At 53.3% G+C, this 141,552-nt stretch overlaps 1 protein-coding gene across 1 annotated transcript; it reads right to left on the bottom strand.

Moving 5' to 3' along the window:
• Positions 1 to 22,982: 22,982 nt before the first annotated feature.
• Positions 22,983 to 140,033, bottom strand: COL13A1 (collagen type XIII alpha 1 chain). Its single transcript, XM_058671916.1, has 39 exons — positions 139,247 to 140,033; positions 126,456 to 126,545; positions 84,355 to 84,381; positions 81,834 to 81,869; positions 79,184 to 79,210; positions 78,504 to 78,554; positions 73,096 to 73,131; positions 72,492 to 72,518; positions 71,819 to 71,845; positions 70,760 to 70,786; positions 70,638 to 70,664; positions 70,174 to 70,200; positions 68,539 to 68,595; positions 67,398 to 67,463; positions 64,104 to 64,211; positions 62,362 to 62,388; positions 61,602 to 61,637; positions 55,836 to 55,880; positions 55,199 to 55,231; positions 54,706 to 54,732; positions 51,796 to 51,840; positions 50,492 to 50,578; positions 48,971 to 49,024; positions 47,415 to 47,483; positions 46,591 to 46,614; positions 45,648 to 45,710; positions 44,896 to 44,940; positions 44,435 to 44,587; positions 43,361 to 43,405; positions 40,970 to 41,011; positions 40,245 to 40,271; positions 39,328 to 39,408; positions 36,313 to 36,348; positions 33,805 to 33,858; positions 32,893 to 32,946; positions 32,161 to 32,196; positions 27,929 to 28,015; positions 24,576 to 24,614; positions 22,983 to 23,359 (listed from the first exon to the last, which is right to left on the bottom strand). The coding sequence occupies exons 1-39, from the start codon at positions 139,538 to 139,540 to the stop codon at positions 23,357 to 23,359; spliced, it is 2,139 nt and encodes a 712-aa protein (XP_058527899.1). The 5' UTR covers positions 139,541 to 140,033; the 3' UTR covers positions 22,983 to 23,356.
• Positions 140,034 to 141,552: the final 1,519 nt, after the last annotated feature.

Raw genomic sequence — 141,552 nt, 5'->3', positions numbered from 1 at the left:
GATGCGCCCAGTCCTGGTGAGATCAGCATTAGAACAGCCTGAGTGTGTGCCCAGCCTTGCTTTCTGGTGTCCTGCCTTGCCCTAGGATCCACTTACACTTGGCTGTCCCCTAGGGGCCTCAGGCTGTTGGGACTAGGACTGTAGTTGAACAGGTCCTCTTGGTCAGCTGTCTGCTGTAGTTGTTTCATGATATGAATGAAAAGCTGACTGACATTTATCTGGATTTTGCATTTTGCTTTTTTTGGTTTAGACTGTATCGTAAAGCTCATTTTCATGGTAGTTCTTAATTTTATTCTCTTGTGGAGCTATTTAAACAACGGGACAGAGCAGAATTTGTTTGATTTGTTGAATTTGTTGAATGTTTTCTTATTGGCAGACATTTAGATTTGTTTTTTCTTTTTCTTTCTTTAAAAAAATGTATTTTTATTTATTTGAAAGTCAGAGCTACAGAGAGGGAATAAGAGAGGGAAGAAGAGAAAAGGGGGAGAAAGAGAAGAGAGAAAGAGAGATCTTTCATGTGCTATTTCACTTTCCAAATGGTTGCAATACCTGGAGTTGGGCCAGTGCAAAGCTACAAGCCAGGAGGGTCATCCAGGTCTCCCGCGCGGATACAGGGACCCAAGGATTTGGGCCATCTGATTCTACTTTTTCACACATATTAGTAGGGAGCTGGATTAGAAGTGGAACAGCCAGAACTTGAGCCACCATGTTGATATTGGTGATGGATTAACCCATTACACTGCAACTTGGGCTTCCTGGGGGCTCTCGCTCATAGCAGCTTACCTCCTATGCTGAAATAATGCATTAATCATTTCAAATGCATTGGCTATTTATGATTTTTTTATGACTTGCTTATTCAAGCCATTTGCTTGTTTTTCAGTTAGGTTCTGTTGTTTTCTCATGTTGTGATGAATATTTTCCACACCCATTTAAAAGATGACTCCATTGCTAAAACTGTTACAGAGCTTCTCTCTCTGCCCCTCCTCCCATTATCTTTAACTTGAGAATAAATGTTTTTGCATGAATGTGTTGAAGCTTTTGGTTGACTTCGTTTTCATGAGGGAAGTGTTAAGACATTACGAGAAATTGAAAGCATAATCCAAACAGACACATTTATAGGTCATATTTATAGGAATATGAAATGATGGTGAAAGTGGAGGAAAAACTGGCTTCTTGTGTGAGGAAAGAAGGATGCCAATGAAAACCTCACCAGACAGAATTCATTTCCACGCTCGTACAAGAATCATGTTGTGTTAATATCAATTATCTACAACCCATAGAGTTGTAAAATCTCTCACAGGCAGTGTCAGGGCTAGAGACAGGTTAACTTCAAGCGTGTGCACTAAAATAAAGAGCTTTTCACTACAGCACCAAGTAACCCTTTTCCTGACTTCAGATCTCTTTGTATTGTTCTGCTTGACTGGGCTCCTGTGGCTGATGATGCCCTGTGTGGTTGTGTAGCTTTCCCTCCCAGTTAGAAGCTGAGCTTCTCCAAGGGCACAGACTTGTCTTCTACTATTACTGTCTCCTGCAATTTCCCCAACTACTGCATGGTATTGGATGAAAAATAGGTGCATTGAAACTAGTTAGTGGAATGAACTCATGGATGCTAGGGGATTATCAGTCAATCGTATTAGAAGTTCCATCTTCATGGTATGTTGTCCAAGACTGCACAGCAAAATGAAATGCCCCCAGAGGGTGAGATTCTGTAAAAATTTATTTGTAAACTTATTTAGAAGGCAGAATGACAGGCAGACAGAGAGATAAAAAGGGAAGAGAGAGAGGGGTATTCTATTCACTGGTTAGCTCTCTAATGCCCACAACAGCCAGGGCTGGGCCAGGCTGAAGCCGGGAGCCAAGAGTTCCTTGCAGGTTTTCCATGTGAGTGACCTTAGTATTTGATCATCATCTGTTGTCGTCCCAGTTGTATTAGTAGGAAGCAGAAATGGAGTAGCTAGGATTTGAATCCACATATGTAGGCAGATTGTGTTATAACTCTGCCTAGCCCAGTCCACCCCAACACTCACCAGTGGGAGCAGTGGTCTAGCAGGAGAGTCTTAGAAGTTGCCCGTACCAGGCTTGCCCCAGCACAGGGTTTTGTATGTGCAAGTGGGTGCTGCAGCCCAATCTGGCATGGTCCATCTTGCCCTGCATTTGTCAGTGGGTGCTGCAGCCTGGCTCCACGTGGTCTTACCCTCAGTCCCAGCTCATTCTGGTGGGTGCTGCAACCTAGTCCAGCCCAACCAGCCCCAGTCTCAGTCCTCAACTGGTGGGTTTTGTGGCCCAACCTAGCCTGGCTTTCACCCCTTGCCAGCTGGTGCTGTGGACTGCCCCAGACCTGGCCCACAGGTATGCCAATGGATACTGTGGTCCAGCCTGGCCTGGGCTGCTCTTAGCCTCAGTTGTTATGCTCACCAGAGGGAGCTGCATCCTAACAAGTGAGTTCCCAAGTTACCCTTCCCAGCTCCCAGTTGTGGTTGGATCTTGAATGCACTGGCAGTTGCTGTGGCCCTGCCTGACTGATTCACACTCTTTCTAGTTCTAACTAGCTGGTACTACAGCCCAGTCCTTGGCCTAGCTCTCATGTGATGCACTGCTTTATTTTATTTATTTATTTATTTATTTATTTATTTATTTATTTATTTATTTATACTGGAAAGCCAGATTTACAGAGAGAGAGACAAAGATCCTGCATCCACTATTCCACTCCCCAAATGGCTACAACAGCCAGAGCTGAGTTGATCTGAAACCAGGAGCCAGGAACCTCTCTGGATCTCCCACTTGGGTGTAGGGTTCCATTGATTTTGGGTCATCCTCCATCTCTCTCTCAGGTTATAAGCAGGGAGCTGGATGGGAAGTGGAGCAACTGGGACACGAACCAGTGCCCATATGGGATGCTGGTGCTTGGCAGTAGAGAATTAGCCAGTTGAGACAGTCCTGAAATTTTTCTTGGAATTAAATTATAGTATCATCTGTGGGGGTTTTGATGACTTTACAACATGGAAGCATTCCAATCTGAAATGTCCTATCTCTCCATTTATTCAGGTATTCATGTCCTGCATAATATACTTTTTTCTCACAGGTTGCATTTCCCATTGTCTTTCATGTCATCCTATTTTTCTTTTCCTATTTTTTTATTTTAGCTTATCTAGTAGCCTATAAATTCTGTATCACTTTTTATATTACTCACTGTATTACCTTTTTTAGTAGCTTTTTTCAGGGTATATCATAAAAACCCTCAAATTTTCATGGTTCATTTGAAGTTAATACTGTACTGCTTTATGTAATTTCTAGAAATCTGGCAGCTGAAAAGATACAATAATACCTTCTCACCCATTATACTGTACAGTTGACATAGTATTGCATTAACATATGTTCTGGATACTGTATTTTAAATTTTGCCTTATACAGTATCTGGAGAAAGTAAGAGGAAAGTATTGTTTTATATTTAACCAAATATTTGTTATTTGCAGTACTTATAACTCTTTATTGAGATCTTAATTTTCACTTGAAATTACTGCCTTCCCCGAGCATTTCTTATGTGATTCTGTAGGGTCTTCCTTTTGTTTGAAAATGCTCATTGCCACTTTCATTCTTGGCATGCTAAATATGGAATTCTTGATAAATATTTTGCTAACATTTTAAAGAGTTGTGAGCCTGGCATGATGGCTCAATGGGTAAATCCTCACCTTGCACATGCCGGGATCCTATATGGGTGCCAGTTTGTATCTTAGCTGCTCCACTTCCCATCCATCTCCCTGCTTGTGGCCTGGGAAAGCAGCAGAGAACAGCCCACGGCCTTGGGACCCTGCACCGGTGTGGGATATCTGGAAGAACCTCCTGGCTCCTGGCTTCGGGTTAGCTCAGCTCTAGTCATTGTGACCACTTGGGGAGGGAACTAGCATATGGAAGCTCTTTCTCTCTATAAATCTGTCTTTCAAACAAAAGTAAAGAAGTTCTTAAAAAAAAAGAATTTTGTTATTTCTGGACTTTGTTGTTTATGATGAAAAGTCAGCACCTATTCAAAGAATTGCTGCCTTCATATCTGTGTGTGTCTTTCAAAGACGTTCAAAGGAAAATAGAATTAAGAGATGTTTATTTTGATGCAAAAAATGTTAAAAATCCACACATAGGTTTGTCATGATATACACTTTGGGTGACCATTTTCAAGTCCCCTTGTGTTTATGTGACCAGCTTCATGATTTTTCCTTTCCATTTTGCTTTGCAGAGTTTGACTATGATGTTCTTGGTATAGGTTTCTTCCTAATTTTTAAAAAGATTTATTATTTATGTTAAAGGATGAGAGAAAGAGAGAACATCTTTTATCTACTGGTTCTATCCTCAAATGGCTGTACCAACTAAATCTGGACCAGGCTGAAACTGGGAACCAGGAGCTCCCTACAGGCAGGGGTCCAAGGACTTGGGTCATCTTCCACTGCCATTCAGGCACATCAGCAGGACGGTGGATCAGAAACAGGGTAGCCAGGATGTGAAGCACACTCTGATATAGGATGCCCCTTCTACGGGATGCTGGTGTCATGAGTGGCTGTGTAACTTGCTGTACCACAATGCTGACCCCTCTTCATACACTGAGCATCTTGAATATACAAATTTACTTCTTTTACCACATAAAAGAAAATTTGGTTGTATTTTTTTCAAATATTTTTCTGCTTCAACCTTTTTGTTCCTCTTGATTCCAATAACATGAATATTAAAAATCTTTGAAATCCCACATTTCACTATTTCCATTCATTAAAAAATGTCCTGACACTGTTCAGATTATTATTTTTTTGATCTGATTTTAACATGTCTTTTGCTCTTTTTTCAGTCATCCTCTTTGCCATTTTTGAGAAAGATATTGTAATTGTTTTTAACTTTTAGTAGTCCCATTTGGCTATTTTTCAGTTTTTTTTCTTCAGCTGAAGTTTCCTATCTTTTCATTCATTATGGGCATATTATCCTTTATGCCCTTAAGCCTAGTTATAATAGCTGCTTTAAAGTTCTGGCCCACTCATTTCAACATCTGGGTCATCTTGAAATTGCTTTATACATCTTGATTTTTCTCATGGGAAGAGCCGTATTTTTCTAAGAGCATTGAGTCAGCTTCTATCATCTATTGAACCTTACGAATGCCTGCTTTTTGTTATAACCCTCTGAAGAATGTGGCTGTTATTGCTTTAGTGTGCAATACATTTGGTTTGACTCAAACTACACACTCTGAGTCTTTGTGTCTATGGTGACAGCTCAGGTCTCAGTTTAGCTCTCTTCACTTCGGCTGGCTGCTTTGTCTCTGTCCACATGCGCTCTAGAGGTCCAGCGTTGTAAGTTTAGTGTTCACAGAAGTTAGAACTTCTCTCTGACACTCTCCTTTCTGGTATTCCCGGCTAACTGACTTTACATTGTCTACAGTTCACCTGGATGCTGTCTTCGGCTTTTCAGGTAAAATGACAGCAATTTTTATCAGTCTGAGTTATCCTGCTGACTAGAAGCCATTAAAATGTGAAACACCATGTAATTTCCGTATTTTCAAATGTCAACATCTTTCCAAATTTCCTTACTTTTTATCTCCCTCCAGTGACTTCAGTATTTGTTTTTATATTTTGTCCAGGGTGTAAAAACTTTCCATCTGTCTCTACGCCTTTGTAGTTGATGTAACTCGGCAATTATCTATTTCTAGGAAATCTGGCAAAATTTGTTTACAATAGCCCGATGCTATTTTTTAGTAATAGAGCTTTGATGCCTTTTTAAAAATTGTTTATTCAGGTTCTACAGTTTTAAACTGAGCTAATTCTAGCACACATTTTTTCCCCTTGAACTTCATTAATATATCAAATTTGCTTAACTACTTGATTAATTTTTACCTGAAAGGGAAACAGACAGAGGCACACAGACTTACTACCCACAGATGCACACCTCACATTTCTACAACAATTGGGGTTGCGCCAGCCTCAAGGCGGGAGCTAGGAACTCAGTCCATGTGTCCCCTGTTGCTGGGAGGGATCCAGGTGCGTGAACCAACACTTGCTTCCTCCTAGGGTCTGTGTTAGCAAGAAGCTGGAGTTGGGAGTGGAGCCGGGACTTGAACCCAGGGACTCTGCTATGGTGTCTCGAGCAGTGTTTAAATTGCTTATATTGAATGTCTACCGAAGATGATCAGACTTATTGTTATAAAATCGTGCATAATAATATTTCATCCAGTAAAAATTCTCCCCTAAATTTGCAATGTGTCCTCATGTCCAATATTCTTTATTTTTGTTTATCTCTATTTTTATCTTTACTATTTTTCCTTCTATTTTTACAGTTGATCTTGGGCAAAAGGCCGAGAAGCAATTTTTCTTCTATTTTTGTAGAAATTTTTGTCCCTTTTTGGTTGCCTTTCTTGTCCTTTAACATAAATTATATTTTCTTTAAAAATATTTTTATTGGAAAAGCAGATCAGACTTACGGAGGAGAGACAGAGAAGAGGGTCTTCCATCCACTGGTTCACTGCCCAAGTGGCTACAATGACCAGAGTGAGCTGATCTAAAGCCAGGAGCCAGGAGCTTCTTTTGGATCTCCCACACACGTAGCCATCCTCCACTGCTTTCCCAGGCTGAAAGCAGGGAACTGGATGGGAAATGGAACAGCTGGGACACGAACTGGAGCGCATGTGGAATCCATGCGCTTGCAAGGTGAGGTTTTAGCCACTGAGCCATATGCCAGGCCCTAAAATAAGGTTTTAAAATTTCCTCTAACTATAGTTTTCACCTGTAATTTTTGTATGCTCATGTTACATATTTCAAGATTGTTGGTAATTTATTTTGATTGTTTTTTTAATTAGAATGATTAAAATTGTTTAAAAATTTTGACATGCAATTAATATTACATATGTCTTTGGACCACTTTTTGTCTGAATCTGTTGTATTTTGGGCAATGTCAATGAAAAAATTTTATATTTCTGCTTTTTATATTTATTACATATATGTTATCATTAATAACAAATTGAATTTTAGTTTAAAATGTTTTAAAACAAAGTCATATTTTGTTTTGGCAATATGGTGCCTATAATAAATTCTAAAAAACTTGTTAATTATATTATAATCTATGTTTTTATTTTATCACTTAGCCTGAGAGTAGTAAAATAAAAATATCCCATTGTTATTTTAGATCTTCAGTTTCTTCTTTTGTGTGTTTGTATTTATGCTTGGATGATTTGTAACTATTATATATTCTTTTTTGAATTGCATGTTTTAATAATAAGCATTTCAGTATTCTTTAAACTTTTTTTTTTTAAAGAAAGAGAGAGAAATAGAGTCCTCTTTTCCTGGGTGACTTGACCAATGATTGCAACAACTGGACTGGCCCAGGCCAAAGTCAGGCTCTAGGAACTCATCCCAGGCTCCCATGAGGCAGGAACCCAACCAGTTGAGCCATTACTAGCTGCCCCCAAGGATATGCATTAAGACAAAGTCAGAGGTGCCAGGGAGGTGGTACAGCAAGCCAATCCTCTGCTCTGTGGCACCAGCATCCCGTATGGTCTTCAGTGTATGTACCAACAGCTCTGCTTTTGGTCCAACTCTTTGCTTATGACCTAGTAAAGCAGTGGAGGATGGCCCAAGTTCTTGGTCTCCTGCACTCATGTGGGAGACCAGGAAGAAACCCTTGGTTCCCAGCTTCAGATCAGCTCAGCTCTGGCTGTTGCAGCCATTTTGAGAGTGAACCAAAGGATGAAAGACCTTCTCTCTCTATCTCTCCTAATCTCACTGCAAAATCTGTCTTTCAAATGAAAAAATACATCTCTAGAGAGAAAGAGTGACAGGTAGTGGAAGAGAAAGAGGGAGAGAAAAAGAGAGTGAGCCAGAGGCAGGAGCTTGAAGCAAATATGAAACCAGGGATTCCTACATGGGACTTGGGTGTCCTAACTACTAGGCAAAACAAGATTGTCCATTTGCTTTTTTAAACTTTAACAGATGAGAAAGAACATTCATTTTTTCTAGGCAGGGCATTGAATTGTAGATGGAGCATCTAGGACTCAAATTGTTGTTCAAATTGTTGTTCAAGTGGGATACCAGCATCACAAATGGTAGCTTAACCTGATAGTATGACTTTATAATTCTTTTTTTTTCTATAACCTTTGTGACTCTGGTTTTAGTCACTTGCATCTCCCTCTTTTTCTCTCTTTATTAGCTAAGGTTTTAGAACAGTCAGTGATCATAGATGTAACCTCTGCAAATCAGACCCTACTCCCCTCACCTCCAGAATTTGTTTTTGTTGCCATGTGTTATGTGACTGTTGTTACTCTTAGTGACTTTTCAGGGATAATTCTGTTAAGTTTGTTTTCTTTGTGTGTGGTTCCTGAAATCTTTGGTCAGTGGACATCAGCTAATGGTTACACAGAAATTTCTTCAAATGGGTAGAACCAGTAAATATCCCATTTTATTCCAAGGACTCAATCTGCATTGTGGGGTATGTGTTTAACTTTCGGATAAGAACACTTCATTTATTTGAAAAGTGGGCATCAGGAGGGAGAGAGAGAGGAGGGCAGGGTTTCCATATACTGGTTCACCCTCCTCCCTAGATGTCCGCAACATCCCAGTCTGGATAAGGCTGAAGTCTGGAGCCAGGATCTCAGTCTAGGTGTCACAGGTTTGTAACTGGAGCCCAATCACTTGAGTCATCACTGCTGCCTCCAGGGGGCACACTAGGAAAAGCTGGACTCAAAAGTGGAGCTGGAGTTCAAACTCCTTTAGTCCGCTATAGAAGGTGGACATCCCAAGTGGTGCCTTGCCCACTATGTCAGATGCCTGTCCCTGCCTTATCTTTCACTTATGGCTTGTACAGGGCGATGAGGTCAGTCAGAGGCAACAGCCCATGGCTTCCTTAGGTGCTTTTCTGAAACACCTAAGCCCTATGAGTACATGTGACTTTCTTGACTAGGAGGAAAATATTGGGGCTTTTAAAAAGAGCCTTCGTGGATAGCTTATCCCTCAGATTAAACTTTTTGGTTAGACTATTGTTTGTTCCACCTATTAGCCTCACCCCAATCCCCATCCCCACTCACAGCAGCCCCAGTGTGAAACAGCCACTGCTCAATGTTTCTGATAAATTCCCCAGAAGAGGTTATTTGCACTGGGCTCACTCTGAAGCAGGTGAAAGACACACCCTGTGAACAGCACTCCCAGGCCACAGGTGTTCACATTGTCAGGGTCACTGCTGAGCTGAGAAGGGGCATGGGAATATTTGTAGGGCAAGCTCTCTGTTCTTACCAAGTTTCAGCATCCTGAATAGATGCTTCCTGGATTGTTCTATGCCTTTCATTAATTTCCAGAATTGTGCAAAGTGGATTCTGGCCATCTTTGATTTTTAAGGAGGAAGAGAATATTCAGAACTTTATCAAGGTCACTTGAGGTAACCCTGAAACTTTCTTGAGTTTTTAGCACACAGAATGTCTTCCATGTGTCCACGGTTAATTGGTCTACAGATTAAAGGGCAATGTGTGTGGCTTTAGTTTTCTCATTTCAAGCTCTTGATCTCTATCCTTGCTGCCATTCATTTCTGTTTGTTCTAGATTCTCTTAGTAAAACACCTATAGCAGTTATTTAGGCTTAAGTATGCATCTTATTAATTTCTATACAAACAGTAGTCATTCATCTTCTACATCTTTATTTTTGCTGGAGTACATTTTCTTATTTTTTTCAAAGATTTATTTATTTTTATTACAAAGTCAGATATACAGAGAGGAGGAGAAACAGAGAGGAAGATCTCCCATCCGATGATTCACTCCCCAAGGGAGCGCAATGGCCTGTGTTGAACTGATTCGAAACCAGGAGCCAGGAGCTTCCTCCAGATCTCCCATGTGGGTGCAGGGTCCCAAAGCCTTGGGCCGTCCTCGACTGCTTTCCCAGGCCACAAGCAGGGAGCTGAATGGGAAGTGGAGCAGCTAGTGATTAGAACCAGCGCCCATATGGGATCCTGGTGCGTTCAAGGCAAGGACTTTAGCTGCTAGGCCCTGGAGTACATTTTCTAGTATTAATTTAAGTGAGAACTTACGGTTTAACTGCAATTTGGACACAGCTTTATTTTGTTTTAATATTGAATAATGGTATGATTGGATATAGAATTTAAGCTTAAAAGTATTTTGTCTTGTTGAAATGATTTCTACATTGTCTTCTGTTTGACATATCTTTTGAAATAGTTTTAAATGAGAAAAAATTGCAATAGTCAAAAGGACTCTTGCTTAACCTCCGCCTGGATCTATCCACATTTGTTTTGTTATTTTTTTTCTCCTTTTTCTTGAATTGTTTGCAATTGAGCTGTAGAATCTTGCCTTGTGCTCTGAGAGCTTTTGTGTATATTTTCTAAGAACAAGGACATTCAGTCACATAACCTCAGACCAGATTCCAGTGTTGCCAGTTGTGTTGTAATGAATGTTTTAGCACTTTTGGGGTTAGTTTTTGGTTCAGGATCCACCTAATTTTCATGGCTCTTTATGTTCCTCTCTTTCTTCATCATGGACAGTTCCTTGGTCTTTGTCATGTCTTTGGTGTTTCTGGAGTGTAGGGCCAGTGTTGTTGTTCAATGTCCCTTCTATGACACTACCTACCTTGCACATTCAATGTTGCCAGTGAGAATCGGGAGGCCAAGGGAGTGAGGAGGAATGTGTTTAACAAGGCATGAGACACCTTCCTCTTCAAGAGTCAGGAAGATACAGTACTCACTTCTGGGTGTCTCTACACTCCTCAGCACCTGCTGAAGCATAGAAACCCAGATCATGCCCGTTAGTAGCTCATCTCAGAATTTAACTGCTTCCTCAAGGGAGTCATGAATTAGGAGAGAGATTTACAAGTGGTTGGAGCTATCCAACCCAATCTACCCTACATTTCGACATTCTAAAGTCTCACTTCCGAGAGCCTGTACACTGCCCTCTTTCAACCACATTTACAGCTGTTAATAACAAGTACAGTCACATCCCATATGCAGCTGTGACCCCAGACCACAGTGCTATAAGAGATTCAGAATTCAGTGTCTTTATGTCTATGAAGAAGTAGAGGCCTTGGGAGATGAAGGCCAACTGAAGGCCTTGTGACTTGTGAGTGCTACAACCACATCTTGAATTAATGATCTGATTTATGATTGAAACTCGAAACGATCCAGCAATGCTAAGGAAACCACTCAGCAATGGCAGGAATACAATGGCCACATTAATTACATTAATACTGCAAAAAGGGGGAGAAGTTGACAGGACCAAGATGCTGTGATTCTGCCAGCCCCATGTATGGGACCAGGGGGATGACAGGCATCCAGTACCCCTGGATGGGGTTGGGTGAGGTCACCCAAGACAGACTGCACATCATTATTCTGAGAACATCGTAACTGTCAGCACGTCGAATTAGGGGGCCAGTAGCAAAGAGGTCCTACCCGGTGAACAGCCACAAATGTGCAGGGTTGTGAGGGCAGGAATCTTTCATTCCAAGGAAAAGAGTCCAGCCATCTCAACCTGGGGATTTATTGCTCGCCCAGCGATGAGTGCTGTGAGCTCCAGGATCAACCGTCTTCCCTACATCTGCTTCTGATCAGCTCCTCAGAGTCAGTTATTTATGTCAAGAATCCTTAGCCCCCAGTGAAGTGGGGGTGGGGAGACGGGTGAGAGCAGAGAACAGAGAGAGGCAAAATAGAGGTCAGATGGAGGGTGCGTGGACACGGAGCTCTGCCAGGGTCTGCCCAGTGGTTTTTCTGATGGCACAGGTATCCCTCCAGTGTGTGAAGTTAAAATGGCTGTGATTTCTGTGTGTGTGGCACAGGTCTGTGGACTAAACCAAGCAGAGCATTGCTTTAAGACAACAAAAAAAATGTGTTTTGTGTTTGGATGGAAAACTGCCCCATCCCTTGGCCGGGCTTCCTCCAGGGTTCTCAGGTTCCTAGTCCTATTCCTTGTCTTTGAGCTCTTTGGGGGGCCTTTGTAACTTGTAGGTAACTGATCAATGGGAGAATTTCACCTCCCAGAGTGGTAACTGACTTTGTTTGCATTTGTGATTCAGCTCAGCATTCCTTTATTTTCTATGAATTTGTGCTTTCTGGAATTTTCTTCTGGAGTGGTTAAAAACATCTGTCTGGTTCCCTCATTATGAGTCAAAGCAAATCTTTCACATGTGTTCATGTTGTATTTGCCTGCGTGTAAGATTTTACCTTTTTCTTGAACAAAGCCCTTCTGTAAGCCTGACGACGTGTGGAAAGGTTCAGCAGTTCTTTCCCCCACCATCTTTCCAAGACTTGGTTGCTTGGTTTCGTTCTCTGGAGACTTTTTAACTGGAACTTTCAAACATCAGTCATTTTAAACAAAACACAGTGGATTTGGCTTTTTTTTTTTAATGCCATTTTCTGAATTGTTGGGTTCATTAGTAGGAAACCACAGGACTGTGTAGCTAAGACACCTGTGTGTTTTGCTACTTTTGCTTTAAGGGTCTATGAGTAGTTTAGGGCTGACAGTGGGCAAGGAATCCGCAACAGTGGAGTCGCTCACCCTGGGCTATCCTCTCAGAGCAGGAAGGGCTTCTGGTCTGCAGACCCGGACCTGGAAGCCACATCTCCTGATTCTGGGCTCTCTCCTGCTGGCTGGGAAAGGAGATGTGAGCCTCTACTGTCAGGATCCATCCCACGCTGCAGACCCCCAAACTGCACAGCTCATTGGCTGCATTTCTGACAGCCTAGTGAGATGGTGAGCCTGTCAATGACTGAGGGGGACTGCAACATGTACAAAAGCTCACCTCCCAGCCCCAGGACGCAGTGGCAGTTAGGTCTTGGTCCCTAGGCGCACTTGAGTACAACTTGTGACTTTTGAATGTCTGGTGTCAGTTGCCTTCTGGAGGTATGCAACAGCAGCAGCAGCTGTTTCCACTTTGAGATGAAGTCCCCGGAGGTTCTGTGGCTCAGGCCGGGTCCGGCACCTGCTCAAGGACGAGTCAGGGGTGGATATCCCCTCCGACTTCACTTCCTCTCCGTGCAGACCCATCTTATTCCCATTAGTCAGGAATGAACTCTCTCTTTAATCATGAGGCTTTTGCCCTTCGGAAGGACATTAAAGTATATAATTTCTTTTTAAAAAAAATGGAAGAAAGAAGAAACAACAGGTAGATGAGCTGTGATTTATTCCTTGGATCCACTTCCATTTTAGAAAAGAGAGAAATAAAATATATAATTCATATTTACATATTTTACATTGGGAAGTATTTACACCGTAGAGAGTAAGTACAAAATAGTGTATAAAATTCTGGGATAACACAGACAGCAAGGGCCACAATTACAGCAAGAAATTTTTTGGCTTTTGATTTTTTTTTTCCTCGTAGGTTGCAATGTATCAGGCTAACTGCTGGTGAACACTTTCACTAATTTAGCCAGTTACTCAAGAGAGCCTTTATGTGGCTTGCCTGGGAGTGATCTTCCCACATTCCTCCCTTGGGTTGTCCACCTTTGATCTTGGGGGTAGCTGTGACATCATTGGGATTCCAGCCATTGGCCCCCATGGGGCTTCCTACTTAAAAGAGTGGTTGTCTTCTTTTGCTGAACTCCTCTACATCTGGGTTGTAGCAAAAATAACTGAAAAGAAACAGACTGACTGGCTCTGTCAAGCCATTCAAGAATCTTTGAGTTGCACTACATCTTGTAGAACCCAGGCTCAGGAAGACTGTGGCCTAGTACAGCCATGGCAGAACTAGGACAGGAAACCTGAGGCTTCTGTCTCCCCTTGCGGGTACCTTCCTCAGCATCTCACTGCCAGGCAAGGAGTTGCCTGGACCAGGAAGGGAGGGAAGTCTCCCAGGGGCCAACGGTGCACAGCCCACATGTGTACATGCGCCTTGTTGGCAATCAGAGCCTGTGTCACCCAGTAGCCTTAGATTTCTAGGGTGAAGCTGCACACTGACATCTACCTAGAGGTGGGGAAGCAGCAAGCAAGAAGTTTCCAACAGATGAGGTTACAGTTTAGCTATTGTCTGTCCCCCACTCCCCAAACACACAACGACCTATTTGGGGGGCTGTCTGGTTAGTAGGTCCTTAGGCAAGCCCTGGTGACTTGGAACATATTCTTGCCATCAAGTGTAGTCTGAAAGGGCTGAAATGCAGAAATGAGGCTCCCGTCAAGGGAGACACCTGCTGCTGACCTGCTCTAACCAGGCAGTGGCAGACTGAGTCACTGGCAGTTCAAAATTAAAGTCAGATACGGAAAGGACAGAATCATCTAGGGACAGACACGCTTTGAATTAGCACCTGATAATGAGAAGAAAACCATGTAGGTGGCACTTAAAAGGACTACATTTTCCAGATCATAATCTACTTATCAAAGAACTTACTGCTTGGGCCCGGCGGCGTGGTCTAGCGGCTGAAGTCCTCGCCTTGGAAGCCCCGGGATCCCATATGGGCGCCGGTTCTAATCCCGGCAGCTCCACTTCCCATCCAGCTCCCTGCTTGTGGCCTGGGAGGGCAGTTGGGGACGGCCTGATGCATTGGGACACTGCATCCATGTGGGAGACCCGGAAGAGGTTCTGGGTTCCCGGCGTCGGATCGGCGCGCATCGGCCCGTTGCGGCTCACTTGGGGAGTCAATCATCGGACGGAGGATCTTCCTCTCTGTCTCTCCTCCTCTGTGTATATCTGGCTGTAGTGGAATGAATAAATCTTTAAAAAAAAAAAAAAGAACTCACTGCTTAAGCAAAGCACTTTCTTCTGTTATATTATGCAAAGGAACAAACTTGCAAAACATCCAAGGTGATGAAAAAAGTAGAGTGAACTGGAAGAAACGTTCAGACCTAAGGATGATAATAGAGTCTTAGTGATAATCATGAAAAGAGACAGAACTTGAAACACTGAGCTATGCCACAGGTCTTTACATGTACGGAGCTGGCCACATTACAATATGTTTAAATGCGCTGTGAAGATGAGAATATTTCTGAGATTCTGAGATTATCTGAAGACTGTACCATCATCTCCAGCTTGTCATAGATATAAAATGCTGTATATTTAAATATTGTACATTAAATGCACCAAGAAAGAAGAAAAAGTTTCAAGGAAAGAGTCAAGGTAGCCAATGAATGAAGCTCAACTGCTTCAGTGAGCAGGTTGGCCAGATCAGCCCGGGCTGCTGTGGGTGTCTGAGGTGTCGAGTTGGGGAGAACAGAAGTATTGGCAGGAGTATGCTTTCCTGGTCTGGGGACCTGTCATCTTTCTTATAACAAAAGCCCTCCAACTTAAGGGGTCATTAAATTCTCTTGAGCCCCTATTAGAAACCGTGGGATGACTTTGTGCTCGTATGATTGGCCTAAGAGATGACAGGTGCTGTGGGTTGTGGGGGGAAAAAGCCATTCCCAGGCTCAGAAGACTGCTTCCTCCCAGAACCAGCAGCCTGATGTAGACAGGCCAGAAGCTGTGATCAGCGTCACAGCACCTTGCCAAGGCCTGATAAAGCCCTCAGTGCATGGGCAGGGACCCCCAGAGCAGCAGCTAGTTTAGAAACCACCTGCAGAAGCCAGATTTCCTGTAGAGTGCCCCCTCCAGGGAGGACGTCCTTGGTCTTTGATTATATTGCTGCTTCAACAGGAGGCTGTGACGTACCACAGAGCCAGCGAGCTCTTCTGAGTTGCTGTGCAGGTGACAGCTTGTTTCTTGGCCAGCTGCTATGGCAGGCCTGTGCTCTGTCCTGCGGCTAGCCTCCCCGGGTGAGGGCTCATGTACTATCCTATTCCCAGGCCCATCACTGAGGCCTGCATGAGCCTTCCATCACCACCTAAAATGCAGGTGCTCAACAAGGTCTTCATTGACAGCATTTTGCTCACACTCGGCCTTCTAGAACAAACACAATGAGGTGTAGTCAGGAGTCTGCCTCCTGATCACTCACAGGGAACCAAGGGTCTTTCCCAGGGGTCCTGGATGGCCAAGACACTGGCCTGGTTGTTTCTGGCTAAGCCATCAACCAGAAAGGTGGTTTCTAAAGGGAGAAGTTTCACTCTTCTCTACTTCTCTGAGTGTCTCTGGGACTTCACAACCACGCACCAAAGGGAAGCCAAAAGGATTCCCAAGGGAGGAGGAAAGCGCTGGTCACTGCCATCTTCCATCCTGGCTGCCTTGGAAGAGGCTCAACTCAGGCTCTAGGCAGAAAACCTCTCTACACTGGAAGAAACAGATATCAATGTAAAAATAGTAAAATCCTCATTAGGTTGGAGTATTGCCTCAATGAAGTCAATGGGAAAATTTCCAAATGGCAGAATCACGCAGTGCAGCACCTACCCCCGCCCCGGCTGTGTCTGGAAGATGCGGAGGCCTCAGCCCTTGGCCCAACAGTCTGCTACCTTCTACTTTTGAGATGTGGTGGGCCACAAGCCCATAGGGAAAGGTTTGCCCTGACTTTTCAGCTTCAAATCAGCAGGAAACCCTGGAGACTTTGCTCATGACCATGAAGCCAGAAGACAGAGAGAATAAAGCATTTTGTCACCAGGCGGACCTCATAACAGTGTTTCATCAGACTTAAAAATAAAAGTGTATGCGTTCCCTCTTATGAGGGAGTGCAGTAAGAGCTGCCAAAGATTCCATTTACACTAGACACCCATGAAGAGAGCAGTGGTCACAGGAAGTGACCTGTTGTGACTTTTTTTCAAGGGGTGTCCTTGGGCAGAGTTAAGTGCTAGGGACACTCATGGGGCCAGGGCTGCAGGAAGTGGCCAGGGCTCTCGGGGATAGGGGTATATAGATAACAGAAGGGGGATGAAACGCAACGAGATGCAGGCAAGAAGAGGAAGTGTGAACAGGGATGCAGCAGGGAGCCATGTACTCTGGGGATGAGAAGAGAATGGGGAAATAAAGGAGACAGAACAAGGGCGGATAGAAGAGAAGGAAGGGAGAAATTGGTTTTTCAGGGGATCCCAAGAGGGAATGGGGTAGGGAGGCAGAGTGAGGGAACATCAAGGTCAAGAGGACAGTCTTGCTGGGGTCCTCTGCCACTGGTATCCCAGACTGCTCGGGAGCTCTGGGAATCTTCAGGTGAAAATTTAAAGCAGCAGACCCAGTCCAGCTCTCTTACCCACCACGGCCTGCCTGACAGGAGGAGGAGCCAGTGGCGTTTCCAGTGGGTGTAAAAGTGGAACTCCAGGAGAGGGGCTGAGTGTTAACAACTCACTCTCTTTAGCGAAACACACCAGGAGGGCAGAGCGATCTGGCTAGGGTGAGGCTAGACCAGGCATGGCTGTGGATGGGAGCCTGGGTGTGTATGTGTATATGTGTGTGTGAGGGGGGTGTCTGTTACATCCAGAGGGGCTTGGCATTAGAATGTCTCATATGAAACTCGGAACCAAAGGAGAACCTGGATGGGGTAGGGACGGGGACAACTCTTTAAAAGTTTACAAGTCCAGAAGGGAAGACATCTCACCTCCACCCCAACAAAGAAACTACAGAGAAACCGAAACCCTTAACAAACGCTATGTGAGTTCATGTTTTTTCCTGCTGTATAAAGACTCACTGCCTGCAGTATGGACAGGTCCTGATCAAAAATCATTGCCAAAGGAAAAAAAAAATCACAGATTAGCGTCTGCTTCACATAGGGATCACGCCGGGAATCATTTTCGTTCCTCCTATCTTAACTCTAGAACTAGTCATTAAGCAATTCTGACAAGCGGGCTACAATTGACTTTTAAGAAAATATGTGAAACCCTCAACTGGATTGAAGTCTACTGCACAACACAGCGAAATAGAGTGTTTTCTACTGAGGTAATGGTTTTCAACTTCAAATGTCAGAGTGACCAAGTGGGCTGTTGGCTGGATGGGCCTGAGAGCCCAGGTGGGTGAAGCAGGAAGGGGAGGCTGGTGGGGGAGACAAAAGCGAGATCAGCACCCATGAGACCACCTAAGCTGGTGCAAATGAAAAACATGCCTCATTTAACCAGGAAAATGGGTTATTGGAATTGAATATAAGAAGAAAAAAACCTTGCTGCGTTTTCTCTTTTGGGTAAAAGGAAAACACCCCCATGCACATTGATGGAATTTTCCTCGAAAAAAGCAACTTGCAGGTTCAGCTTATGGGTGACACCACTTGTGCATCTCCATTATTTGGTACCCATCATGCCTATTGACCAAAGAGGGCTTGCTTTGACCTAGTGGACTGGAAACTTCACCGAATCATTCTGCAAGCAATTTCGGCTCATGGGGGGGCTGCCTACTAGCAGCAAGGGTTGTTTTTCCTGGACAGCGACACCAAGCATGCTTGGCTGCATTGCACGTGCGTCCTGGCATTACCTAGGAGGCAGGCAGCACCCGCCCCGTGTCACAGAGGAGGAAGGAGGAAGAAGCTAAGTATATAGGGGCTCTTTACCAAGGTCACCCCTCCTGCCGGCAAGTCATGCTCAGGGTAGGTGAGCAGTCTTCTTACTCCCAGCCTGAAGCACCTCCTCACCGGCTGGGGAAGTTGCAGGCGTGTTATTTTGGCAAAGTTTGCGAGATAAAGCGCATTGTCCTTGGAATGAATGGAGTGCAAGAAAAATGTCTCTGAGCAGATGATTTCATGGAGTCTCCTTCAGCAAGCCCTGGGGCTGGCCGTTTCCTGTTTCCAAAGGTGGCTGTGCAGTGAGTGTGGTTCAGAACAGCATGTGATGCCAGCAGAAGACGGAGAACATTTGGTTGCATAGAGGGCTGGGAGCCTGCGAGTTGCCCAGGTCCTCGGTCTTGTAGGTCACTTTTCACAGGGGTGCTTGTCATGTCTCCCATGCCCTAATGGCATGATTGTTAACCTTGGCTTTGAGAAATCTCTCCGGCCCCGCTGAGCCCAACATCAAGTTTGGCTTGTATCTGGCTTGCATTAGCTATGATGGTGGCCATGTTGTCCAGTTTCATATGTGAAACTCAACCCCCTTGACCTCAACCAACGGGAGTTGAGACAGACCCAGGTCATTGATCTGTAACCCTGTCTATCCATTGCTACTGAGGGCAAGAGACTGCTGTGCCCCTTCCTTGGGAAAGAGAGGTCAGGTTGGCACTTCGGTGGGGGGCTCTATGCTGCTGGCACCAGGAACGGGAGTGCAAGCTCACCTGTCCTTGTGTACTTTCTTGAGCCTTCCAGGGCTGAGAAAAGATGTTCTGTATGTCAAGTCAGACAAGGGCTAAAGCCCTGGCTCTCCCAGGTGAGTCAACCTCTTCGCCTGGGGCTAGAGGTTGGGGAAAAGTCCCTCCAGTAGTCAGTTCATCCAAAAAGGTCTTTCTTGGATACTCCCTGGTGTTCTCTCTGCCTTTATCCTCTTGCCTGGCCTCCTTGCTGAGGCATGGGCCTGTACTCTTACGGCCCCACCAGAGGTGTCCCTGCATCCTCTGCACTGTGTGCACCTGCCTCACAGGCCGCAGTTGCTTTTCTAGCAAAATGGCCCAACCTGTGCGGGTTGGGGACCGACTTGGGTGTCAGGCTACTGTTGATGTGAGACCCACCCCTCATTTGCCAGGGTGATGCCTGTTGTCACAGCATGATTTTCAACAGTACAAAGTGTCCTGGAGTGGACATGTGAAGGCAGTCGCCCCACCGGTGGAGAAGCATGCGGCAGAGTGGTTGAAGGGCTGCAGGGTTATCTGGCTGGACACAGGAGAAATGACATGGCTGCTTCCAGGCCCTGACTTTCCGTCCGGCTGTTCAGCTGCAGGAAGGGGGATTTTTGTAGCCCCTCCCAAAACTGCTGACTGCTGCCTCTTTCTAGTTCTGTTGGCTCAGGACAGGCTCGCAGACACCGCCCCGGACATGCAAGGCTCTCGGCGCCCAGGGCCAGCTCAGGCAGCCAGCCGGAGCACCTGGTTCTGTTTACGGCTTCTCTCATGTCCTGCCCTGTTATTCTTTCAGTTCTGCTCTGCTTCTCCAGCGTGATGCCTGCATCAGCTCACGAAGCACCCAGGAAATAGAAGGGCTGATGGTGGCAGCACCAACAGACATAAACACACTCGGGCAGGAAGGGGCTGAGAAGGTGACAGAGCTCGGCCTTAGCTCCTAGCTGGCCTTGAATCTCAGAGCAGGATGATGCCAGCAGCCCCTTCTGCAAGAGGCAGCATCAAGAACCATGATTTTCTTAGAATTCAGGGTCCTTGTGATAGCAGCAACAGCAGGCAGCCTGGCTGTGGGGTGGCGGGGACACTGAGAGCTGGAGGAATGCAAGTGGGTGAGGCTGAAGCCTTAGGTTGGGCTTTCCCTGCTGGAGTGGGCAGAGACCCTCATGCGCCCCGGTGCCACACACTGAAGTCAGCCGACGGCTCTCTGTCCAGGGGGCGCTGTTTCTCCATCTTCTTTGTTCAAGACAGGTGGCTTCTCTGAGGCTCTGGACTGGTTGGTTTCACTTCTTGGCCACTAACCAAGGACTCTGGCCCTTAGGAGGCAGGGAGAAGGTGGCATATGAGAAGGAGCCAGGGAGGTGATTGGTACATGATGGGTGCATCTCTGACCAGCAGGTGTCAGCAATTACCTGGCTAGATCTCCCCTGGGGCCCCTGAGTTGGGACTCTCCCTCTCTACCCCCTTTGCTTCCACACAATCCTGCTCATACTCCCCTGATCCAAGAGGTGACATGGCCCAGGCTTGTGCTACCTGGAAGGTTCTTTCAGGGCAACGCCTGAGAACTGTTGTGCCAGCTCCTCTCCCTGTGGATGCTCTTGTCCCCAACCCCCAGCCCGACTTGGTCTAGTGTTCATTCTGGCCCTGCTGGCCACCACTGCATCCTCCCATAGCACTCTGGATGATGCCCAGGCCTGGGCGTCCTCATGAGGCACTCAATGTGGGTGTCCTTGTTAGCACAGGAGGGCAGGGTTGGGTCCCCTGGGAGCACAGTAGGTTGGGTTCCCTGGGAGCACAGTGCCACCACATAGTAGGTGCTTCTTGAAGCTAGTTAATAACTCAGTAGGACAGAGATGAGTCCTAACCATGGGACAAATGCTGAGAGTCCAGGGACAGAAAGGCCATGGGCCCAGGAGCACTTTGGGGGCCAGGCTGTGGGCTTTGAACTAGACCTTGAATGCAGGGTCTGGTAACACTGGAGAAGGATGGATGGAAGACATGGCCCTGCAGGGGTAAGCATGTGGAGCAAGGAAGCAGGGGGCGCACGGAAGGGTCAATGAGGGACTCTGGAGAGGAGGAAAGGCCTCTTGTCCCTCACCCAGCTTGGCCTCCCCTCGGCTGTTTCTCAGGGATGCAACCTTTCTGGGACCCAGAGGGTGACTTTGTGGAAAGAGTCTCACCCAGGCAGCTAAGAGGGAGCTCTGCGAGGAGCAGCTGCTTTCAGGGGATGAGCCCTAGGACATTCAGCTCCTTGGAGGGAGATGCAGGGCTGGCCCTGCCTCAGTTTCCCTCTCTGCTCACCCTCTGGGCAGAGTTCCTCTGAGCCACTCACCGGGGGCCTGTCCTTCTCGAGGTGGTCCAGGTTGAGTCTCAAGGTGCTTGACTTGTCAAAGTCCAGGGCTGGGGGAGAGGCCAGGCTGGGGGGGGGTGTGGGGGCAGGGAGGCTAACGGGAGGGAATGTGGGAAATCTTCCCACTCTAGCCAGAGTTCCTGAACATTGTGGGGGATCTGGGGATTACTACCCAGGATGTCAGGTGGCCAAGGTAGTGTGTGGACAAGTCTTCCAAAGGTTTATGGATAAACTGCATGGATCCCACACTTATTTTTTAGTGCTAAAACAGCTCATCTTTTGATTATCTCCCTTTTAAATGAACTTGGTCAAGATCCCCGGTAAGAGACTCATGCGATTCAATCTCCTCTTCAGCCACTCTGGCCCCCAGGAAGGCTGACAACTCACCTCACTTGAGTTTTGTTATTCAGGGTTACACAGCACACGCATGCTGCCCCCACAGCTGCAGAACTGACTCCATGCATGACCCAGCCCAGCTGCCCAGGCTTCCCAGAAGCCTGGCTGTCCATGTGACCAGATGGCTCCAGGAGGCTGGGATGTTCCCCAAGTCCACTGGATGCTTCAGGAAACTGACACCTGCAGGGCATGGCCTGAGGACAGACTGCTCAGTTTCAGGAAAGGAAAGAACTAGAAGCAAGTCTCTGGGCTTGCTGGACAGTGCCCCTTCTCTTCCCAGCTGATCCCAGCCTGCCCTGCCTCACATTCTGCCAGGTTAAGTCAGGGGTGCAGGGAAGGGAAGCCAGCCCTGGTCTGGCAGGAGGGGCTGCGATGGGTACATGTGGGCATGCGAGCAAGTGGTCAGCTTTTCCTTTAGCCCACATGAGCTCTGATCCAGCTAATCATCCTGGGAAAGCAGTAGGAGATGGCCTAAGTACTTGGATCCCTAGTACCCATACAGGTTCCTGGTTGCTGTGGCCATTTGAAGAATGAACCAGTGGATGGAACATCTTTATCTTTATCTCTCTCTCTCTCTCTCTCTCTCTCTCTCTGTCTCTTTGCAACTCTGCCTTTCAAATAAATAAATACATCTTTAATAATTTTAAAAAGCCAGCTTCCCTAGCACTTTCACTCAGCAGTGAATGGAAAGCAATATTACCCCAATTTTTATTAAGTGATAAGCTTGATATTTGATGGACCCACCCTGGCTCAAGTTTATGAGTGTTCTTCTTTGAATGACATATAAGGCAGGGGGCTGGCAAATTTGCATCAAGTGAACAGCCACAATGGGCAATAGCTGGACCTCACCACTGTGGGCCAAAGAGGAAAAATACAACATCAAAAATAAAAGACCCCCCTCAAGCTGTCAACTGTAGCATTTGGCCCCTTAGTCACCCCAGAGGGCCATAGTACAAGGGAGCCTTAAATGCTCAACAGCACTGCCATGAACTTGGGTGTTGCCATGGCCCCCTCCCTCCATCAGTTGGCCACTGACACTTTTCAACATTTCTTCAAACTTCCAAGGACTCCAGCTTCTGGGATTCCCTGCTTGCCCAGGATATATTTAATAGAGTGATTAATCAGGGCCATGAACTGCCGTGTTTCATCTTTTTTTTTTAATAATGAAAAATCCACGAGAGCTTAAAATATTCTTGGAAATACCCAGCCTGGCAAATTTCATAGACTGTTGCCACACTGGTGTGAATTTGCACACATGTACGAGCCAGCCCCTGAGTGTTGGCAGCCCCCGCCCTGCCCTCTGGCACTGAAGCATGGTAACTGATAAAGCATCAATGCTGAGTGTACACAGATGTCATGCGAACACTCCAACTGTCTTCACAAACAGAATGTGGGTTAGACTTGGACAAAACATCTTGTAAACAAAAGAGGTGAGATTTTCTGTACAAAATATGCAGATTGTTTTTTTAATCTGTAAGATGCATCATACGTCCAGCATTTTCAGAAAGTGAAAACTGTATAAAAATAAATATTCTATATACAAACACACACATAGGCCAATCCAAGGTTAGAGGCGTCACTGCAAAACAAGAGCAAAAACACAACAGCACGCAGTTAGTCTCCATGGGCCTGTGATTCTATTTCATTTTCCTTGTGTGGAATGAGGCATAACTTGTCCTGGCTTGGAGGGGTGGGGCCTTTGGGGAGCAGAACTGGGAGCCCCAGCAGTCCTCTGGAGGGAAAGCTTCCTGAGGGTGGGGAAGCCTAGCCTTAGCTCCAGGGACCCACCCTGCCTCTGTCCTGGCCACCTGTTTAGTGACTGTGTTACTCCAGAAGGAATTTAAGATGTGGACCAGCAGGCTTCCTAGTTACTTCTCCAAGTCACTGTGGCTCCTGATAGTGGCTATTCCTGCTAAGCACAACCGTTTCTATCTGCCAACCTTCAGCAACAACTTTGCAAAGGATGTTTTTTGTTTGAAGGCATAGGGCACTGGAGGGGATCTTACTCAATACCTCTTTGATGGGCTACTGTGGGTTTAACCAGGTCTTGGGGCCCCAACAAGAGGGTGGGGACTGCCTCTTTCTTGAAAGCTGAGTGATTACCTACTTGGGTTAGGGGTCCTGAAGGTACCCAGGCGAGCAGGAAGTCCACCTAGGACCTGGGTTCTTGGTGGTCCCGTTCCTTTTGCCCAGGCTAGTGAATCAATATGATGTTGAATATGGGAGTGCTGGGGAACATGGCAGGGGTAAGTGGCTCTGCTGCTCCTGGCATGGAGTCGGGTGAGCTGAGCACAGATGCTTCAATAGGTTGGGACCTGCAGTTCTTTTAACAGGATGAGCCAGTGGTGATAGTAGAGGCTGACGAGAAGATTTGAAGCAGTGGGCAAAGTGGAGGGAGGTGGTGCCTGCATGGGACCATGTGGCAGTTGCTACCTTTGCTGTTGACCAGGGTGGGCTTTCAGGCTAGCCAGTCCATGGTCTTTGGTTTGGGGAGCCCCACGCTGTTGGAAGCTGTGGCTGAATGGGGTCATCTCTGGGCCCAGGCCTGTGGCGTTTGATGGCTGTAATGCTGGCTGGGACCAAGGCAAAACTCAAAACTCCCTATTGATGGGAAGTCTGGGAGCCCAGGAAGTGGAAGTACAAGGCTGCTGTACTTGGGATGCTGAATGTATGCCCACTCTCCACCCTGCTACCACCTTTGAGAGGGTGCCCAGAGAGGCAAGCTGTGCCATTGGGAATGGAGCCCAAGGGACACCTAGGCACCCAGGGTATGGCCAACTTCTGGGAAACCTTACCTTGTTCCAGCAGCCCTGGACAGGTAAGCCGTCTTCACCCTGTGGTGGGGAGGGAAGGCAGAGGCTCAGTCAGACACAGCAGGAGGATGGGTCTCCAATGCAACATGGGCAGGATGGGGCTGCACATGTGTTGGTCACTGATCAGGATGTGGCCTTCCTGTTTACTACTTCTTTGCTACATGTCATAAGCTCAGAAGAGGGTGGGGAACAAACGGGGCCATATTCCCATTGGTCAAGGTCATGTGCCACCAGTAGCAGGACCAAGAGGGGATGGGGGTGGGCAGCAGAGAGGCCTTCCTGCTCTGTGATGTGACAAGGCAGGACTCTGTGCAGAGTGTTGTATGTTCATGGGCCAGTTGCTGGGCACTTGAGGGCAGGATCAATGGCAAAGATCGGGTTCTTGAGTCACATCTACTAGGGAGGCAGCCCAGATTGGAGACTTCCAGGCTCCAGAGTGGAGAGGAAGCCAGGCACAGGGATTCTGGCTGTAGCGAATGCTCAGTGGAGAGCAGATGGGAGTTTTCCTGGAACAACTTCACTCCACCTCTCCCAAGTCAAGCGCATGATTTGCTCATCTCCTGGCAGGTGCTGTCCCCCCAAGTAGAAGGCCCTAGTTGCCTGAGGCTAAAAGTCACCATTTATGGCTCCCCTTGCTCCCAAAGTCCAGATTAACAACAGGTGGTTTGTAAACAGGGAAACAAGAAAGGAAACAAGTGGACACTTCTCCGGCATGGTTAATAGACAGGTGACCCGTGGACTGACGAGGTCATCATGTAAAGGGGTCAACAGATGAGCATCCTTGTTTCCTAGGGATGGCGGGCAACTGCAAAGGCAGAGGCAGTGCAGTGCTGAAATTCCTGGTAACCTCCACCCCCTGCCCCGCCCATCACACTGTGATACAGCACATGTCACACAGCTGCGGGAGGATAGGAATCTCAGCCACATTCCCATTGGCATGGGTTGGGGAGAGAGGAGAGGAGGTAGGTGATGGTGGGAAGCAGGGGTGCAGAGATGGTGAGGAGCAGGGTGGCCAAGGCTGCTACAGGCACACGGGAGCATGCTCAGGGAAGGGAGGGGCTTGTGGCCTAGGGAGGCCAGGCTGCTGATCAGTGGGGGCCTGTGCTTCGGGTCAACAGGTAGGCGTGTGTGGGGGTGGTCAGAAGCAGGGGCAACTCTAGTGCTGACCCTGTGCTTGCTGTCTTCCGCAAATGTGGGTCCCGATAAGTCCCCGATGCCCTTCAAGGGGCCCCATGGTCACCTCTGTTTTCTGCTGGGAGAGAATCTATCACTGCTATGAAAACAGGCTCTGAACGCCAGAGCTGCAGGGTACTTCTTGAACCATTTGCCTTGGCTGAAGCATCTGCCACCCTCTGCTCTTGTGCAAGAAGGCTCACAGGACTATGGGCTGCAGGCCAGGCCCATCCCTGCCTGTAGTGGGTGCTAGGCCAGGTGGGAGCAAGCCACAGCTGTCAGCCCTGGTGCAGGCTGGGGGCAAGGCTCCTGCACCACCTCCTGTTGAACTAGACAATGCTTCCCAAAGGTCATGGAAAGTAAAATTAAAAGCCAAATTTAATTTGGTTTAGAAAAAAACGGGGGGTTCGAACCCAGGCCTAGTTTTTTTTTCATATGCATCTCCATGAACTTTCTGAGGACCCCTAGGCATTCCTAAATAATTCCTTAGCAATGGTGACATTGGTCTCTTATTCCGCAAAGGGTGAGCCATTTGCGTGGCCAGGGGTAGACACTGTAACATTTGCCTTTTGGGATTTAGGCAAAGGACAAACCCTTCAGGACCCAACCACCTGATCTTGAAGCACCCTCCGGTTCTAATGGTGCCACCAGGGCTGTGACTCAGGACCCTGCCTGGGAGAAAAGGCAGAGTAGCCCCTCCTGTGGAGGGGTTCTAGAACTTCTCGGTCCACCCTATGTCTACAGCTTGCCCCTATGTCCCTGCAAAGTTCCTGGGAGAAAGGGTGAGCTCAGTCGGGCATCTCTTTCAAAAGTGCCTGGTGTGCAGCCAGGCACTTGAACTAACTGCAATGCATGAAGGAAAGGAAGTCCCTGGTCTCTGGCCTGTTTTGAGAATTTGCTTGCCACTTTGATCTTGGACAGCAGTGTTGTCTGGGTGGCCGTTTCCATGGCAGTCCAAGTGAGCGTCAGTGTGGCAAGGGGGGTGGACATGGAGGTGCTGTGTTTAGAAGCAGTGGCAGGAGGAGGAGGAGGCCAAAAACATCCCAACAGACTGCATGCAAGAAAGCTTGTGGCTGGGCCGAGGTGACCCTTGGGGTCTCCTGAGTGAAGGAGCAGGAAGTGAACCCCGATGGATGGAGTAGGAGGAGCTTGGAGGCAGGCAGATACAAACCACACACATTGGGGAAGTCCACCCTGGCCATGCAGGCAAGAAAGGGCAATGCCATACCAATGGGCACGGGGCATCCAGTCCGTCCAGCCCTGGTAACCCTGGTTCCCCTTTCTCTCCTTTAAAACCTCGGTGTCCCTGTTCACAAAATCAACCAGGGTGATTATTCAGGTCTACACTAGGCCAGCTCCGACCATACTGTGGATTGGAGAGGCCCTACTCTGGCCAGGATGCAGGACTCTCGTGGCGCCCACAGGTAGGAGCTCAGTTGCAGTGGGCCCATCCCCTCTCAAATTCAGCCTTTGGGCTGTCTGTAATTGGGAGAGTCTGGTTTTGGAGCACACACTGCTGGCCGCCTCTGCCCTGTATACAGCCTCACTTGGAGTGAACATACAGCAGCTCCAACTGCAGTGCCATGTCATTTCCAGAACCTGCAGTTGGGACACAAAGGCATGAGAGAAGCCCAGCACAATGCTGTGGCTGCCATGGATCCTGGGGGTGGGGGCGGTGTGTGCTGGGGGAGAAGGAGGGAGGGGCTGTGTGTGCAAGTCCCGCTTCTGGCCCTGCGGAGACGCTGACATGATCTCCTGCATCCTGCCCAGGTAAGGATTCAGGGAACTTGAACTGCTGAGGCCGCAAAACAAAGAAGGCCAATGCATGGCTCCCAAACACCGCCCTGGGTTTCCACACCAGCCCTGAGCTGAGAGCTGGGGCCTTCTCCAGAACTGCCATTCCTCGCGGTTTCCTCTCTGCCACACATCAATTGTTCTGCATCTTCAAAGGAAAGGGATTCAAAGGGAAAGGCCGCAGCAGAATGACTTGCAGCTGTGGCTGAAGGCCCCCCCCCCCCCCCAGCAGGCCGAGTTTCAAAGGAGCAGATAGATTTTGGTAGCATCAGGGTATCCATTTGGTTCTTGTCTTCAGTTTATTTGCCTTTTTTGTTCCAACTTGCGAGCCTCATGGATAAACCAGAACAGTGTTAAATGGGACATACCAGTGGACAGGGGGCATCCAGTCCAGGCGCTCCTTGGTCTCCCTTATCCCCTTTAGGCCCTCTAGAGCCTTTCTTCCCCCGTTCCCCCTGTAAATAATGGTTTAGTCCAAGAAAACAACAAAAACAACAACATCAAAACTTTAGGATCATTCATGTGTTAAGATTTAGAGACAGAAAAAGAAAATCAAAGAAAGAAGAACAGATTCTCTTCATTTGAGAATTAGGAGTGGGAATCAGGAACTCTGTCCCTAAGCACCTGAGAAGTTGGCTAAGGTGGGTCAGGGGTGCAAAGGGAGACCAGGATCAGGAGCTGTAGGGCTGGAGCTGGTGGGGAATGAGGTCTGGAAACATTGGGGACAGGAGTTTGCTAATACTGAGCCTGGAGTGGGGCTGTGATGAACAGAGTGTCTGGGCCCACCTTCCTTCTCTCTGAAGGTTCTGTTGATGAAACCTTTGTCCCAAAAACCCACTGGCTTCAAGACATGTCCACCCATGAGCAGTTCACGAGGTTGGGCTTGCAAAACCACCAAATCTTTGAATGGGGAAGTGTGGCCCTTTGTGCTCGGGGTGGTGAGCAGAGTTTCCTCTTTGCCCATGAGTGGCAGGAGGTTGGATGTGTGTCAGATTCCTACCGTGAGTATCTCAGCATGGCCATTGTGCCAGAGGGGCACAAACAGTAACCCTGGTCAGGTACCCCTCGAAGGCATTGGAGTGGTGGCTGCGCCCACGTCTCTACGACTTTCCATGCTCAGGGAGTGACAGAGCAGAGGCCTTACAGAGAAGGCACAGAGCAGGAGAGAGGGACTGAAACAAGCAAAGGCAAGGGCAGAGGTCTCTAAAATATGAATATGTTCATAAAATTGATGTTAGAGGAAATGCAAGTTTGCCTAGGAGAAAGAAATGGGTGAGGTATATAGGGTTGTTACAGTGGGCAGAAAGGTGGGAAGAGGAAGGAAAGGAAGCCAGAAGTGGTGACAAGAGGGGGCAAAGGGACAGGGTAGACCCAAGGGAGCAAGATAGGCACACACATGCAGATGCACACAACCACACACACAAAGGTGTACACACAGGCACATGCACACACATGCATGCCCAAGCCCTCTCCATGCAGGTGCCCTCATGGCATGCTCAGGCCTTTTCAGTTGCCGGCAACTCCAGGGGACCCCTTCTTCTCTTCCCTATGGTCACAATGCTAGATCCATCCCACTTTTATCCTTTGATTTTCTAAATCCTGTATGCGGTTCCTGGGCCAAATTCACAGGGCTACTGTGGGGTGAGAGGGCAGAGCAGAGTGTTCTTTGCACTGCTGAGGTCTCCTTAGTGCACCCCTTGGTTTGGGCTCTGCACCTTGGTCCACCTTGATGAAGTCAAGGAACAGCAAAGAGGCTCCCGACCACTTTCTGCTTGCCCATAGGTTAGCAGTTTTTTAGGCTGAGTTTTGTCTCATGGTGAGTTAGAATAAATTCCCAAAGGGATCTTGCAGCAGGATGGAGGCAGAGTCTGGGAGCTGCTCTCCCAGGGACACCCTCCAGAACCCACATGGAACTGGGCTTCCTCTTTTGGGGGGGACAATAAGACTCCAGATGTTGTCTTAACGCTTTCAGTATTTGACTTGGATCCAATGTCTAAACTTTGGATCCTAAAAAACCTGAAAACTGTGCACAGCAGAGCAAGTGTCAGTAGTGCATGGGTTACTCTTTGCTTTGGAAGAGTCGTTATGAAGCCTCAGATGCCCTCCAGCAGTTCTGCTCAGTTGGTGGGACAAGGAGGTCTGAGTGAAAAGAGGGGCTAAGAGACTCCTGGGACATGGAGCATCCTGAGAGACCAGTGCCCATCATGGAGGGAACAGAGGGATTCTGCACTCAGAGTCCTGCTCTGGGCTCTTCATGGAGCACTGGAAGGTGGGTTTATGCAACCCTGTGGTTTTCTGAACTTGACGTTTACTAAGTGACAAGTGAAGCAACTTCACAAAGTTCAAGGTATTGGGAAAGCAGCGGGTAGGCTCCAGACAAAGAGAGGGTAAGGAAATGGAAACGCTTGTTTGGTTCACACTATGGGTATGTGTGAAAATAGGGCACTGTACCCTGTAAGTGATATTGCAGATAACAGAAATAAATAAAACCAGGGGCAGGCTTGTGGCATAGCAGATAAAGCTGCCAGTTCGAATCTCAGCTGCTCCATTTCTAATCCAGCTTCCTGCTAATGACCTGAGAAAAGAAGTGGAAGATGGGGCCCAAGTGCTTGGGACCCTGCCATCCATGTGGAAGACCTGGATGAAGCTGCTGGCTCCTGGCTGCAGTCTGGCCCAGCATTGCCTGTTGCAGTCATCTAGGAAGTGAACCAAATGGATGGAAGATCTCCGTCTGTCTGATTTTCAAATAAAGAAATCTTTTTTTTTTTTAACTCTCTCAAACCCCTTAGAAAAGTATATTTTTTAATTTAATGTTTGAAAATTATTTTATTTGCTTGAAAGGCAAAGAGAGAGAACAAGTGAGCTGGAGTACCCATCCATTGAGTCAGTCTTCCATATGCCTTTAACAACTCAGGCCAAAGCCATGAGCTGGCAACTCAACCGGGTCTCTGTATATCTGACTTTCCAATTAAAAAAAAAACTGTGCATAGCCACAATATTATTTTTGCATCAAAGTAAGTGGATCTTTTAATCCCATTTCCCATGGATTTTGTGAAGTCTCTTCCCATTCCTAAATTCTCTAAGGAGTTGGGGAATGTATGTCCAGACACTGGGCAGGGGAAGTGGAGAGAATGTTCCCATTGAGGGCTGGGCAGGCCTGGCTCAGGCGGCAACCACGACCCCTTGAGAATCAGAGCCACTGGCCCCTGGCCTGTCCTACCAGCTGTGACGAGAGCACTTTGCTGCCTCTACAGCAATGCTACCACCAACAACAGTTGAAGGATTGATTTGGTAGTCTGCAAATGACCCAGTGTCTGCAGCCAACTGAAAAAGCCTTCAGAGATAGGTTCAGAGAATACTGATGGAAGACAATCAAGGAAGCTAGAACAGTTGAGGAGTTGGTGGGAACGCAGGTTAGTGCAGCGATACAGAGGTGGGATGACCATGTTCTCAGAGCTCTGATGCAGCTCTAAAGACCAGAACTGCTGGGCAGGGCCGGCCGTGTGTCTGGAGGTAGCTGTTTGCTCCAGTGGTCTCCAGACCTGCTCTTTTCATAGATACCCTGGCAAGGGTGGCTCTGCCTGCCTCCTTGCTGGCAGAATTTGTAGGGAAAGCAGTATTGCTTTTGACCACCTGCCAACAAAGAGTATTTGAGGATACAGAAATGTTGGATCCATATGTTATCAACTGAAAAGGATGCCATTAACTGGTGCCAGATGCATACACACAGGTTCTGGCACTTTCTCTCTGGGAGTATGGTGTCTGGTTCAGACTAGAAGCCATACACTCTGCCCCCTGACTCTCCATGGGCATTCAGCGTGTGTGTGTGTTCCTTCCCCTTCTTCTCCTTTCAGCTCCTTGAGTTTCAACAGCCATCAGGAGGGCTTCCTGGAACCTGCCTCACACCCTGAGAACCAGCAAGGAGGCAGCCAAGAGGGAAACCAAAGGCCCCCTCACGGTCTGATGCAGGGAAATGACCCCAAGGCAGGGGCACATATCTCATGGTCACTTGGCCATGGGGGCCGTGGACATCTGGGAACCTGGTCTTGGGGGAAGGTACAGAAACCAAAGGGAGAGAGTGAGGGGTCTGTGCAGGCACAATGCATCTCACAGCCCTGCTGACTCTTTCCAAGACAAATAGCAGCTGCAATACTTTTTTAGAGGCTTGGCTCATTACAACAACTGTCTGCTTGTTCTCAGAGCTAGAATTTATTTTCTCTCTCCCCAGTATCCTGGAATGCCTGGAAAAACCAAGGCAAGGAGGAGGCCATGACATCTCTAAGTGGACACGTAGGGGCCCACTAACAAGGCCACACAGAGCCGGACATGAGGCTCTCTCGGGTGGCTGGTGATGCTAATCTAACAGCCACCATGGGATTTGGTTTCCCCTGATCATGTGGAAAAAGAATTCCACGGAGGCTTGTGTCCCACACTCTGCCTGCCACACACTAAGCCCTTGCTGGAAAGGCTGCTTCATTGCAGAGGATTTTTCAGGGAGCACCACATGCTCATGCTGCAGCAGGAAGCCCCTGTTGGTCATTCCACCCCTTTAGGAAAATGTTAGTAACTGTAGCCCAGCGTGGTGAGGGTGCACACTCACCCGGCTTCCCTTGTCCCCTGGTGGTCCATGTAAGCCCTATGATGAATCAGAGACAGGAACACATGTTCGTGAGAGAGCAGGAGATGGTGACACAGGCCCAGCAAGCTCCTCCCTGATGCCCGAGTTCCTGGACACATGGGGCATCACCCCCATTTTACAGAATGAAGACAAAGCAACAGAATACTCAAATCATTTGACTTGAGGAAAATGGTGTGGTCTGGGCCAAGCAAAGAGCACAGGCCTGAGCTCCTGGCTCGGTAGCCCCTGTCCCTGATGGAGAGATCGTGCAGAGGGTGACCATGCTGGGTTCTATGAACCTGGTTGGGCAACACGGGATATGCATGGTAGAGGAGTGTCCCCATAGCTGTCCCTGCCAGGTGCTTGACTCGGCAGTTCCCTGGAGCCTCTTCAAGGTGCCAGTTGCTCTCCATTCTAAAGCCACAAGATTTGCCCATGAACCACTATGCGAACAGCCCCCGGATGGGCCAGGAATATAGCACAGGCTCTCACATGCAGGTGTTCAATCTTAGAAGTGAATCAGTGGGAAAAGGGGTTACAGGTGTCAAGCCAAATCCCACTTCGCTGCTCCCTGCATCAGGGGTGTCTGCAGTTGACTTTGAGCCTCCTCGAGGCCCCGCTGTAGACAGCAGAGGCTGCAGGCTCTGTCTTGACCACATTTGTAGGGGACTCTGGAGGTGGACGGAGAGAAACTTCCCATCCCATGAGACTCACAGGAAGCCCCGCTGCTCCCATTGGTCCCGTCATCCCGGGGTCTCCTTTGCTGCCCTGAAACAAGAGAAGGAAACCATGGGTCCTCCTTGGCACAGCCACAACCACGTTCATCGCCATTTCCTATGTTGCTGGGAAAGCATGGGACCTTGGGAGCCCAGGAGCCTCTCTCCTGAAGAGCCTGTCCCCGAGGCAGCACGCTGGGGTCCTGGCACAGAGTGGGATATGGTAAGGCCAGGGAAAGCAGGGAGAAGCTCTCATTTCCCCACCCTTGCCTCTCCTGAGCCTCCCCAGAGACAGGGCTGCAGGGGAGGCTGCTTATGCAGGCAGAGTTCCATGGATGGCCACCCAGGGCCTGTGCCTGAGGTGCCTTCAGCCAATCCAGGAGGAGCTGATATGGAAAGCTCCCCTGGCCCCTGGCCTCACCCTTCCACTCTCACCCTCATACTTGTCCACTTCACTGTGGAGGTGTCTGGCTCTCAAGGGCCATGTGACTGGAAGTGAACCCAACATGCCCAGTCTCTGGACCTCTGAGTGCCCCTCCAGGGACTTCCTAAACACCCCTGGCATCCCGTTCCGTGTAGAGGTTCCCAGTTGTTACAGAGTTGAGGTGTGTGTGGTGTCAATAGCACCTGGGGCTATGTTAGATGGCACACGAGGAAGGCCAAGGAGCGGGAGCCCACGTGCAGGGAGCTCTCTACCTCCAGGTGTCTCTGTTCACTCACAGCCACTCCACAAGCATGTGTTTGGCTTGTGGCTGCTTCAGGCTGCAGTGAGAACATCCAGGGGAGGAGAGGAATGGAAGAGGGGGGTTGGGCCAAGCCTCCTAGGGCTGAAGCAGGGACTCTGTTGGGTCCGGGGTGCCTGGGCTGCAGGAGAGGCTGGCCTGTCCCTCCATCCTCACTGGGTGCTCACCCTCTCGCCCTTTGGTCCCGCCGGGCCTGGAACTCCAACTGGTCCTGGAGTGCCCTGAAGGAGGTGAAAGAGACAGAGATGAGGGTCCTGGCAGAAGGGCCCTCCCGGAAGCCCCACCCAACACCTGCACAGGAGTAAAGAGCCAGGCCTAGTTTTCAGGGTTGGCGAGTTGTAGGCGGGGAGATCCAGAGCTAGATCCGTGGGGGAGGGAAACCCTTTTGCACTATAGCCAAGCTCGCCAAGGCTGAAAACGGCAGAACCATCATTTTGTCTGCTCCCAGAAGCACCTGGGAGGGGGCGGGGCCGGCACTCCCTTTGCTGTCGCAGCTTACATGCAGTGGGAAGGTCTTCATGCCACAGAGAGAGCAATGGCGCACACATACAGAGGCAGACACAGGAGGTCCTTCAGCCACCACCCACCCCACTGCAGACCCATCTCCATCCCTGGACTCAGCCTGCAGCCAGCTGAGAATCTTAGGTCTCCACTGCTGGCTAGAAGTGAGTTATCAGGCCTCAGGTGTTGCACCATGCTGGCCTGGTGGTGGGGTGTGTGGGGAGCTCTCCTACGCAGGGCTGTGGGGCAGGGGCCAGGGGCTGCAGTTGTCAGAGCTGTGTTGCTTGGAGACAGAGCAGGGCTTGCTGTGGCAACGTCAGCCCACATCTTCCCAGCTCCCTGTGAGCAGCCTGACTGGACCCAGTATTTGTTTGAGTCTCCAATTACTCTGAGCACAACATGGGGTGTAGATTTGGGCTGTGGGGCTCCATGTACAGCGTTGACAAGTGGCAAAGTGCTCGCTTACTTGCCATGGAAACCAAAGGCAAGGAGATGTGCCTGTGCCTCTTTGCAGCCACAAGGTGAGAGGGAAGCCGTGAGCATTGCTGAGAGCAGCACTGAGGTGGGGAGAAAGGCCAAACCCCCATGTTCGAGGACGGCCTTGGCCTTGCTGTGGGGAGGTTCCTCAACCTGTTTGAGTGTCAGCTTTTCCCTCTGTGAACTCAGGTTGGGAACATGTGCACCTACCACCTAGGCCACTGCCAGGATTATAGGTCTGGATGCATGCCAGCATCTGGTGCTGCACCTGACGCCCAAGAAGTTCCCAGTGGAAGGTTATGACATTGGCAGTGCATAACTGGTCTCCCCAGACATCTTCCTTTAAAGATAGGTTCTGGATTTTATGAGAAAAATCAAATCTCAAGTCCAAGTGAACAGAACACATGGATGTGCACTGCTCTTCTGTGTCCAAGACAGACTTAGCCCAGCCCAGCCCTGACCCAGCTCCTGGGCCATGTGGGCCAGGTGAGGGGACCATGGGAGGGCCGGGGAGGCACTGCTGAAGGCACAAAGTCACAGAATGCCTGAAAAATTCTCGATGTGCAAAAGTCTGTAATGCTAACCGCAGTAACCCAAGGAAGGAGGGGCTCCACAAAAAGATCACCTCTAGCAGGTGCTGCCTCCTCCTCTTCTTGAGGGCATTCAGTAGGATAAGACCTTGCTGGGGCTCACTCCTGGTCCTTCTCTGACTCCTAATGACTGGAATCACTGGTGAGCTGCTCTCCTGCCCCAGCACCCCCCTGGGAAGGTCTTCTGGAGCTAGATGACAACACACCCTTCCACCCTGTCTGCATGTCCTATTGCCCTTGAGTGTCGTGCCAGCCAGATCATGAGCATCTTGCCTTGTGGGCTGGCCCTGGGCACTTTTTGTCTGTGGGCGTGAGGGGCAATGCTGCTGAGCAGGAGAGTCCAGCCTCCCAGGTCTGGATGGGTGAGCCCTGCTACAGCACTGGTCACACAGGCTGCAGCCAGCAGTTCTATGGCTCTGGCAATCCCATGCAGCCGGGTAGAGAAGCGAGGGGGTCCCAGTAAAGGGCCTGGGAGGTGGCAGGGAGGGTGTGTTCCCCAGGTTGCTGTTGCCTGTCACCGGCAGAGGAGCCGAATGCTGAGTCAGGAGCAGGGGGTGTCTGTTTTCTACAATCAGAAGGAATGGGGGAAAAAAGCACCCTATGTGCTCACTCATTCTGGGATACAGCTCTGGTTGGGTGTGGCTGTAATGTGCCCATAGGATGCTGTGCTGAGGCTCACCCTGCTTTTCCATGCTCTGCCTGCCCTCAACCTGCAATGCTGTCCCCACTCTGTGCAGCCCACTCTGTGTAGAAAGCCTCATGGGCTGCACAGCAGATGGACACAGCTCACAGCATGGACATGATCCTGTATGATGTACTGACACTGTTGTGCTTGTTGGGGTGACACTGTGGCCTGATTGGCCAAGCTAAGCTCTCGGGGCCTGACAGAGCTGCCCTCCCCTCCTGCCTCTGGCAGATCTCAGCATCCCCTCTCATCCCCACCATAGTATGCTACATGCTGTGGATCCAGAACATAGCATGGGACCCTTCTGAGGTTTGGGGGTAGGGACAAGGCCAGACTCAGAGGGAAAATGAGGCCACAGCGGGAAGACAAGAGGGACCACAGGCGGGGTATGGGGCAGGGGGTGATGGAGATGTGACACTCACCGGTGGCCCAGGCCTGCCGTCCAAACCTGACGCTCCCTGGACGAAGGGCACAGTGTGGCCAAAAGAAGGGGGAGGGAGGTACGGGATGTGGAGAAAGGGAAGAACAGGAGGGAAGAGGTGAGTAAAGCAGTGACTCCGGACAGACACAAACGCCGGCCATCAAACACCACGGGAGGGACAAGCTCGGAGGACAGGCACACCAACAAGAACACGGAGACACCACAGGCAGCGGCCGGCCGCTGGGTGGGTGGCATGGGGACCTGAGCAGACGGCCACTCTGACCCTCCACGCCCCTCGCACCCTGCTGGGCTTTGTCCTCCTTGAGAAGCCCCCTCCTGCCCCCAAGGGCCTTTGGTGGCTCCTCTGGCAGAGGAACTCACAAAGGAGAGGAGTCGGGACCAGATCCTGAGACAGGGATGGGGGTGGGTGGCTGTTATGTGGAGGGGATCCAGGTGAGGGTGGGGCCCCAGGTGAGGGTGGGCTCCCTTGTTTCTCTGCATACCTTGTTGAGACAGGGCCATGCTCGCAACCCCTGAGGGACTCAGCCCTGCCTTCCACCATCAGCTTGTGCAACCTAGGTGGGGGCTGGCTATGCTCACGCCAGCAGGTGGAAGGTCCTGAGTGAAGGATGCCTGCTACTCCGCACATACCAGTGTGCAGAGCTCATCAATAGCTCAGCCCCTCCCCGAGCTGCCCACAAGGCCCCTTTAGGGACAGAGGCTTTGGGGTCAGTCCATGGGGACATGGGTCCTAAGGCCACCTCCCTTCTCCTCCTCCACAAGCAGATGGGTAAGCCTTTTGCTCCCCAGCATCCTTACTCCTGGCTGTGTGAGGCACACTTACTGGGAATGGACTCCAGCTGCAATCCTGGCTTACAAAGCTGTGCCTATGGGAAAGCTAGGGGAGAACTGACTGAAGATACCAACTTAACAAGGAGGTGGAAGGCAGCAGCAGAGGCTTGAGCCAGTAAGGATGGAGCTCTTGAGAGTTGCTTCCAACAGAGGCCAGGGAGCGGCGGATTGAGGGGATGCCCTGAAGAACGGACTGCTTTCTTCTGGAGAGAGGGTGTGGCTTGAATGGTTCTGCAAGGGCCTTGGTTCTCAGCTCTTGGACCCTGCAATGCTGAGGCTGAGCTCTGCTCACCAGGTGAGTGGCCTGTGGTTCCTAACGCTGGCTGCACACTAGCGTCTCCTGGGATGGACGTTACGCAAGGATCGAGATGCTTAAGCTCCAGCCTGGACTGCTTCAACTGATGTTTCCAAGAGCAGGGACCAACTAACGACCCAAGGGAGTCTATAAGAAGTCCAAACTAAATGTGTACAATGAGGGAACTGTGTGTAGATTTCCAAAACCTATTGTGCTAGAATAAGCACATCTTTTCCACTTTCCCTCATCCCTTGAGCTTCTCATACGTTTGGATCCCAGGGTGCACCCGATACGGAGAACCACATCTGTAGGGCAGATGGGCAGATAGGCAGATAGGCTCAGCGGGATGGGAAAGCAGGGCTGCACCACGTGGAATAGAGCGTGCAGGGCAACTTCAACTCAATGCCCACACACGTGTTGTCTGTGCAGTGTCACCACTGGGAGTCCCGGAGCGGAGGGCATGGGCTCTTGGGTCATATCTGAGCCTCTGATCCAGTGTATGTGATTGACCATATGGCAAATCGTTTTTGCTCTCATGCTAGAAAGTGGGGAGAATTTCCAGGGGTGTAGGTCCTTGTTCCAAGGCAAGAACCAGCAGAGCTGAGAAGGAGCTGCTGCTTGCAGAAGGAACACCTGGTTCCCTGGGTCACCCTAGTTCCTACCATTTACTATGGTCCTCTGAAGCTCCCAGGAGCTGTCATCTGCTTGTTCTGTTTCCTTAAGTAGGAAAAAACCATTTCTCTGCACCCATGCCCCTACTGACACACAAGCTGGGGACACCGTCTGCCCCGGCACAACCTCTGCTGGTCTTACTTGCTTGTACCTTTTGCACGCAGCTCCTGAATGAATCTTCCAGTGATCACTAGGATGATGGGGGTGCCTTACAGAAGGTACTTGGGGGGTTAGGTAGGGCTTGGAAGACTCTTGAACAGAATAGTGAACAGTACTGGGTCCTTCTGGAAACAGTCCAAGACACGGAACAGTGCCTACTCAAGTCATCAGTGTTACGTAGTCTGTTGAGTGAACCAGTTTTACAAGTTAACTATTCCTGCATTCTGCGCTCTAACGAGGCATAGGGTGAGGGTGAAACTCTACACTTAGCTGTCTGGTTTCTGCGATTACAGGCCTGAGTCAGCCTCTGCCTGGCCAGGGTAGTTGGGTCTCCTATTATCCCCTGGTTCTGTATGTCTATGCAGAGCAGGGGTTGGCTTTGAGCTGGGTGGCTGGAAGGAGCTCTTGGCCAGGTGGAAGACAGCCCCTGGCCCGGCCTGGCTAACCCTTCCCTCTCTAGGGCTTTCTGGACCATGACGACTTGGGAACAAATCAGAAGTCCCCGGCTCAGCAGTAGTGAGGGAGTGGAAGCCAAGGTCAAGGGCCTTGCCACCTCTGGAAATGCAGCTGCTGCTCACCAGGGGGAGGGGCGCTGAGACCTAAGATCTCTAGGCCAGGAGTGGACTCAGCCTGTGGGGGTCACAGAGTCTGACTTTTTGGTGTGTTTCTCTGCTGTGGCCCATGCTGAAGAGAGAAAGAGTGGGGTTCTCTGGGAACACTTCAGAGAAAACAGGAGTGGGTGGATAATCCCCAAGACTCCATGGTTCCCCAGCTTCCATGCCTGCCCTGGGCATCAGACTTGTTGAGCCCTGAAATCTGGCACATTTGGGGTTGAGCCACTTGGGGTAGCCCTGACTTAGGTCACTTCCCATTCCTCCAACACCAGGATCGGGGTAGGAGAGCAACAGGGCTTATAGGCCTGCCCAAGTTGGGGAATTGGAGCCTCAAAGAGCTTCAGAGCCCTCTCCAGTGCCCACCCAGCACCCCAGGGCCACCAGGGCCTCGCTCCAGGTATCTTGCCAGCTGCGGTATACTCACAGGCAGTCCCAGGGGCCCTCGGTCTCCTTTCTCGCCCTGGACGCCCTTCTCGCCTTTTGCTCCGTCCAGTCCTGCTTCCCCCTGGAGGAAATGGAGCCAGGAGATCAGAGGAGGGTGTGTCCCAGACGACTCCCTCCAGCCTTCTGTAGGCCCAGGGGCCTTGCTGCTGTGTGAGGTCAGGGGGAGGGGTGGAGGTGGCCGGGTTGGGATGGCCGGGCTAGAGGTGCCAAGAATCCCTTAGTTCTTATGTGGTCACTTCCTTGATAAGCATCCTCTGTGTCCCTGAGGTAACTTTAAGGTCCACAAAGGGGCAACACGACAAGTGGAGTGAGGACAAACCCACAGGGCAGTTCCTGCCAGGGTCTGCAAAGCAGGAGCCCTGCGGCTGTGCAGGGATCTGTTGGCAGATGTTAAGAACCGTTGTCACCCACAGCACCCCAAGGCTCACCAGGGAGTCAGGGGGAGCATCCTGACTCCTGGAGGATGCTGGGACAGGAGGCCAGAACACGGTCACACCAGCAGTCTCCAGCTCAACCCATTTAAAATGCATGTGGGAGACAGGGAGAATCTGGCCAGGGTACAGTAGGCTTGGCCCTGGGCAGAATTAAGTTCTTGTCTACCTTCCCTGGACACTTCAGAATTAGTGAGGGACCTGGGACAAGAAGGTGGTGAAGGCACTTCTCCACTGCCATGCTATGGGGCTGATGGGTGGGGAAATTCTGAATCCAAAGCATGCCAGGTATCCATGCTGGCTGTTTAAGGGCCTGTGGGGTTCCTACCTGGCCTCACTGCACCTCCAACTAGAGCTCACGTGACACTATCTGGGCCCCTGAAGCATTGTCCCTCTTTCCTGCTGTCACAGATGCAGCCCCTCTCCCGCCCCCTCATGTGGCACCTGTCATGTAACGTCCTCTTACCTTTGGTCCAGGAACACCTTGGAGTCCCTGCAATTGGAGTCAGAACAAAGCAGATGCATTAGAACTGCATTTCCAGCTAACACTCTTGCCCACAGGCTGAGCACCAAGGAGCTAGTGCTTGGGCTGTGCAGTGATTTGAGGTAATACCCTGAGGTGATAAGGGAATGTTCAAGTGCTGGTTATAATTAGAGTTGCTCCTGCTACTTCTAGCAGTGATGCCAGGGGCCACCCCGTGTCATGGGACTGTGAACTAAGCAGAGGAGTGACCAGCATCTGTGGGTTTGGGTGCTTGCTTTTTTGGGGGGGGTAGGTTCCTTTAGGTGCCCTGCAAAAGGGAGGCTCATGGTTCTATTCTTATAACCCTAGCAGATACCATGTTGAAAAGGTCATTTTCCATTTTCACCCTGGGCTTCTGTTGGCTAGGTGCAGGCAGGAGGAAGGGGAGCAGCAGAGGCCTGGCAGCAAAGGGCTAAGTCCACATAGGGCAGAGCTTAGGGACAAAGGGTGCCAGGGCTGCCAGGCGGTCAACCAACCTATCAACAATCTCCAGGGCAAGGGGCACCTTGGTGTCATGTGACAGTGCACTTCCCCTGGGAGGGAAGGGCACAGGGACAGCGAGGTGATCACTGCCTAAGGTGGGGGTGGGGTCCAGTGGTTGCGGGGGGAGGGCATGCTAGGGACCCAATCCCAGGAGTCAGAAATGCTGACAAGCTCTCCCAACTTACCGGAGCTCCTGGGGGACCCTCTGGCCCTGGCGGCCCTGGAACCTAAAAGTCAAAAGGGAGCCCTGTTAGACTCCAGGTGGGCTTCCCTCCTAACATGGCCAGGATGCAGTGAAGGAACTGCCAGACCAGAGGAGGATAGGACCTTTTCCCAGCTGGGAGGCCCAAGTCAGGTTGGAAACTTGGGACACCTACCAGCCTCCACTTCCCTTGAGGGCAGGTAGCAGTTGGAGAGACAGAGAAGGGCATGGCAGTCAGTGCCTAATGCAGTCAGTGTCTATTGAATATGGACACCCATGTCTGCGTTTGTCACTCTGCTCCCTTCTGAGCTGGGCCCTTCCTGCTCAGCTTCCTAGGGCTAGGAGGGCCTGCACCATGGCCAAGGCGGGCAGCTCTCGCAGGGCACTGGGAGGCAGGCAGTCCCTGGTGCCTTTTGGAACTGAGGGCTTTCAGCTGTGTCTGCTCTGGCCTCCCTGCAGAGGACATGATGTCCACAGACTCTACTGGACGTTGCTGAATTCTCATGACGGGTGAATAATATGTGGATTGGCCTGTGGCTGTGCATACACTCACGGTCCTAGAACCACACAAGTGTAAAAGTAATACAGGCTCATTCAATATTTTATAAATTAGAGAGAACTGCAAGAGAGAAAAAAGAACACAACTCTGGGTTTACCTAGCTGAAAAACACTGCTAACATCTGCCTATTGTTCTATTTCCTTTCCTTTTTTTAGGATGCATATAGTAGGACTGAAGATATGCAAACTTAGATTTTATACACATACAAGTTCACAAAGAAAAATCTGGCTTCCTGTTCTTTTTTCATCTCCTTCGTGCATGTTCTCCAAAAGCCTCCTTTTAAAGCTGACATGCTATTCACTGGATGGAATGGAAATAAACTGCTATACAGCCAAGGCTGACAGTAGCACTTGGCACATGGAGGGTGCTCAGGCGTGGTGACTGTTATCACTGCTCATGTTAGCACCACCAGACATTCCACCCTTTCCTTCTTGTTACAAATGTAGGTTTCCTCCAACTTCTATGGTGAATACTTACAGAGGAACATTTGCTTCAAAAGAGTTATTTAATGTATTTGAAAGGCAGAGTCACAGAAGAGGAGTTTGAGGAAAGAGATTGAGAAAGAAAGAGAGAGAGAGACAGAGACATTCCACCTGCTAATTTACTCTCCAAATGGCAGCAGCAACAACTAGAGCTGGGCCAAACCAAAGCCAAAGCCAGCACCCTTGGTTCTAGTCTTCCACGTGTCTGGCAGGGGCCCAAGGGCCTGGGCTGTGTTCTGCTGCTTTTCCAAACTCATCAAGAGGGAGCTGGATTGGAAATGGAGTAGCCAGGACCCTAGCCCATATTCTCATATGGAATGCCAACATTGCAGGGGTTGGCTTAATGTGCTGTACCATAACACTGGCACCAGGAGAAACATTAAAAATTATACACAGTTTTGTATTTGAAAGGTAGATACATACATAAAGATGTGCAACCTGCTGGTTCAGTCCCCCACTGAATGCAACAGCAGGGCTGGGCCAAGCCAAAGCCAGGAACCTAGAATTTGATCTGGGGGTCCCACATTGGTGGTGGGGCCCAAGGACTTAAGCCACTGCTGGTGCCTCCCAGGGTGCACTTCAGCAGGAAGCTGGATGGGAAGTGGAGCTGGAGCTCCCAGACAGGCATCGATATGGGATGTAGATGTCTCAGTGGATCAACCATGGAACCAGATGTCTGCTCCGGGAGACATCTAATTTTTTAGGCTAATTTAGACTAATTTTTGTAAGAGAGTCTCCAGTTTTAAAAAAGCAATATACACATCCTGTATCAGGGCTGTTCACTAAGTCCAGATAGGTTGACATCAAGGGTATCAGAAGCCAGGGGTGTGGGGGATCTCTTCCTTAGCTGGGAGACAGGACCGTAGCTGCCCAGGCCCTGTCACCAACACCCTGGTGACCTTCCCTTCCAGTCCCCTCTCCTTCTGCCATGCTCCTCTTCCTTCTAGAGATACACTTTTCCAAGTGGCGCTATCTGGAAAGCCTCCTTCTGAAGTCACATGACAAAGGGATTCAGACCCTGAGCAGGTGGCCCATCCTCACTTGGTTCCCTGAGTGGTTGCCACTCTGCTGCTCATTCCCTGGGAAGCTGGGGGCCCAGAGGGACAGTCCAGACACACGGCAAGGGCTATGAGAAGCTAGCAAAGATACAGGAAGGTAGGAAACCTGGAAATATACCCAGGGTTCAGTTCCCAGCCACGGCAGTGCCAGCAGATGCTCAGATTCCTGAACTCGCCTTTGGCTGGCAGGTGCCAGTCCCACCCCAAGGCACAGGAAGTCTGGGCATTCTGCAGTGACTGATGTCAGACAAGGCCCCACGGGAAGAGCTACCTACCTCTGCTCCTGGGTCGCCCTTCTCCCCAGCTTGTCCTTTCTCTCCCTGTGGGCACAAAACACCACACTGTGACTGCCAGTACCTGGAGAGTCTGGGTACAAACATACTTCACATCTGTGACAAACTGGGTTGGAACGTGACTGTCTCTAGGTTGTCAGCAGAGAGCAACCCCAGGGAGGTGAGTGATTGTTGGACAGCAGACCGAGGCAGGTGCTGGAAAGGCTCGCTACCCTCCAGCTCACAGGTCAGGCTGGTGCCTGGTGTGGACCCTCCTGCGGTGCCTCTGGGACTTGGTTTCAAGCCACAGTGCAGAGCATGTGCAAAGGTGATGGGATGTCACTCCCTTGAGCATGCTACAGGTGACCAGTACCACGGCTGTACAAAGAGCATCTATCACAAGATGAGAGTTGTTCCAATGTTACACACCAGAGCAGAACACTCCCACACGTGTGCCCCTACCGCCCAGCCCTCTCGCCTTACTGTAACTCCCGGGAGCCCGATGGGGCCAGGCAATCCTGTCGCTCCAGGCCTGCCCTGGTCACCTGGTTCTCCTTTCTCCCCAGTTGGGCCGTCTAGACCCTGCAGATTGGCAAAGTTCTCTGTTAGTCAAGCTCAAAGCTATCCTGCTGAGCATCTGTGTCCACTGTGCATGTGCCTACGGCTTCCTTATCCCAAGCCCAGGGCACAGGTGTAGGCCCCTGGAGCCCAAAGGAGGCTCCTGAGACAAGTAGGCTGTCCTGTGGGATGGGCTGAGGCCCCCTCTTTCGCACATGCACCTTTTCCCGGGGCGAGGCCCCTGTATGCTCTCCAGAGGTATCCAAGGGTTACTGCCCCATTTCAGAGATGAGCAAATGAAGGTTCTACTAAGCCTAGTCAGTGACTTTCCCCAGGTCACAGCAAGGACTTAGGTCTCCTGAGGAGATTCTAGCCTTCCCAGGGTGGCCTGGTGGGCAGGTACCAAGCAGGGCCCCTACTCCTAATCCTGGCTGATGGCTCTGGGCAGCCACTGGGGCCGTGCAGAGCTGGCATTACATGTGTGGGCCATGCACAAGAGCCAGCAGCCCTGGCACTCACCGGTGAGCCTGCCGGGCCTGGCGCCCCTTTCTCTCCCTTCTCTCCTGGGTTCCCTGGAGGCCCAGTGACTCCCTTCGTTCCTGAAGGTCCATCCTTTCCAGGGGGGCCTTGAGGACCAGGGGGGCCCATATCTCCTGGTTTGCCACGAGGTCCCTTGGGAAGACAGCAACAGTATTTTTCAGACACACAGATGAGGGAAAGAGGAGAAGCAAGGAGAATGGAAAAAACTGGAATTGGGGTGGGGAGCCCTTCCCAGCCTGACCCACCTGTTTCTCCTTTAGCCTGTGGGATGGGGCTCTGCTAGGTCTTTGCAGTGTGGGTCCCTCTCTCATTCCTCCCCTTCTTGTGCCATGGACTCACAGCTGGGCCTGTTCCACAGCCTTCCTGCCCACCCCCACCCCAACTGCCCAGTCCCAGCTGAGGACCAATGAATAGAATTGTCTGGAAGGGTCTGTTCTCACCTTTTCTCCATCATGTCCTGGAGGGCCTGGTAGTCCAATCTCCCCCTGTGGCCAGAATAAATACACGTAAGCCTCACGCAGGGCAGACACAGCACTGCCCGTGGGCCAGGAGGCCCCTGTGCTTAGCTGTACTCGCCTGCACCATTTTCACTGTGGGCTGGCGACAGAGGCATGTAGCCAAGGCTCCTGGGATGGTTGACCCTGGGGAACCAGGAGTTGTGTCCAGGTCCCGCCCACCCCTGGCCCACCTGCTGTTTCAGAAAGCCCTGAACAGTCCAGGCTCCCCGTCAGCTTGAATCCAGACACCATGGACAGCACCCTCACCTGCACACCCACCCGTTCCCTTCTTAGGTCAGGCTGGGAGGCTTGGGAGGAAATGCTGGAGGTGCTGCTGCAGGGAGGGAAGGGAGGTGCTAGATTAGGGGCAGCTTCTAGGAGGAGGCGGCCTTTGAGTTGGGCTTGAAAGGCTGACAAAGGCCTGGAAAGGTTGGACTTTCCAGGTAAGGTGACTTGCAGGGAAGGGGGCATCCTGACATTCTGAGCAGAGGACAGAACACAGAACTGCCTAGACATGGGCTCAAATGCCACGCTTCCTCGCCTAGAAACATCACAGCAGAGGGTGAAGGCAGGGGGTAGCCAGGAAGGAGGCTGTGGTGGGAGCACAGTGGGATGTGGGGCCTGGGTGGATGACAGGGCAGGGTAGGGTTCAGGTGGGTGAGTGGGGTTGTGCTCCAGGCTGAGTCTGGCCTCACCTTCTGGCCTGGGGTCCCTGGAGCTCCGGGTGGACCGATCTGCCCAGGAAGACCAGGAGGACCCTGAGGAGAGAAAGAGCAAACACAATTGGGAGAACCCTGTAGCTGAGCAGGGTGGTCCTGTACAGAGGGCTGATGGTGGGGCTGGCCTAGGGGATCAGCTACATCATACATGCCTTCAGGGCTAGGAACTTGTGATTGCAAAGAAAACGTCATGGGGACGCCAATGTGCCAGCAAGTGAGCGGGAAATGTGTTTGAGGGTGAAGCCAAGAGAAGCCTGACAGCTGTGGCCAGCAGCTTCTTGCTCCTCATCCTCACTCAAGAATACCCCTAGAAGCTCTGGGGGCCCCCAGGAGGTGAATCAGAAATGCATCCCGCAAACCACGCAGGTATTTGTCAATGGGAGAAGGTGCGGTGTGTCCATGTGACAGGGACCTGGGGACAGAACTCTGACACTTCAAGGAAGGGATACAGCTGCATCTCAGACACAGCAGTGGGAGCCAGAGAAGCTCCATGGGGCATCAGTCCGTCCCACGAGACTCTGCAGAGGGCGCAGTCCATCTGCAGTGACAAGAGGCACCACAGTGGTGGCCTAGGCTGTGGGTGGCTGTAGCCCTGACTGCTGAGCAGCCCACAGGGACTCTCTGGAGTGACCAGGGTGGGCGTACCTGTGTCCACACTCTCCTGAAATGGGCACATGGCACTGGACCTCAGTCAATTTTAAGAGGAGAATGTCTCCAGGCATGTTTTATTTCCAATGATATATGTGAGTGTCCCTCAGCAAAGCTTACGGATGATCCATCTGGGACTGGGGTGTGACATACAGTGGGGTGACTGGTTCTGAATTTGCCAGCCCTGGGATGTTAGTTCTTGCCTCCATGCTGCCCTCCCTGGCTGCCAGCCCCGAGTCCCTGGGAAAGCGAGGAAGAGGGGAGGACTTACCATCAAGGCCAGTGTGCGGATCTCCTGAAAAAGCAACAGCACTCAGTGAGCCAGGGTCCCCTTGGTGGGACAGAGCCCTCCAAGCAGCCTGAGGTGGGAGAGCCTCACTTCCTGCTTCCCCTGCCCAGAGATCACCCAGCACTGGCTCAGCTGCCCGCCCACCCTGCATCATCTACTCTGCCGGATCCCCCCCTCCCTGGTTTTCCCTCTTCTTCCACAAGCCAATGTCAAGGTCTAAAAAGACTCAGCGTAGCCACATACAGGATGTTTGTTGGGATGGCTGCTGGCTTTGGGACAGGAATCTTACACCTAGGGAATTGGATCATAAATGTACCAAGGGCGATTTTGTCCTCCAGGGGGCATTCATTCCTATCTGGAAGCACAGGACTACTCAGCTAGTGCCCAGCCTATCCACCTTCCACTCTCACCACTGCCCAGGTGGAGAAACCTAGCCTAAAAGGTGGAGAGCTCGTGAGCTTGAGAAAGGATTCCACTGATGCCAAAAAGGGGTGCTTTGCAGGAAGACAGACTACCTTGCGTGAGTGGGTTTGTGATTGGCATAAGTAAGGCTTGTGAGCCCTGTGTGGGTTGGCACCCTGCAGGATGCCAGGTGGCTTCCAGGGCCAGGATAGCTGGCAAGCCAGGCTAGGACAGAAATCTAGGCTTCCTGGACACCCAGTGACAGGGTTCACTAGCCTGAAGGCTGCGCAGCAAGAGGCTGGAGGAGTGACATTAAGGGCGGGCCCTCTCCTGGCCATCAGCTACACTGAGGACCAGCAGCACCCTCTCCACAGACCTCTCACCTCTGGGGGATCCCCCCTTACCTGGAGTGCCTCACTGATGTTGCCATTGTAATCCACCATCTCGCCTTTCCCTGGCTCTCCCTTGGAACCCTGCAAGGCAAACCAGTGCTCACCCCAGAGCTGAGTGAGGGGCCTGAGAGCTGCCTACTCCCTCTCCTGTAGAATCTGCAGCTCCCACTGGCTGCACCTGCCTGCACACAGGGCATCCTGAGCAGCTGAAAGGGGTCCCTGGCTAGGAGCCCGACCACTCAGGAGATGCAATGAGGTATTGCAGAATGGAGACACCTCCCATGGAGCAGTGTAGACGGGTTGGGTCTGCACAACACCAATCACAGTGGCCATGGCAGCCCCCAACTTGGGGCCTTACCCGTTGCCCTCCAGACCCCAGGAGCTAAATGATGCTGTGGCTCTGGGTAAGATAGGTGTGGGCCTTGCTCCCCAGCTGCCCTGGGCTGGGTTGTAGGGCACAATCGGAGTGAGCTGGGCTGATAGACCTGGGGATGGGGCACCTGATGTCTCCAGCTGTGTCACATGTTAGGGCTATGGCGTGAGAGTGGGAGTCTCATCTGGGCTCGGACAACAGCCCATTGACCTCTTCTCACGGAGGAGCAGATTCTACCTCTCCAGGAAGCCAAGGCTGTCACCTGCCATGTTCCCCTCGCCCGGGGTCCTCTGGGCTCCCTGCCATCTCCACCTGCATGCTGTTCTCTCTGTCCTGGATTAATTGCCATCCTCTGTCCTCTGGCCATCTCTCCCTAGTCCCCTAAGTCAGCTACCTGCTTGGGACTGGGGCCTCCACCCTCGCTTTCTTTATGTGTATTCTGCTCAGGTTATCAGGAACCCTCGCATTTTGCCCAGGGCCTGGCTGGTGGATAACTGTCATGGAGATCCTCAAGTTCTTTTGGAGTTCACCTTATTTGTAAAAGACTCTAACTAAATGTGGGTGGGGGGCAGGTATGGTTTTAGGAGGACACTGGCGTGGGGATACCCAATCCTCCAGAAGAGGGGCATTTGTTCCTGGTGCAAATAGGACAGAGGGGCACGGAACAGATGAAACTGAGACAAATCAACTACAGTTTCAATGTTTCTGGGGGTAATGTTACCAATTGAAGATCCTTTAAAATAAGATAGTAAGAATTAAGGAAAAACAAAAGTTTGGGTTCACTGGTGGCCCTGCAGTTAGCAGATCATGGAATGTGAAGCTGCTGCTACCTCCAGCTAAACTGCCTTCCCAATTCCCCCACCTCTCCCCACAAGACACTTAAGTCTCGGTGTGCCTGTGAGGGACACAGTAGCCACTCATGGCTGGAGAGAAGTGAGAATCCCACCTGGACCAGAGGCTGGGGAAACTGCCGGGAGCCAGGGCTCTGGGTCACTCCAAATATCCCATTCCTGGGCTAGGCTGTGCACACCTGCTCTCGCATGAGGTGGCTTTCTAAAGCCCAACCCAGCCAGGAGAGCTGGAGGCCAGTGCTCATGTCCACAGCCCTAGGGATGGCCCACACAGGTTCTCTGAGCAGGGGCGTGGCTTCCAGCTGACTTGACTTTCTGCAACTCTTAGTTGTGGGAACTCTCACCTTTTCTCCTGGCTGTCCTGGGGGCCCCGCCTGGCCAATGACACCTGCTTCTCCCTGGGCAAGAGAACAGAGATGAGATAAGGGCATGCAGGGCAGCTGGGGCAAGCTGGTCTCATCGCTCGTGGTCTGGATGTCTTTCCTTCCCTCCCAGCTGGCTTCTACTAGCTCCCAACTGTCCCACAAATCTGATCCAGCTCAACCCTGGGCCCAGCCTGGGTCTCACCTCCTCTGGAAGCCTTCCTTGCTACTTCCTTTCCTCCTGAGCTTTGTGCCATCCTCTGGAGTAAACATGCCCTGCCAGCCTCTCTATCCTTGGTCAGCACACATGGCCACTGCTGCTGCAGCCCCACCTATACTGTGCACTGTCACCAGCATGACTTGTCGAAGGCGGGGAGCAGGTCATTTGGGAACTCGCAGTGGTTGAGAAGAGACAGTCTCAGTCCCTGCCTGAGCAATGGGGAGAAGCAGAAAGGCCCTGCACCTGCTCAGTGCATGTGCGCTTGGAAACACAGCCTTCTAGATTGCTCTCTATTATCTCAGGATGCAACATGGCAGTGACTAGATAAGCCAGATGCCCTGTAGGGGTGAGCCTGGGTGGCAGGACTGCCTTGACAAGGCTGGGGCTCAGGCTGGGGAGCTCCAGTCACATGAGGGTAGCCTGAGGCCCTTTTGCTACTTCATCTGGCTTCCTCCCAGGCTCTCACAGATCCCTATGCTGTACCCCTGGGAACTGTGGGTTTGTTCCATCTGCTTGGTTGTGGATGGACAGGCTGTGAGGAGCTTCCCTGCAACCTGTGTAGGGGAAGTGCACTATTGAGGAGTGCACTGCCTCAAACCAACTCATTCATGGGGTACCCGTCTCATGGTGCAGCAGATTTAAACCACTGCTTACAATTCTGGCATCCTATATCAGAGGTGCCATCTGGTGTCCACCTGCTCTGCGTTCAATCCACTCCCTGCTAATGTACCTAGGAAGGCAGTAGAGAATGCCCCAATACTTGGGATCCTACAGCCCATTGGGAGACCTGCATGGAGTCCCAGGCTCCCGGCTCTGGCTTAGCCCAGCTCCAGCTGTTGTGGCCATTTGGGGAGAGAAGTAGAGGATGTGCTACTGAAGCAAACTGGGCAACATGGAAGGTAGCTGCTTTGGAAACTGAAGTCTCCCCATGGCAGTTTCTGGCCAGTGAAAGGAATGTGAGGCAGTCCCCTTTGGAGCTGCCCTCTCCGCAATGGTCCTCCTGGCCTGCCAGCTCCAGGTGGGGCCAGTGCTCACAGACCTGCATTCTTCTAAGCCAACGCGAGGCTATTGCAGCATCTCCACCTGAGTCCCCGAGGCTGTCCAGCTGCTTGGGGAAGGAACCCCTCCTGGAAGCAGGAGCTCTGTGCCAATGGCCCTGCAAGAACTTACACCCCTGTATCAGGGGGAGGCTGCAGGAGGCGGGAGCTTGGGACACGAATCCCCTGAGGACAGAGACCTCAGGAAAGCATCTCCCTGGACACCCCAACCCCAGCAAGACTCACCTTGGGCCCCGGGGGTCCCGGGAGCCCTGGAGGGCCGGGCTCCCCCCTGCCTCCTCCAATAGAGTTGCCAGCATCACCTTTCTCTCCCTGGGGATAGTAGGGACAGTTAAACCACAGTCTCCACTATGCTTGGGGATGCAGAGGGCTCTCCAGACCCCAGGGTGGCTGGGACCAGAGGTCTTCAGAACTCAGCCTGGTGGGACCTTGCAGTGGCAGAGGACAGGGAGGAGCTGAAGGGGATCTGGGCTTATAGCTGTGCTTTGTAATGTGTGTTCCACAGAACACTGCTCACAGGGCTGGGCGTACTAGAAACACGTGTTTGGAAGTGTGGTCCCACTAAGTTCTGTGTCCCCTTACTGCACGGCGTGCTGCGTTTATGCAGGCTGGGGTGCAAGAACTTCCTGGCAGCCTGTGCTGTGCAGCTCGCCCCAAACTTAATCGACTTGAAGGCTTTTTAAAAAAATATAATACAGGGGTCGACATTGTGGCACACAGGGTTAAGCTTCCACCTGCTCAACTTCCAATCCAGCTCTCAGCTAACGAGCCTGGGAAAGCAGTGGAGGTTGGCCCAGGTGTCCAGAACTCAGTACCCAAGTGGGCAACCCAGGCAGAGTTCCTGGCTCCTGGCTTTGGCCTGGCACAGCTGTGGTTATTGTAGTCATTTTGGGATGAATAAAGGGATGGGAAATCTCTTCTGTTTGCAACTCTTCCAAACAAATAAGTACATCTTTAAAAAAGAAAAAAGCAACACAACCCTGCCCCCTTACTCACAGGGAATGTTTCAATGGGATGTTACCACGTGGACAGTTACCAGTGGACGTTGGTAGCACCACACTCTATCAGAGTATAGTCTGTGCTCCCCAACACCTATATACCTGACAAAGCTCAACTATGAGGGCGGCACAGTGAGAGATGAGTAGCAACAACAAGAATAAAACAGAATGCAACAAAGTTCTTTAACTAAAGCTGAACACAGTCTCTAATATATGAATTCCTCATGCACTCAGTAGTATTTCTGGGCTGCAGCTGATGATGGATAACTGAAACCATGGAAAGGCAACTACTGCACCTGCAGCCCGGGGGGCTGTAGGGCCTGCTTTCAGGGCTGGTATAAGGAACGCCAACCACTTACTGCCAAGTTCTTTGAATGCAGGCTTTTTTCCCCCTCTTTTTTCAGTCAATCAAGACTTATCCTGTGACCCCTGCCCCAGCCCCCAAATAGCATCTGGCTGTCCCAGCCCCTGCCCCACTGTGGGATGAAGGACACAGTATGCCCTCCCCCAAGACAGTTCTCCCATACCTACCTTCTGACCAGGGAGCCCAGGGGAGCCTGCAGCCCCCTTCTCGCCCTGAGGAATAAACAGAAGGTGTAGGATGAGCAATGCTTTCTTCGGATGCTCGTTGACCTGGGGCCATGGCCTTCCTCATTCCTGCCTTTCCCTGGGTCCCCATTAAAACCCTTTCCTGCTAGGGGCCACCTGCACCACTGCTCTTACTGGCCCCAGACAGAAGGGCAACACTGGGCAACAGCGTTGAGTCCCTCCTGGTGTTCTGGGGGCAATGTGGGAAGCTCTTCCTGCACCTGCACCATGTGCAATATGCCAGGAGGAGGACTGGGAGCTGTCTGCCTCCTGCTGCCTTGAACTGTGTCTCCCCCGCCCCAGCCAAATGGAAACGCCAGCGTTCTCACTGCCAGTACCTTAGGATGGGGCTTCTTTGCAGATATGGTGGTTTGGGGGGGGCAGATTCTGATTTGTTGTGCTGGGGACACCCAGATGCTGCTTCTATAAGCCAAGCATAAGCGCCCCAAGTAGGGGGCAGGGACAGTGTCCCATGGCCCTCAGGAAGCACCAGCCCTGAGGTTCGATGCCTTGTTTTTGTACTTCTAACTTGGAGCTGGTGCCACCCAGCCCAAGAGAGCTAGTGCGGCTCCTTCCGCAGTGGCTCCCACCACCAGCCTTCCCCATACTCCTCAGTGACAACCTGAACCCAGCCTTATCCATCCCAATAGGAAGCTAGACAGACCCTGAGCAGGGACAGGATCCATGATGCTGCCTCAATCAGTTGGTGGTAGAGCTGGTCTCTTCCCCATGACTCTGTTGTACCCCCATAGATGACACACAGGCTCCCCCTTGTATTCATGCAGAGTCAGGGTTTGCCAGCTTGGGCTGCTGCCAGAACAAAAAGCAGCCAGGCATCGCCTAGAGATGAGAACACATTCTGAGAAAGGCGCCTGCAGGTGCAATTACATGCGGCCTGCATGATAGTCCGAAACCTTTGCGATTATGCATGGAAAGATCATCATGTCACACATCAATACGGCCTGGTAGCCTAGATGGCTGAGGTGGACTTGGAGTCTGTGATCATGGTGCTGGGTGCTGGGTGCTGGATCGGGTTCCCTCACGGAGGAATCCAAAAAGGAAATGGCCCACACAGAGAAAGCTACCTTGGTTCCCTCCGTAGGAAGGCATCCGTCTGGGCACCCTGGGAGCCAGCGAGCCACCGAGACCTGGTATAGCTGTAATTACCCCCAAAAGTTCTACCCCACAACACAGCAGCCCCCAGGCATATGGCAGTGCCTACACTGGGTGTCTTTCTGGCAGCCACTGCAGATTTAAGGAAGCTGAACAAACCCCTGCACTGCTGTCCGTTTCAAAGTGCAGCCCACACAACCACATGTAGCACATGGCACCTGGGCCCAACGGCGTCTGGCGAGGTCACAGGCAGATGCCTCAAGCTTGCAGTCCCTGCCCTAAAGGGACATGTGGTGTGGCTCATGTATGTCCTCCAGATTTGTCACCTAACATTCGCTCCCAATGCTTGTACAAGAAATGGCTAGGTGAGGTGTTTCTCAGAACATGGCCCCCTAGGTAAGAGGTGTAGGACTGTCCAGGGACCCTGGGGACACAGCTTCAACAAATGCACTTGGTGGGGACCAAGTTCAGGTTATAGCAACTAGGCATCCCATCAGCAGGGTTAGTATTAGGTCAGCAAGACAGCCCAGATGCCCCAGCACCCAGGAGCCAGGACTCTTCCACGTCACTAAGTGAGCTGGGAGTCCTGAGTCACTGCTTGAGCAGATGATGATGAACTTGCCAGCTACAGCCAGAAGACACCATGCCAGGTCTCTGCATGCCATTTCCTTGCCTCCTGCCCTTGGGGATAGCAGGTGGTAAAACGCAGAGGCCGGCCATGGGAGATGAAAGGGGGTAGTCCTGGTGGGGAGCAGAGTGAGGCCTGAAGAGACCCCGTTGTCCTGCTGTTGCCTGGGCTGTGCCTGGGCTGCTCCTGGGCTGTGCCTTGGCTGAGCATCTCCCATATCCGGGTGTGGCGTCAAGAGCAAGGACACTTGCCTTGCCCTGCAGAGACCCAGGAGGAGTAAGTGTCGAGGAGGCAGCTTCCTCCTGCAGGGCTCTGCGCTGTCAGCAGTGGCCTCTGGGAAAGCTTTGCTCCTGAAGATTTGTCAGGCCATCCCACACCGCACTCTTTCTGGGACACACACACACATGCACCCACAGCAGCTGGCAGGCCACACAACAGCTACGATGCAGGGAGACCAGGATGAGGGTTGCATGCTCAGTACATGGCATGCTACCCTCTGCCCTCTTGTTCCCAGCAAACCTGGGGGTCCTGGCCTCCCTGTGGCTCCTGGGTCTCCCTTTGAGGGAAGAAGAGAGTCACCAATGACAGGATAGGGTGGGGGCGGATGGCAGTGACTGCCAGATGGTGTTTCTGGAGTACTCGTCCTCCGAGAACACACTCCACCCAGGTCAAGAACGAGCCTGGACCACAGAGGCTGCCAGCGCAGGGCATCTCCTTTTAGAGTGCTGGTCCATTGAGCAGGGCCTGTTAAGAGCTCTGAATGGTGGCAACAAAGAGACCTGGTCCTATTTTTTCAACCCCATATTTCCCAGATGCCTCCAACCAGTTTCCATTTCTAATGTCCTTGATGGGGATTGGTGAGGTGGGGAGAGAGTCCCACGGAGACAAGAAACAGCAGCCGCTGCTTTGTTGCAACCCAGGTATGCTGGCCAGGGGAGGAGGTGGTGTTTGTGGTGAGCTCCTGGCAAGCTGGCTCTCAGATGCTCAGCCAGGCACCAGACTCCAGAACAGACTCAGGGGGACTGAGTGCAAAACAGCAGCTTCCTCCTCCATCCCTGCCCCCCACCAAGCATTGCTGCACCCAGGCCAGAACATTCCCTCTGCAACGGTACCTTGGCTCCTGGGCTGCCCGGCTCACCCTGTGTGGAAAGAGAGAGAGAGAATGAATAAAAGCATCACGTGTATGTGTGGGGGTGAAGCATTGGGCCTGGCTGCCTTCCCTCTCCCGGGTGAGGGCTACAGCAGGTGGGAGCATGACATGGGAGGGCAAGGTTGAGCTCTGGTTCTTCCATGTGTGTGCCCCCACCCCATCTGCTTGCCAATCAGTTCAGACAAGGACTGCCACCGTTGTTTGGAAACTCAGAGCAGGTGGATTCCAAAGTGAAAAGCAGAGAGCTGGTCCTTGTAGACAGGCTGCCTGGTGAGCCCTGGGCTGGGACAGGAAACTGCTGGTCCAGCGGCTCCTACTTCAGGCTGTGTGTAGGCAACAATGCTGCTATGTGAAAGATGTTCCAAGAGGCAGCTGCTGCTCCTGGGGGCGGCAGTGACCGCATCGCACCGCTGTAGCCCCTGCCCTGACCGGGGGCCTTAAAGCATTCCACTGACCTTCATCCCAGCCACGGCGATTCCCGGAGCTCCCTGGCAGAGAGGGAGAGAACAACATGAAGGCTTTTTGCAGTCGGAGGCAGCAGGGCAGGGGTGGGTGGCCTCCTGGTGGGCAGAGTGAAGGACATACCACCTGCTGCCCAACCCCTGGGGACTCTCAGCTGGCCCTGCTTCCCTCCCTGGGTTGCCTGCCCACTTGCTCAAGCCCAATGGGGACTCAGGACTGCTAGATGGAGCTAGTGGATATACCCGACAGGGCAGAAGGGTTTCCTTATGACGAAGCCTGGGGGTGACCCCTTCTTTCATAGCAGCTCAAGGCCACCTCCTTGAAGGTCAATTCCAAAGTGCCACTTAGCAAATTCCAGGCCTAGGTCATCTGGGAAGAGTCCCTTCTCCCAGTACTCAGGACCACAGACTCAGGGGGCTGCATCAAGACACTGATGGGAGACCCACCCCTCAGGGCCAAACTAGGGCCCCTGGCCTAGAAAGGCATGGAAGGGCAGGTGGGGGGCAAGGGGAGAGGGCCACTTCCTCCCCCCCCGAAGCAGGGTACAGAAAGGACAAGGCCCATGCAGCGAGGTGGGTGCTGAGGGAGGGGCCCAGAGGCACTGCCTAGGGTGTGGGTAGCGAGAGGTACCTTGGCTCCATGTTTGCCTGGCATTCCCGGCATGCCCCGTTCTCCCTGGGGGAGGAAACAAGAGAGAGGGTGAGGAGAGGCACAGACTGTAACCTGTGTCCCTCGGGAACAGCTTGGCTGGGAGCCTGAGGATCCCTGAGGATTCTGTCCTAGAAGGCCAGTCCCCTTCGCTGGGTGAACCTGCAGGATGGCTTCGGGTGAAGGCCCCAAGGCAGGGAGGGTCACCAGGGATGCGGAAGGAGAGCTGGAGGTCTGTTAGTGGCTCTGAATCCAGTGAGGCTGCTGCCACTCAGTAGCTGGGCTGGGCCGGGAAGTTGGTGCCGTGGGGCAGGCTGGTGACAGTGTGGCCATGCATTTACTGCACACCTGCCTGCATCCCCTTTTTACTCCAGCAGGCTTGTTAGGACATAATTTGCTCTTCCTGCCTCTTCTGCCCACGTGTCCAGGTCTAACTCCTCCCAGGGGACACAGGGGGCGGGGCTTGGCTGTGCCCTTTCTTTGCACCTATTCTTTACCCTTTGGTCTCTAGGCTGCGGTTTGCTCCACCCTCCCCCATGCTGCCCCCACTTAATAGTTAACCTTCCCACCTCCTCATGCAAACGCCCAGCCCAGGAGAGGGGTGAGGTCTTGAAAAGAGACACTGGGGTCTGGGACCCGCAGGGGTGTGTGTGTTGGAGATGTGATCAATGTACAAGGGGGGTGTTCAATCAACAGCACTCAGCGTCAGCACTGGATGCAGCGCCTGCAGGCAAGGCCTACCATGCGGCCAGCAGAGGGCGCCGCAGGACCTAACCTGAAGTCTGCTCACCACGATACAGGGCACCGCGGTTCCCAGAGGACAGGACAACCTGCCCAAGCAGATGTGAGCCCTTCCTAAGGTGGGGCGCAGCTTTGGAATCCCTGACTGTTCACAAGCCTCCTGTTCATCCCTCTCTTCTGCCTTTTCTTCACATCCCATCATGACACTATTTTACCCTTCCCACTTCTACTGGAGTTGAGCTGGGCTGTGGCATCACGGACAAGCCACTTTCCCTCTCGGGGGCAGCTACTTAGTGGTGGAGTGCCGGCAGATCAGATAGCTGTTCCTTAAGTCTTTCTGGGAGGGAGGCCAAGGATGCACAGGGGGACAGCTCCAGAGAACAGCTCTGTGGGGTGCCTGCTCTCCTCCTTCCCAGCAAGAGAAGCATCCTGTGGCTGAGAGAGGTTTCTGTCTCCAAGCCTCCTGAGACTGCCAAGCACAACCCCAGGGAGCCACCGTCTGCAGGCTAATTGGAGCTGGCTGGAGAAGGCAGACAGAGGCAGACCATGTCCCTCACCCCCGGGGGACAGAGGGGATGGACCCCTGGGAACCGGGGAGGGAGGCCGCCTCCTTGTTCCGGTGGCTGACCTCTGTCTTGCCCCTCCCTTCTGGGTCAAGTCACTTAATTCCACCATGACCCAGGCCCCCTGGATCCCAGTGGTGGGGGCAGGAAGCAGGGCAGCCCGGGCTGCCCCACCCTGCAGCTCACTCCACTCTCATTAGTCTCACTCCTCTGGGCTCTTCTCCTGGGCTTGCCCCGCCTGACCTCTGAGCTTCTCCCAAATGAACAGGCATCCATTCCTGGGCTGCAGTGGGGGAGGTGGGAGAGCCCAGGGTCATCGCCAAGGGCTCCAGACGTGGTGGGCTGAACACATTTGCCTGGTGCATTGGCAGGGGGGAGGGTGACAGAGCTGGAGGTGATGTGTCTGTGCCCAGAGCTGCCCCAGGGACACACACTCCCTTCTTTTCCCCTCTGCTTCTGCCTTCTCCTGTCTAGAGAGCATTCCCTGAGGCCCGTTCAGGGGCTGTCAGTCTGCAGATCTGGGCCAGGCAGTGATTTGGGGGTAGGAGGGTTGGGGATGCTGGCTTTTTAACCACTGCGCCAAGACACACTGCAGATGCAGAGTGCTAAAACAGCGCGGGTGGAGGGGTTGCTACAAGGTGGCCGGCAGGGTTGCCTGTCCCAGCCTGACTCTGAATCTGCCCCTCAGCCCCCAGCAGGGCCCCTGTACCTAGGATCACCACACCATCAATAGCTCCTCTATTCCTGCCCAATTTGTGGGGGCTTGGAGAGGTGGGCATGATGGATGGATGCATGCATGCATGCATGGCACTTCCAGAGCACAAGCCGGCAGTGCTCCCATCCTGCGGGAGTGGCCTCTTAATTGGAGACTGACAGGTGAACAAGCCGGGCAGGTGCTTGGCAAGAAAATGCAATCAGAGGAGGTGAGGGCTTCAAGGTCAGCTCGCTAGCCATTCCAGGGACCGGCCAGGGAGATGAAGGGCTGGGGCTCCCACTGCAGGCAGCCGTGGTCTGTCTGGGAAGGGTCTAACTCCTGGCAGCTCTGCACACAGATACTTTGTTCTATGTGGGGGGTGGGGTGGGGGAGCCCTGCGTGGGAATGGGGGTGTGGGGGCGGGGGACCAGCACACAGCTCCAACCTGGACCACAGACAGCCCTGTGCTGTACAGGGCTGCAGCAACCAGGTGAGGAGGCTGAAGTGGTGCTCCCCACCCCAGAGTTCCCAGGCTTCTCTTCCGGGAAGAGGGCAGCTGGGTTCCTGCTTGCCTGCCCCTGGCGGGCTCCAGCCTGGGGAGGCCCGGAAGCACGGAAATCCCAGAGCTCCGGTAATTAGGGCCAGCAGGAAGCAAGCAGAAGGATGACCGGGGTCGGGAGCCCCACCGAAGGCCAGGGCTTGGGAAGGACGGCTGGCTTGTCATCTCAATTGGAGATTGGTTGATTTTGTAGCTAGCTCCCAAAGGAAAAAGTCAGCTCTAATTAATCTGTGGGTTTGGGAGTGCAAAATAAACAGGGCCCAGAGAGCACGGGGTGGGGCCGCCGTCTTGGTTTTCTGATCTGGTTTAATTTAGGTGGTCTGGATGTCCCTGTAGCGGTTAGCCCCTGCCCTATGTGAGGGCCTCCTGGGGCTGGGTAACTCAGGGTTCTGGGGCAGGATGGGACAATGGATGCCCCACTGTGGTGGGAGCTACAGGCAAAGGTGCCCAGCTCTACTGGAGGCCCTAGGTCTGTCTCAGCTCCCCCAAGAGGCATTTTGTGGCACCAGTGCCAGCGCACAAAGTACCCCACGTCTTTAGCTGCTCAGTTAAAACAGGGTCCCCAGCACCGTGTGCCCTGCCACAACCTCTCCTTTCTCCACTCACAGGGAGCCCAGGGTGCCCAGAGAGTGCTGAGTTCCTGTCCTCCCAAGAAGGAAAACTCCAGCTTCTGTCTCTCCCTTCTAGTCTCGCAGAAGGTGGCAGAAGGAGGCAGAAGATCTCCTGGCATCACGGGACCTTGAGAGCCCCGGGAGATGCAGATTATTCCAAGCCAGGTGTGGGAGTCAGACAGAATCACACTGGCTGGACTCTGTGGGCCTCAGTCTGCTGATCTGTAAACTGGGGATAAGACTCCAAGCTGCTCACAGCCCCGTGAGCAGGATTCAACCTCACGAAGCATGCAAGGTATGTGGGCCACAGCTTGGCATGGGAAGAGGCTCAGCAAGGTAGGGCCACAAGTGTAAGTGATGGTTCTACAGGAGCGGGTCTGCCCACTACCAGGTCCGAACTGTAAGGATGGGAAGCGATCCTGTCCCTGGGGGTGCCTCAAGGCTGACAGAAGTTGTAAAACATAGGTCCCAGTGTCTGAGGCACAAGACACAGCATGAGATGCTCCCCTAGCTCCTCTTCAGGGCTGAAAGCCACCTGCCGGAGGGGAGTGCGTGCCACAGTCTCCCACATGCAGACCCCAGGCTTAACACCCAGACCTCCATGGCCAGTGGCAAGAGCACTCCTGCTGCGGGACAAGCCTCCCAACACCCGTGCACTTACAGATAAGCTCTCACCAGCTTTGCGAGCAACGGACAGCCTGACAACACTTGTCAACCCTCTTGAAAGAGAGCCAGGGCTGTAATGTTTCAAACACACTTTGTGTCTTGCAGTGTACTTACAGTGCGCTGGGTCATACATGTGCATCCGACAGGTACCACATGGGTGCACAGCAGTTCTCACCACCCGCCCCTCTCCCTAGCCCTCCCTGGGCCGTGATCTTCAGCACCTGGCAAACAATGTCTGGCCAGCCCTGCTCCCATGGCTGCGGGATGGGGAGGCAGCCGTGATGGAAGGAACTGGTGGCTAGCACCCTTCATGATCCTGTGAAGAAGTCATTTCATCGCACTGAAAGTCCTGGCTGGCCCTGAGTCCGCACAGCTAGGGTGGAGCAAGCAGGGCTCAGCTGGAGGCCACATCTGCTATCCCACCTGCCCGCTGATTTTGAGAGCTCTATGCTTACCGACACCCCCTCCTCTCTGGGGTTGGGGGCAGATCCATCTTCCCTGCACATGTGCCCAAGCTTAGCACCTCCCCCTTGTACCTTATTACAAGAAGGAGGTTCGGGGGCAAGAAGGAGAGAGAGAGACAGGGCCAATAGGCAAAGGCAGGGAGTTTGGGGGACTAGCACTCCAGACTCCAAAGAGGCCACAGTGGGAGAGGCTATTTTAGTTCCTGGGCCTAGACTTATGGGACCTGGCTCTAGTTCCAGCCTGGTGGTCTACCAGCCATGCAGCCAGGAGCAAAGTGTGGGCCTCTCAGAGTTCCTCATCTGTATAATGGGGGTGATGAAATCTGGCCCGCAGGAGGTTGCCCTGTGGGGGAAGTCACAGCTTCCATGAGCTGGGAGGGGCTTAGCCCTGTCTTTTGTCTAATGGAGAAGCAGCTCTGACCAAAGCAGCGATGACTCGGTTTCCTTGGCCTCTGAACCATGGCTGCTCTCCCTGCTGGGTTACCCATCAGCACTTGCTCTGCCCCAGTCGTGGTCTCTCTTCCCAGCTGGAGTGTGCTACGTTCCCAAGGTCAGGGGCAGCTCCATCAGTATGACCAGGCTGGGTCTCCTGGAAAATCCAGCAGTACCAGGGGGTGTGGGTCTGGGATGGATCTGCGTATACCCTGGGCCCTAGCAACATGAGACCCTAGCCCTCAGTGCCACCTCTCTGTCCCAGAACAACAGGTGGCTCCCAGCTCCAACTTGCAAGCCAGAGGCCCATCATGGTACAACAGCAGTAGCCATGACTCCCAGGCACCTACTGCCAGATTGAAAGATCTGCTGGTCTGGCTAATGGGCAAATAGCCCCGCGCTGCAGCAGGAGGCCATCAACTCTGGGAGACAGGGTGCTAATGGAGGCAGCTGTGGGCTGTCAGCCCCACATCCTGACCCAACACCAGCATCTCAGTACATGAGAGCTGGTGAAAGTTGTGGATATTACTGTGTCACCCATAAGGCACCGTCATAGCCATGGTGGCTGCCTGCTCACAGCATCATGGCTCTGGGTTCCTGTGCAGCAATGCTTCAGTTCATCTGCTTTGGGGGCTGCCATGAGCAGGGCTGGGCCCCCTGATGACCACCCATACCAAGCTCAGTCCAGAACCCTGCAGAGGCTGGACCCCAGGAAGCCAACTCCTGTTCATCAGGATTCCAGGGACCCAAGACAACGTGGCCTACTTCAGTGTGGGCACGGCCGTCCTGGCTGGCAGCAGAGAGCTCCTGGGTCTGAGGTCACCAACACAAGGCCCTGCCCCTCAGCTCCTCCTTCCCACTGAATGGAGACAGACACAAAGTCCCGATTGACCAACCCCATAAACATCTCAAGATTCTCACACGGTGGATGTGTGTAGATGTGCAGTGTGTAAGACCAAGTCCTGACCATGTGCATGCTGGGTGGATGGGTTGAGGGGGCCCTCCCCCTCCTTCTTACCTTCCGACCGTGGTAGCCCTGGATCCCTGGGTCTCCCTAGAGAACAGAGAGGAGGTGGCTTAAGCGTTTTCCCAACACCAGGCTGTGGTTCTCTGTATCCCCCACACCCTCTCTTCTTTCTAATAGCTCCAAATCTCCCAGCTCCTCCTGCAGCCTCTGAGGCCAGCATGCCCTGGTTCTGCTCCCCAGAACAGGCTCGGCCGGGTATAGAGCTAGCAGGAAGGCTCCATGTGAGAGGGGCCCAGGAGACCAAAGGGTCAGCTTTTGTTCTACGATGGCTCTATGTGGCCTGGGCAGCTCCATTCCCCAGAGTGCCCAGTTTCCTTGTGGACCAAATGGCTACCTTCTCCTCCCAGAGCTCTGGTGTCCCAGCTTCTAAGAGTCTGGTCTATACCATGGACTAGTGGGCAAGGTTCCCCGAGAGACTGGACAACCCTGAAGGTCATTTAGGAGTGTTCCGGACACACGATGGAACACACGTGTACTGGGATGTCGTGGCCGTGGACCTGTTTCCAGCAAGACTCCATGCTGCTTGGTGGGAGGGCTGCTTTTGACACCAGCCATGGCACTCTCCAGGTTGGCCCAGGGCACACCAGAGGGACAAATATTGCTGGAAACAAAGTGGCTGCTGGGTGTGGGGTTAGTGTTTGGGAAGTGAGCCAAACGCGGCCACTTCTCTGTGGAGATGGCTCTCCTTTTCCCCAGGAGCCTCCTATGCTGCCCCCATCTCTTCTGTGACCACCCCTGGGAAGGCACTTACCTTTGGTCCTGGAGGCCCTGGTAAGCCCTGTGGAAGCAAGCAGAAGGTGAATGGAGATGGCTGGAGTTAGTCATGAGCAGCCCCTGATAGCTGTGGGGTAAGGGCATTGGGAAGGGGCAGAGAAGGGTCTTTGAAACATCCAGGAAGAGGAATACTATGAAAAAAAATCATGCATGGATTTCAAATTGCTTTTTGCACCCAAATGAACTTATTTTTGTTTCATTTAGCCATCAACTTTTTGCCGTGTCCTCATGCCGTGACAGAACAAATGGGCATGCTGGCAAGTGGCTCTGGAGGGACTCAGAAGGGCATGTGAAACCTGCAGAGGGCACCCGGGGACAGCAGGCATGGGGCCCTCGGTGCAGCCATGTGGGCGCCATAAGCATCCACAGTGCTTGCCCACTGGAAAGTAGGCCAGTGGCATCAGGCTAAATTAGTAGTGTGCTCAGTCCAGATACCCACCCTCCTGCCTCCTAATTGGGGCTCCTCCCTGGAAAGCCAACCTGGCCCAGCCCAGCCTTGATTGAGCCCTTGGCTCTGCCACTGCCCAGGGTGCTGTGACCACGGCAGCTGGCAGTGGGGAGGCACTGTGGGCTGAGGGGCCTGTTGGAGAGAGGCTGGGGAAGGCTGGCTCCACCGTGGTCTTGGGTGTGGATCTGGATAGCATACGCCGGTGGCTGACCACCATACCGCCTGTGCCCAGCATGCTCAGCTGGATTAAAATGCATGCTGCGTCTTCATAAACAACCTCACAAAGCAAGCCATTCGGCCTGGTGTCATGGAACAAGAGCCCACGGTGTTGGGTGGGAGGTTCTCAACACAGTAGGAGTTTTGCCTGCTTGGAGTTTTGTGGCTTAGTTTGGTTCAGTTTTCATAACCTCTCAGGTTTTCTATGTGCCCGTCCCAAAACTGATAGAAGCAAGACCAACCTCCCTCTCTGGGTTCCTGGGGAAAAGAAATATCTAAAACATGCTCTGGGGGCAAAGCTGAGCAGGAGAGCTGGCTCCCAGCAACACAGGCTTTCATACCATCAGGGCCAGCCCTGCTGGCCAAGCTGGACGCCATGGGCAGCCAAAGCTGCTGCTAGCCCCCAGGGGCCCTATGTGGAAGCCCACAGTTGGCAGCTGGGACTGCCCAAGTGTCCGGGAGTGATGAGCGCTCGTGCATGTGATTGTGGGTGAGATGGCAGAGATCTGTCAAGAGGTCCTGGGCTCCAGAAGTCCTCCCCCAGGAATCTGTCCCAGCTGAACTCCCAGAGACGCATAAGACCACGGGACTTGGCAGGCCCATGCAGAGCCCTGAGCACCCAGCTCAAAAGGGTGGCCCAGCCATGTGACCCTGCACAGGCCCTGGAAACCACGTGTGTTCAGGTTTTGTACCTTCAGAACCTATTGCCTGCAATGTGGGCTTTCCCAGGCCCTGGGACCAGGGGTCAGGAACCAGGGATGGCCGTGGAAGGTAGCTCCAGGGCTTTGCACCCCAAACTGCTCACTGCTGAGGCTGGTCAAGGGGGTAGCCCACAGGTGTTCCCTTTCTGGGAACTTGACCTACAGCCCTGCTAGGTGTGTTTTCAGAACTACCGGCCAGTGTCCCAGGGATGGGCCTGTGTGCCTCCAGTGACTTTGCCAAGGCATTTCTGCCACTGGGTGGAGACCTAGGTTCCCATTGGTTATTTAAGGTTTGGAAGCTTCCAAAACAAATCTTGTGACAAATCTTGTAGGGGAGAGGAAGGAGATACTTACAGGTGGCCCTATGGGCCCTGGCAAGCCTGGATGCCCAAGAGGTCCACTTGGTCCAGGGGGTCCTGGAGGCCCTGGTGGGCCCTGGATGCCAGCCTGGCCCTGCTCCCCCTGAGGTTTATGGAAACAAGAGTTAGAAGAAGGCCCTGGAGCTGTGTGCCAGTCCCCAGCCCAGCGCCATGCACCCAGTGATGGCTTTGTGGTGGGCTCTGCTGGGAAGGCAGCGGTGATGGTGGGGACAGGATGGGAGTGGGGTGGGGGCGTGATGGTAGTGATGCTGTGAAGGGCGGTGACTACATGCAGAGGCTGGTGGTGGTGAGAAGGTAGCCAATACACCAGGGTCCTAAGAGGCAGAGAAGATCTGCTGTGCAGACAGCAGCCAGTGCCCAGGAGAGGGGTGCCCCCTGGTCTAACCACAGGCCTGCTCCTAATATGCCCTGCTGGTCAACGTTCAGTCCCGGCGGTCCATGACCTGGGCCTATGTCTATCGCCCTCTTGCTGTGTGACCACTCCCCACATGCCAGCCTCTCTGTCATTGGACAGGAGCCAAGCCTGCTTGTGTCCCGCCCTAGCCCTTTGCTGTTTCTGCTTCTTTGGCCCAGAGGCTCAAACATGATCCTGAGGTCAGAGGCAACAGCTTTGGTGTGACCTACTCTGCACCTGAGCAAGAGAAGTCATGTGAAAATTTTGGATAGGTGGTTTCTGATGCAGCCCTGAGGTCCTGGGCAATGCTAGTCCCACAGTCCTGGGTCAAGGGGAGTGCTTGAGACTCCTGGGGGGCCTTGATTTCCAGACTTCATTCCTTCCTTACACATAACCTGCATCTTCCCCTAAGGTAGAGCAGCTGGGTACAAGCTCTACGCTTGGTGGGTAGAGCAGTGATGCTGCCAGGTCTGTAAGGGTTGACAGCATAGAAAGCTGTTGTCTGTACTAGTTCCCTGAGCTCAGCCTCCCCATGCCCAGTGCCTGATCCTCAAGGGAGGCAAGGGTGCCACTATGTCCTCTTGCAGGGTGGAAAGAGAGAGCCGTGATTATGGTCTGACCCATGCCATTAGGGACAATGTGGGCTCAGCTCTTCTGAGGGAGAGCCCATGGGCTCTAAAAGAGAACAGGCTGTAAGCACTTGGCCCCAGACTGGATACTACAGAGGACACAGGCTCCCGCCCAAGGCTTTCTGCTTCCCCCTTGCTGGGCACTGTGTGGGGCATGCAGTAACTGCCAATGAGTATACACCCAGGCAGGAGAGAAGTGGGATTTCAGCCACACCTGCCTGGACCTCCTCTCAGCTGCAACTCCTCAGGGCAGATGGCCCTTGAAGGGGTCACTTGGGCCACCTTAGGGCTCAGGGAGTCCTTGACAGAGAAGGCAGGTGCAGAAGGCGCTTTGGTGGCAGCTCTGCCTTCCTAATGTCCTTTTGGCCATGACATTCTAGAATATTGACAACCCAAGTCCTATTTTATAAAGGAGAAAAATGAGGCTCGGAGAAATTGAGCTCCTGGACACAGGTCACACAGAGAATTCAGTGTGGAGCCAGGATGCAAACTCAGAGCTGGAGACTGTATTCCCTCAGCTACCCGGGGATTCCTGACCAGCTTGCTGCACCTTGGAAATGACCACCTGCTAAGCATATCATAAGTCATAGAAAGCTTCCTCTTTCAACTCATCTATAACCCAGTGTTCATGTGTCTTGTAGAGTCTATAAAATCAATATCGGTTCATTGGTAGGAAATGGATGAGCCATTTTACGCTGCCTGCCAGCTGCCAGCATAGAAACTACATTCTCCAGATAGGGTCTGCAGCAGCCAGAACAGGTGCCTTGCAGCACAGAAGGCTCTGGCTGAATCACTTCTGGCAGGAACTTGCAGTGTGGGCTCAAAGGAACAGGGCTCTGTGCCCCTATTTCCTCCTCAGAGTAGAGACAATGGTGGGTGGTTGGGGTGGGGAATCCTAGAGGACAACTCTTGTAGCATGCCCACGGCAAGACTTGGAGTTCAGGGAGGGCTCAGCAGGCTGCAGTCGGTACAGCTAAGGTCACACAGTACTGTGGGAGAGTCCAGGAGAACAGCCATTCTGAGAGGGGCTCGCTGCTCCCAGCATGGGGTAGGGCTCAGGCAGGGGTGGGTGACAGTGGGGCCAGAAGCCCCCTGAGCAGCTTTGCTGGGGAATGGGTGCTCGGTGCCCACCGAGGCTCTCAAGGGTTGGGCCACTATACTGTGAGAGGCAGCCCAAGCACCCCATGGGCCTCTGTATTTTTAGCTGCTAATTGGAGTCATTGGCCAGCCTTATCCCATCAGGGGCCTGCACCCTGGGCCCTGCTTTCAGAGAGCAGCTCAGAGCCCTGAGGTAACTCCAGTGCTGTGTGGGGAAGGGGAGCAATTAATGGTGGTCGGGGCTGGGGCAGAGTGGACCACATGGCCAGAATCAGGCTGCTCTCTCTTGAAGAGCAGGGCTGAGCCTTGTGACCTGGTCCCAGCCCAGCTTTGGAAGGCAGAAAGCAGCTGCTCATCCTGAGGACTCCTGTTAGTTGTGGAACAGATTCCCTGGCCCTTTGTTCAGGTGGCAAGGGACAGAAACTAGACAATCGGCGTTTTCTAAGTGTCAAGGATGCAGGCCCCACCAAGAGAGCTGATGGTGGGGTCTGATGATCAGACCGGGTTGCCAGCTCCAATTCTGCCTCTAGCTGTCAGTGTGTGACCTTGGGCTACTCATTTCTCTAGATCTCTGTTTCCTGGTCTCCCATCTATGGGTAATAGTACTAATGAAGGCGAACAGTAACTGAGTACTTGCCCTGGACCTGGAGTTATTCCAGGAACTATACACACACCACACTACCAACCTTGCTTTCTAGTTCAGAAAGCTGAGGGCTGAGGCACACAGCTAGGGATGGGCCAAAGACCTGGACACAAATGAGTGTTCCAGAACACACTGGTTGTGTGAGCCTGGGCAACCTCTCTGAGCCTTGATTCCCCCAGTGATGAAATAGGATGATCATGCCCAATGCATGGTATGTTGGGAACGTTCAATACATTCAGCCTGTCAATCACATAATAATGTGGTGTCTGGCACACAGGGGCAGTGATGGCGTAGGAGTAATGGTGTAGCAGCAGGTGTACTTCTTGTGGGCAGCCCTCGCCCTGTGTTCTGACTTTCCCAAAGCAAGGTGTTCAGGGGCCCATTCCCGGCTCATTTCATTGAACTGCCTTCGCCATAGGTGATCTATGGGATGGGGCACGGAAACTTCCTGGGCCCCTCGGAGAAGTTGGGCACAGTTCCGGCAAACAGAAAAGGGTGCTCTACCTGGAAGGTTCGCCTTTTTATGACTGGGGGTGGAGCCAGTCGCACTGAATTGAGGAGAGGCAGCAGCTGAGGAGCAGGATAAGGGGAAGTCAGAAGGCAAAGACCGCAGGTGTCCCCGTAGATGTCAAGTCGCCAGGAAGGACAGCAGCAGAAGAGGAGAGAAGAGAGGTCAGCATGAAACAGAAAAACAGGAGGGAGGGCGTGATGGGGCGCATTCATGGTCAAGGATGCAGGGCTGATCTTGCCCTTGGTTCATCCCATGGAAGCAGCCCCCGGTCCACACCCTGCCTCGGCCTCCAGCTTGGAACCAAGGGTGGAGATCAGCAGGCCTCTGGGCCGGGAGAGCAGCCCTCCTCGGCTGGCCCATCTGGGCCACAGAGGCCACCTGACACGTGGCCCAACATTGCACAGCCAGCCCCCCACCCACTCCCACCGGGTGGACAGAGCCTCTGGCCAGCAAGCCTCAGAAGCAGCTAAATTGGTACTTCATGGCTGACTGGCTGGCTGGTGTGGCCACTTTGGTTTTTTGTGTTTTTTTTTTTTTTTTTTTTTGGTTGCATGAAAAAGTCTAGTGTCAGCAACCCCAAGGAGGATGACCAAGGGCAATGCCAAGACTGAGGGTGTGGCTAAGTGTGGGCACATGCTAAGTGCTACCAAGATCTCACCCTGTGGCTGGAGGAGGGCTTAGAGACCAGACAGAGATGTCTACAGAACATGTAACTAGTTGTGGAGGGGCGAGAGGAACTCGCAGTCACATCTAACAGAAGCTTACTTTTTGAAGTTGCTTGGCCACATCCAGTCACTCCGACTGTGGAAGCTGCATGGCCTGTGACTCTCAAAAAAGGCTAGAACTCACAGGAAAGGAGATGCTTGTTTTGGAAAGTGCTGGAACTCACACCAGACCCCTGGGTGAATGCTGAGAGCCAGGAGCTGCCTAAGCTGCACATACAGGCAGCAGCTAGAACTTGGGAGCCCAACTCCGGCCTTCCTGTTGCCTTGGTGAACAGCTGTCACTCTCAGTTACCACTCACAACCCCCTCCCAGCATACCCACCCACTGCTGAGGCCTGGGGACGTGCAATGTTGGGCTCCGTGTGCAGGAAGCCTCTTAGAGCAAGGGGTCCATTCCAGAACCCACAAACCTTCAAGGTAATTATCTGGTTGGAGCGAAGAGCTGCTATCGTGCTGCTTAGGTACTCCTAGTTTGGGGAGGGGGTGGGAATGAGAGGGGCAGAGAGAGGGGAACAGGAGGAATGTGAGTGGGGAGGCCCATGGATACCTGCTCCCCTGCTCTCTGTCCCAGGGCCTCTGTTTTACCTGCTCCCCATTTCTTCCCTAGGGAAGCTGGGGCCAAGCAGAGAGGTGGGCACCTGCCTCCTCCACCAAGCCTGCAGACCCCTCACGAAACCAACAGGTCTTCAGGAGCCCCCTGCAGCCCTACCTCCTTCTAGATAAACTTGTTCTGCCCGTCAGCTGATGCCCCCACCCGCTTTCGCCCCAGTCCTAACACGGGTCTAACTGTAGCCTGTGGCCAGGGAGCTTCTGGATCTTTCTGTCACTATCCTCATTCCTTTTCTTCTGTTGGGCTAAGGAAGAGAGAACCACTTCCCCACTGGCAAGCATCCCTGGGAATGGATAACATGCCACCCTCATGCCTGCAGTTGTGTTGTCTTTCACGCAGGGGGCTGCTGCCTTTTTTTGGGATAACGTAACGGCCCTGTGAGTCCATCGTTTCAAACAGGCACAGCTGACCTTCTATTATTGTATCGGGATCCGGCTGGCCGGAACACCAGGGCCCTGCATTCCAGGTGTGCATGCCACCCGCAGGCCGGCTATGTCTGCATGGTCCACCCCCCCCCTCATGTGCCAGCCCCCCTAGGGCTTCCTCCTGGCCTAGGAGCTGGCCTGACTGCCTGCCTGCTTAGTGGCTGGGGAAGAGGGCACACCCTGCTAGCAGAACCCTCCCACAGTCAGCAGCACCCTCAGCCTGGCTTATGTCTGTCTCCAGTTCCTAAGCCCATGAGGACATTCCAGACACAGGAGAGTGGCCCAGGGAGCCACATGGGGCTCCAAAGTGGAGGGACAGACATTTGGGAACACTAGTCTATACACCCCCTGCCTGAGACTGATCCGACAGGGAGGAGAGCTCTGCCTTGACTCAGGGCATGTCTTTTGCATTGCTTTGTGCTCATAGCAAGGGTTCCCAACAAGCCACATGGTCTTCCGGGTTCTGTCTTTTGGGGTGGAGCAGGGAGAAAGAAGGAACTGGGAGAGGACTGGCAGAGGATCCATCTCAGTCCAAGGGTCCCCACCCCACTGGGAACAGTGTCCTCTTTTCTTCACCAGGTGTGTCTGGTAATGTTGCTCCTGGGGCTGGCCCTGTACCAAAGTTTGGGCCACCAAAACATCGACTAGCCCCAAAGTTCCTCTTACTTGGCCAGGACAAGTGGATGGACAACCACACATATTCTGGATGGATTGGGAAGGGGACACACAACCTGACACCAGTCACACAGCTGAGCAGGGAATGGGGCATGGGTCCCAGACACACAGAGTCAGCGCCCACACAACCTGTTGAGTCTCACCTGAGGTCTGCTCTGTACACACACCCACACACACAAAGAGTGGGGTCCTCTGGGACCCTATTGCAGAGACAGGGAGCTGTGCCATCCACCCACACTGCACCCTGCACATCATCTCTGTGCTGGGGACCCCAGGGAGTGGAGGCTGCCTAGGTAGCAATGCCTCTGGGAGGGGCCAGAGCGGGGTCCACTTACCCGGTGTGGGTATTCTCCACACTGACCCTTGGGAGGAGAAAGAAGAGAAGGACAAGTGAGGCATTTGAGGAGGGAGTGTCTGTCCCTCAGGGATATCCCCCAGAACCTGAGGACTTGCTGTGTATTTCATTCTCCATTAGCCCAACTCTGGCCCTGGACTGAGTCCTCAGAGGCCAGCAAGGGGTCTGTGAGTGCTTTGTTAGCAGACACCTCAAGATCTTAGGGGTTCACCATGGGGGTAGCTGATGGGAAAGACCAAAGAAGAAGCTGGAGGGGGGGGTCCTCTTTGATCCCCAAAAGAATGCTACCACAATAGCTCCCCTCCATTGCTTTTCCAGAGGACAGCATTTGAGGGCCTGGGAACAGAAACTCAAGCTTAAAAAGGGCTACTCTGTCCCCTTGTCCCCCAGGGAGTGGGGCAGCTGCCTTGAAGGAAGATTTTTGGAAAACTGCCCCATGCTGACCTTTTCTCCTTTTTGTCCTTGAGGTCCCTGCAAGGCAAAGGAGAGAGTTCAAGCTCAAAGCTGGGAAATGCCACAGCCCCGCCCAAGGCCCTCCATGGGAGATATGAACAAGAGTTACCAACCTGCTGTCCTCGGGGACCTGTCAGGCCCTTGGGGAGAAAAGACACACACATCAAGGCCATGGGCCTGGCTGGGACCCATGATGGGAGCCACGGCCAGGACTTCCTGCTCCCCACATGGTTAGGGCAACCTGACCTTATACTGTAGGCCTCCGCTGCTTCACCAGTCAGTGGGTGCCACAGGAAAGAGGTGCAAGAAACATTTTTCCAGCACTATGTTCCCGTGGGCTAGTTACAAGGAAGGTTGCACTTGAATGCCAGGTGGCCCTGGGTACTGCCAGCCTGCAGGACATTGTCTGTTTTCTACACTCAGCTTTAGTGGAAGGCACCCCCCGGCCTACCCAGCTAGAGGGCTCTCAGGGTCCAGGTGGGTGGGGGAACTGAGTCAGTGTTGCAGACCCAGAGAGCTCTGGGGAAACTTTGGGCAAGAGGGAAAGCAGCAAGTGAACAACCTCAGCCATGTTCTGGGCTCCTTGGAGTAACAGAGGGGTCTTGGGGCTTCCTTGAAAGCTGTTTTGTCAAGTTCATGGAGCTGAGGCTGGTGTTGCAGTGCAGCAAGCCAAGCCTGTGACACCAGCCTCCCATATGGGCACTGGTTTAAATACTAACTGTTCCCTGGGATCAGCTCCCTGGGATCTGATGCCCCTGGGAAAACGACAGAGGATGGCCCAAGTATTTGGCCCCATCTAACAGTGTGGATGGAGTCCAGGCTCCTGGATTTGGCCTGGCCCAGTCCTGGCTGTTTCTCTTTCTCTCTCTGTGTCACTCTACCTTTCAAATCAATCAATATCAATCAATCATCTGATCAATCACTTAAAAAACAGTCACAGTTGAGACTGACGTGCTCATCACTGAGTGCCCTGCAAGTGCCGTGGGCTACTGTGACTCTCTCTCTTCCTATTTCAGATGGAGAAGCCCCTGCCTGCCTCTCTTTTTGTTTGATATGTCAGTGATGGACAGTATTACCTCACCCTGTCCCTTCATCAGGCAGGGATGCCAGGCTAGCATCACCCCTCTCCCACATCATCCCTTTCCCCATTCCCCAGGAAGCTGGGGTCTTACCATCTCGCCTTTCGGTCCAGGTTGGCCCTGCAAGGAGAAGCACATGTGCCAGGTCCCTTCCAGAAGTCTCACCCAGCCCTCGCCCTCCTGATTCAGGTGTGAGCCAGCTGCTTTCCCTCCCTCTGTGGTCACTTGCTTGCTCCTCCATCTCCCCCTGCCGCCCCAGGCCCTGCCAACTCACACAGGTTCACTGGCCTTGAATACCTTATAACAGGGGCCTGCTCTTCAAAGAGTAAAGGAGGGGTGTGGTCTGCAGCTTCACACATGGTCCTGCCAGCTAAGAGGACATGACCTCCATGAGCTGCTGGCCTATGTGTGTGTGTGTGTGTGTGTGTGTGTGTGTAGGGGTCCCTGAGGGTTTGGGAGGCAGCTGCCCCCCCCTCATTTCTTCTGGAAGTGAAGAGGAGGCCTCCTTGCCACAAACATTTGGGTCAGGAAACTGACTCCTAAGCTTTCAAATGACCCCAGAGGCACTGTGCCAGGGAGGCAGCCCCACAGTGACATGGGCATGGGTGTGCAGCCTCAAATAGGAAGGGAGACCTCAACTAAGAAGAGGTCAGGAGATGCAGGAGGGGCCTTGGGGAAGTGAGGGTCTTGCAGAATGATCAAGAGACCCAGAGACACTGACCTTGACTGAAGCAGAGGGTCCCCAATTCTGCATTTGGCCACTTACCGGTCTACCATCCAGTCCAATGGGACCCTGAAAGCAGAAAGAGCAGGTGTCAAAACCGAGGGCCCCAGACTCCTGGTGACCAGGGGCAAATGTGAAAAGGGCAGGTTTATGTGACCATGGCTCAGTCTGAACCCCAAGTTCCTATCCTCAAATAGGGACAAGAATAATAGAACACCCTTCAACATGCACACATATACATGGGGGGTGCTGGGGAGCAGCACCATATCAGCAGTGGCAGGAACCAAGGCCTAAAGGAAAGAACAGCTTGTGCCTTGTCTTCTAGAACTTATATCCAGTGGGCAGGGGTCAAAGGACACCCAGAGGGCACCCTTGCCTCCCTGGTGGTAGGGTCTCTGCTCAGAGCCCGGTGAGAGCTCTGAGGGCATGGTCCACACCGGGACACATCTGTTTGTGGCCTTCCTTGCTGGATGCTATCCAGCTGGTCCTTTACTTATGTGTTGCCCTGTGCTCTGTGCCATGAGTTGGGGGCTCTGAGCTCCTCTTTGAGTGGCTACAGAAGGGAGGGCGAATGGGGGCTGGGATTTCAGATAACCAAGCCCAGAGACGGCCTGGGACACAGTTGCCTTCAGCCTTTTCCACTCACCGGAAATCCAGGAAAACCTCGGGAGCCTGGTTGACCCTGAAGGGAAGGGGAGAGCTGTGAGCATGAACAAGCAGTGAGCTGGAGCTGATCTCTGGTCCTCTAGATCACTTTGGCCCCATCCTTGCACTCCTCGTGCCTGCTCGCCCCAGGGGGCCACTCACCTCATGAGCCAGATGGGAGAGGTGGAAGGAGATGGATGGGGATTGGAACAGCACAGGACATGTCCTTCAGGAGCGGTGTAGGCAGGGAAAGGAGGGGCCAGCAGGCAGCCCCCGGAGAGCTCCTTACTGCTAAGGACACGCTGAGACTGCTTATAAACAGACTGATGGGATGCTGGCGACAGTGGGGAAACAGTGCCTTGAGACCCTCCAAGTCCACTTCATGCACGGTCATCGCTCTCAGCCACTTACCTAAGCGTGGCTGGACATCAGCGGCTAGTTGAGCTTGACCTTTAGAATGTATATTCACAGGCTAGAAGGGGTAAGATGACTCCTCTCTCCCTCTGACCAGCAGCTTCTCCCAGAAGCTGGCTCACCTCTGGATTCCCAGTGTTGGTGGGAGATGCAGAGCAATGCCTGTCCATTTCCCCAGAAGTACAGAGTGTCATGAACAGGGGACACTCAGGGGAGACGGAAGCAGTGTCCTTGCTCAGGTGTTACACAGAGTACAGGCTGTGGATGGCTGACCAGGAGATTAAGGGTAACAGGAGAAATACAAGTTAGGTTGTTCCCTCTTCTCATGAGCCGACCAGGACTCTTTTAGAGACCCACGTCACCCCAAGTCAGTCTCGTCCCCACTGACCATGTCACCTACCTTTCCTGCCGCCTTGCTCACCCACTCTGCTCAAGCACATGGTTCACCTGCCTCTCCCTAATACACATATCCAGCACTCAGCATGACATCTCCCTTGCTTGAGCTGGGTGTTGGAGTCTGGCAGATTGAGTTTTAGTCTTGCCTCTACCAACAATGGCTGTAAGACCCTAAGCAGGTTGTCTAACCTTCCCTAAGTGGCAATTCTGCGGTGGCAATGACCTGCTGGGACAGCAGGACTGAAGTCTGTCCTGTTGGGGCAGCTGTCACCCTTGGCTGTATGTTGCCTTGGACTGCACAGAGGAGCTTCAGCATGTGGCAAGGCTGCTGTGGAACCCCATGAGTCCTGAGACTGCTGTCATTCAAGGAGGTGATCCCAGGGTCAGATGCATGCCTCTAGATCCACTGGCGGTGGCCTTGCAACATCTCCAAGCTGCCCATGTCCACACACATGGATAGCCATGAGTGCCTGATGGCCTCTGTTCACAGCACAATGTTGACCCTTCTGACTGGGTGGGATAGGGACCCTGCGCTGGGAGGGAGCAGGCCAGCATCCAAATGGGCAGCAGGGAGAAGTTGCTCTCTTCTGAGACCAGCCCCTGGCCTCTCTCTTCCAAGGATCAGCAGTGAGGCTAAGAATAGCCCAGAAGAGAAAACCCGGAAACCCTGCCTCCCAGGCAAGCTTTCTGTAAACTGTGCTCAGGGCCCGAAGCAGAGGTCAAGCAGGAGAAGGAACATCTTCAAGTGGCACTCCGGATACTGTTGGCGTGGTGGGGATAATCACACAGTTTGTTAATTACAGAGCCTTCCCGGGAGCTGGCCACATCTCTGCAGCCCAGAGCCAGATCCAGGGCTAACCAGACTTTTTTTTTTCTTTCCTTGGGGATCTTGGGGAAAAATGTTGTCATAAACCAGCCCTCTGCTTCCTGGAGTGGGGCAGGAGCACGGGGAGGGGGATGTCTGGGGAAGACATAGAGCTTCATTGGAAACAGGCTGAGTTCTGGCTCCTCCCCTCCCTGCCATCCCCCTCCTTCCTCAGTGTTAACTGCCAGTCTGACCTGTTTGTGAACTCCTTGTTTGAACTTGGCTAATAGGGGATGCTAGGTGATTTGTCTTTTCCCTACTAATTTGAGCAAAAAAGGATAAGAAGGACTTTGCTGGTCATAAATGTTGCAAGTACTTTCTAGTCAGGCGTTTATCTTAGATTTTGTGCTGAGCTCTGTCATTTGGAAGGTTTATACCTATGCAGGCAAACTTAGCGATGTGTTCTTCTGGCTTTGGGGCTTGATGCTTCAAAAAGGTCTTCATCAGTTCAGAATCTGAACACATTCCTTCCGTGCTTTGTCTGTGCTTTACTATTTTCGTGTTTTGCATCTAAGCACTTTATTCATTTGGAATTTATTCTGATAGAGTGAGATTGTGTTCTATTTTGTTTTTGTTTTTTTAATTTTTTTCCTAATGGCTTGCTATTGCCCAAGCATGGTTTCCGGAGCAATCCATCACTCTTCCTATTGTGAAATGAAGCTTTCTTCATGGACCACCCCCCCACCCTGTGCATCTGGCTTTATTTCTGCACACTCACATGTGTGCGCACACACTACTCACCCCGTTCTGCTGTATTCATTTGCTTGTTCTAATGCCACTGCTTCCTACTGCATTTTGATATATAGTAGAACAACTGGTCCCTTCATTCTGTCATCCTTATTTCCTGACTGTCTCACCAGCTCATTTTCTTTCAAACACAGCTTAATGTTTTACTGGACTCCAAACCTTATAAAAAATTTCACCAGAATGAGGAGTAAATTTATAGAAACCTGGGGCCAGGAGTTGGCCTAGTGACTAAGATGCAGATTAAGATCCCTGCATCCCATATTGGAGTTTCTGGCTCCAGCTGCTTGTCAGTGCAGACTGCAGCAGGCAATAGTGATGGTTCAAGTCATTGCATACTTGCCACCCACATGAGACCTGGACTGAGCTCTCACTCTCTCAAATAAATAAAAAATGTTTTTAAAAACTTTGATAGATTAAACAGGAGCCATTATATAGTATCAGCATCCTACATGGACATCAGGTGGAGTCCCAGCTTCTCCACTTGCAATCTGGCTCCCTAGGAAAACGGCAGAGGAAGAAAGGCCAAGTCCTTGGGCCCCTACACCCATGTGGGAGACCAGGAAGAAACTTCTAACTGGCCCAAATTAATGTGTGGACTAACATTACATCCTTCTATACAAGAACAGAGGAAATAAGCTTTTGATTCACCTCGAAATAATCTCCCTTCATGCAAAGCCAAGAGAGAAAGAAAGCAAGGTGCTCCCCACTTTCTAAGTGAGCCCCAACTTTGGCTTGCTCATCTCTGTCTTCCTTAGTTCAGGGTAAAGTACTGTAGAACAACAGGAAGTTCTGGATGCAAGAGCCTATCAGGAAGTCTCCCTTCCTGAAAGTGGGTGTGTGGTGCACCTGCCCAGGCCTTGCCGCCACCACAGCCCTGACCTACAAGGCTCCAGAGGTACGGACCTCCTCCCTGGTCCTTGCAATCATGCACACACTCTAGCTGCAGCCCTAGATCCAGGACACAGAGGGGCAGGCTCTGCTTAGGCCACTCCATGAACAGTCAGAGCGGCTCCCACACACCTCACACTCTGGCCCTTCTGCAGTACACAGACAGCTGTACCCCATATAGGTCCCTCACTTCATGCCCAGGACCCTTGCTCACTGCACATCTTGCCATTTGTCATTCTGGCCTTTCTTTGCTCCCAGCAAAGGCTTTGGGAGCTGGGGTGCAGTGAGCTAAGCTGTTACCTGTTATGATGGCATCCCATATGAGTACCAGTTTGAGTCCTGGCTGCTCCCTGCTACATATCTTGGAAAGCAGCAGAAGATGGCCCAATTATTCGGGCTCTTGCAGCTCATGTGGAAGACTCAAATGGAGCTCAGGCTCCTGGCTTTGGCCTAGACCAACCTCAGCTGTCATGGCCATCGGGGGAGTAAATGAGAAGCCAGAGCTTCCCCTGTCCCTCTTTCTGCCTTACTAACATGTTGATTTTCAAATAAATAAGATAAATCTTTTTTAAAACAATGCAGGCTTTTGGAATGTGGCCAGTCTGGCCAATTCCCAGCTCTAGCATTTCTGAGCAGAGAAGCCACAAACAAGACAAGAAGTTTCTTTCTCTGTGAAATGGGCCCACTGCTCCCACGTGTCCCGGGAGGACCAGCAGAGAGCTAGCTGGGGAATCATCCTGCTGTGGAAGACAGAGGATGTTGCTAGTTCTGCAGTCAGACCCAAGGTAGCAGCTCTTTGTGCACACTGGGTCCCAGGTCGAACGGAGCAGACGCTGATCTCTGTCCTGCTCTCGTTGGACCTTGAGGGTGTCTGTTACAGTGATTGGCTGAACTGCGGTGCACGCATGCAGCATCCAGTGCCAAACCAGGAGGCAGAGAGAGCAGTCTAGGGGTGAGGCCTGTTTCCTTGTTGCTGCCTGATCTTCCTACAAGGCCACAGGGCCTATATTGTTCCTCTGTGGCCTCCTCTTACTGCTCATGAACCACAAGGCTTGGGGTCTTGATCTTCACCAGCACACAGGAGGCAGCAGCAAGGAGGACCTAGGCACACACCTGGTTGCAGCACCACAGCCTGGCCGGCTCGTCAAGTCGTGGGCTCAGACAACAACGTCTGGAACCCTCTATCGTGGCCTGGGTGACTACTCTGGTGTGACTTTGGGCAAGTCACTCAACCTCTGTGTTCTGTTTCCTGGGAGAGGGTTAAGTGAATTAGTCCATCTGAAAAATGTCAGGATGCACCTTTCATGGAGTAAGTGCCCAGTGTGAGCTGCATCCCCTCGACCCAGCCAGCATATCTTGCTGCCCTTGCTTTCCTTCCCCTGAGCCCGAGCTCAGTCCACTGGCTCCACCTCTGGGCTCCCAGCACTTACACACCCTCTTCCTAGGGATGCAATGTAACATCTGGTCTCTGGCTCTTCTCCTTAGAATAAGGGAAGCAGAGACTTCTGCCTCCCTGGACTGGGTGTATCTGCTCAGGCACTGGCCGCTGACTTTGTCCATCTGTTCAGTCTCCGAGAGGCTAGCCTTGTGTTCTCCAGCCCTTACTGTGGGCAGCTGGGGGGAGCATGCACAGCCAAATGGGGAGCTCACAGCCTGCTGTTGCGGTGGATGCCAGGGTGGCAGGGCTTCTGGGTTCTAACCCTGCTGCAGCAAGTATGTACAGGACATTGGGCAAGTCCTTCCCAGGTCTGTGAGCCTGGACTCTGGGCTTCTGCCTAATGCTTGCTCTGGGCAGGCTGGAGCTGCATGCTGGAGAGGCACAGGCACTGGCTGGCCTGCCTATTTTCTGGCTCCAGCCTAGGCCCTTCAGAACCACCTCCCCAACACATACACACGCCCAGGCGCTAACTGGAGGTATATTTAGTCAGACCACTGCCTGCAACATCAGCAGCCAGCCCTGAGGCCGGCCATGCTGACCACAGCACATGTGGTGACCACCACACCCAGAGGCCTAGCTGGGCCTCCTCCTTCCTCATCCCCCCCACCACTCCCAACTTCAACAACCCACCTGGCCCTCAAGCAGAGCAACAGCAACTTACCGGGGGCCCTCGGGGGCCAATGATGGACATGCCAGCATCCCCTGGGGCGCCCTGTGCAGCAGGGAGGAGGAAGAGAATGGAGGTGGAAGCAGGGGAGGAGTGGGAAAACAAACAAACAAATAAATAAAAAGCCAAGTGAGAGCCGGCAGGTGGGGCAGGGTGGGGCGGCCACCCAGAATGCAGAAATGGTGTGACTCCAGTGTGGAAAGACCAAGCTGGGCACCAGATGGGAGTGGGTGTGCAGCTTCCAACCCTGATGCAGGGAAACCTGGGGCCAGCCCTGGGTCTTCCACTGGATTCATCCGTGGTCAACTAGTTAGATATTAGATGTGTGATGCTTCTGGGCTCTTGGCTTCCTAAGCGGATCTATTCCACCACCTGCAGGGCTTGTCAGCTACACAGAACAGCCCTGGGCTACCCTCCTTGTCCTGGGGAAGAGTGACAGTCCTGGGCCAGGACAAGTGCAACAAGGCCAGCAGGGCAGGTGAGGGCCATGCTGAGGAATTCTGAGATTCCTGCCAGACTGCATGGAAGCTGTGAGGAAACTCATTTGCTGCCTGCCCTATGGGAAGAGGTTGAAGAGATGTGCCCCTGAAAGTTCCCCTTTCCCTGGAGTCCCCAGGAGTCTGCTGGCTACACAGGGGATAAGGAGAAGAGCAGGAGGGGAAAAATGCACTCACCTTCTCGCCTGGCTGGCCTTTGACTCCCTGGGGTAGCCCAGTGCAACACAGTGTGCAGCAAGAGAGGCAGGAGGCAGGGGGAGAAAACAGGAGAAGAGTGAGAGTGAGGCACCCGCACAGCAATCCCTGCCGACAGGACAGGTGGTGGCTGGGGGGAGCCAAGCGAGAAAGATCCCCGTGAACCAGGAAACACAACAGGCGCTGACACAGCAGATCTCAGGTCCAATAAGCTCATTGAGTTCACTGCATAGAAGGCTGCAGCCTTCTGCCTAGGGTCAGCTATAGTGGGCAGCATGTGAGAGAGACACCCTATCTAGGGCAGGCTGCCTGTTTGAGGAGCCAGGGCCCTGCTGGCCTAGTCTACTTGCAGGGAAGAGCGTGGCTGGGGAGAGTGGGACAGAACTGGGCACCAACCCTCACAAACCCAGAGCCCTTAAGGCTGGCCCTGAGGGGGAGGGAGGGGTTGGGGCTGTGAGTGGACAGAAAGCAAGGTACATCACATGCAAGGATGGAAGCCACTCAGAGGCTGTTAGGCAGTTACCCAGAACCCCTTCCTAGCCCGGGCAAACCCCTGTACTGTCAAGGCCAGTGGTACCCCTTCTGGTGAAGCATGGAAATGACCCAAGCATTTCATACCCAGGGGCTTAGACCAGGGCCCCTACTGGGCAGCCAAATGGGCCCATTACCACATGGAAAATTGCAGCTGCAAGTAACTGGGAGATAGCCTTGTTAGAAAGGGCCACCTCCTGTGTCTCTGGGCCACCCTCTGTGGGTGAGAGGGCACTTCTTGGGGGAGATGGGCAAGGGCTCAAGAAGGCAGGTGGGAAGGGGGCGCATTTTACAGACACCCCCGAGTCCAGCAGCTGCCCTCAGGGAGCTTCTTGACAGCAGCTGAGGAGCAGCTGGGACTCTGGGGTGCAACTGTTGGCTTGGGTACATCCAGCCTATGAATGCAGCCTTAATCTCCCATCCATAAAACGGGGCCTTGGTGGTGGGGGGCATTGATGGGGAGTATAGCTGACTCAGACCTGCACTCAGTCCCTCCCACCCCCAAGAAAGGTTGGCTGACTACTGCATCCCATGTGGGTTCTGATCATTGTTTGGGTTAGTGAAAGGAAGCAGTGACAGGTTCCAGCAGCTTGCCCAAGTGCTCTTGTCTGGGGAAGAGTGAGAGGGTGTCCTGGGGTGGCTCTGCTGTTTGACACACAGGCCATAACCTGGAGCCTGTACCCTGATGCTTTGAGGCCTTCAACCTAAGATCAGACCCTCCTTAGAGCTGTGCTGTCCCCAGGGTTTGGGCTGGCTTGGGGACCTTGGTGAAGATGTTTCTCCTCTGAGTCTTGGGTTTCTCCTCGGAAAAGAAGGGTGGGAGCTGTGCCTCCCTTGTGCAGTATGTGAGGATTTTAGCGTGAAAGCCCAGCATGCAGTTAGCACGTGCAAGTGTTAGCACTCCTTTGATGACTTTTATCAACCTCTCAGCACACTAGGCCAGTAAATTCACATGAGGCCACTGCACCTGCCACACCTGGGCCCAAGGTGAATGCCAGCGCAGGAGGGGAGATTTGGAGGCAAAGCCAGGAATGACACAGGATGGTCAAGCAATTGAGGGGGGTCAGGAAAATGATGGCTGCTGGGATGATGCAAGTCAGATGAAGGGTGCAGGCCTGGTCATGCCTGAGACCAGGCTGGGTGGTAGTGAGATTGGTTATGGCACTCAGGGCCTTGGGCTGCTGCCTTCCAGTCCTGCACAGACCATCATCCCAAAGCCACCAGGAAGCGCTGAGTGCCAGCACCTCACAAGCTTCTGAAGCTTTTGGAAATCACTCTCCAAGCAGTCCCAGCCTACCTTCTCTAACTCCACCTTGCAGCGAACACAGGCTTAGTGGTCAGCTTCCCTGGAAGGCGCAAGAGGCCCAGGCGGGTCACGCCTTGTCCTCACCATCCTTTAGTGTACCTGTCCACTAGCTCCAGTGAAGGAGAGGCTGGGCTGCCCACCCTGGGGCAGGGTGAGAGTCATCATAATGTCGGGGCTCAGACCCCACTCTACCTACCACCCAGTAGCAGATGGCAAATAGCTTTGTTCATGCAATGCGCCTAGATTTTTCTGTTTGTGGTACTCTCTGGAGAGTACAGGAGAAGTTGCTTATCTGTGTGGGGCTGTGTTCCAAGACCTGAGGGGGATGCCTGTACCTGCTGATACCAAATCTGCCCATGCTGAGTTCTTCCTGCACATATATACCTATGCTGAAGTTACATTAGATCCAGTACAACATTATCAGCCATGACTAATAACAAAACAGAGCAATTCTAATATATTGTAATGAACGTGATGGGAATTTCAACTCTCTCTCCAAACGACTATCTATGTAGGTTTATGATTGGGCAAGGTTGCCCACAGGTAGCTGGAACTGCAGAGTTGGACAAATACTATGAAACTGGATGGCAAAGTTAAAAGGATTGGGCTCAAACTGCTTCCCTATCCCTTCTCGACCCGAGGTAGCCTGGGGCTTGGACAAAGGAATGGGCTGAGCCTGGCCTGGACTCCCTGTTCAGGGCTGTGGTAGGCAGCACCTGGCCATGGTGTGCAGAATAGGCCGGCGTGGAGAAGCAAGCAGTGGCCACACGAGCAGGTACAAACGGGCCAACTCACCACACGTCCAGGCATCCCAAGAGCACCTTTCTCCCCCTAATGAAGGAGGCAGAAACAGTCAGAAGTGGCCAGAGCAAGGTCAGTGGGTCATGGGGGCTGGCCGTGAACCCAGTGTGGGAACAGCCAGCCAATCCTGCGTGGGCAGTTGGGGCAACTTCTGGGTGATGTCCACATGTCCCATGGATGAATTTTCTCTGTTGCTGTCAGGGACCGTCCAGCAATGGCCATCCCTGAGGCTATCTGCCCTTGGAGTCTGAGGGCTTCAAAGACCCTGCCCCCTGATAAGTCTCTGGTAGCTACGGCCAGGATGTATCTGTCTCATCTTCACCTCAAGGCGTGGAACAGAGTGAGTGGCGGCCCCCATGTGACAGATGGGAGGTTGGACCTCTGTCTAGGCCTGTCCCTGCCAGAGCTGGGCCAGAGATCCAAGTACCTCCCCCCGCCGCCCAGTCCTCCTTTAGTTGGCAGGAAGGACCGCATGCCATGTGGATCCGGCTGCGTCATGGGCTACAGAGCTTGGAGGGGAGCTTTGTTCAGCAGCCAGCATTACATCTTCACACGCTGGACATCTGTTTATTAATTTTTGTTCCCTTCTTTTTCGATAGAAAACATTTTTTTGCAATCACTTGCATGCAGACATCGTAAAAATCTGGGGTGGGGCCGCCTACGAGAATGGAAAGTAAGAGGGTGCTGAAAGCGGAATAGGGTTTGTCTGGCCCACCAGGTGGAGAGCTGGGCTCTGCAGTGAGAAATGTGTGGGCGTCTCTAGGGTGACTCTGCACCTGCTGGCCCCTCTGAGGCAGGATGCTTCCAGCAACAACCAGCATCCCCAGGGGTGCATGGGGCACACTGGGGAGCAGCAACCGGCTCTGAGGTCAGGCTCTCGGTGCATCTGTCAGTGGCATCTTGGAGCCAAAGGTTCTAAGCTCCCACTGTACTCCTGTTGCCTCCTGAGTAGGAGCCTCTGCCTTGTGGAACTGCCATGGATGGGCAGTGGCGAGGGGCGGGGGGGACTGCAAGATGACACCTCCGAGAGGCTCACACCTAGGGCCTGGCACTCCATAAGTGTGTAGTAGACAGCATCTACCAATGCTAGGCCTTGCATGGTCACTGCGTTATACCGGCAGGTCTGACGGCCAGCCTGCCCAGAGCTTTTGGGAAGTCACTCCCAGGTCCCTTCAGCTGGTCAGTGACCCGGGGACCCTGCTGTGAGCCCCAGGCCATGCGCATTGTCAGCTGTGACATCCCCATGCTTGGACTTGTGAATGATATTGCAGGATGTGTGTTTCTGTTTCTTTCTCATTCCTGTTGAAAAACCTAATGTTCTTTGCAGTCCTGGCCATAAAATGCTTGGGTGAGGGGCAGGCCCAGAATGGCCAGAGACTGGAAAATATGTGCAGCGGCCCCTGCTCTGTGACTTTCCCCGGGATGCTTTTTACAGGCAGATGTCGTAAGAAAGCACGCACAGGCTGCCCACGTCCACCTCGGTCATCTGACTTCTCCCCTCCTTGGATTTCATGGGACCTGGTTCGCCCCAGGCTTCATTCTGGCTGGGAGGCCTCCCTTTTCCAAGGCTGAGCCTTCTTCCACATGTATATCATTAAGACAGACACGCCTGCGTGAATTCTAGAAGCTGTTGGAGCTGTTGAAAGGCTATGGGATAATTCACACTTCAAAGGGTGTCACTGATAGGAGGAAGGCATAGAACGTTCTGGACTCGATGGAAGTGACAAGGCAGACAGGTGCCAGCCCCAAGTCCCTCTCCATGTCCCACCTCTGCCCCTTTCTGGCTGTGGCATCTTGCCTGCATCACTCTCCATCCAGGCACCTGCAGAACCCTCAGCCAGGACTCTCGTCTCTGCCTCTGGTTAGATGACACACAAGGCTTTACAGGTATTTCTTCAAATCAAGCACAGACTTCAAGGAACAGGAGGATGGGGCCCCACAGATTTGCAGCCAAAGCTGTCAATCAGACAAGGTCTGTTACCCAAGTCTCAGCTTTCTCATGTACAAAATGGATATCGCACCTGTTATACTGAGATACTGAGCAAATCAAATGTATGAAGAAAGGTCTGCCTGATGCTTGGCACCTAGTAAGATTTTAACAACCAATGGTACTATTTGTATAACTTCTACTTTTGTCTCATAGCCACCCAAGGGACTTTCTCTGGAATTCAGAAGTTGTCACAGGGGAAAACAAAGGCTTTGAGTTTCCTCTTTTACTGGGGACACAGGAGACAGTGGTCTTCAGTGGGCAAGTGGGCGGCCAGCCCCGCTAAGTCACTGTTCCCTGCAAGCACTGGTAGGGTCTGTGTGCTGCAAGCCCCATGCCCAGGGCACCAGCACCTACAGCTGCAGTCTCGAGACTGCCCAGGTCTCAGAGAGTGAGCTGTGCCCTGGGCTACTGACTAGAGACTAGGGGAACCAGGTTGGGGGGGGGCTCACAACAGGTGTTCTACCACCCTCTCAGGAAGAGCATCTGAGAGAAATGCAAAGGTGAGAAGAAACACAAGTGACTTACCGGAAGTCCAGGCCTGCCAGTGGGACCCTGAAAGAAAGGGTGACAGATCAGGGTTGTTGGCACACCCATCTGATCAACAATACTGCCCGGGCCAGCTGCGGGGATGAGAAGAAGGGGAGTCTGTGCTCCACGAACCTCTAGAAGTTCATGAATAAAACAGGGCAGGGGAGGGAGGTCTTCCCTACTAAGCCTCCTTTCAGTTCCAGCATTAAAGAAAGTCACTTAGCACAGTCCTCCTCCAGGCCATGCACGGGGGAAGGTACAGGGATGGAGGCTGGGGATGCCCCCGCTCCTGACTCCAGCTTCACCAAGGCTGTGGTCTCACCAGTGTACCAAGTCTCTGTCTTTCTGTCTGGCTCATGCCATGCTGACCTCGGCCTAAGAAAGGGCTGAGGGGCAGGGAGGAGGATGGGGGAAATTAGGGCTCAGTCTTCACCATCTCACCCCCAGAAGGGGTAAGCCACAGGCTGGCGCCGTAGGCTATACTTCAACCTGTTGCACCACAATGCCAGCCTTTGTTCCTGATTCTCAGCTCTGCCACTTATTTCTGAGGTGACCTTGAGCGAGCCTCTGTTTTCTCATCTTGAACATGGAGAACAATCATGATTTATCCTCTAGGATTAGGTTAGCAAATACTCAGTAAATGCAAGGATTCCAGAAGAGAAGAGGATGGCAGGGGACAGCTATGGAATCGGCCTTGGCCTCTCCCTTCAGTGACCCAAGGTCCTACACAGCTCCTCTCCAGCCAAACCTGCAGCCCAACAACAGAAGCAGGTGTCGATGGAGGGGTATCTGCTGCAGGCTCCTCCCTCTGCAGGGCTACTGAAGCGACCAGGACATCTCTCATCCTGAGTGTGTCCCTGTCCTGTCCCTCTGCTTGCCTCTGCCCTCATAGCACCATGGTGTGAGCTTCCCAGCATGGATTATGCTGTGTGCTCCATGTGTGTTCTCCTGGTGCTTGAAGGAGTGCTGAGCTCGGGGCCCCCTGGCCCATGGATGGTGTGAAAGCCCGTGGTGGTGTAGCCTCCTGCTTTTCCACAAGCCTACTGAAAGCAAAGTTTCCGTGCTAAGCCCTGGTTCTTTTGCTCCTGATTCTCAGCCTGGCTTCCTAGGTCTCAGCATTGGCCCAGATGCAGGTCGGTGACTGCCATCCCAACTCTTGGGAAGAGAATGGGCCAGAAGCAGTTTCAAGGCTGACTGCAAGCAGGAGCACATGGGCCCTTAGCTCCTTCTCCTGTCCTCTTCACAACACCTCCAGCCGTTCTGACAAGGACGTACCAGGGAAATCGTGTTCGTATCCCTCTCAGCACCAGCTGAGGCACAGCCTACCACTCTCCTCATTATACAGATGAGGAAACAGAGGTACACAGACCCTAAGTAATTTGCCAAGGTCACTCAGCTGCAAGTGACAGTGGCAGGCCATCTGGCTCCGGGGCCTATGCTCAACAGTCACTTGGCCTGACACCTACCAAGTGGTAGCCAGTATCTTCTCAGGCATCATATTCAGCAGGGCTTGGCAGCTGGCATCAAATGTTGCCCCATATTGCTCTAGGGAGACTAAGAGATCTCCCTTCTTGCCTGGGTGATCTTTTCTGGTCTCATAGCTCCCAGGATTAAGAAATTCTCCATTAACTAAGCCTGGGAAGGCCCCTAGAGGTCCACTTAAGCATCAGCTCTCATGACTTGAGAGTGATCATTGGATTCTGTAGACAATGTGCTCATGGATTAGCAATGTTGGCTCTGGGTGTCAGGAGCAGGGCAGTGCTGGCCACAGCTGTGGTGCCACATAAATGGGGTCCTGCTACAGTGTCAGTGCCTCCCTCATGGTTGCCTCCTCTGGCACTGGCTGACAGAGCCAGCCCCCAGCTACATGTAGGGGGCAGTGCATGGGACTCTAGCTGGCCCTGGATGCTGGCCACAGGAAACAAAGGGGACAGGGCTGAGGAGGTGACCCGCACCTTGGCAGGCTTCCTGTTCCCTTCTTCTGCCTTGGGTTTTAGCCAGCACCGGGCCAAGATCCAGGGCTGCTTTCAGTGTCAGCCTCCCAGTGGGGGTACCCCATGACTCACCTGGTGACCAGGTGGGCAGAGACTGTGGGACACACCCCTCTCCTCACTTGCCCCTTTACTGCAGGCCATACAAGCGACAGGCAGTTCCCATCCTGCCCAGGGATAGTCCCTCGGTCAAGCCCACAGAGCTCTCAAGAGGATCCCTGTTTTGGGCTAGGACCCAGAGTCCTAGATGGAGAAGTACTCTTCAACCTCCGTGTGGGACAGGTCGACAGTCTTTTTCTGTGCCCAGCAGGTGGCTGTCCAAGTCGTCTGGGGTGCTCTATTTTAGAGGAATGATGCCAGGCACTGAGCTCTAACATCCTGAACATATTCTGATCTGTCTGCCCTACACCGGACTGCTCAGCCAGGGGACCCTGTGGGCTCCTCAGCTTGGGTTCCATGGCCTTGTTGGGCACTTACAGGGATGTGGGCTACTGGACTCCTTCAAAGCAAGGCTGGGTGGGGCGGGGCAGAGAGCTACGGTTGGGGCCTCTCTGAAGGGCCAGTGCCTAGGGGAAGATCTGATGCAGAGGTGTGCCTTTCCTGCTCCACTCCCGGGTGCCCCTGGGGCTTCAGCAAGCCTATCAAATACTGACTGCAGGAGCACAGGCTCACTTCTTGCAACCCTGAGGACATCGGGGAGACAGCTCCTCTCGGGTTCTTTGGAAACCACCCTATGTTAGGAGCCAGGCCAGGGGAGAATGACCTGCAACCAGGGACTGGCATGCTATCCCCCAGTCTAACTGGCTGATGCTGCCCTTCCCTCCATGGCAGCACCTGCCGGGGCAATTTGACAAGAACAGAGCCACCCCGCTACCCCACCCACGCAGGGGTGTGGAGAGCACACTGCCCGTCTGCCCCTGGAACTGCCGCCACCTGACCTACTTCCTGATTGGAAAGGCTAACTTTCAAGGAGTGGAGCCGAGGACAGGTGAGCTCAGACCATTCCTGTCTCATGCTTGGAGAGTCTCTCTGGTTCCAGATACTTCTATGAAGGTGGGGAAAAGGGGTTGCTAAATAGCCCTTCAGGATGAAATCTGGGGCCTGCTTCACCCTGGAAGTGCAGAGGGCTTGGAATGCTGGACAGTGGAGTGATCATCCTGGAGGAACCAACACTCTCCCCGCAACACACACCCACCATCCAGGTAGTACCCACAGGGGCCCCTTGCAGAGTGTGGGGCCCAGCTGTCAGTACCCCACCAGTTACCAGCATGAGACACAGGCCTCTCAGATGCACGAGGCAGACTGCATCCTGAGTACTTACAGGAGGTCCTGAAAGAGAGGGAGAAAGCTAGAGTCAGTGTCCCTGCAAGGGGCGTGGCAGAGGGAGGCCGCCTTAGAAGTGGCGTCCAAGAATTCTGTAACACAGGGATTTCCATCTGGTCCTCAAAGTTTGGATTTTCCTGGCCCACTTTCCCCAACATAATCTCTTCCCCCTCTATTTCATCTCCATATTTTCGTGACAGGATGAGAAATCCAGAACCTGCTGGAGACACAGCCTAGGTTCCCAGGCTTCAGTTCTCCCTATCCCCTGCCCAACACAGAACAGGGGCTCTCATGTTCAAGGTTGCTGTGCACAACATGGACATGGGGGTGTATTGAGCAAGGGCCAAAGATAGCAGGATGGCTTGTGGCTCCTGGCACCACTCTCTCCCATCTCCCTTCCCCCTCCAATTTCAGGCAGAAGGAACCAAGGCCAGGAGAGCGGGACCGATGGAGGCCGCTTGCCGGTTTCCCTGCCCGATGTCTATCACACTGCCCTGGTTTCTGCTGGGCTTTGAGTCAGGCCCTCTATCCCCCGGATCTGCTGCCCACAATCGTCCTCCCACCTCCCACAGGCCTCAGTAGCAGTCCTATCTCATTACTGGCAAGAGCCAAGAATTGCAAATCCAAGTGTTCTGAGGAGGGAGCAAGGGAGGGCGGGCAGAGAAGCGCCTGGAGACGGGAGACTAGAAGGCATCTCTGTGTGTGGAACATGAGCCTTGCAGCCCCACCGCCCTGGGGCTCCCAGCTGGGCTGGGGGCGCCTGCCTGGCCCCTGGTGACCTGGCCGCAGTATCTCAGCCACTGCTTCTTTTATGTGCAGCCAATAATGACCGCCTGTGTTTCCCTCGCCACTGCTGGCGTCTCCCACACAGCTTCCTCCTCCCCTCAAGCATCTGCCTATTTCTCTGTCCTGGCCCCATCCAGGAGGAAGTGGCCTCTGTCACGCTGGCTGCTGTCAAGTCATCATGTGAAAAGGAACAGAATGTCTCAAGTTAAAAACAAACAGACTGAAAGTCCAGAGAGGTAGAATGGCCGGGACAGCCTAACCCAGGCAGGTTCCAGGCTCCGGAGCAGGAGCGTGGCAGACGAGGAAGACATCTAGGCCTGAGGAAGCCTAGGGTGCAGGAAATGTCACCCAGAATCTGAAAATATCCCCTGAGTTCAGCCTGCCAGAGAGGGTTGTGCCTACTGGCCCGGAGAAGAGGCGGCAACACGAGAAGCAGGCGGGTGACCATGTGCAGCCCATGGTGAGGCTTGACAGAGCCACCACATGGAATGCAGATGCCCTGGGAGTGAGGCCAAGCTTTGGGGCATTTGTGAGGACACACGCTGCAGCTCGGGTGCGGCCTTGTCCATGCCTTGTAGGCTCAGCTGCATAGTTGACACTGAGGGGAATGAGGGGGTTGATGCTGACAGGGCACTTGAACCTCAGCTAGTGCCAGCAAAGCAGGTGCCAGGGTCCAGCCTGAGTAACAGTAACTCTCCCGAGGGTGTCAAGGGTTTTTGTACCACTGCAGCCACTGGTACACACACCTCTGTGGTCCTCACCAAGCTTTTGCCCTTGCACAGGAAGCTCTGTCACCCCCCCTTACAGAGGAGGAGATGCAGGCACAGAAAGGGTGGATGGCATTCTAAGGCCACTCGGCTAAGGATTGGTGGAGCTACTGTACCCTTCTGTGCAGCATCAGGAGTGGGATCAGAACCCAATCTTGCTTTCTTGCCCAGGATCTTGCTAACAAGCCACACCTTCTCTTATGTAGCTGGCTCTGCTGCCACCTGACACACTGGCTTTATCAGGAACCTAAACTCCTCACTTCTTATTACACCTGCTAATGGTCTCTGGTGGGAGCAGGGAGTGGGGCCTTTTCCTTGCAATGGAGAGAGCTGAGATGACTGTCCTCCTTGGAAGCCTGCTGGAGGCTCCCAGGTGAGGGGCCTTAGCTGTAGCCCCGTGTGAGGACATTCTGCTCCAGATCTTCCTCCCGGCTTCACCAGTTTCTTGTTGCTCCTCCCCAGGAACCTGGCCTACCTCCTCCAAGCAAGGTAGCCTTGTTCCCTTTACATGGACAGGGACAGGAAGGAGCTTGACAAAGAACCCTGGCATAACCTTCTGGATGGCCTTTCTTTTTTGCACAAGTTCACTCATTCACTCATTCTAACACCATTTGACCAATGCCTGCTGAGTGTTGGTCCCTGGGCTGGGCTGTAATGGCTGTGGAAAGATGAACGAGGCAGGCCACTGCCCTTGGAGGAAGGAAAAGCTCATTTTGCGAGCACCTGCCAGTCCCACTGCGGAGCTTTGGTGACAGGGAGACGAATCACTGATTTCCTCCTGCTGAGAAGTCCATGGTCTCCTACGTGAGAAAGCTGGAAAGTGTCCAGAGAAGAGAGTCGACATACAGGAGGGCTGCAGGGAGAGAAATCTGCCACGGGAGGGGTCCTTCCTTCCTCCCACAGCATCGTCTGAGCTGAGGGAGGCACAAGGCCAAGTGTGGCGATCATAGCACTGCACTTGCTCCTTACAAGGACTGGGTGAGGCAGCAGGGGTTGTCATTCCCACATCATGGATGCTGAACCTAAGGATTAAAGATGAAGCAATATACCCCAGTGGGTCTGCCCACCCTTAAGTAGCAGTACTTGGCTAATTTTTTAAAAATCAGTTTAGTTTTTAGATTTAATTTTCCTATGGTGGAGCCTGGATTTGAACCCTGAGGCCTTTGTTCTCCGGGCTGGAGGTCATGAATGTCCCAGGGGGTGGGCAGCCCCATCCCCACAGACTCAGCCCACCTCCGGGCCTCTGGGTCCAGTCCTGGTCCTGGGCAGGGGCGGGAATGGTCACAGGTGCTCCCAACTCCACGTCCTGCCCCCATGTGATGGCAGAGTTCTGGCAGCTGGGGTCCTAGCTGGGGCTTGCTGCCAGGCTGCCCACAGCTGACCACCTGCCGCTTGGATCAGCCTCGTGCCTGGCTCATCCATCTGTGCCAGAGCAGATGCTCTGTATGCCTGCTTCTCTTGGACCCTTAGAGTGACTACCAGGACCTGTCCCGCTCTGCCTGCTGGAACGGGGTTCCAACTGGAGGTAACTTTACCTCCTTCTAGGGCATGGTGAACAGGCCTGGAGATGTTTTTGATCTCCACAGCTGGGGTGTTGCTACTGGCTTCCTGTGGGAACAGGCCACAGATACTGCTTCCAGGCAGTGCACCCAAGTCTGCCCTGGGTGTCAGTGGTGCTGGGAACAAGATGCCCTGCCCCAATAAGACACTACCTTGCAGTGTCCATAGATCACACCCTGCTCAGGCTACGCGGACAAGGCTCCGCTTTCTACCAACCTGTGCTTTGCTGACTTTTGGGATCTGGCTCTTTGGTAGTTGGGCTTGCCCTACCTCTACCCGAGACCTTGTCCATTCGTGCATGCAGCATGTGTTTCATGCATGCTGTCCAACCACCTTAATGAGGTAGCCTTGGCTTATCCCCAAAAAATCAAGGCCTAGAGAGCTTAAGGGTTGTGTTCAAGGTCACAGAGCTCCCATGCACCCAAGTGGGTACTCCCATAGGAGCACAGTTGACTGAGGAAGCACATGTGGGAGAAACAAACTGTCAAGTTCAGCCTCGAAGAGGGCAAAGAAGGGGCAAGAGGGCAAGAGCTTCAAGGCCGATGAGAGGATGTACCAGGGGCAGGTGCAAAGGCTGGTGCTGGGCGAACTTCAGGACAATCTCTTGAGATTGACATCAAAAGCAACAAGCCAGACTCTGTCTTCCAGCCCCACAGCAAAACTCCAAGTACAAAAGGGTGAATTTCTGGGAATGATCCAGAAATTTGCACCTGAGGTCCTGGATGCATGTCTGACAAAGCACTTCCTCCTACAAACCAACTCCCATTTTATGTATGAGGAAACTGAGGCTCAGAGAAGGGAACTGTCTGTCTATGGTTCATCACTGACTGGCAAACGATGCTGAATCCCAGTCCAGGGTACTACTCCTATTAAGATCCCACCACAGGCAGAGCTTCATTGTGCGGCAGGAGGGTTCACATTTCTCAGAGGCTACAGGACTCGTCAGAGCTGACACACACACAGCCTTGTAAAAGCCAGTCGCTCACTTCTCTTCCCATCTTGGTGTTCCATGCCTTTGCGTGGGTGTGGTGGCAGTGTGCCCACCCCAGAAACTGTCCGAGACTACAAAGCTCAGATTTGGACCAGTGTGCTATTGCTATGCCACAGGCACAGAAAAGCCTTTCCAACCCAGGTCGACAGAGGACACACATCTCCATACTTCCTACTCCTACACTCACGGCAGACATGGCTAATCAATCACAGTGACTTTTCTTCCTCACTGAGAGCAGGCAAGGTTCCACAAGTCCTTCCAACACAATCCCCATCTGTCAGCAGGAACTGGCCCATGAGAGGGAACCTCTTAGTCATCATAGAACTAGAGCCATCGGGCGGGGGGTAAAGGGGGTGGTGAGACACTGAGGAAGGAGGTTGGGAAGCACGAGGGCCCTGCTCTGACTTAATCAGGCACGGCTGAGTCTAGGGTGATGGGAGTGGTGCTGACAGAGATGGAGTGGGGCAGACTTGGTGCTCTGGACTCCCCCAGACATATGTTACAGCAGATGGAGGCCTTGACAGCTGTAAAACCTGCACAGAGACTGGCAGGGGTGGAAAGGAGGGTGTGAGCAAGAAAGGGGCCCAGGCAGGAAGATCCCCTTAGCTTGGTTCAAGTTCTGGGCCCAGGAACCCACCCCCCACTCCCAGATGGCCTGCATTACCTCCCTGGCCATGGTTGTGCCCATACCACACCTGCAGTCCCTGGCAGACCTCACGAAAGGTAGACTTTCATTTGGATGGGACACCCCTGTCCAGCTCCAGGGGTTCCTGAGCAAATTCTCCCTGCAGTCTTGCTGGCCTTGCTGGCCTTGACCCCCATCCTGTTTGTCTCCTGACTGGGGCTAGGGGCTGGGGGAGATTCAGGGGGTACCCTGTGGCAGGTTTCCCCTAACATCCATTCTCCCCTTTCCTTTTCCAATGGACCTTGGTTTTTATCCAGCCTCTGCCCATTTAGCAGTAGACACCCCAGACTTAGCTGGAAGAGGATGGAGAGAAGGTGAAAGCCTGGAGCCAGGGGCCCTTAGGAAGATGGTTCTAGGGAGGGTTGATTGGAGCAGGCCAAGGGCATTGCCTTCAACCCAGGAAGAGTAGCCCCAAGGCTGTGGGAAATGGCTGCGGGTGAGGAGGAGGAAGAAGTCAGTATGAGGGACCTGGCTGCAGGGCTCTGCCCATGGCAAGGAAGTCAATGCTCAGACCCTGGCAGGATGGATCACGACTGACCACAAGACCAACTGTGCCCACTTAACCCCATCTAGCAATAATCCTGGGAAAATGCAGAGCGAGGGCAGGGGGTCCCATACTGGCTCCCAGTAAGCATGAAGGCTAAGGATCACACAGCAAGGATGTTTTCCTCAGCCGTCAGCAGAAGGTGGGGGCTTGAGAGCCAAGCTGAGTGCAGCCTTGGGAGGGGAAGGACAGCTGAGCCTCTGGATGCAGGGACTGCGGCCTCTGCATGCTCCCTGATCCCTGGTTCCAATTTCTGCAGCTCCAGTTGCCTGCAGGCAACCAAGATTTGAAAACACTAGGTGGAAAATTCCAGAAGAATACATCAGTTTTGCATTAAGCACTGCTGAGTTGTATGGCTTTTTGTTCCTCCCTGTCAGAGGCCTCTGTCCAGGTATTCGCGTTCTCCACACTGCCCACTCATCACTCACCTGGGAGCCATCTTGGATGCTAGGTCCCCTACCCCAGCATCACATGCATGTGTTCCAGTAACCTTCATTTTACTTAACAATGGACCCAAAATGTCAGACTAGTGATATTGGCCATTTATTCCAGTCTCTTGGTAGAACTATTACTTTATTACTGCTTATTATTGCGTAGGTATGTGTGTATGGGGCAGGGGGTGGGGAGAAGAAAAAAAAAAAAAACAGGTGCAGAACTGCCCAAGATTTCAGGCACCCACAAGAGGTGTTAGGTTGGATCTGTATGGTAAGGGTGGCACTGTACCATCAGAAACACCTGCTGATGCCAGTTATGGGGGGCTGTGTGGGGCACTGTGGAAGTCAGAGACATTGTACCTGCGGACTTCCTCGCCAGCTCAGGAGCTACCCCACCTGAGTTCTCTTTCACCCTATCTTTGGGCACATGAGGCTGATGCATCTGCTCCCTAGAGCATGGCCCATCTGCTGGGCACCCCACCTATTGCTCCATCCAGGCTTCTCAGACTAAGCCAGGGAACGTCCTACACCTACTCTGGTCCCCACACTGCTTACCCTCAGTTCCAGCCCCCAGACTCTGTCTTCTGTCCAGATGACAGCAAAGTTTGTTGACCCTGGAGTGATGGTGACCTCTCTCTAGCCACCCCGCATTAGTCCCCACTCTCATGCAGGCTCCTGCCAGGGGTGCAGTGTGGCTGGACTGGGCCCATCCCACAGATACTTATTTACCTTTGCTTGTCTGAGCCACAAAACTACGCTGGAAGACAGCAATTAGAGTCAGCAGCTACAGAGAGAATGTACGGTTCTGAACCTTCCAGAAAATTCTTGGCAAACTGCAGCCTCCTCCTCCGGCTTCATTCCCCTGAGCAGCTGTCCTGCCTGTGGACCTTTGCCAGCAGCCAGCAATGGATCTATAAGCAGTAAGGGGTCTTAACAAGATCCCCTGTGTGCCAGCTCCAGCCTTGGGCCCCAAGCCAGGGTTTGCTTCCTGCCATGAGCGTGTGACACAGGTCCCCACGGGAGGACGAGCCTCAGACACCCACTCTGACCCAGGGCTTTTTCCAGCTCCTGGATCCTGCCACTGTACCCGCTGTTCCTTTGCAGGTGCTGTACTGGGAGCTCAGACGTCATCTCATGGCCCTGTGAGGTCACTGCAGGAGCAGAGAGCAATGCGTCACACACTGGGGCAAGCCAGTTCTGGACACATCACTCTTCCCTCCCTAGAGGCCTGGGAGAGATGGCGGGCTTTGTGAGTCTTGTCGCAACAACACAGGTGTTGCTAGCAGGGGGATGGATGGGCTTGTGAATTTCCAGTCACGGTGATTAACAACTCCTGTCGGCCTGGTTTCATGCCATCATGGTCTGCACATGAGCTGTCACCAGTGCCTCCCCAGAACACCTAAGCTCCTTCCCGCGCTTCACAGCAGTCCTGCTAACCACATGCAACAGATGAAGACACTGAGGCACACAGAGCAAGTCAGGTGTGGCTATAGTCCCTCACCACCCTCACAGGCAGGCCGGGCACTGTCACTGCCCCATTTTGCAAGGGTGTGGGTGCAGCACAGAGAAGCTAAGTCATCTGGCCAAAGCCACACAGCCAGCATTTGCAATCATCGACACTCTGAAGTGTCTGCCTTTATTGCTTCAGCTGTGAAAGCAAGTGAAGGGTGACTAGCCCTGGGTGGGCGGAGGGAAGATGGCCAGCTGCTGAGAAGGGACATCTGCAGCTGCGCCTTTCAAGTCCCTCTGAGGATGGGGTGGCCTTACCCGAGACCCCTCTCAGCTCCTTCCTTGAGCTGGCTCCTGGAGTGCCTCCTGAGGACCGAGTGCCGGCTCGGCCCATGCAAGGAGTGATGGGGCCAGCACGTGCACACACAGCCTCATGGTCTTGTTGTTCTTCCCTCACTTTGAACTCGAGCAATTGGGGTCCCGTCCAGAATCAAGCACGAGAGCATGGGTTTTGGAGCCAAATGGCTGTAGATTCCAGCTTTGCTGGCTCCTTGCTGTGTGACTGAGTGAGCTGCTTCACCTCTCTGAGTTCCACAGTCCTCTGTAATCAGAAACCTCTACTTTGATGGATTTAGAGGAGTAAAGAAGAGGATTGAAGCAAAGTATTTAGAACCCTTGTGGCGTGGAGTGAGAGCTCAACATGTGATAGCTGTGACATCACTGTGGCTACAAAGTCAGGAGTAATAACAGCTAGTCTTAGCCGCAGAGGGTGCCTTCTTCTGTCCTAAGCAGAGGATGCCTAGGACCTGGGGGGCTCTTCTGGGGTACCAGACAACATTCTTAATGCTTTGCAGATGTGACTCAATTTAACCCTTAAGAACCTCATTTTACACACAGGGAAACTGAGGCACAGCAGGTGAGGGGCAGGTTGACTCCAGCGGGGTGCATGAACCACACGGCTGCATGGCCTCTCGGATGAGCACGAGACCTTGGACAACAGGAAGAACCCACAGTCTGGGCTCAGGATGCACGGTCTTACCGTAGGACAAACGGTGCCATTTCTCACTTCCTTGGGCCCCTGTCCCTCCCAGGGTTGGGGTCAGAACTGAGATGGGAAATGGGAAATCATGGGGCGTGGGGGTGGGGTTAGATCTCGCTGCTGGAGATTGCAAGCACACAGATTCAGCCCAATGGCAGGCATTGTTCTCAACAGTTTCCTGGCACAGCCTGGCCTCCAATCTGAGGAAGGGGGAGGGGGAGAGGGAGAGGGTCTCTATCACTTCACCCCTGTCATATCCAGGTGTAAATGGATCATGGTGGATTCACACATCAGATCCTCCTAGCTCGCTGGAATCCCTCATGTCCATTTTGATAAGGATCTAGATTCAGGTCTCTGAACTTGAACTTGTCACCCTTGACTAAATCTCAGAAGCAGTAAGATCCTCCTACATGACCTGGCCACATCTTCCCAAGGGAAGTAACTTCCTCTCCCCTTCCCGATCTCTCCCTGCAGGCCCTTCCCAGGAAGTCAGCAAGTATACAAGTCACACTCCCTTTTACACACCCCAAAGGCACAAAAGTTCTCCAACCAAGATTGCATCAGGCACACTACAGCTTCATGCCAACCTCCACTTGGGACACCTGACTTGAGCTCCCAGCTCCTGGCTTTGGCCAGGCCCAGCCTTGGCTATGGCAAGTATTTGGGAGAGTTAATCAGTATCTGGGAGCTTGCTCTCTCTCTCTCTCTATCTCTGTGTATCTGTCCCTTTGCTTCTCAAACAAGCAAACAAAATCGTTCTGTAAAGCAGGACAATCTATGAAAAAGCTGCATTTGGTGCTCAGACTACAGCTTCAAAAGGCACAATCTTGAGGGACCCTCCAGACTCTGAGTGTCCTAACCGCATAGACAGGGACTTCGGGTCCGTGAGGCATGCTCGGCAAACCCTTGCTGAATGCAGGAGTAAATCAACGGGGGAACAAGGTGAGTGGGCCCATTTGGCTATCACCTGAACCAAAGACCTGTGGAGGAACAATGCTGTCACAGCGTTCAGGAGTCAGCTTTGACCTAGAGTGGAGCTGTCTAGTCATGCCACCTTCAGGTGCACCTGCATCCCCTTGCCTGGCCTTCCCATTGGGCAAGAAGCACTCAGAGCTGCAGAGATGCCCACCAGGATGTCAGGTGCCTTAGAAGGCTGAATATCCTCTAGAATTGGAGGGGCAGCAGAATCGTGTCCAGACAGGGAATCATTAATAGTTAGGGAGGTACCCAGCTGCCCTGGATGTCTGTTTAAAAAATAAATAAATAAAAATCCTACTTTGAATTAAATGCAGTTAAAAGCGTAGGCTGTGGTTAGTAACTAATAAACAGTAACATCTGCCTATAATATGGAGGGTTTCAACTTTTTAAACCATGTCAAGGGAGGCATCATGTTTTATCTGTCTCTCAGTTAATAATCCCCAGGCATTGGGATCATTTGCCCACAGGCCATGGGTATGTAACTGTAGGTCTGGGGGGGTCATCAAGAAGTACACAGCCTGGTGGGCTGCAGCCCCCCACTCCCTGCCCCCACCCCAGAGCCTCCAGCCACAGTGCTCAGCTGAGCAGCATACCTCAGCCCCCTAGAGTCCCAAGTGGCCAGCCTAACAAGCCCACCATGGTTAACGGCTTCTGCTGCTGGATGCCAGCCACACATCAGGCACTTCCTGGTTTGTTTCTCACCTTTGTAATTTACCTGCAGAAACTGTCACTTGCAGTGAAAACATCCAGGCTGAACAGGTTCAAAGTCAAACAGCTAACAAATTACGGAACAGGGGTTCTCCCTTAGGTCCATGGACCACCCCCCCCCCCAGTTCTATCCTCTATATGTCAAAAACTGGACTAATCTGCAATAGCAAATATCTTGGACATGTACCATAGGGCACCAAGCACTACCTCCTATAGCCAGGCCTGTGGTAGACATAATCTATTGCAATGATGTTTCTTGTCCTATGGTAGCCAGAGTGACCTAACAAGGGCTGGTTCCCATGAGCAGATTGGCTCACTGTCCTTGGCCAGTATTTAATGCAGCGGAAAGTGAAAAAGTATCCGTGGTTGAGGACACAGGTGTTCCACCAGGGCCCAGGAGAGAGGTAGACACCACTCTACTAAACCACGAGGGCCTTAAGCAGTAAGAGAAGAGACATAAAGGGCATGCCAGCATGAAGTCAGGTTCTGCTAATTCACACACCAGACTGCACAGGCCAGGCACTGGGGCCAGGGCTGTGTGACTGGCTGGGTGGCCTCGTGTGTGTGCTGGGTGATGGGTGAGCCAGGGCACGGAGCCATCTGAGCTCTTTGTATCTTACATTTGGTTTTGCCCTTTAAGACATGTTTTTGATTTGTTCCTGTGACATGTATTTATTGTTAAAAGGCCTCTTTAAAACTCTTTAAAAACATTAAAGGGTGATTTGTGAAAGAAGAGCATTGTCCCTAATTCCCCAGCCCCCACACACATGGCTGTTCCCATTATCCTGCTTGTCCGCTGTCTTGGGTCCACACGTGTGCTTCTGTGCACAGCAGAATCCAGTGTGCGAAACAGGGTCATCTGCACCCTGTGACAAGGCAGACATGAGGCAGCCTAGCACTCCAGGCTTTCTGACAGGCACATAGGATTCCACGATTCACTTACTTGATGGTGACAGATTTCAAAGGTTCTGATTTTTATATTCAAGGCTGCACTAATTATTTCAGTGCATTTTCCTTTGATAAGTTATTTTCTTTTTCTCTTTTTTAAAGATGTATTTTAGTTTTATTTAAAGGTAGATATACAGAGAGAAAGATCTTCGGTCCGCTGGCTCACTCCCCAAGTGGTTGCAGTGGCCGGAGCTGAGGTGACCCAAAGCCAGGAGCCCAGAGCTTCTTCCAGGTCTCACATGTGGATGTAGGGTCCCAAGGCGTTGGGCCATTGGGTGGGAGGTGGAGCAGCCAGGATTAGAACCGGCACCCATATGGGATCCCAGCATGTGCAAGGCAAGGACTTTAGCCACTAGGCTATCGTGCTGGGCCCAATAAATTATTTTCTTAAAGTTGTCTATTTCTATTGTAGTTCAAAGGGAGAGACACAGAGAGCTGTTCCATTCATTGGTGTACTTCCTAAAAAACCTCCAACAGCCGTAGCTAGAGCAGCCTAAAGCCAGAAGCTGGGAACTCAAGCCGGGTCTCCCACATGGGTGGCAGGGACTCAAGTACTTGAACCATCAAATTGTGTCTGCATCAGCAGGAGCTGGGCTTGGAAAAGGCCCAAACACTCAAACCCAGGCACTCTGACACAGGACATGGGCACCCCAAGCAGCCTCTGAACTGCTTGTGCCAAGCACCTGTCCCTGATACATCGTTTTCTTAGGCTAAGGGAATGGGTCTACTGATTCAATATGAAAATCTTTTTCAGGAGTGATAGCCTAGTAGCTAAATCCTCGCCTCACATACCTGGGAGCCCATACGGGTGCTGATTTGTATCCCAGCCGCTCCACTTCCCTTCAAGCTCCTTGCTATGTCCTGAAAAAGCAGTCAAGGATGGCCCAAAGCCTTAGGACACTGCACCTGCTTGGGAGACCCAGAAGAAGCTCCTAGCTTCAGATCAGCTTAGCCCTGGCTATTGTGGCAACTTGGGGAGTGAACCATGGATGGAAGATCTTTTTCTCTGTCTCTCCTCTCTGTAAATCTACCTTTACAAGAAAAATAAATAACTCTTTTAAAAAAGAAAATCTTCTTTAAATGAAAGTTTAATGTATTTCTTTTTATGTGAGAGGCACAGAGCCAGAGAGAAGGAGTTCCTGTTATCTGGTTCACTCCCCAAATGCCTACCACAAAGGACCTAGCTGGGTCAAAGCTGGGAGCAGGGAATCCAATCCCAGTCTCCCATGTGGGGAGCAGGGACCCAGGTGCTTGAGCCATCATGTGCTGCCTCCCAGAGTACACAGGGAGCTGGGATGGAGAGTGGGGCTGGGTGTTTAGTCCAGGCACACTGGGTGTGATGTGAGCTGCATCATACCCGTTAGTATCGAATCTTGGCATGAACATCACTGTGACATTTTGCACATGTTCTGGCCTCCTTGCATGCAAACCCCGAGAGTCCCAGAGCCCAGTTTCCAAAGCACCATGCTCTCTTGAACACAGGGCAAGCTTAGGAGGCTGGTATGTTTCAGAACACAGAGCAGGATGGAGGGCAGACTTATCAGAAGCTTGCTGCTGGATCCGCAGAAAAGTGGCCTGGCTCCCAGTGGGAGTGTGATTCAGGCTCCTAGTCCCAGGCCCTTTCACACCTAGGAGGCCTGGGTGTACCAAGTGGGGGATGGGGGCCAGGGTTGCAAAGTCCCCAGGAAATGAGCAGAGCAGCAGCCAGAGGAGGCTGGTGGTGAAGACTCCCCTCCTCCTGGAATGTCCTTTTCCTCGCCAGGAGCCCTGGCCTGGCTTTTTAATCAAGAGAAGATGCTGGTGGGGAGGCGGGGCACCCCAGGGAGACCAGGCTGTGTTATCAGATGCTGATTTGCAGGTGGGGGGTGGTGGCTCACAGCAGCAGTCTCTCCCTACTGCTGGCCACACAGGGTCCCCAGGCCCTTGCAGCTGGACAACCCCAGGCGAGGGTTCCAGCAGGGAGGGCAGGCAAGCAGTGTGAGCAAGAAGAGAAGACTGGGTGGTCTCCGAGCTCTGGTCTCTTTCTGCCTGAGGCACTGGGAAAGCACAATAAACACAGGCTGGGCGGCCTCCGCAGGCCCAGCCCCAGACACCCCTCAGTCCCTGTCACCGCTGGGTAGCGTCTTCTTTTTGAACCCTAGCATCACCCACTGCCCAGAGGAAGCGTGAACCTAGCCAAACCACTCCTCTCTCCTGCTGGGTCTCCTGGGATGGGGTGCTTGTGGCGCAAACATCAGCCAGCTCCAAGCCTCCCAGCTCACCTTGCAACTTGGACTCCATGTGCAGGGATGGGGGAGGTGGAAGAGTGGGGGGTGACAGGGGGTGCGGGAGTAGGTAGGGGCACTCCAGTCCAGCCCAGCCTCCCTCCGGCCCTAGCTGGGTCTTAGCTAACCCAAGTGTCAATGGCTACTCACTCTCTCTCTCTAAGTACCTGACTGCTCAAAGCTGGTGCTGGGATGATAATGGAGGCCAAGGAAGATGGAGGCAGGTGGCCTGGGCATGTTAGCCTCCTCTGGGCATGTTATCCCCTAGGGTTGTGGTGGGAACTGAAGGTGTACAAAGGGGTACCTGACATGCAGTAAGTGCTGAGTAGATGTCAGCTTCTACATTATTAGTATTTCCAGCTGTGGCTGCCAGACAATACATAGAAATAAGTAAGAAAATCTCAGGCCTGATAACTGATGTGAAGTTGTTACAATACAACCCTTCAGTGGAGGGGGCTGGGAATTGAGAAAACGCTTCAACTCAGGTGACTGGGCAAACCCTTTCTGAGAAGGTGGCATGGGATGGAGCAAAGCTTAAATCATGAAAAGGAGCCTGTCCCCAGAGTATATCCAGTGTTAGGGGTTCACCTGCATGAGCTTGGGACTCAGATCAAGTCATTCCACAAAAGCGCCAGTGCTGGACAGTGCAGACACGCAGACATGCACCTGTTTCATCACCAGACAACACTCTGTTCAGCAGCCCTGCCCTGGAACCTGCCATGAGATGACACAGGCGAGGCAGGCTGGGGCCAGACCTGGCTCCAAGAGGTCAGCACCAGGAGCCTGGCATTTTCCCCCAAGTGCACTGGGAAACCTTTGGGGTGCCCAAACTTTGTGTCAGTCTCCCCCTTCTCTGAGCCTAAGAACTCTTTAAAAGTCAGAGCCACAGGGTCCCCTTCATTTCCCCAAACCTACATATTCTGAAACGTACCCAGGAGTCCCACAGAAGCTTCCCCAGGGACAAAGTCTTCTGTTGAGGGATGCCCAGCTCCCCTTGCAGGAGGCAAGGCTGGAGCCCTGGGTCTAAGGCCCTTCACCATCTCATGTACAGAATCTTCTGGGGACTCCATGCCACAATCCCCATCAGCAGTTGAAGGACTTGTTTCCTAGACTCTGAGAGGACCAGTGCTTCTCGGTGGGGAGTTTGGGTGGGTGGGTTCCTGCCAGCATGTTCCCGAGACCACCAAGGGAGTGGGTGACAGTATTCTCCAGCCACAAGAACTACTGGGGACAGTATGATAGAGCATGTCCATTTATTATAAAGTAAGAACAACTTACATAGACTAGGAAAGGGGCAGAAGGGCATTCTCTGACAGTCCTCCCACCCAATGACACTGTAACTGGCTAGAAGGCATGTCTATCTCTCTGGACCCTCCAACCAAGTCACAGGTCATGTTCTGCACACAGGCTGCAAGATGTGCCTCAGGTCATATTCACCACATGTGGCTGGCAAATAGGCTGTGGGTCACGTTTGATTTCCTAAGAGATGCTTATCAAGGAAGTCCCAGCACAGCTCATCCAAACACAGAGCAGATAGGCTGGGATGCAGCCCACTGCTCTCATTGCATGGCCAGTGAACAGGCCAGGTTGAGGTCTTGGTTAGCTGAAATCATTGTCAGGGGTTCCACTGGGGGCGTCGATGACCTCCCATATAGGCTAAGCAGGCAGAAATCCAGCGGGGGGGGTTGTCTCCCACAAGTGTCACCTTGTCCAAAGGGCCCCTCTGTGGCCTGGTCCCCTTGCCCAACTCGAGTCCACCTGGCTTGGCTGTGGAGCCACCTGGCTGGGCTGAGGCTATTATGGAGATTGCATCACAGCTCAGTGCCTCCTCTTCTCCTCTTCCCTTTGCTGTGCTGTGGACATCATCTGGTTCCCCAGCTAATCCCTAGTGATGTGTGTTAGTGTTCCTAAGCGCACGGGGAGAATATACTGACGGAACTAGAGGTGGGGCCTGAGTGAGAGTCCTGGCCAGGCTGATGGGGGTGGCATCAGAGGGGAGGGCCTCACTCACAAGACAGAGGCTGTGACTGCCTAAGCTTGGGCTCAGCCACTCTAACTTGGCTTGTTGGGTGAGACTTCTGCATGTGCTGTCATTGTCCTCGATGTCCAGCTAAGGGGACCTCCTGACACTGGATTTGAACCTCCTAGGCTGTTGCCTAAACAAGCTTTTTCTCTTTATAAATCTAGTTCCTGGGGTATTTCTGTTCTGGTAACAAGAAGCAGACAAACACCCACTCCCTTTCAACAGCTTGGTAGCTGGGGTCCACTTCCAGGTCAGCTTCCCAGAGCAGCTGTTCCATACGAGGAGCCCCACCTGAGGGGAAGGGACAGGAGTTGGGAACATAGCAGTCAACTGTAATGGCTGCACTAAGTAAACCCCATCCTGGGCAGATGGACAGAAACTGCCCTCCCTCACCGGCAAGAAGGCAGCTTTATCCAAATAGCACAGTTGGCAGCTGGGAAGCTTCCATCTGTGGGTTGTGCCCTGAGGAGGGGGAAGGTGCATTTCCTGGTGGGTGACAGCCATGTCCCAGGCCAAGGCCCTGATCTAGCCCAGTGTCCTGAAGTTCCTGCATACTGCAAGTAGGAATGGGTCACAGCACCTGTGGGCTCCAGTATCGTGCTGTCCTGCACCAAACAGCACTGATCGGTCTCAGTTCCCTCAGCCTCCTGGGGTTCCTGCGTGCAGGTCAGATGCACTATAAGCATCAAGGACATCAGTTCTCTTCTGCCTGGGCTGCGAGTCAAGAGCCCCTCCTTCCACCCCACCTCACCCAGCAGGAGTCAGCTCCAGCTTCCAACAACTGTCTGTCCGGGTAAAGACTTTCCAGGTTCTGCAAACAGCACTTTGATGTGCTATCAGCCTTTAATGGAGACGGTGAATAATCAGTCATTCAGCAAGCCCTGCTACCTCAGCCTACTCCCCTGACCTCTGACCTCACCCGGGAGCTGGGACAATTCCAGGAACCTGAAAGTACCCAGGTAGCCCCTGCTGGGCAAGGAGGCCTGGAAGGAGGCCAGGGATAGTGTGACTCCAGCAGACAGGGGAAAGCACCCACAGAGGAGTTGTAGGGGATCACAGTGGCTGCCATCTGCCCTGGGAACAGGTTGAGGAAGCCTGCCAAAAAGACACCATCCCCACTGCCCTCGGCACGGGACCCCTGAACAGGTGGCCTCCGTGCTCAGCATATGCCATGGCCCCTGTGCCAGGCAGGTCATAGGGGCCTGTAGAACTGGGCAGGGAACTAGGGCCAATATGGAAAGGCTCTGTTTATCTGCATCACAGATAAACAAGACAGGACCCTGGCACTGGGAGGGTCCTTTCAATCATACCACCAAGACAGGGCAAAGGGGTTGCCAGGGCATCAGTGATGGTCCAAGGGCCAGTCGAAGCCCCCTGGCACTAACGCCAGGCTGGGTGAGAGAGGGGCTACACCAGCCTCCAGCTCCATCGTTTGGACAGGACAGGGCAGGACAGATGAGGCCCGGACACATCTTTCACCCTGGAGGGTTCCTTAAGAAGCTTTAGGCATCCTAGGGCATTCAAGCACAGGATCTTTCACACTTCTCTAGGTTGAAGAGAATGGCAGCGTGTGTGCGAGCTATAGTCAGGCACAAGAGGGGGTCAGCACCATTTGCGTCTGTGTGCTAAGGCAGCACATGGGAAACCTCATGAAGACAATAGCTAGGAGCAAAGGCAGCTGGGAGGCAGCCCTTGGCTGTGCAAATGCCCGATTTACACGGTACATGGCCCATAGGGAGAAGCCATGGGATTCTGTGAGGGATGCTGGAGGGATCCTCACGTGTCCCCCGCTGTCTCTCTGTCAGTCAGGATGCTTTATTCTGCTTTCCTGAGGCAAGGGAACCCCTTCCTGGTTCAGTGAAACATCCTTGTCAATTCACCCCTGGCAAGACTCCACAGAAATCTGGGTGAGGAAGACAGGTGGGCCCACAGCAGGGGAGAGGCCCAGACACCCGGCTACCCTCTGCCTGGGAGCAGTTTGAGTGGCATAGAGGCATCCATACATTTGAGCTTTGAAGACAAATGAACCTGAACTGGCCTCAAGCCCCAGCCCCACACAAGCCTCCCTCCTTGTCTCTGGGACTCCATATTTATAACAGGGGATAGCTCACAGGCTTACTGTATGGAAGCTGCATGCCATCCCATAGGTTCAGGATGTTGGCCACAGGGGATTTCAATTGGCTTCAGGCCCATAGCTTGCTCACACACTGACAGAAGCCTGGGCTGTACCACATTGGGACACTTTTGGGGCCATCGCTGCTCTGAGCAGCCTCGAGTTTAGCCCAGCCTTTCCCCGAAGCCTCTCTGTCTCAGCTGGTCCTTGTGGCTGCCCCATCACTGTGACTTAGAGGACTGGAGACTGTGCCCAGACAGGAACCCAGGAAGCCAGAGAGAGTGCAGGGTGGGGCCAGGCTGAGTTTCCTGCCTATGTTCCCAGCACACTCAGACTCAGAAGGTATCTCGGGTCCTTTGGGCCAGGATCCAGCTCTCTGCAGGGACAGGGACAAGTGGGCCTGTCCCACCCCCGCTGAGGACCTTGATGGCCATCACCTAATGAACTTGCTGTAGAGTTCTTGGCTGCGTTTGCAGGGCCTGCCGTGGGTTTATGGGTCACAGATGGAAAGGAGAGAGAAAGGGAGAGAGTCCCGCCCCCGCTGCCTTGGCAGGAGGCCCCCATCCCTTCCTTCCAGGGTTCCTAATCCCTTGGCCAGCAAGTGCCTGTCCTCCAGAGCTGAGAAGCTGCAGAGCTGGAGACTTATATACACACCCTATTATTTATTGGGGGGGGGGGGCCTGGGGCCAGGACAAGGTCTGCAGGCCACACAGCACATTCTCAGCTGGCCTGGCTCTTCTCACCTGCATTGTAAGCAGAGCGGGAAGGAGAAAGAGCAGAAGGGAAGAGGGAAGAGAGAGAGAAAGGGAGCCAGAAATGAAGGGGCCTGTGAGAAGAAGGGACATTCACATGCTGAAGTCCTACTATGTGCAGGCTCCTGTCTTGGAGGTACACAGGACAACCTCAGTGAACACCTGCAATAAGTCACCACCACCCAAGTGTGTGCATGTGTGAACAGTGAGGTCGTGTGCTGGAGAGACAGAATATGTACGGTAGCCCACAGCAACAGCTTGGATAGAGGGTTCCGAGCCCAGCTCTGACACTTGGGGCACGACCATGAGATTACACTTCTCTGAGCCTCAGTTTTCACTTCTGGTAAATGGATTCCCTACCTCTTGGAGGTTCTTCAAGGGGTTAAGCGAAAGGGGGGGGGGCTCATCTAGCCTTCTGATCTCCCACCTGGGATTGGGCACCTATGAGTTTCCTGGTAGCATCTGGAGGGTGCTCTCCTCATCCAGCTGCCATCCCTGTCCCAAGGTCTGCAACCAGTAACGGCTGGATGCCTGAGGGTGGTTGGGGGCGACTTTCTGCCCTCCACTGTGGGAATCTGGCTTCTCTTGGGGCTCCCCACTGTGGTTTAGAAAGCCCTCTGTGACTTAAGGAGGCACCATTTGGGAGCCCAGGAGGGAGGAAGGTTAAGACGATTAGCGATTAGCGGGTGCTAACAAATTGAGGATGCGGAAGAAGTCTTTTCTTGGCTGTCCATCAAAGAGAGGATTGAATGTCCTCTGAGGTTGAGGAGAGCAGAGAGAGGAGGAAGGGGCTGGGGGAGGGGAAGAAAGGAGGAAGGGGCTGCCTAGGGCCTCCCAGGAGGCTGGTTCCCCTGAACTGGCCATCACAGGCCCAGGGGGCTGTGAGGGAATTGGGCAGGCCTGTCTGTCCTGGCGCTGGTCTCCCCATCAGCCCAGCCAGCCGTCTGTCACCGCCCCTCCCCCATGGCCCTAACCCCAGCTCAGGTTCTGTCCAAGCAGCTGAACTGAAAAGTGACCCTGGAGGAAGGAGGCCCTTCCTGTTGATGAGGAACTAGGACGCTGACCCTTCCCCCTCCAGAACCAGACCCCTTCCCACCCAGGCTCCCTGTCCTTCCCCCCACACACAGACACACACACACACACACACACACACACAGAGCAGCTCTTTGTCACCAAAGGCAGGGCTGCTTTGCCTCTAGACTCCTGGGCACGGCCTCCCAGGGATCACAAACCACTGGCAAACGCCTTCCTAAAAGGTTATTTCCGGAGTAGGCTGGAAGGAGGGAGGGCACGGGAACCATTCACGCCAGGAATGCTTCATTCAGAACTGCCTGGACACGGACTCCGGGCCAGGCCTTGGGCTGGGCCCCACGGGAAGCAGAGAGCAAGGAGGCACTATGCCCTCCCGCGCCAGCCGCCAGATCCTAGGGAGAGTCCAGCCTGGTAGGAGAGAAACATGAGAATGGAGAAATACACTCAACTGAGCCACACACGAGGGGTCTTCCCAAAGCCAGTGGCAAGTATTACACAAAAACATGCAAAGATTTCACACTTCTTTTGCAACAGAATAAACATCTTTTCAGCCCATTTTCCACCAGTTTTTTGAAGTGTGCTGTATGCTGAGGTGGGCTTTCCAAACTCACAGGGCAAGGATTATCTTCATCTTAATGCAGGCTTCCAGGACGCCTCTTTGCAGGTCTGACCTGGGGCCTGCACAACTGTGTTTCTAAGCAGAGTCAAGTGACAGCACTGATTCAGAGAAAGACCCAGATGCAGGGGACAGCAGAAAGGGTGTAGGTTTGGTATAGGAGGCAGGGGGTGAAGCAGGATTCAGGGTTGGGGAGAAGAGGTGGGATGGGGATGGAAAATGTTCCGCTGAGAAGGCCGTGAGAGCTCTGGGACACACCGCAGAAGCTGAATGTCTTCAGCAGGGGAGGTGGGGTTTGCAAAGTGCAGGATGGGCAGGAAGAACAAACAGCATGAAAAATGGGCACTGGTCAGGAGGCCGTAACAAGGGTCTCGCTGAAGGATGCTGCTGGTGGTGGCAGGGGCTGAGGAGGGGCTGACTTGGGTCCATGAGATAAAACAGCAGTTGGTAGATTGAGGAGGGCCAGGGTAGGGAGGCAAGTAGCCACGATAGGTCTCGTGGTTCCAGATTTGGTGAAAAATAGCCAGAGATGGTAAAGGCCAAACCTGTGGCTGTCAAGCTTTTGACTGACCCAGCATCTATGGTTTTTCATGGATGAGGTGTCTAGTACAGCAGCTAGAATGCTGGGCATCCCACATTGGAGTGCCTGGGTTTGAGTCTCAGCTTTAATTCCAGCTTCTTGCTGATGAGACCTTGGGAGGCAGCAGATGACGGCTCAAGTATGTGGATTCTTAGCACCCATGTGGGAGACACAGAGGGAGTTCCTGGCCAGCCTGGCCAAGCACTGGCTGTGAATCAGCAGGTAGGATCTCCCTCTTTTGTCTTTCCCTCTCTGCCTCTTCATAGAAAGAGAGAAAAAGAGGAAGGATCACAAACTAGAACATGCCCACAGAAACAGAAAGATCCATGGAACATCAGGTCCTTCATCCCAGGCAACATATTTGATACTTTGCACTTCATTTTACTGAAAACATTGCAGGTCATGACTCTTAGAGTGACGTCATAACCTGCAATTGGAGATACTCTGGGCTGCAGGAAGGTGGGAGGCATTGCAGACAATCGAATTACCAGGCAAAGGGTGCAGGAAGCAAAGGGGACTCCAGGAACCCCGGCAGCTAAGTTGGGATGGAGACAAGGAAGCAGCAACGTGGGCCAAGAGGCAAGGATGTGCAAGGCCGGCAGGGATGGAGTCTGGGAGCAGAGGGCCCATTTCTAGAAGAAAGGAGATCTATGGAAACATGTTACCATGGGAGGTTGGGGCTGACAGGGCACAACAGGGCAGCCACCAAACGCTCTAACCCTGTGTCAGGCTCTAAAGTCAGCAAAAGCAGCAGCATGGGGCCATGCCACGTGTGGGGAAACTGAGTCCTACAGAGACCTGGCTGCTCCAACAGACAGCAGGACACACACATAGAGAACATCCATGGAGGTCAATGGACATTACCAGTCCCATCACCACCATTGCCCTGGCAGGCTGTCAGCTGGGCACGTACATGCCGGCTGGCTCGGCTTCACTCTCACTGAATTCTCCCATCAGGCATACAGCACATCTTCTTATTCCCCCCATTTGATAGAGGCAAGCTGCCCAAAAGGACATTTGGTAAGATGGACGCGTTGCCCAGCCAAAGACGCCCCTGAAATGTGGCTGATGTGATTGAGAAGCTTGTCCTTAAGCTTTATTGCCTTGCAATTAATTTAAGTATAAAGAACTAACCATCATAATGGACACTGGAGTGCAGATTTTAAAAGACCCAAGAGATTAAGCAACTTGTCCCAGAGTCCACTGTTGCTGAGTGATGAAGCACTTGAACTTAGGGTTGTCTGAACTCTCTTGGACTTCCTTGCCTTTTCTCACTGCTAGATTGGCAGGGGCTTGGGGATCAACGTGGTCCTGGCAGCTACAGCCTGGGCTGGTGGCCTCCTCTATACACTACACCGTTGAGCCCCTCAGCAGCAGGATGGGGGCTGAGATATCATCCCTGCCCAGAGCCCTCGTTTCCTGCTGTGACAGGGGACCCTGGAGGACATAACTGCATCCTAGGAGCCATGGTTTGCTTACAGCAGGCCTCGCTTCTGGGCTCGGCAGGTGGAGAACATGAGCAGCTTATTCCTGCAGCGTTCTCGTGATCCCAGCACCTGGGAAGATCGCACCTAGCTGGGTTTTGGCACCACCTCCCAGGTCTGGTACAAACGCCGTAGCCTGAGCCTATACTGGTTCTTGCCTCTCGCAAAGGACGCAGCAGGCTTGGGGGGAACTGGGTTTCCTGCTCCCCAAAAGAACAAACCCTAAGTTGAGGTGGCTCTTGTCCAGTGGGTGCTGCGGTGGGTCTGTCCTGGCTGCTGCGGACAAGGTTACAGAGGGCATGAGGGCCTCACAGACCATGTCTGTGCCAGGTGTCCAGGACAGCGTATGTGAGCTGGGGCTGGGGACCTGTCAGTGCTGGGATGAGCACAGGCACATCAGAGCTGCAGGGTGAGCGCGCTGCGTAGAACCACAGAACACAGACATCTTACAGGGCCTGGGGGCCAGGATGCCTGGGGGTGCCTGCTCTCCACAAGGCTGGACCTCCACACCACCAATCTGACCAGGTCTTGGCTCTGCTCAACACCCTGCAGTGCCTCGCTATTGCTCTTAGGACATGGATCACAATCTCACCTTGTCCATTCAACTCCTCCAGGCCTTTGGAGCCTCCTTCTGTACCAATCTCTGCTCCCTAGCTCCTTGTTGGGGCCACACTATTTGTTCTTTCTTTCCTTCATTCTTACCCCAGCTCCTGCCTGACTTAGGCTCCGTGTACACTGCTGCCTCTGCCTGCAAGGCTCTGCCTCTTTCTCTCTCTTTTATATAAAGAGTTCCTGCTCCTCTTGCTAGATCCCTGCTAAAGGATCTCTTCTTCTGTGAAAGCCTTCCTGGATCTCATCTCACTTCTCATGAAACCCTGCATCCCCTTGCAATAGTTTTGTCATCATGGTAATTTCACACGCGTGGGTGCAGCCCATGGAGGCTGCCTGCCTCACTCACTTGCAAGCTCCATACACGGCAAAGGCCGGGCTCGGAGTGTGGTCCTCAGGGCTAGTTGTTAGATGCACGAATAGAGGAAGCGACGCCATGTGACTGTGTGAAACCATTGCGTGCGTTGTCTACACTATGCCAGGTGCCCAAGAGACACAGCCAGCTGACTGCAGGGGAGAAAGATGTGCCACAGCTGGGGAGTGGCTCTGAGGAAGCTTCTGGGAGCAGTACCTGACGCCACATCCGGGAAGTGGGGAGGGGCAGGGGAACCAGGAGGAACCACCGAGCAGGTCACAGATGGGGCCACGTCTGGAGGTGAGGGAGAGTTCACAGGCAAAGGCTGGGAAGGAAGGGGCCTTCCTGCTGGGGGCAGGGCAGGGGTACAGCCCTAGACCAGGGGCGGGGGTGGGAAGCCTGGCTCTGGGAGCTCTGGCACCTCTGTGCTGTTGCTGGGGCCAGCCAGGGCCGCACGATTGGCGCTGGCGCCACTGTGGGTTTTGGACAGAGGGGCGACAAGACTACCCTGAGAGTGAAAGGAGAGGAGGGAATGGGATAAAGTCTGGTGCCCAAGCCAGCGCCGGCCCCAGGGCGTGAGAGCCTGGAGCCTGTAGCGGGGCGTTGGATCAGACTAGGACAGGACGCCCACCCCTGGGCAGCTTCTGAGGTCAGCTTGCAGCTCACACAGCACCCTTCCCCCCACCCCGCCTTTCTGTATCAGGGGCGACCTGGGCCATCCTTCATTCTTTCCTTTCTCCCCACCCCAGATCCCTTAGGGACTCTGGAGGTGGGCTGATGCTGTGAGCAGAAGGTACAAGCTGTGTCCTGAACTCCCCTCGCTCACTCGGGTTTCAAAGGGGCGCCATGTTCCTGGCTGGTGGGAAGTCAGTGAACAAGAAGAAGGACATGTGCCCCGGGGGAGGGGAGCTTAGGACAGCTTGGCACTCCGACAGCCTCTCGCTTCATGTCAGCCAACAGGCAGCAATCCCCCAACCACCATGGCACGAACAATCCCGTCTCTTCTGCTCTGTCCTTGCCCCATGGAAACCATGCATGGCGAGTCCTGCAGGCAGACGCTGCAGCGGGGGACTGGGAGCTAGGAACCCCTGTGTCACCAGGCTCTGTCAGTGCCACCAGCCTCTTCTCCCTGTCCTGTCCCTTTTGCACCCCACCCAGACCAGGAAGTGCATTTTCTCACCTTTTAGTCCCACCAATGGTCCCTCCTAAATTGTAACCCCAGGACATCTGCCTGTGTTTTCCATGCCCCAGGTCAGCACAGCCTTCCTGAGCTGGCTCTCTTCCTCCTCCTCTGGTCTGCTCTTTTTAAGGTGATTCTTCATCCTCTTCTTTAAGCCCAGGAAGTTCCCTCCTACCCCAAGACCTTTGAATGTTCCCCTCCTCCATTCCTGGGTCTCTGATGTAACTGACTTATTTCACAGGCACTGTAATTGGGCTCTCCATGGTCAGTCGGTTAGATCTGTGGGTAACCCTGTGTGTGGCTGGCTCCTGTGGTCAGTTTCTCACAGAGGCTGACCCTTGACTCTGTCAGACAGACACCTCTGCCCACCCCCAGCCATGTCAAAAATACACCCTTGATCAAGTTGCTCCTTTTAAATTTACACCAGTTTTATTTGTCAATCACACCTCAATAAAGCCGCGGGTGATTTTTTTTAAGTCTTCTTGATTGATTTTTTTCTTAACAATCAAGGGATATTTCCCCATTTCTTTCTTAACAGGCTTATCCTGCCTGTCTTTCCCAGCAGGCAGGAAGCCCCCAAGGGCGTGAGTCCTGCCCATCACATTGACCCTTGTCTCCCTATCACTGGAGCCTGCCAGTAAATACTTGTTGAATGAATGGAGTCACCTGTCCTGGGCGGCTTCTGTGACCATCACATTCTCCACGCGCCACTGCTGGCATGCACACACTGCAGGATCTAATTGGTGAACTATTTCCTGTGGACACTGCTGGGTGACCCAATCAAGGGGAGGGGCTTCGAGAAGGCAGGGTCACTTGTCCGTCATCGTGTAAACATGCAAATAACAACTGGCACATTTGCAGTAAATTGCAATCCACTTTAGGGCTTTCAAAGACACTTCACCCACTGGAACTCACTGGCCCTTTTCAGCTGCCCTGAGAGCCTCGGTTTACAGATGAGGGCAGGGCAGCAGAGGGGAGTATCCGTCTGAATAGCCTACTCTCAAGGCAGGACTCCAGGGCAGTAGAATGTCAGACGCTCTGCAGGAGCGACAATGGGGATGTCCAAGGGCATGGGGTGGGGTTCAGGAGCTCAGGGTACCAACAGCTCCTAGGCACTGATCCGGAGCCTCTCACTGGGCTGAGAGCTGTGCACATCTGTAAGCCCCCTAGAGAGGGCAGGGAAGTAGATGTCATCATTACCCCCATCCTACAGAGGAAAACGCTGAGGTTCAGCGAGCTTAAGTCACCATCAGACTCCAGAACTCACAACCAGCAAATAATGTTGCCACTCACTAGTCTGGGTTCCCATGAATGGCTGGGAGGCCCTGGCCTGCGCTGAACATGAGAGTCTGTCAGTTGCGCGCAGGTTCCCGCTGAACCCTCTCCAGGCTTGTCTAGCTCTGGCCTGAGTGCATAAGGAAGATAGCAAGCTGCAGCCACTGCAATAGGAAGAAGGGGCTGCCCGTGTGCTCTGGTAGCAGAGACAGACCCTGCACTGCTCAAGGTGTTGTCCAGGGGTGGACAATCTGCAGGGTTGCTTCCCTGTCTCCTGGGCGGCTGGTCCCATGGGTACAGAGAGGGCCTGTGAGATGTGGGCATGTCTGTCCATGATGGAGAAAGTGAGACATCACATCTCAAGGGAGTGGAAACTGATTAAGCGCTCTGAGTCACGCCAGCCCCACGACTCGTTGACCACTTGCAGACATCGGCCGGGACCCAAGCTCCCTTTGGTAAAATCATCTCCATGCTCTGAGAGTTGAATGAATGAATGCAGATTGTTTTTGGCACAGTTGCGGAATTTGTCCTTCTACAGAAACACGATCCTGCTGCCCCAGGAGTCCACCTTACAAGGGGAATGGGCACAGGGGATAGAGAAGAGTGAGAAGGAGCAAGTCCAGTAGGGAAGAGGCCCCCAGACAGGAGGCTGACATCTCCCCCAGAAGCTGTGTGGGACCCATGGGCTGTAGGGGCATGGCAGCCAGGCAGGGAGGCCGTGTCTCTGGCTGTTTCCATGAGCAGCAGAGGTGTCGCCTGTCAGGAAGCGGGGTTGTCTAATGCACAGATGACTCCGGAACCAGACACCCAGCTTGGCTGGCGCCCTTGGCCTCAGGAGACACGGGAGCTTGTGGTGGTGGCCGAGTCTAGCCCCTGCGCCACTCTGCAGCCTGCCCCCCCCACACACACACCATGCCTCAGTTGCCATTGAACTCCTACTTTCCTGTGCCCCTGCTGGTGACTTGGAGACTCTCTTGGGGAGAGAATCCAGCCAGAATGACACGCTGCTCTGTCCCCAACTGACATGTGATTGGGAAGTTCCCTGGTCCCTCTGAGGACTCATTGACCCCAGGTATGAAAGTAGAGTGTTGGATGAGGTCAGTGGATCTGGTTTTGTGCTGGCAGAGCCCCAGGGGCCTCCATAGATGCCTGAAGTAGGGGTCACTGGTGTACGTTCCCTGGGCACCCACGCACCCCATTTTCTCCATTTCAAATGCATAGGCTCTGCTCTCACCGGACTTGAAACCTGTGCGGGTTTCAGGTAAGATGTCCTGCAATGCAGGGGTTTGCTGTTACTCCACTTTCCCTGATAGGCTCTGAGACATCTGCTTGGGGTCAGCAGTCTGGGTTCTTTAGCTGTGAGGAGGTGGGAGTGTTCTGTGGGGCCTTGCAGAACATGGGGGACAGACTCTCCTGCAAATGCAGCTGGAGGGAGCCACAGGCTAATATCACAATTCAAAGGCCCCCTCACCCTTCTGCTTTTCATGCAAAACTTGAGGAAGAACCCCTTCCTGTTCCTTCTTTGGTCAAGTTGGGGTACAACTGGCAGGTGCCTGTATGGCAAATATCAGGACCGAGAACTGGATTCTTCTAGAGTTCAACAGATTTTCTAAAATGAGGTTCTCTTTCTCTCTTGATCATAGTTGGTAAAGAAGACACAAAAGGGGAGAGAGTGCGGGCAGGAAGCACAAAGTGTCTGCAACAAATGAGGGAGAACGTGTTTACCTCTGGGATACCTGTGATCTTCTGATTCCGACATGCCCAAGTCCCATCATGGAATAGCACAGCACTTGCATGTCATCTAGGTGGGCATCCTGATTACATTAAGCCATTGCTAGATTACTGATAGCAGCAACATGGAAATGACGTGTTAACAACTCTTACCATACTCTTTTGTGAAGGCAAAAAGGAAAACTAGCCTGTACGTGTTCAGTACAGATGTGATTTTATCTTTGAATAGTTTCCATCTGAGTTTGAGAGAGTCCACAGGTACAGAATCCACAGTCTAGCAGGCTGTTGAATGCCTGAGATGTGTGCAACATCGATTAACCAGAAAGGATACTCGGCTATCCAGACTGACACACATACACAGCAAAGGAGCTCTGGACTTAGAAATAACAGGTTAAAGCTGGAGTAGGGCAGAGAGGGTGCAATGCTATAGACTTTGCACTCTGTCAGCACACGTACAAGGCAACAAATCTCAGATGCCCTGTTTGTGCCCAATCTTGAGGTAGGTGGTCATGCCTCAAGGACGCCAATACCCAGAGAAGGATACAGACTGCCTGACATGGACAAAGGCTTGGTGCTGCCACAGTGCCAGGCAAGCAGTTCTCAGGCTGAAGGCCAATGAGGAAGACGGGCAGGGTCCAGGGAGCCCTGGGACCTGGAGGTGAAGCTGGAGGCCTCTGTGTGTCCACATGCACAGGGCTGGGCAGCATACAGCCCATCTGCTCCTGGGAGGCCTGGAATCACCCTGTATCTGCCCCACCCCCACTCCCGGCTGGCTTGTCATGGTGCACTCAGCCATCCTGTGACAGCTCACATAGCTATGCTTGGAGCTGGCATCCCCTGACACCAGCTGCCTGCTGCACATCTGTTTATCGCTTTATCCAGACCCATTTACCACATTTCCTCCTTAGTTTGGGTCTAAAGCAGACACCAGGCCCTGCTTAACCCCTACCCTTATTCCTGGCTCCAGGCTTCCCAGGGTCTGCGGGCAGTATCAGAGGAGTGAACTTACTGTGGGCCCCAACCTTGCCCAAGTCAGATTCTTACCCACAGCTACCTCCTGGAGACTTTTCCACTACTCCTGCCTGGCGCAACTCCCACACAGAGAACATAGGCTGCAGGGGTTGGGAGGAAACAACAGACTGAGTGTAAATGGGCCAGAAGGAATGAGTGCGCAGGGTCTGTGGGCACTGAGCTCTCAACCTCCCCCTCCTCCCTCCCTGTCCCACCCCAACCCAACCTGTGCAACCCCCAACACACACACACACACACACACACACACACACCAAGCAGAGCCAGCTCCCTGCTTCAGGAGGTGCATCTACTGAACCACTGAGGCAGTAGAGTTGTGGGGTCTCTTCTCATCCTTAGATTTGGTCTCTGATGCCTTAGAGCCCAGTGTCCCTGCCAACTCTTATTTATGTTTTTTTTTTTTTTTAATTTGTTTGAAAAAGAGAGAGAGATCTTCCATCGACCTGTCTACAGAAACCAAGAGCCTGAACTTCATCCTGATCTCCCACACAGATGACTGGGAAGTCTTCCTCTGTTTTGCCAGGCACATTCGCATGCAGGGAATTGATTGGGAAGTGGAGCAGCCAGGACTCGAACTGGCACTCATATGGGATGTGGACATCACACAGGCTTAAGCTGCACCATATGCCTGACTCAACATTTTGTTCTTGACCCACATTCCTGCCTTGTTGATTACTAACCTCACAGGGGCTGAGATCTTGGAGGATGGGGCCCCAGGACCACAGCCCAAGCTGGACACCCAGCAACACCTCTTGGCACCCTATGGCCTGGCAGCAGTTGCTGTGTGACTGCATACCCCTTAATCTGGCCCATGAGTTCTTCTGCCTCTTTTACTCAGGAATTGTCCAGTGAGTGAAAGACAGGACAAGACAGCTAGAGGGAGGAACAGTGTTCATGCATTCTGATGCCACCCTGATTTTCTCAGAATGGATGTCCGGGATTAGAATTCTTACACCTCCCCACACACATTGGCTCTGCGGTCTTGGCCACTCCCCATACCCTCTCTGGGCCTCAGTGTTACCGCCTGGCCTCTGATGACTGGGTTTAAGTCGTGACTCTGTCCCGGAGCCTCAATTTTTCCTCTGCAAAATGGGGATAGCCCCAGCATCCCATCACAGCAGTGCAGGATCTGGTCACAGCAACACTGTATAGAGGGCATGAAGGACAAGGCCATCTCTTAGTTAAACATACACCACAGCTCTCCTTGGCAGCCTGGTCCACGGGCTCTCAGATGTCCTACGCCTCCCTTAGCCATCCAGGTGGACAGCACTTGTCCCTTGTCCCTCTGCAGTGTCTGTCTTGTCTCCCCTAATCCCCCACTCACATCTTCTCTTAGCGGGGTCACAGTAGACTCACCCCTTCTCTCATACACTCTCCACAAGGCCATCTGAGAAACCAAGCCATAAAGGGTGGGGTCTCACTCCCTCCCCAGAATCCACTGTTCAGTCCAGCCTAATCTCTTTCATCCTTCCTGCGTGCCTGCTGCAGTCATTCCAGATTACTCTCCTTTCCCTGGAGGGAGGAGAAAAAAACCACCACAGTCCTTTGGGTGGCGCAATTGCTAACTTGTTTGTTTTAAAGTATTTGATGATGATGATGATGATGATGATGATGATGATGATGATTGGAAAGGCAGATATACAGAGAGAAGGAGATACAGAGAGAAAGATCTGCCTGCTTGTTCACTCCCCAAGTGGCCACAATGGCCACAGCTGAGTTGACCTACAGCCAGGAGCCAGGAGCCTCCTCCAGGTCTCCCACGTGGGTGTAGGGTCCCAAGGCTTTGGGCCATCCCCTACTGCCTTCCCAGGCCACAGGCAGGGAGTTAGATGGGAAGTGGCAGATGCAAAGTCAAGATTTAGCCACTGGGCCATCCCACGGGGTCCACCTTGTTTTAAAATGCCTTAAGCCGGGCCTGGTGCCGTAGCCTTAGTGGCTAAAGTCTTCGCCTTGCATGTGTCAGGATCCCATATGGGCTCTGGTTCTAATCCCAGCAGTCCTGCTTCCTATCCAGCTCCCTGATTGTGGCCTGGGAAAACAATTGAGGGAAAGCAGTCGAGGATAGCCCAGGACTTTGGGACCCTGCCTCCATGTGGGAGACCCGGAAGAGGCTCTGGGCTCCTGACTTCAGATTGGCCCAGGTCCAGTCGTTGCAGCCGCTTGGGGAGTGATCTTCCTCTCTGTCTATATCTGACTTTTCAATAAAAATAAATCTTTAGAAAAAATGCCTTAAGCCACTTTCTAAAGCACTGAAACTGACTTGCCTTTCAGAACTTGCTTCAGATGTTACTTTTTTCCTGAAGCTTTTGAACAATGGCATTTACTAGAGAGCCAGCCTATGCTAGTTAGTTGTGGTACCGTGGTGGAGGAGGGGTTCCTGGAACTCCTCTGCTTGTGCCCCTACAGAGGAGAGTTAGAAGAAAAGTCCGCAGCAGGTAGGCGTGGGGAACAAACACAGGGAATTATCAGGGGAGGGGGACCCTTCCTCCTGCTTGCCTTTCTGAGGCAGGAAACTCAGCTGATAGGAAAGCAGCAGTAGTTTCCACTGGAAAAGGCTTCTGAGACAAGTCCCACCCTGCAGTTGCCTCGACCCCATCACAGAGCTGGAAGAAGCTAGAGAGAGAGGGTGAGTTTTTGCTCATACACAGCGGTCTCCAGGCCCTTGACCCTTGATGAGCTCCAGCGGCCAACTGGCACCTGCAGGTATAACAGACCCTTCCCCTGCCCTGGCCCATAGCCCATGGGCAACACTCAGCCTTCCTACCGAGCAACCACAGTGGGGTAGACATGGCTGCCCTCCTCTTCCCACCACTCCTGCGTAAAGGACTCCATGAGTGATCAAGAACTACTAACACAGCAACCCCAAAGTGGCTTTTCCAAGGTAGAGAGACAGACACGAAGTGATGAGGTTTAGGTTAAAGACTCCATTGCTGCCATCCCATCCTGGGGAGAAGGCAAGTATTGCACTGGCTCTATCTGTTGCAGAACTTAGTGCAATGTCAAGTAGAGAGATGCCTCTAGAATTTTTCATTGTGTTGGAATGTTCCAGCCTGCCACAGAACACACACACATACACATACAAAGAAAAAGAGAGAGAGAGGCAGACATCATGCCCAAGTCCCATTTCTTCCATTGCAGTCCGTGGCAAAAGTGGTCCTGCCTCTCAAGGCTTCCTGTGGCTGGACACACCAGGCAATGGCCTAACCTTTGCTCATGACTCTTTCATCCAGGTCCCCTTCCACTTAGACCATCACCAGCATCATTCTCCCAACCTGTGCACACCCTCGAATAAGGTAATGCACACCTGGCTTCCCTGCCACCAGTGTCATCGCTTGACAGTGGCCAAGGTTGACACTCAGAAAAGTTATAGACCTTGAAGCTCTGTAAGTCTGTCTGCTCTTCTCCCACTATCAGGCCAAAGGGCTGCTGAAGCACTACCCTGAGACAGCTTTGTCTCTTTCCTTCTCTAACTCTGCCTTTCAAATAAATTACAGTTGAAAAAAAATACACTAGACCTGGCATACACAGCATCCAGCTTCATAGTTGTCCAGACAGCTAACACCACCCCTCCTCCAAGGACCCCAGTCTGCCTCTCCTCCTGGTGAGCTTGATGTTGTTTATCACCCTCTTGCTCACTGTTTATGCCTATGAGGTCCCTCAATAAGTTCATGGGAAAATGAAATCAAGGAGATAAATGTTAGAGTGGGTGTTTGTCGTCCCCCGTTGGAGTGCTTGGCTTTGAAGCAAAAAGTCCTGCTCTGGCTCCAGACTCCAGCTTTCCTGCTAATGCAAGCCTGCGAGGCAGCAGTGAGGGCCCAGGTCACCGGATTCCTGTCTCCCACATGGGACACCCGGATTTAATTCCTGGCGTCTGGCTTCAGCCCCAGCTCAGCCCCATAGCACACATTTAAGGAGTAAACCAGCAGACGGCAGGCGCACTCTCCCTCAGTCTCTTTCCTTCTCTCTCCCTCTGCCTCTCAAATAAGCAAGTAAATTAAACAATTTTAAGGTGATTTTGGTGTGCAAATTTTTTAAACTCATGCACTGCTTTTGCCTAATGTATATTTCTATGAAGATGTCACATATATCCCATTTTCTTCCTTTTACATAAATACATTACTGTAAACATTCTGTCACTGCTTTTTACTCCATCCATAGGTTGTGCTCCCCCCACAGATCAGCGGTCCAGTTGTTGTGCTTGCTATTCCTGGTATTTCATTGATGGAGGTTGCGCACAACACACTGCTCCCTGTTCCTGCTGGCAAACAGCTGGGCGTCCTTGTCTTTCCCTTTGGCCTTTACACAAGCAGCACAAACAGGGGCACAAGTGCCCAGGTGAGTCTTGGAACTACTTTGACAGGTGTCATTGCACCAGATACTGCCAAATTGTTCTTCAAAGTCACTCATTTCCATACAAGCAGAGGACCCAGGAGGGAGAGTAATCTGCTCAGAGCTCCCCACCCCCAAGACTGTGATTGATTCCCAGCCCAGAGCTCGCCCGGCCTTTTCTGGAACCTACCCTTTTTCCCTGTTCTGTTTTGCTTTTCAAAATTCCCCTGCAAATCTCAGCGACCACCCTGGCGGGCGTTATCAGGACAGATCTAGGAGAAACACATTATCAGCCTTGTCCAAGAGGGAGGCTGGGGATCTGGAAACGCTTTGGGGAGGAAATGGGGAAGAAATTAACTTTGGAGTTCGCCCCAGGCATTACTAAAAATGTAAAGCCAGGCCTTGCAAAAGCTGCTTGCAGGGGCAGGTGGCATGGAGGGACTCAGCAGGGCAGCACATGGGCTTGTGGCAGCCACAGGTTGCTTTACTCTTCCCACCCAGTCACCTGACCCTTGCTTGGGATCAGCTTTTCTTCTCAAGCAAGCAGGCTGCCTGACACAGGGCTGCAAGGCCAAAGCAGTGCCTGTGTTTGCAATGCCCGTTCAAACCTCACTGATGGGCTTTCTGGTACCATGCACAGCACCCCTGCCTCTGTATGGCTGGTGTTCCCTCTACCCACAGCACTGCGACATTGATACTTGGGATGCCCATCAGCCCAGTGCAGCCACAGAGACTACAGGACGCAGGGAGGTCATAGACCAGGGAGCTGGTGGGAAGCATTAGGCTACCTTAGGGATAGGGGCTTTTATTCAACAACATGAACTAGGGCTATGCATTTGTGTAATACTACAGTTGCAAGTTTGTTTTTAAAATACGCTTCTGGCTCCTGTATGAAGAATGGACTGCAGGAAGCCAGCAGGGAGTCACTGTGGTGAACACAGTGAGAAAGGGCAGCCTGGATGAGGTTGATGGAGGAGTCTTGGAGGGGCCTGACAGGGATCACTGGAAATTGGGGTTGATGGTCCAGGAGGGTGAAGGTGGTATTCATACTGACCCCCAGGACCTGGCTGAGGTGCTTGGTAAGGTGGCCTACTGCGGCATGACCAGATGGAGAGGTCAGCTTTGCAGGCAGTGAAGGTTGTCCCCAAGGCAGGAGAAGAAGGGTAGGAGAAACCTAAGGGCTGAGGTTGGGCATGGGCTCAAGCTCACTCATCAGGCAGAAAGAGAACAGCAGGAGCCCAGTGTGCAGTGGGGACACTGCCAGGCCTGAGGGTCGAATGGACAGCTGTACCGAAAGGAAGCAAGGACAGTGGGAGATTGGGTTGAGGTTAGGACAGACCGAGAAATTGACTTATTCCTAAGGCTAGAAGGATGTATGAGGGCTGGGAAGCCATGGATGGTGTTTGAGCAGAGGGCCTGGTTGCAGGAGGAAGGGCCTGCAGAGCACCAGGGAAGAAGGCATTGGTTTTGCTACTGCAGGTGATGGGATTGAACCTGGGTATCCTGGAACCAGACCACAAAGTTAGGAGGTGATGGGGGAGTCACAGATGAGGCTGACAGTACTGGAAGCACAACCCCATCCCTAGTGCTACAGAATAAGGCAGTTGTAATACCAGGGACAAACGCGGTCCAGCAAGTGGAAGGTTCCCTTGTGACGCTGGCCCTGGGGGGACCTGCTTCCTAGAACAGCCAGGGACAACTCAGAAGGAACCCCTGGATGACTTGTGTGCACTTCCCTGTGTCTGGGGGTCTTTGGTTATGGTCATAGCAGGACCCATGCTCTAACACACACCCTTGCACCTGCTTCTTTGCTCTGTGACCAAGGTCAGGCACTTCCACGCCACCTGGTCTCATATTTTCTTCATTCAAATGTTCTCCATCCTTCCTCCTCTCTCCATTAATGGCATCAAGGGACCTGTTTGTTTGCAATCTGGCTTTTCTGGGTTAACAAAAACCAGCAAGGCCACAGAGAAAGAGCTGGGAGTTATGGCCTGCCTGGGATGCTCTCTGTGCTGACCATTGGGGACAACACAAAGACATCTCAACCCACTTTGGGACGTAAGCACTGGTCACAGGCCCTGCTTGTGTACATATCTTGAATATGTTCAGGGCAAAATCTGGTGCCAGGGAATATGGCGCAAGGCTGGCCCAAGGCAAGGTTGCAAGGCATGGCCCCAGCCCTCACCACCCACAGAAAGTGACCAGGGCTGGAAAGGCTGCCCAGCCCAGACATCCACAGCTGCTCACGGGGAAATGGAGCTATGTCCATGGGAGCACAGACTCTCACTGCTGAGAAGGGCCGCTCTCCCCTCCCAGCCATTCTCTGCATCATGGTGAGCTGTTCTAAAACACAAATCAGATCAGGCCACACCCCTGCTCCCTGGGAGGATGACAGCCAGGGACAAGGTGCTGCTGCCCACCACTCCTGCACTCACAGCAGACATCGCTAAATGACAACTGCATTCTGCACCTGGTTACAGCTTCAAAAGCCAGCTCCGCACAGCCCTCCCAGGCAGTCATGACCACTCACTCACTCTAAGGATGAACACACTGGCTTCCTGTTGAACAGAGACAGCCAGAACTCCCCCACAATCTTGATATTTCTTTCCACCCTCTTCCCCCAGATCCCCTGGTCCTCTTCCCCTTGGTGCTGGCAAAGGGAGGGCATAAACCCGAGCAGCTACCAGAGGCTCAGAGGTGGAAAGCACAGTTCAAGTTGGCAGAGCTACCCCAGCACTGACCTCTGTCCAGCCAAGGAAGAGAGACTCATGCCTCTACCGGTGTATAAGTCCCTGTGCCTGGGGGGTCCTCGGTTATGGCAGCAGCATATGCTCTTATACTTGCCCCCTTGCTTCTATGATCAAGGCCAGCACTGCCTTCTCTGGAGTTCCAGGCTCTTTTGGGGCATCCAGCTCTTCATACACATCATTCACCAACATGTTTGGAGCCAAAGGATGGCAGTGACCCCAGCCACCAGCCTGGCTGAGGGCTCCTCTTTTCTCAACTCTTGCTCTCCACCAGCATCACTTGTGATGCTAATGCACAGACCTGACCCAAGCATTCCGGTGGTTCCATGCCTCTTCACCTGGTGGACATGGTAGAACTCCAGCTTTTGCTGGCCCTCACAGACAAGGCTGGGCAAGGGCAAGTGACCTGTTATAGCAGTTCAGCTGGCCTTCGCTTACCCGGCATGCAGCATGTTACCCTGTCCTGCACACTGCCAGCCCCACCCAGGGCTAGAGGTAGGGCAGTCCCACCCAGCCCCAGCACAGTGGGCCTCAAGAAGCTACTTCCTTCCTGGTTGGACCCCATATTGTCCTGTACCTCTCTTACTTAGAAGAGCGGGGCAAGAAAGAATAGGAGTGTTTCCCGAGCTTTGTCTTCACCTCAAGTGTCCCAGGAAGTCCCACGGTATGGATTTAGGTTCCCTGGGGACACAGGACTTGCAAACAGCCCACACCCATGCTCTGAACTTGAGGTCACCCTGACCCTCCTAACAGAGGCTTAACCTTCAGCCTCCCATCCCAGGCCCGCAAGCCCCTTGCTCCTCCTCCCTCTCTGCAACAAGCACAGGCTGCCTAGCAGCAGGATGCTGCAGTTATCAGCCAGTGATGGTTATTTTGGGACCGGGAGGAGCCAAGAGGATGATGATGAGGTCAGAGTAGCAAGGGACAAGGGATGGAAGCAGGTTTTCTGTCCACAATTGTGTGTCTCAAGCCCTCTGGGTGCTGCCCCAAGGAAGGACACACCCCACCAGAGCCCTGTGGGTCCCTCCCCACTGTCCCCGGCCTCACCATAAACACACTGGCAAGCTGGGAGCAGGCACAGGCTTGGTGGGATCCCCAGACAGCAAGAGTGTGCTTACAGCAGTGATCCCAGCATCAGGCCAGCGAGGGGAGGGGAGAGGGGAAGGCGTCTGAAACTAATCAGATGGCAGATGCAGAACAGGAGAAAGAACCCAGGCCCTGGGAGGGACTAGTAATGATAATTTGTTGCACATTCATTGGGAGTCTGTTACATACAGGAGAGATAGGAGAGTGAGTCATACTGTGTATGAGAACCCGGCACTTCACAACCATACTAGCGCCCCCGCAAGCACCAGGAGCTGGGAAGTGCTTTGTGAAGTGGTTTGTAACTCAGTCCCCAAGGCAACAATCAGACACATGGCTCAGGCACAAGCCTGAGAGTGGTGCTTTTAGTTCTTGTTGGAAGATGTGTAAACATTTCAGAAAGTCAAAACTGCACGTCTCCAGTCCGCAACTGGGCTTGCTGCTTAGGGTTACCCATTAGGGGCAGTAGTGGTGTGACAGGGACAGGTGGTATGCCAGGAGATGGTGCCAGAAGGAGGGATCCACAGGAGGTAACATACTTTGCCCTGGGATCCTGTACCTGAGTCGCACTCTACTTTTGCCTCAGTTTGAAGCCTTCTCTTAAATCCTCGTGACACTCCCCACTTGGCCCCCTGAGAAATTCTCCACACCCAGGAATATCCATCTTCCCATGCTGGACAGCATGGTCTTGATGGTGCCCCCCTCCCCACAGAAGATCAGCTTCTCCCCAGGCCTACCCTCTCCCCATGGTATCCCTGCTCCCATGCCCCAGGGTATCCCTGCTCTCATGCCCCCCTCTTCTAGCCATCAGAGATCCCTGTTCTCATGTGGAATCCCAGGATCCAGGGCGAAACAAGAGCTCATCCATCCTCCCTTGTGCCACTCCTCCTTTCCCATTCCCTCAGCTCCCAGACATCCCAGATGCTCACAGCACAAATTCAAGACCCCCTGGCATCCACTTGGTGACAAGCAGGGAACCTGAAGGACATGTGACAGCTGCCATGCCTCCCTAGTTGGGCAGGGGAGGGCTACGGGCAAGCCTCAGCATGGCCATAAATATGGACATGGGGACCCACACTGCACAAGGATGCCCATGCAATTCCAGGTGTGTGAGGCCATGCGGGAAATTACAACAGTGTGAGAGGAATGGGACCAGGCACTAAGTGAGCCCTTTCCAGGGTCACCTTACTCAGTCTCCCCCAGGTGCCTGTGATGCTCATCTTTTGGAGGAGACAGGGAATCCACGATGAGGCCCAACAGCACTTGATGGCTGCACAGCCAATAAGCAGTAGAGGTGACATCCGAACCCGCGTGTTCCGGGCTTCCTGATCTCCCACTTTAGACACATCCAGTATAAGTTGGTTGTAGCAGGGACACCAGACACTCCCTGGAAATGTGGGCTGCTGGGGGAACCTGGAAGTGTCCACGCACTCCCAGCTCATCTAATTAACTTTGGCATTCCTTTCCTGAAGAGTTCTCAGATCCCAGGGTCTCCAGGAGGAAAGAGCATCCCAGGGCTTCTGGACGCCCTTTAATTAACCCCATGAGCCTCCCCTGCATTGGGGCCAGCAGAATCCCTCAAGCTCTCACCGCTCCAAGGCAGCCCCCAGTCCAGGACACTCACTCTGCTGTGAATGTCACCCCCTCACCCTCTGGTCTCTCTTCCCTGGCCTGGGGACCTGGGGTGAGGGTCAGTGGGGCCCCACAGTTCCTCTGGCCAGAGGAGGACCTACCAGAATGGCCTGTTATGCCACCCGCCCGTGGGCAGTATAGAGGAAGCCATTTGTGGGCTGGCAGAGGTGCTGAGCAAGGCAAACCCTCTGTGAGTGCTTAAATGCGTTATTTCACTCCCCAGTCTTTTCTAGGTCCCACCGTCCCCACCCGCAAAGGAGCACAGCTGATTTTGGTTACTCAATGGGACAATGAAACTCACTCATTTTTCTTTCTCATGGTTGGAATCTCGAGACAATCACACATGAACCCTCACCTCTCCTTGGTGCTAACAATGCACCTGAACCCAACACCTGGGACGGGTGTCCAGCCCACAGCAGGTACCTGGGACTACACTGGTAGGTAAGCACACACAGTGAAGGAACTCTAGAGCTGACATCCTCCACAGGCGAGTAATTGACAAATGCAGAACACAAGCTGAGATCAGATGGGTTAGCTGTATTATACCACATCCTCTTGCTATCTTTAGTTTGGGTCTTGCTTCTATGGGAGTGAGCTGACATGGAACATGCATCGGCCCTACACCACCTGACCAGGACAGACAAAATCGGAAGATCCCAAGGCCATTGTTTATTTATTCATTTGGGGAGCTCACATTTTTGTGTTTTTGCTGTGAGACCCAAAAGGGAAGGGGATGAGCATGGTCCCTCCTCGAGAGGCTCCTTCCACTTTGCACAGCACATCGTGGTTTCCAGACAGGATTGTGCACCATTTCCTTAACTGACTTCCTCACAACCTGGTTCAAAGAATCAGGCCCAGAGGAGAATTTCTGAATGAATGAGTGAATAAACAATAGGTAGATGGATGAAAAAAATGCATACTGCACAGGTGGATGTATAGATAGATGAATTCTTGGGTGGATGAGTGGATGAATGGTCATATTTGAATGATAAGCAGTGGTTCTAGTCAATGCAGACAGTGTGGCCCTTTGTAGGTGCCCATTTTGGGAGCACCGACCTCACATACTGGCAGGGCTGCTTACCTGGTGGGCAGTTACATCCTGGAGACATCTTTGGGGCCTCCCGGCGCCTCCGCGAATGCAGCTTCCATTTCTGTACAAGGAACAGCAAAGAGGTGTCACTGGGAACTCATAATCATGTGGCCCTGGAAAGCTTCTAATGGCTGGTGGGGAGGCAAGAGGGGAAGGGGCCACAAAAAGGGGCGAGGATTCAGAGCTAGCAGGTGGACCACGTCTGGATCAAAGGCTGGCCACCAGGCGTCTAATAATCAGAAGCAGAGCAGCAGGCCCATCCTGGTAATCTCATGTGTATGATATCCTCCAAGTGCTCTGAAAAGAAGCTAACCCCAGGCCAGGAGGACCCTGTCACCCAGCTGGGGCCTTCCTGTACTCCCAAACTCAGGATCACAATTACATGCTTTCCTCAGCTCTCTGCTAATTGCCCCCATCTTGCTCTGGGCTTCTGATGAATCCTGAGGCAGGAACAGTGCCTTTTGGTTTCCTGATGTTCCACCCAAAGCCAGCACAGGCAAGCTGGGTGCAGGTGGGGAGCAGAGCGGCTGGGAAGGCCCTCAACACCCTTCCATCAAACTTCACCAACTGCAAATCCCTGAGCCCATCGGAGAATGCCAAAGAGTAAGAGACACCCAAGAGGACACCCCTGACCCTGAAAGCATTGTAAAGGGACAATCACCTACAAAAGGGACATACATGGCAGGAACCTACATGCCCCACACCTGCATAAAGGGCCATGGGTTACATGCCTTACAGGAGGGCTCTCCCCAGATGCCAGTGGCAAAATGGGCCAGACCAGCACCAGAGCCAATGGGATGTTGCACTGTGGATGTGCTCATCCGATGGGTGGCCTGCGGCCTAGCCAGGGTCCTGGGCCAGGTGAGGAACAGTCCTGAAACTGGAGCCCACATGCTCCAATGCTAGGCCTCCCTTGGAAGCAGGTGGCTGGCTTCAGAGCATACTTCATTTGTACAGTGATTACTATAGCTGTTGTTGTTGTTATTATTATTATTATTGAATTAGTTGCCAGCATTTTGAAGCAGGTAGTTTCACACACAAATTCACATTTCTAATCCCTCCTATAGGACTGGGGGGCTTTGAACTCGTAGCTTGTGCAAACCACTTGGCAATGACCCATCACAGTCAGGGTACTGCCTGCTTGCCTGCCTTGCCGCCATCGTGGTGAGCAGCCAGCCAACTTCAAGCCGTTCTCCAGCATTCGCTCCCTCTTTTCCGTGTGACATTGCCATGCAGGATGGTCCACAGGGAGGTGTTGTAGAAGCAAGTGTCACGTTTGATGTGTGGTGGGGAGGGAGCATCGGGAAGCTTCTACCTGGTCCAGAGTGAACCGATGTCCACCGAGCCCTCCCTGTGCCCCGGTCCCGAGTTGGGTGCTGTGACTCAAGACTCACATTCATCTCACTGTGCCACCACAGGTAACAGCACACACACCCTGCCACTGCCACAGCTCAGCCATCTCTGGAGCCTCCTGCACTCATCCCACTTCCCATTCCCTGCAGGAACACCCAGGAGCTGAGCCTACCACCACCACCATCGAGACAACCTCCATCTCCCCGCCCAGTGACTATAACAACCTCGTGGGCCTGCTGCTCCTGCCCTTGCCCACACAGTCCAGGCTCAACCCAGCAGCCACAGAGTTTGTGCTGGCTGCTTGATATCCCACACCTGGTAGGCTTTCTCCTGCCACAGGGCCTTTGCACTTTCTGGTCTCCCAGCTATGCACTTCACACATTCTTGGGAAGGCCATCTTTGCCTGCTGTCACACCCTCTCCCCTGCCAAGGTATTTCCTACCTCCTCCTTATTTCATTTTTTCCTTTGGAGTGTGTGTGTGTGTGTGTGTGTGTGTATACATGTATGTGTGTACGTTCTGACTTTTGTGTTGCCTCCCTTCTCCACCAGCATGGGACTCGCCCCAACACATGGACACTGTGAGTCCTTTGCTATCCCAACCCTTGCGCCTGCCCCAGGCCTGGCATGCAGGGATGTCGGTTGTTTACAGATAAGGAACTGCCCCGTTGCTTCTTCCTGGTCACTCCTATACAAAGCAGGGTCTGGCCATTCTGGGCCACAGGTGGAGCTGTGTGGTGGTTTCCCTCTTCAGAGAGCCAATGTCGCTGTGGCCAGTTTCACCGACTGAGAGCAGCAGCCTGGCTCCCTTAGGCACCTGAGTTTAAGTCTCCTGGTGAGAAATCCCCAGGCTGAGGCGTGGAGGGTAGGGAATGGGTGGCAAAGTCTCTAAGGTTTTGGAGTGGACCCCCAGCCACCCTGGGGAAGAGGCACTTTCTGCTGCAGCCCCACTGGCAGCCAGGGGCCCCCTGGAATGCCCTGCATGGCCAGCACTGAAACACCAGCCGCCTGCTGGGTCCAGCTATTAAAATGCCTGTATCAGTATCAAAGGGAAGACACCAGGCAGCCACTCACTCCCCCCAGAGAATGCAGCCGCAGCCAGCCTGGGTTTAGGGCCACTCCCTCCCTGGGCCTCAGTTTCAGGGCTCTTAAAGGGCCCTGGCTCAACCTGGGCTTCTGTCAGATGAGGTGGGATGAGGGCAGGAGATGCAAACCAGAGAGAGAGGAGGTGGGGAGCTCTGAATGTGCATGAAACTGCTCTTACCCGCACTTCCTATTGCCTGCCTAGTGATGGGGTCAGGGTTGACACTGAACATGACAACACAGCAGCAGATGCGCTGGAAAGCAGGAAACCCTGACCAATGAGGGGTGGGATTTAGGAAGCAGGACAGGGTGCCCAGAGTGACAGCTACCCACACGGAGCCTTTCACAACTCGCCATTTGGGTATTAGTATGGAACTCCCACCAGTAGCCACCTGTCTTGGAGGATGACCACAAGTATGACTGGCAGAGTTGACATGAGCTTGACGTACACTGGGCAGTGCCAGGGCCATGGAGTCCAGTCCCAGCTCTCTCTCACTAACAAAAGTCACAACCCTCTGATGGTTAGCTTTTCATCCATAAACTGTGGTGTACCACTGAGCAGCACAGGAAAGCTAGAAGGGGAAAGCGAGATGAGAAAACAGACATCGGGACCAGATGTGAGCAACGCCGAGCACCTGCCACTCCAAGTGAAGGCCACTTGGCTCTCAAGCTGAGGCCAGCCTTGCCTCCTCCCACCTGCTACAGAAATGCCGGCCTGGCCTCATAGGTCAAGTCTTCCACATGTGCCAAGCTCCTTTTCCCCTTGTGGGACACTCAGATCTTCCCCCACCAACCACAGGAGGGTAAGGAGGCTCCTGCCTGCAGCCTTGCCTTCTGAACCTGAGAACCGGGAATTACAAAGAAGAGGAGGTGCCCATTGACCTAACCACAACAGGCAGGGATCCGGCACCTGTGCCAGCGTCCTGACCGCAGCGCCTGGCCTGCAGCAGGTGCCTGATTTGTCTGCCACAGCTCTTTTGGCCTCTCGCAGCATGGCTGCCTCTCTCCCCACCCCTCATTGGCTGGCTGCCCTGTCAGAGGCAGAGCTGGCACTTTGAGGCCAAGCAGACAGGTTCTGGTGTCTCCAAGCCAAGACTAGAAATGAGTGACAGTAAGTCTGCCTCTCCTGTCTGACATCCCTGCAGTCCCAGGAGGAGAGGGGCTCAAGCTGGGTTTCTGGCAGAAGCCAGCCAGACAGATGGAGATGGGCCTGGAGGGCACTTCCATGAGAAGCTGCTTGGTGCTAACTCCATGAACTGCAGGGCAGGCCAGCCCCAGGGGAGGGTTAGTCACAGGGGACAGGCCCAGCAGCTCAGCAGGGTGGTCTCAAAGCAGAAGAAACCAGGAAGTGAAGATGCGCAGACTGCCAAAACTGGACTCATCTACTCTGCTTCCAGGGCCTTGCACTAGGGGCCGGGGGGCACTTGGTTTTGTCTTCTTCCACAGCTTTCTGAGTGCACAGCCTTGGCGCCCAATCACACACTCCCATGGCCCAAGGCTCCAGCGGACATCCTGGGCTGCCTCTGCCTCTTGCATCACAGAGCCACAGACAGACACAGCCCTGGGGCTATGCAATTCAGAGAAAGTCTTAATTCAGAAACTAAGGCATGTGCCCACCCTGCACAAATGTCCTGGCTTCCACAGGAGGAAGTCCTCCCTTCCAGCTGACCCCACGCCCTGCTGCTGCCTCAGGGAGGTGGGGGCAGAGCTAGGCTGCAGAAATGACTCCATGGGCAGGCACCAGGCTGCTGTAGGACCTAGGTCCTTAGGGGTGCCAGTGGCCGGGGTTACTTATACACTTGATGCATGGAAAGGGAGGATCAGGAACAGCCTCCTTCCTCTCTCTTCCTGTCCACAGATGAAGTTTTGGGCACCCACCATGTGCAGGGGGAGCAGAGTGGGGGCGCCTGTGTGCCACATGCATCTGCGTGAAGTAGCCACTGTTCTCAGAGAGTTAGCCATGGTATCCAGGAGTCACAGCTGAGCTGCCCTCAGGATAGCAGGCAGCCAGGCTGGGGGTGGTCCAGGCCTGCGGACATGATTGACCATTCATACAATGCTGTGCTCCATGGGAGACAGGCGAGTGGCTGGCAGAGTGACCTATTCAGCACCCACAGCAAGCCCTGAACAAGGGAGGGGAAGCCACCTGCAAGACAGCACAGCACCAAGATGGGCAGAGGCAGGATTTGCACTCAGGGTCCAGGACCCTCAGCTTTACACCTGTGGCAGGTGTCACCTGTGGCAGGAGTCTGTGCTTTCAAGGAGATTGGAGCACCTGTTCCCAGGCTGCTGGGCTTTGCTCAAAGTACTGTGCACTTCAATATTTTGAGTCCAATAAGCAACTCTGGTGAGGAAGAGCTGCTCTAATCCAGGACCTCACTGTACAGAGGTAAACCCCAGGCACACAGCTTGTGTAGTGCCCAGCTCCCATGGCAGGGCTTAAGCCTGCCCCTTGGCACCAGAGTCTACATTCCCGCAGTACCAAGGCAGTGTCCCACCATGAATTGGGGACTCTGAATGTGGAGCCTAGAGGAGGCCCAAATGCCATGCCCTGGGAACTCACTGGACCATGTTAAAAAAAAAATCTGGTCTCGCCCACGCATGAGGAGGAGTGACAGAAGAACTGCAATCATGAGCTGCCCGCCTGGGGTGCCAAGCAGCGTAGATGGCAGCAGGTGAGTCAGGAGGTTAGGCTTGGCCGGGGAGGGGCAGGCAGGGACAGTGAGGACAGGCCGGGTACGTACGAGGCTGAGAAGGTCTCGGCTGCGGAGTCTGGGGTTGGCATGGTGGAGGCAAGGCCTTCACCGCTGAATTAGGGTAGGGGAGGCAGGACTTTCTGCTCAGTTCCCAGCCATGCTGGTGCTGTAGAGTAGCAGGGCTCTGATGAGCTAGAGAGAATACACGCCTTGGACATTCACAGCCCCAGCTGGGCAAGCACTGAATAGTCAGCTACACATGATAATGAGCTCCCCATCACTGAAGGGGTGTAAGCCTGAGGACCAAGGCTGCTGTGGGGGATTCCTGGCACAGCATGTGATTCACCAAGGCCTTCTGTGCAGAGCTCTGGTACCAAGAAGGGAGAGCTGAAAGGGGTGGCAGGACTAATCTTTCTCCTGTGCCAGGAAACATTTGGGCCACTGCAGGGAAGAGCAGTGTGGTTGCTCCTGGACACTGCTGTGTCCCCATCTCCAAAGACCACTCATGAGCTACCAGAATTACAGCAGAACCGGAGGCCTGTGTGGTGCCCTCACAGGTATGTAAGGTCCCAGTCTCACTGCCACAGCCCCTGAAGGCAGCCCCCACTGCTGACACTTTTGTTGACTTCTTCCTCCAAACTGCAAACCTCAGTCCCTGAGCATTGCTGAGAGCCGGTGGCACAGGCTGTTTTGGCCATGGGACTGTGCACAGTGCTCTGTCTTTGAGGGTGCCAGCACAATTTCCCCTAGGGCTTTGTGAACACCTGCCAGGTTCCACCCCAGGGGATGCACACTCAGGTACAGGGGAGGGGGACAGCCAGGTGAGTTCTGGAAGCTCCTAGATGATGTTCACGCAGCCAGCAGCCCATCCCAGCCTCGGAGGATGCACAGTTGAGGCGAGGAGGAGGAGAGAGTAGCAAGTTCATTGACGCAAAACCCCAGTTTGCTGCAAACGCGGACAGCCAGGTGGCTGATACAGGTGGGCAGACAGTGAGATTCTGCAGTAAAACAGAAGCAGGCAGGAGAGAAGCAAAGCAACGCCTGAGTCAGTGGATACAACTGAAACTGTGGCTCAAAGATTTGGCCCAGAGGACCTCTCTGTGCCTATATGTGAGCCCCAGATTGTGCTCAGCTTCTGGGCAGCCAGCCAGTCAGGAGTCCAGGAGAGCAGCTTGAGCCTCTCCATCCCAGGAGGCCAAGTTTGGACGTGGGCATCTCTGCAGGACCTCGCCAGCAAGACCAGACACAGCAGGTGCTTCAGAGTCCTTTTTACAACAAAGACAGCAGCTCACACTTGGTGCCTCCATGGGAGCCAGCCTGAATGAGTCCGGTCTCCCCAGCCCTGGCTACCTGGGCAGGCAGTGGCAGAGTGAGAGGGGTACTGGGCACATGCCAGGGTGGCAGGGGGCCCAACTGCCAGCTGCAGTGCCACTCAGCCTGGGTTTAAAGCCTGGCTCTGTGACTCACTGGCTCGGTGGTCATGGGAAAGTTTCTTATCTTCTTTTCTGGGAGAAGGAGGTAGTAGCCACATCATAGCATTAGAGCAAGGACGCAGGGCATCCACAGATGTAAACCTCTCCAAGTGATGCCTGGCACACAGTAAGAACTCAATAAACACGGCTGCTAGTGAAGACACGGGCCCTGTCTTGGCTCTGCTAGGGCTCCTGATGAACCTACCCTGATCCTGTGAGGACAGTGTCACATGCATTTATCTCACCAGCACCAGGCTGCACACGGGTCCTTGGGCCCCCAAAACTGTGAACTTGACCCCCTTCACTGGCTCGCACTCCACCCAAGAAAGCTTGCCAGGCACCTGGGAAGGTGAAGAGGAAGCTCTTGCCCATGGGGGTGAGGCATGGGATGAAGACCCCAGTCCCCAGTGGCTCTGTCCAAGTGGAAAGGCATCACACTGAACTACACATGCTCTCCTAGGCAGGAGAGGTAGTAATCCTCTCCCACTGTGTGCTCCCCACTCAAGGGTATAAGCCTGCAGCTGGCTCTGGAGTTGGAGTGAGCAAGGTGCGGGGCTGGGGGTGGAGGGACGGCACAGCAGGCTGAGACCTTTCCCTGGAGCCCAGCAGGGGGAGTGCAAATCAACCACTGATCGGTGAGGGCTGCCCAGGATATGCCAAGTCCTGGGCGACACTCAGCAAAGGTCCCAGAGACTAAGGAGCCCCTCTGTCTGCCCTTGGGCTGGGTAAGGTCAAACACAAAGATACTAAGATGCAGAGAAGAGGGATGTGCATCTGGCTCAGTGGTGACAACACCTGCAGTCCACACTGGAGCACGTGAGGCAGCTTCTAGTTCCTGCTCCTGCCTCATCTCTGTCTAACACAGACCCTGGAAGGCAGAAGTGATGCCTCAGTGACGGGATTGCTGCCAACCATGTGGAAGGCTTGGGTTGAAGTCCTGACTCCTGGGTTGAGGTTTACTGAAACCAAGTTTAGACCCTCCAGGCATTTGGGGAGTGAACCAGAAGAGGGGAGGATGTTCTCCCTCTCTCTCCCCCCTCCTTTCTCTCTTGTTGCCTCTCTAATAAACAAAAAAAAAATGATTTTAAAAGAAAGGCAAGTGAGGAGAGACACTTTGCAAGGTATGTGGGCTGAGCTGTGGTGTGGGCAGCAGGTTTTACTTGGTGCGTTGGCTGCTGGGTTGGGAGGAGCCACCTGGAATACTGTGTTGAGAAGGATTCTGAGGCTCATAGGCCCCACAGGAAAGATGTGCTATGTGATCAACAGTGCTGGCCCCTGTGCTGGTCCCAGTCTGGGATGAGGGGAGGCAGCAGCAGCAGCAGCTCTGTTGGCTTTCCTTACGTGAGCCAAGCGTCTGGCACAGCCAGGAAGAGCACTGTAGGAAGTATGAGTGGGGCGAGAGCCCTGGAGCATGAGGGTGGCTGGAGAAGCCTTTCCAGCCAGGCTAACATGACTAGGAATAAGGGGAGAGGGCATCCTTCTGGGAGTGGACAAAGAGGGCCACAGGGGTTGGGACAGGAACAGGTTTGATCACTTTTCCCACGCTTCCTGAAGGATTCAGCTGCTGGATGAGGCTTCCATAAGGGTGGGAACCACCTGCTAGTTTAAAGGCTTTTACAGAAGTTGTAAAGTTGTAACAACTGCCTCTGACTCTCTCCAACATGAGTGCTTCTCTGTATTTTAAAATAAGAGGAAAGGAAAAAAATAAAACAAAACTCAGAGTCACTGAGCTGGAAGTCAACTCTCACTAGCAAGAGCAACATATCGAAAAGGATTCCGGAGGCTTTCTGTAAATTAACTGTGCTGCAATTGATTAGCGATGTCTGCTGCGGGCATGGCCATAGGGACCACAGCAATTGGCCCAGTAAGTCAACTAGCAGGGAGAGTGCGTGGAGACATGACTGCCGAGGGCAGGGTCTGAGCCCTGGCTCCTATGATACCAGCTTGCATAGCAGGGCAGCTGTGGGGGTGAAGGGGACTGAACTTCACTCGCTGTGTCAAAGGAGGCATGGAGTTGGGAAGAGCGCTAACAGCATTCCTGTCCTTGGAGCTCCCAATAGCGATTCTATCTGCTGCTTTGCTCTCTCCCCAAAATAACCCCCACCCCGGACGTGCCGTATATATGTGTGTATGAGAAGTCCTAGGACAGCTGATATTTTTAGGGACAAAAGGCCCTTTGCCCTGGGAGTCCTCAATCTTTTAGCCTGGAAGCTTCAACCACATTGTCTTCCACGAGATCCCTCCATACCAAGCAGAAAGGATCACAGTGGGTTGGGCGAGGGGGTGGGGATGGACAGCAACTCGGGTCTTCCCATCTGTGAAATGGAGCAGTGGGTGTTTGCAGGCCTTAGGGAAGTTGCAGGGAATAAAGGAGCTATGCCAATATGTGCACAGCCCTGGCCTCTGGCTTGCACCCCAGACGCTCCACAGTTTCCACATTTCTTACTTGCATTTCTTACTGTTAGGCTGGGGGAGGCTGCCAGCACCAGCTGAAGTGGACTCCAGACCCTGCCCTCCTTCCTGGCCCCAGTCAACAAACAGGCCTCTTTGACATCCCACTCCCTCTTCTCTCAGTGCTGCACGCCCGTTGCCCAAGTCTAGGTGTCAGCTGACTGCCTCCATTTGGGACATTCCCAGCAATCTAATCAAATCCAAGGCAGCCAGAGGGCTCAGCGAAGGTCCCAACCCGGGATGGAGTACTGCCGAGGGTGGGGTGGATTCCTGGGTTCTGGGGTCTGCTTGCACCACTCCTGGCTCCCCACAAGCCACCAGAGCCATCAGAGGGCTCCTCCCTGCTCTGCCCACCCTACCCAATCCATGGCTCTGGGCTCTCCTTGGCATACTCATTTTCTAGCCCCTGCCTAGCACTAGCGCTTCTAAATTCCTGCCCCCACGCCACTGCATAGGTTGTGCCCACCTTGGTTGTCTTTCTCAGGCCCTCCTCCTTTAGGCCTTTCAGGAAGTGGCCCAGTTCTCCTACTCCAAAGCCTAGGAGCCCCAGTTTCTAGGAGCCTGTTGTGGGTACCCCGTGGGTCCCAAGTGTGACCTCCAGTGATGGCACCTTTCAGTACAATCCCAGGCAGGCCTGGGTTTTCTAGAGGAGGGGCAGAAGCCCGGGGGGGAGGTACAGCCGGTGACAGGCCTGAGCCCACTGGGTGCCTCCCTCTGCACAGTAGCTTGCGGATAGTCTCAGAATAAAGCCACTGTCTCCCCCATCTCTGACTCGCCCATTGCTCTCCTTCGCCCTTGACTCTGACCTTGGAAAGCAAAAGCCTAGAAAAGCTGTGAGGACCAAGTGGGAAGGGGCTACACCCCAGGGCCAGGTGCCTATTGTCAGCACTCGGAGCTCTCAAACACCCTCTCCGCTGTGCAGCCAGCCCCTTCTGGTTGCAAGCCCCAAAGTTGCAGGGAGAACAATGCTAGGAACTTCTTGAGACAGAGTGTAGGTCTCCTGTCTGCCCTGCCCAGGATAGCAGCCACTCACTGAGGTGTCTGCTGAGGACTTGGAATGTGGCTGCAGTGACCAAACAGCCTAGATTTATATGGTATCGCATCTCCATGGAGATTCTTGGACTGCGACTTGCTGCACGGATGGTGCAAGCCTGGAGAGCCCCTCCAGGAGCCCCAGGACCAGTGGGCCTAGCCTCCCTACCCAAGCAGCTGCCTCACTCCCACTCCAACCATTTCCTGCTGATCTGGGGTCCCACAGCCACAGCCTTCCTCTCTCTGTTCCCGTTTCAACCCCTGCTCCAGGTCATGGTCCTCTCTGGCCTGTGCCACCTTCCTTGTTCTGACCTCATTCCTCTACTTGCTTCAGGCCTCATGCCAGGGACTGCCCTCCTTACCTCCAGTTACTCTGATGCAGATCTCCTAAGACAATCTCCTTCCCTCTTGCTTCCAACCTCCATAAACAGTCCTCACTCCTATATAGTCTGGACAATTGTTCACCCTTGGTATCCTCTCCCAGGAGGCTAGCCTTACTTGCTACCATTCTATGATTGCATTGCATGTACTCTGGTTTCCAGACTCCATCTCTCCCTCGACTGTAGCACTGTCCACATAACACGGCCACTGTGTCTTTCCTCTTAGGTCCTTCATGCCATAAAGTCTAGGACAGAAGGGGTCTCTGACAATGCTGGCTCCTAGCATGCCTTTCTGAATATGTTCTGCGTATTGACCCAAGGAGGCAGCAGGACCCAGTGGCGAGGCCACTGTACAAGAAGCTCAGTTCTGGTCCCAAAGAAAGGGGCAGGAGGTCACATGGATCTCAGCTCACCCCTCTGTGTAATGGGTGTCCCTTCAGTTGGGCCTTAGGTGTCTCTCAGCTCTGGTAGGTGGGAATTTTGAAAGTCAGTAGCATAAACATGAAGCTACAGTTTGCAGTAGAGGGATTAGCATGTCAGCTAGAACAGCAAACCCCAAGGAGCCTGCACCCTGAGGCAGCTAAGCCTTAGGAGAGAAAGCAAAGGAGCCAGTGCAGACAGCCAGAGGGTCTGGAGAAGAGTGAGGGGGCAGAGAAGGAGTGGGCTACACCTTCAGGGCCAGGTGCCTGACCCATGAGCAGTCACTGTTCTGACACCCCCTCCACAGTACAGTCAGTCCCTCCTGCATGCTCAACCTAGCTGGCCAAGGTTGCTTGCCTGCTCCACTGCTGAGCTGGCTCCCCAATCCAGCCCAGCCCAGCCCAGCCCAGCCCAGCTCAGCTCCAGGTTACTGTGGGCAGCCTGAGAAGCACTCTGGACTCCCTGGGGCCAGGCAAGGTGTGGGAACCAGCTGCCAGCAGCAGCCGTAGCTGTACCCCCAGCACCAGAAACGTGCCCTGAGAATGCCTTCCCTGCTCTGGTCCGGTGATCTTCCTTTGCTTGACCCCCCCTCCCCCGGGAGAACGGTTCCGGCAGGTACCAGCCTTGGCCTGACAGAGCACCTGAGAGGAGCCAGGTTGTAGAGAACTTGTATATCCTGATGCCTGCATCTTATCAAGATAACCACAGCGCCCCCCACAGCCAGAGCTGAATGTGGACTTTTGCTATATGCAGGCTCAGAGTTGGTCCTAGGTTGCTCAGCTCCTAAGCAGTAGAGGGAACTCAAAAAGCCAATACGGCTGGACTCTACCACCTTACTCTTTCCTGGTCCACACCACACACACACCCCACCAACAGATAAGATACCCCCCCCCCCCGCAAGGAGACTGCCCATAGCAGCCACTTCAGGCTCTCCTCCCGGCAGGGTCCCTGCCAGCCTGTCCTCCCCTTCTTCTGGACTGTGGACTTTCTGTGCTGCCCCATGCACTAAATCACCGGTCTCACCAGCCCTGGGCAGCACAAGAGGACGTCTTCACCCTGCTCAGAGGACCCTCTCCGCTTGCACTCTCATGGCTAAGAGATACACCAACAGCGGTTAATCTACTTAGGAACTCTGGGGGACAGGGAAAAAGCTCACTGCTCACTTCCCAGAAAAACACAGGCACAGAGCATGGAGACCATCCTGGGCCCCAAGATAGGGTATCTGGCTAGGAGACAAGAAAATGCAGTCTATGTATGCCCAGGGCTAAGAGGGCCAGGACAAACACATTCAGAGCCTGGCCTTTTTAGGCACGGATCCGGAGGCCATCTTCTGCGAGAGACAGACCCCTCCTGCAACTCACTCCCTCTTCCCAGAAAGACAAAACAAGTCAGGCGGCACCAACCCCAGCAAGCCAAGAGATTGGTTCACCTTGCTCAGCAAGCTAGGCCTGGCGGGGCAAAGCTTCCCACTGCGTGGGAGCCAGGCGGCTATCACTTTGCTGCGACAGGATCCTGTGAGCAAGCGAGCGAGAGGGAAGCAGTGCACGCCCGTCTCCCTGCGCCGTCTCGCGTCCTTTGCCTTCCTCCACCTGCCCTGCGCGCCCGGGGCGCTCCCCGCGCCGGACGCTCAGGGTACCTCCGGGGGACGGAAACCGCGGAACGTAGCTCAGTCGGCCGGATCTTCCCAGTGGCTAGCAAAGGGTGGCATCGGCCCATGCCGTGTGCCCTCACGTCCCCGCAGGTGAAGTAAGCGTGCCCTGGGCGCGCAGGGCGGCGTGGAGAGTGAGCTCCCGTGGGCACTGGCTGGTGGAGGGCTTGGAGGTTGCGAGAGGGGGCGCCGCGGGGAGGGATAAAAGCCAGCAACAAAGAGTACAGACCTCATCCAGCAGTTGGTTAACTCGTCCCAAAATAGCCGTCTCCATTTGCTGCTCCCCGCGCTCCGCTTCCAGGCGCAGCACCCGGGCCTGCAGCTCGGTCGTCCGAAAGTGGGCGAGCAGGCTGAGCGCCAGCGAGCACAAGGCCAGCGCCAACAGCCCGCAAGACCCTGGGCTCGGCAGCCGCGCGCAGCGCTCGCTCCGCGCCGCCGTCAGCGCCACCGTCCCAGGCGCACTCAGTTCCCCTGGGCCGCGAACTCCGGCGGCCGCTGCTTTGCGGGCGTTCTCCGCTACCATCGCCGGGCGTCACAAGAACCAATAAATAAATAAATAGAATAAATAAAGGCGAGACCTGCCGCCGAAAGACGCAATCCACACGGCGGGGCAGGAGGGAAGGGCGCGCGGTCTCTGGCAAACGTCCCTCTCCTCAGCTCCCGACTGAGAGACGCAAAACTCCGCACCAGGACGCGGAGAGCCGGGAGACGCGACCCGCGGGAACCGAGTTTTCACCAGACTGAAGGAAAAAAAGTGACTTCAAAGAATGTCCCGAGTCCAGAGACGCCGAGGGGGACTCGGCTCTCGGCTCTGAGGGAGGATGGCCGAGCCGTCGGTCGTCCCGCGTCTTCGGGCCGGCGGCTTTCAGTCCCCCGGCGCCAGGGCGCACATGGAGGGCCCCATGGGCAGAGCGGGCCGCGGCGCTGCCGAGGAGCGCAGGGGCCGAATCCGGGCGCCTCTGTAACCTGACACAGTGGCGGCGACCGCGCGGATCGGATGAGCAATCCGCGCTACTTCCCAAACTAATCTCCCCACGCCGGCCCTCCCTCCTCCCCCCGCCCCGCCCGCGGCCCGGATTTGTTTATTTATGCAAACTCGCGCGGGACGGGGGGCGTGGCGCGCCCGCGGTCCCCGGAGCCCCTCTCCCGCGCTCCCTGGTCCTCTTTGAAGTGGCACCGGGGTGGGAGAGGGGATATTTATACACGGGGGAGGAGACGGAGGGGGTCGGCGTGCGACGGTGCTGGGGCCGCGCTTTGCTCCCAGGCCCTGGATTCACTCCGGGAGCCCGCGCTGCCTTCCTCCCGAATCCCCGGGACCAGGCACCGCGCCACTGCGCCTCCACACGAGGTAGGCAAAGCCTTCGCGGCCCTCCAGGCCCCGGACTGAGCCACCGTCAGGGCATCTGGACGCAGCTCCAAGAACTCCCCTCGGCTGCTGCCGCGCGCCCCCGCCCCTTCTCCACAGACCCAACCTTTCATCCCTCCTGGCCCGTCTCCCCTGCGCGCCCCACTCGGGGCGCCACCCCAGCTGGGTGCCGCGGTTTCGTAGGCGCCCACCGCGGGGCTCATTTTGCCAACCCCCGCATGTCTCGGGGGTGAGGGAGGAGCAGCAGAGCTTCCAGGACCAAGCCCTGACTACGGCCCCGGAGAAGGAAAACTGAGCAGAGCGGTAGTCCCTCGGCGCCTTCGGGCCCCGACCGCTGCCCTCCCGGCGTGCGGTGCCTCAGCCCAGCCTTGGTAGGTGAGCGGAACGGCCTGCGCCCACGCCTGCCCCCACGCCTGCCCCCATCCCCCGCTCCACCGCAAGTCCTGCATCCTCCAGAGCGCTTCGTGCGGTCACCCCTCCGCCCTTTTAGCAACAAATGTGTCCCAGGGGGCTTTATCTGCTTTCAATTCTTGGCATTCCTGCGAACGAGTGTTCGGAGGAAGGCTCCCTCCAGGGAACGCGGGGCAAGCCAGCAAGTCAGAGCTCTCGGCCTTTGAAATGGGAAACGAAGGTGGAGGCGGCCGAGGTCTTAGGGTTCCGTTGCATGGTACCAGGGCCTGCATCCTATAACTGTGCGAACCGTGCTTGTGTCAGGGGGCTGACGCGGAGCGGCTCTGCCGACGGCCGAGCCTGACGGGATAGAAAGAGTTGGCTTGGAAGCGGCTGGGAGCCAGGGGTGTGCGCGCCTCAGTCTCCCCAGGCCATCCCAGAGGGAGTGTGGAGGACCACCAGGGGGCGCCGGAGAGTTTCTGTGCGGGGACAGAATCGGGCTGGGTGAGTTTCGCCGACTACTTCCCAAGCGGATCTGAATGCAGGTGTGGAATTGGAAACTTCGCTTGCTTCCATGCTTATTTATCAAGCTTTATCTTTTCAGAACTTTCCTCAGGAGCAGGAAAGTGGTCAAATCTACCAACTTGGGAATTGGAGCAGTCTTGAAAAAAGAGAAAGGGGGGAAAGTGCCAGACCCCCGTAGGCTAATGTTGTTTAGGACCTCCCTAAGCCTCTGTTTTCTAGTAGAAACTCCCACCTGTCTGTGAGGACGCCTTGAG

This window comes from Ochotona princeps, chromosome 13 (genome assembly GCF_030435755.1).
Source record: "Ochotona princeps isolate mOchPri1 chromosome 13, mOchPri1.hap1, whole genome shotgun sequence".
Classification (NCBI taxonomy): Eukaryota; Metazoa; Chordata; class Mammalia; order Lagomorpha; family Ochotonidae; genus Ochotona; species Ochotona princeps.
Note: the sequence above shows the minus strand (reverse complement) of the source record. Positions and strands in the feature narration are given on the sequence as shown.

What these genes read in the sequence shown, in the direction of transcription:
- COL13A1 (XM_058671916.1), bottom strand. Translation starts at nt 139,540, where the DNA reads ATGGTAGCGGAGAACGCCCGCAAAGCAGCGGCCGCCGGAGTTCGCGGC. An exon ending in TTGGACTGGATGGTAGACCG is followed by an intron (nt 71,846 to 72,491) that starts GTAAGTGGCCAA and finishes TTCTCCTTGCAG; the next exon opens with GGCCAACCTGGACCGAAAGG. An exon ending in CGGGCAGCCCAGGAGCCAAG is followed by an intron (nt 51,841 to 54,705) that starts GTACCGTTGCAG and finishes TTTATTCCTCAG; the next exon opens with GGCGAGAAGGGGGCTGCAGG.